The sequence below is a fragment of the Haliaeetus leucocephalus genome, unplaced genomic scaffold, assembly GCF_000737465.1.
Source record: "Haliaeetus leucocephalus isolate CR32 unplaced genomic scaffold, Haliaeetus_leucocephalus-4.0 Scaffold373, whole genome shotgun sequence".
Taxonomy (NCBI): Eukaryota; Metazoa; Chordata; class Aves; order Accipitriformes; family Accipitridae; genus Haliaeetus; species Haliaeetus leucocephalus.
Genome location: NW_010972809.1, coordinates 7,025,474 through 7,153,192, shown reverse-complemented (window position 1 = coordinate 7,153,192; position 127,719 = coordinate 7,025,474). Strand labels below are relative to the sequence as shown.

Genomic DNA, 127,719 nt, shown 5'->3' with positions numbered 1-127,719 from the left:
CCTCCCCCACCATGACGTCACCCCCAGGCTAAGCTGGGGGGGGGAGGATGAAGAACGGGGAGGTGTGTGAGGGGAGCTGGTCTCTCCCGGCCCTACTGCCTCTGCTCGATGCCGGCGGCAGCATCCCGGCCGTGGGACTGCAGAGGGTGGCGTGGGGAAAAGGGCTCACGCGTGGGGTAGCTGTGGGGGAGCCGCAGTGGGGGAGACCTGCGGCTGGGGGTCACCGCATCCCATCCTCTGGGGACAAGGCTACAGGTGCGGCAGGGCTGGGTGGAAGGGATGGTGCCGGCCGAGGTTACGCGGAGCCCTGCCCGGGACAGGGTTTGGTCTGGGGTGCTCCTGCAGCCTGACCCCCTCCCGGGACCCTCCTCAAGGCCGTCGCCTCCAGCAGCGTGAGAGGAACCTAAAGGCGCCGGCGCGGAGTTCTCCTGGTGCAAAGGAACCAGCCAAAACCCCATCCTGCAGCCTTCCCCTAGGGCTCTGCCACTGCAAAGTTATTCCCCGCAGCCCAGCTCAGCCCTGACCCTCACCAGCCATCTGCAGCATCTCCAGGAGCCGAAGGGGGACTGGTCGGAGGGAGAACTACTGTTGCCCTTCGCTCCTCCTGGTCCCAGGTCCCACCCCACCCTGCAATCCCACTGTGCTGGCAGTGCTGTGGAGCCCTGGACCAGCTGGGCTACCAGTTGGTCCCTTGCTTTTACAAACCCCCCGTGACAACCCTCAGACCTCAATGACGAAGGGACAGCAGCTGCCAGGCTGGGTCCCCATGATCCCCATGGGCTGCAAATGCCTGAAGCCCACCAGGCAAGGACAGGGATTGTGTGGGGTTCAATGAATCAGTGCAACTGGAAGTAAGGAAACTGGAGGGCAAGATGAAAAGCTTTCTTGCTGAGAGCTCCATTCACAAAATAGTGCCGGTGAATGCCATTGCCTCTTTAGGTCTACCTAACGTGTGCAGAGGCAGCCTGCACGCACATCCTCTTAAAGCCATCATGAAACCCCAACCTCTGTCTCTTCAACTGGAAAGCAGGAATAATGTTGGGTAACTACGCTAGCAGTCAGCTGGGGCCTGCAGATGAAAAACGCTGGCTTGTGTCCTCTGCACCTTCCCACTATTCCTTTTTGTTCCACCGTTTCTTCCTATTTATAGATCTCCACTATGGACGGTGAGCCAGATTAGAGGACAGAGCTGGCTGAAAACTAATCCGAGGAATTAAAGAAAAAAAAAGGCTCATTTTCAGCCAGCTCCCAGAGCCAGCTCAGCATGCGGACATGCAGTAGTGAACGCAGTGCAAAGCACAGGCAGTGGGTGCCGCGTCCCCTGGCAGCTTGCCCTTCAATTCACTCGGCCATGAAGCTGCAGCCCATATTAGAGTTGTCTTTTACACGCTCCTGAAGACATTGGTGGCAGCAAGGAGGCTAAGGCTAAGCTTTGGACTTGTTCAAAGGAATGAAAAGTTTAAGCTGAAGCAAAGGTAAAATACTTTTACCCAGCTCTTTGCTGCTGTGGTAATGGGTGCTTTTGTATTGCAACAGAGACACTGAAGTGGATATCAAAATGTGGAGCCCTGTCCTTTTCCCGGGAGGGATAGGTTAGATAGCCCGAAAGATCTTTTATGTCTCACAGTCAGTGCATTATCAGCATAAAAAAGGAAGAGGATGAAAGGAGTGTGGGTTGAGGTACACAGATGTAAACATTGAATCTACCAGCTCTTAGCAGCTCGGCCACTTGTGGCTGCGTTTGCTGTTAAGAAGGACAAGGCACCCTTGCAGGAGCACCAGGTTGTGGAGGCTGCAACAAGAGGACTTTCTCATTTCATTCTTCTGCCCTATTGATAACTGTATTGGTTTATTTATACAGTCATATCTGCTATGGTTTTGTCTGCTCCTTTTTTTCTGAGGGCAGATGAGCTATAGCTTCAGGTTAAAGGTTGGGCTGGCTCCAAGAGGCTTGCGTTGGACATGATTTTGACATTACGCTATGTAAATCTTCTTTGGAATGAACTTCAGGGCAGTTTCCAATGCACAATCAGGAAGAGTTTAATATCTGGCTTTTGGTACGTCCGTCACTGCTGAAATGACTGCAGGCTCTGGCAATTTGGCCACAAATCTTATAAGAACAGGCATTTCTGGGGGATTTCTGGCCAAACAACACCAAAAAAAGATCTGACAGCTAGAGGCATCAATTACGGAGGCAAAAAGGGCCTGGCCAAATTCCTCTAAATGTTCTTGACTGCTGGGGCAGTCCAGCTCTGTCTGAAATTCAAGCCCGGCTCCAGCCTTACCAGCTTCCCTGCCCCAGGAAGGGGCCCAGCGCACTATAGATTCTGAACAAAAGCCAGCGGTTTCAGGCCATCTCAAATAGCAGCACTCTCAGCTCTGCTGGGAGCCAGGGAGCAGGATGAAGTGGGGACAGTTGTTTATCAAACTACCCTTTTTTTTCTTCAACACGGTATTAGAAGGTGCTTGAATATCAGCCCGTCTCTAAGAGACATCCGCGTACGTTTCAGAAGAAGCGCTTCTGCCGGTGCCTTCCTCAGTCCCTGTTAGGACATTTTGCTCATCAGCACGATTTTGCCCTTGTTTATAAGAAAAAGGGCTCTGTCCTCACGGCAGCCTCGTGCTCCGCTTGTTCGGGTTGGTGGCAGTATCATCCCGCGGCCGCATGTGATCGCTGCCGTGGCGGAGGCAGACGGACAGAGCCCACGGCTGCTGGCCAGATATAGCTCTGCCAGAGATAGCGTCGGCGAGCGCAGCGTGGGCTGCGCCGTGTGCCGGAGTGGCTGGGTGAGTATTTGGGTGGGCAGCCCCGCGCTGTCACTGCCAGGCGGAGAGCAGCATGCTGGGCAGCTGATTTAAAGCGAGCTCAGCTCCATCTAAATCATCTACTGCGAGGGCACCCACCGGGTTTAGCGGCTGTGTTTCTCACTTAGCTTTCGGCTGACTGTCATGGCTGAACCTCAAAAGAGGCAGCTGGCTCAAGGTAGCAGAGAGAGCTGCTTTCCCTGGCAAAGCTCGCTGCATCTCTGCGTTTCTTTTCCCCTTCATCCTGTTTGTTTGTTTTTTTTAAATGTAAAATATCTCTTCAAACAGCTCACACCACAGGCTCCCCAGTTCATGGTTGTGGGCTAGTAATAGGGATAAAATCTGAATCTTTGGTGCTGTCAGTCAGAGACTGATTTATTCTAAGCATGGGCTTAGGTTGGAGGGGAGGGTCCAGTGATCACAATGATATTTAAAAGTCCCTCCTATGCGTGTGTGAGAAATGTATTCGCTCTTAGCTCATCCTGCAGTAACATCGCCTCTACCAGGAGGTGACTGTTTGCTTTTACTCTCCCTCATGATCAGCCTGAGATCTGGCCCTAGTGATGCTGAAATGAAACAGGAGCCAGTGACTTGTGTCTGCGTACCTTCCCGTCTTGCAGGCCCCCTGAGAAGGGGGGACAGACTGACAGCTTTACAGTCCTGCAGAGGTGGCTGGGTTTGCTTGTGCTGTGGCTCCCAGCCCTCAGCCGCTACTTTCCCTAGAGGAAGGTGGCCAGCCAGAAAAATACATGCAAATATCACACCTAGCTGATAAATGAATAGCTGTTCACAGTATGATCCTCCAAGATTTTATTTAAGTAGAAAAATAATGAGAACACACCGAAAATGTGACAGGTAGGATTAAAGAAATACCTTTCAATAATGGCCAGGCTTCTAAAGCTTTTTTGGGTGCCCTTGTTCATTAGATATCTGGCTTCATTACTGGCCGGATGTGTCTGACTTCAGCTGAGCAGAAAAGAACTGCAGTTATGCACCCAAGGGCAGAATTTGCCCCACATCTGCCTAGAAATTAGTACTAAAATAGTGCTTGTTGTTCACCATGAACATCATTGTCATTTGATGTCTGCAAAAATATATTTCTGAAAATATAAACTGTTGTTGTGGTTCCAAATATCAAATTGGGAAAGAAAAAAATATATGGCTGAGTGGATGTAAAAGGGATGTGATTGCTTGATACCAAATCTTTAAAAAATGGAAAATGCTGGGTAAGGTATTTGTAACCTATTTATTTGACACAGAAAACAACGATCTGATATAAACTTAGAAAGTGATTAGAATAATGTAATCTTCAGTCTCAGCTTCTGGGATTTTCAAGGGGGAAAACCAGAATGCCAGACTTCACTAGGTTAATTTGAAAAGCTCAGCCTCTATGTTCGTTCTTCAGTAATTTTCTCTTTTAAAAAGCAGTCTTAAAAAAACAAGATGTCACTTGACCATGATCAGCTCATGCCAGCCAATCCAGTAAGGAAAGCACTATCTATTACAGAAACAGTAGTGTTTGCATTTAACCGCACTCCTCAGAGATATATTTTTAGGAAGGTGCCTGTGTGTGCACTTGAAATGCTGCATCTTATTAGCATGACCCCTTTATATCCGATTGTGGCACTGGCATTGCTGCTGAGCCCAGGCAAGCTGAGGAGAGGTATGTGAGCCTGCACTGCTCTAGCCAGATGGAGTTCACACCCACTACAATTATGTTTGCAACACATGATTTGCTTAAGATGCCTGTGGATATTTCAAAGAGTAGGATGGTTTCAGTAAAGCAGTCTCAGAAGAAAGCGGTATCAATCCTTTGCATCTTTACCACTGAAATTTTCCTTCAAGAAACATAAACCTAAGGCCAGTCTGGACACTTGTCATCATAGGCTGGAGGCAATTACATAGACCTGGAAAATGGCTTTGAAAAGGCTGGTATTGGTGGATTTCGTGGCATCCAGGCTTACTATTGTCATAGAACACAGAACCATAGAACAGCCCAGGTTGGAAGGGACCTCCAGGGATCATCTGGTTCAACCTTTTGTGGAAAAGGGGGCCTAGATGAGGCTATCTATCTAGTACCTTGTCCAGTCACGTCTTGAAAACCTCCAGTGCTGGGGACTCCTCCACAACCCTGGGGAGGTTGTTCCAGAGATTGCTTCATTATGGTGAAATCCACACTGCGTAAAGAATTGGAAAGTTTGTGATGAGCTGTATGTACCATGCCAGAACTGTTGATCACTCTCTGAGGTCCTTAATAAACACCTTGGTCCAGATACCAGTCATCCTGAGTGCATGAGAATACCTTGAATGCACTCCCATGGTATTAAAATAATTTCAGTTTCTCTGGTTGCAAATGCCAGTAACCAAGTTCTGGATCTTGGTTCAGAACTAAGCTCCAAGTCTGGAATAACAATGCCATTGCCAGAACACAAATTGGCTGCACAGAACCTTTCAGTATGTATCAATAACTAGTCCTAGATGTTGCTGGCACGTGAACGTTTCCTGCTTCCATGGACGTCGGCACCACAACTTCTATTGACCACAGTGAGATGGGACATTCATCAGTGGGGTGATATTTTGATTCACGTCTTTCTTCCATTGATTTATAGAGTATCTACTGCCACAACAGCTATTAACCTTCAGTTACAGTAGGACTTCAATAACTGAAATACCACTCTGAGTTTTCTTTATAACAGTCAATATGATTCGTTCTAGAAAAAAACAAAAATATATATTAAAAAACCCAGCCATATCAGATTTCCAGCTATCATGGGAAGATATCGATTCTACATTTCAATTTGTTTTCATCAATCCTTAGTCATGAAAACCAGAGTTTCGGGGGAACGTGGGGATTTAGGGAGCTGGAAAACGATGTGTTAATTAATTGTGGGCTGATGAGAACATTGCCAGGGCAGATGTTCTGCCAGTCACATGTGCATTGCAAGAACTTCAAGTGAGATCTCACTTTCCTAGGAAGGATGAAATCTGGGAGGAAGAATGTGTACAAAGGTGAAAAGGGCTCTGTGAGAAGGAAAAGCACAATGAATCTGTACATGCATCTGCAATCTGATCTGCAGAGATGCTGAGGACATGCAACTTCTTCATCCCCCTCTTTCTCCACTACTAGCATTAGGAACATATTTATGACACCAGAAACTGGGAAAGGTCAGAGATAAGTCCTGTGAATTTGAGTAGAAAACTTCTTCTTGATGTGAACTGGGAACTAGTTTCACAAAGGCATGACTTGAGCAGAAGTATACATTCATTAAAAACCATCCTTCTTCAGAACCTGCATTTGGGCCACATTTGTCTTGTGTGTGCCACGATTGGCATAATTAACTCAAACAGCATTGTCATGTGTCAGCTGCCATGCAGGTGATTGCAGCTGGAAAAGTCAAGAGCAGTTCCACGGCTGCTGTTCATAGGTGCATGGAGCAACTAAGCATCCTGCAGCCTCCTTGAGGACTTGTCTTGCTCCTCAGCATGATCCAGAAGTGCAATAAAGAAGCTGGAAAGTGGTGTGGATAGCTGTGGACTAAGATATTTCACGTACCACTTAGCCATTGCCATTAGGTAACACACATCCAGGATCTAAAACCACCTTTGTGAGCATCAAAGGCCTTTGCCTAGTAACGTTAAGGAGCTACATCTCTTTCTCATGTTGTTCTTTGCCTGTGCCACCCCTGATCATTCTGGCCTTTGGGTTTTGTAATGACCTATTTGCTTTGCTAGACCCTAGTAATTTGGGACTGAACCCCAAGGGCCTTGGACAAGCCCCCTCCACCCGTGGAGCAGGCAGTAGCCATTAAAGGCAGACTGGAAAGTGGCAGGCTGTTGTAGTTTGTCTGTCCTGTCACTAGAGTGAGACATGCTCACAAGCATCCTGGGCTCCTCTTTTGGGAGGTGCTGAGCAGGCCTGTGGGGTGCTGGGGCTGGTGCTGGCACTGAGAGGGCACCGTGCACCATGGTAGACCTTGGCATCCTCAGCAGGCTGAGCCTCGGGATCAGGAACTCTCCAGGTTACCCTACTCTACTGCAAACGCGTATTTTTTTTGTTTTACAACTGCCGTAGAGTAGCTAAAGTGGGTGAGGGGGTGAGAGGGACCCTAAAAATCCTTTGTCATGACCTCTTGATAGCCATGACTACTAACCCCTGATTCCCAGGCGTATGGGTGTCTATTCTGATCTGTAGTCCAGCAGAGTCTGCCAGCATCTTTCTGTTGACTTCCAAAAGACTTTGAGTCAGACCATCACACTGCTTAGCCTGAGCGAGACCAAGCAGCAAGATATGTATTGCAGATATTTCTCGGCGAGGGAGCAAGGAGAGTGAACATTTTACTGAAGGGTAAAAAGACAGCAGTAGTTCTGACATCTAAATAAAATGACTCATTGAGGAAACTGCCCTGTCTCCCCCTCTGTGACATGCCCACCCGAAGACCCATAATTTATGACCATGTATTTCAGAGGGTCCCGTAAGGACAGGTTTTTTTTCCCATTCTTTCTTTTTCTCAGAGCAAAGTGTGATGCCCTGCCAGTGAGTGGCTTGTGCAGGTCCAGACGGAGAAAGCAAGCTGCTAAAAGGTAGTGATTGCAGCACTGATCTCTTGCAGGCTCTGCAGTGTGAGGAGGTGGTTCTGAATCACAATGAACTTAATTGAACAAGAAATGGCATTGATTTTTCCTTTTCAGCCCTCCCCATTGCTCACAGCAACAGTGCACTGAACCCTCTGCCCATGCCAAGTAGCAGAAATGCACAGCACAGTAGAATGGAGATTTTTTTATTTTTGTCCTATAATTAGCATGTATTTATTTTTAAATATGGTAAAAACCAAAGCTCTCTAGGCTTTGAATTGTCATCGGGGAAAAGCATTGCCTGTATGCTTTGTATAAGTTTCAGGAGCACAAGGAAGCAGGTTATGTGAGAAACTGTAGCTTACTTTATACTCCTCTGGCCAGGAAATAACATTGTTCTTGAGTTTGTCTGACTGTTGAAAGAACTAACATGGCACAATTGGCAAGCTGCTGAAGGGCTCCTAAAAGGTCTTTTTTTTTTTTTTTAAATTTAGACAGATAAAGGTGCATAAGCTGCCTCCAATCTGCAGGGAATCAAGGAAGAAAAGCACTCCATACTCCAATTATTGAATCATTGCTATTTTTTGCCCTGTTAGGCAGCCATGTTAACAAATAATTACATGTTTGAACAGCTAGCAATTTCCTACATAACCTGTTAAACGTATCAGTGAACATACCTGGGTGTTTACTCTTACTTAGAACTGTATGAGGGGAGTTCGTATGTTGTGGTTTAACCCCAGCCAGCAGCAACTAAGCACCACGCAGCTGCTCACTCACTCCCCCCCACCCAGTGGGATGGGGGAGAGAATTGGAAGGAAAAAGGTAAAGCTCGTGGGCTGAGATAAGAACAGTTTAATAGAACAGAAAGGAAGAAACTAATAATGATAGTAATAACAATAGTAAAATGACAATAATAATAATAAAAGGATTGGAACATACAGAACAAGTGATGCACAATGCAATTGCTCACCACCCACCGAGGGCCAGTTAGTTCCTGAGCAGCGGTAACTCTCCAGGCCAACTCCCTGCAGTTAATATACTGGTCATGATGTCACATGGTATGGAATATCCTTTCGGCCAGTTTGGGTCAGCTGTCCTGGCTGTGTCCTGTGCCAACTTCTTGTGGCGCTCCAGCCTTCTTGCTAGCTGGGCATGAGAAGCTGAAAAATCCTTGACTTAGTCTAAACACTACTTAGCAACAACTGACATCAGTGTGTTACCATCATTCTTCTCATACTGAACCCAAAACATAACACTATACCAGCTACTAGGAAGAAAATTAACTCTATCCCAGCCGAAACCAGGACAGCCTATTTTCCAGTGCCTCTCCTCACTGCTTCCCCCAAAACATTGAAAAAATACATTATGAAGGTATCTGGGAAATTCTCTAGCAAATTCATGCTGGCAGTCTTAGGCAGTGTCCAGATCCCAGCTCCAGTATCATAACTGGGTTACCTGCAATGCACAGCTTGTTTTGCTCTTGAGGGGAATTCTTCAGCTGAGATTGCCAGGCTGAGCAGGGGAGAGAAGGATGGCTAAGGGAAATTTAGGTGCACGGCACTAGGTAGAGCGCTGCATGCCAGATATCATGATGAGATCAGCTTCTGCCCTTAATAAACATGTATCCCTGGTAGCAGCTACTGGACACCAGATCAATGTGATGTTATGTTGGAAATGGAAGGGGTGGAACGAACATAGTTAGTCCGCGTAGCTCAGCTGGCCGGCGGTGACTTCTTACTACATGCTAAGCTGGCTGCGCGTGTGTGGTGAGCTGTGCCTCGGGGCGAGGGGACGGCAAAACTGACCTCCTGGCTGAAATCCCTGGTGGGGTGGGAAGAGTGACCCCTCGCAGAGAGCTGCCAGGGGTGCCTGGGGCGAGGGGAGCACAGCCAGCACACCATGCTGTTGATCCCAGCTGCCAAAATAGCATTTTGGGGCTGTGATCAGCTTTAATGCTGAGGCTGATCTCAAGAACTGGCCGCTGCAGAGTCAGCGCAACGTGTTTCTCTCGCCTGCCTCCTTGCCACTTGATATTTTCATTGCTTTCTGAGGAGCGATTAAATGGATAGTGAGCATGTATTGGGTTTCATGGAAGTCCTGTCATTGACTTCAATAACAGCAGGATTAGACTCTTCTAGAATCAATATAATTCATGAAAGCGCTGAACGTTGTACAAGAACTAAAGCAGTGTGTTGTGTTGCAATATGATACATATAACGAAGTTACCGGCATCCAAGCGCTCTGTCTAATGGGGAAAAATGCATCCAAGAATTGCTGTTACCGAAAGCAGGGGCTGAGCTGGGTAGCCTAAGAAATTAAACTCAAGGAAATGGCAATATTTTGGGTTAGCATGCCTGTGACCTGCTCGGGCAAACCTTCGACACACCTCTCCTGCTAACCGTCCACACTTTGCAAACTCACCTCCGAGCTCGGCAGCGAAGGCCGTGGATTTCATCTCTGCCAAGCCTGCACCAGAGTGACAAGAAGCTTGTTTTGACATTGGAAGGGAACAAGTGATATTTCTGCACTTCTGATAAAGGGAAGCCTCTAACAAGCTGAGTAGGTTGAAGAAGCCAGCCAAGACCAGAAGCACCAGGGAAATACAAACTATTGGGAAGAGCTGGGTGGGACTGGGCTTCTCTCTGTGAAAACAAAAGCAGAACCATTCGCCACAGCTCATAGCAGTGGTTGTGGCTCCGTGTATCTTTTGCCAGCAAGACCTTCAGGTGAAGGCTATGGCAGGCCCACCAGCCCAATCCCACCGCTAATGCCCTTGTCCCCCAGTGATGAAGCTGCTGAGAGATTGGCGGTTGGATGTGAACACCTGGGGAATGTCTTGCATCAGTCAGGACTGAGCACATTAGAGGATAGAGCCACGCTGCATCTCAAAAGTCAGACAGCTGTTCACCTACTACAGCTGTATTGCTTTTGGATTCTGCTGTTCTTCAGAAGAAGTCTCCAAACAGAGAAAAAAAGTATCAGGAAAAACAATAGGAAGTCTAGCAGTCTGATAGTCTATAAATACAATACAGTGAGACTATGAGGTATAGAACTTAAAACCAAAAATATTTCATATATTAAGAAGCCTCCAGTGTTTCCACTGTGAAGATTATGCCTAGGTCCACATGCTAAGCTTCATTTTTCTGACTTTCTGAAAAAAAGCTGCTTTCTCTTTGCAATTTTTCAATTATTTTCTCTAGCCAGAGGAGGATTTGTGTGTGTGTAAAGTCTGATGTTAATCTGACAAGGAATCTCAGAGATATGAGCCTGAAAATTGAGACTAGGGATTCCTGTTGGTACAGGATTTTCAGGGTTTTTTAAAATTTTATTTTAAAGCATCCTATCTCAAAACTCAAGGTGTGGAAGCCTTTAATGTAATTATTTAGCTTTCTCCCCTGAAAAATTATTCTCCTATAAATATTTTAACAAGGGCATTGTTTAATTCAAAGAATTCTGCAGTGTAATCATTTTAACACATATCTCTGCTTTTAATCTGCTGCACGTCAGCAGCAACCTATGCTCTTATTTAAACAACAAGTTTACCTACCTGCTAAAGTGCTGTGCCTTTACAAGCAAAGCAGGCTGGGAAACCCTCTTCTGTCTGTACTAGAATTTTATGAATGAAAAGAAAACCTTAGGCAAATTAGAGAAAGCTGGGCAAGCAGCTTAAAACCTCCTAGAAGATCCATATTTGTTTCTTTCTGTTACTACTTTCTGTAGTTTGTGCAGGGAAGAATCTGGTGTTTTCAGTGTTGCTGATGGTGGGATGACGCCAGCCAGCTGTTGGGGCTGTTATCATCAGATTGTCGTGACATCCTGTGTCAGATGCAGCCAGCCCCCCCCCCCATGAAGAGACCACAGACGAAATGTCATTGTCTCCTCTCTGTGGATGACTGAGGAAATTCTCCCTCCCCTCAAACCTGTGAGGAACATGAGCTGTGTCTTGGTGCTTCTGGAACATGGCTGAGAAGGGGAGTTGACCTCCACTGCTCCTTTGGACAGTCAAATTCATGTTTTATTTATATAATTTAGGTAATAAATTTAATTTATTATAAATGTATTATTTACTTATATAATCTATATAATAAATTATATAGTTTATCTATTACTTAACTAAATAATTTAGTTATACATTTTATTGATTGCCATACCTGTTGCTAGAAGCCGTCGGTGCAGGCACAGTGCTGGGCTGGTGATGGCTTGGCACTACTATCACCAGCAGCACCTTATGGCTTGTTTCATCTCAGTGCCTGCCCAGGTGGCCACGCTCCTAACAGCTCCAGTGCCACTCAGGTCTGGCATTGCAAGTATATCCGGGCTCAAGAGCTGTAAGTAGCAGGAGGTTTGCAGGTGCTATCCAAGCAGAGAAGTCCCAGATAAAATGAAAACCTAGCTGACCTTTCCTTCTTGGTGTTCAGCTACTGTCTAACTGGCAGCTTCCAAAGGCTACCAACAGATTATTTCAGATGGGTTTTGGGGGTTGGATTTTTTCTCCTTTTTTTTTTTTTTGAGGATGTTTGATAAAGAGAGTTTCTTTAGATTTGTCACTTATGTGATAACTCATCACCCAACTGATATACAGCAAACCACGCCAGTATCGCTAGAGTGCTAAATTACTTTATTTCTCATTGCTTACTCTGGTAGGTAGGAAAGAGCTCTATTTCACATCTGTGGGACTAAAACATAGCACAGTGAAGTTGAAGTGGAAGATAAATCTGAAGCACTATCAGATTTTTCAAATCCTAGCCCATGCCCTGCTCACTGGGGACTCCTCTGGCTCTGCAGCTGGTCTACATTTAACTTCGTATTTCTTGCCTTTGCAGCTCCTGGGCTTTAAAAAACAGACTCCCTGGATATCACCCTAGTTCTTTCTGTTACCTTCTTCATCCCAGATTTCAGCCTGTTAGAAGAATGGTTGATGGAGCAGGTTGTTTCCCTCATGTGATCCAACAGATGTCCACTGTGGGAATACATATCGTTTTCCCTTGACCAGTAAGAATCCACCAACAGGAAATAATGTTTCTGTTTTTCTGCTCTATGTTGTCTTTTTGTTTGTTTGTTTGTTTCCACTCAGAAATTTACTTTAAAATAGTGGGTTTTGCTTACTTAAGCCCCTTTCTTTCCTGTGCTTCTTTTCCAACACTTAGGATATTTTCTTCCTTTCCTCTTCCTATTTTCTTACTGCTTCTGTTCACTTCATCAAAATGCACTTTATAAAGCATTGTCAGCCACACCATGTGGCCACAGTGTGCAGTCTGTATTTTGGGTGATGGCCCAGGTTGTTTCAGCCATCTCTCTCCAGGATGGAGCTTAAACTCTGCTCTGCTAAACCCAGTGTGACTTTCAGGCCAAGAGACCCCCAATCTCACATCAATCACAGCAATATTTTTTAAATTAGTAGGGTTGAAAATAGTGACTCTATTTATGATTTATTAATTGTTTTTTATCACTTACAGGTTTTTAAGGAACCATCTTCAGCTTGACTCTTCAGAGTATTACACTTCCTTATGGCAGCAGCTGCTACCTATCAGAGGTCCCTCAAGTCCTTTCACAGGTGGGCTGACTGGACCAGAGCAGGGCATCTGCTACCATTCACAGGAATCCACGTGGGATGTCTCTCCATGTGGGACTCCATTTGATAGCTCTTCCAACAGCATCTGTTTTCGTGTCATAGATCTGGAAACGTCACACAGAAAGGACAGTAGTGCAAGCAGCAGGACATTCACTTCATTATAGGAAAGGTCAAACAATTAACATAATGAGCTCCACAAAGTATATAAGGGTGAAGATACTGTAGGTGCACAGACTTAGAAGACAGCGGTGTAACAAACTCCAGAAACAGTTTCACAAACCTAAGAAAATTCTGAGGTTATGATGGCACTTGCCACAAGAGGCAAATGCCCCCCCCAACCCAAACCAACCATTTCTCCTGTGTATCCTGTTCCAGGTCCTTGATTGTAGAGGACTGCTAGGCACAGAACTATTAGTCTTATTAGTGAAATTGCATCCTGAGAAAGTGACTGAACTTGGAAAGCTGGAGAGAAGAATTCCACGGAGAAGCCACAGAGCTGGTGGGGGACATAAAACTGTTCATTATTCTTCAGGTCTGGGGAAAATTAGGCAGAAGTAAAGAATTTATTTTGAAATACATTCTGGATATTTCAGACACTAAGTGAAATTTGCACCAGCTGAATCATTAACATACTGTTTTTTCTTAAAGGGAAGTAAATTGTGTAAAGTCATGGCACACGGGGTGCATTTTTTTTTTTAAAGTGAGATCTAAATTAGCGCGATCTAAATTAGTCTGATAAACTTAGGAGAAAACTAGTCTGGACTTTTGTAACTGGGATCTGTACCACTCTACAACACAGCAGATGACACATCTGCCGCCTTTCAGGAGTTATGATTAAGGACTTGGGCAGCAGCTCATTCCTGCCCCAGAACTGAGCTCACCAGGAGCTCAGAGAGTTAGGAAGGAAATGCTCTTCCTTGATCCTGGGTTTCCAACAAGCTGATTTAATCCCTCAAGCTGAGAATTGCTCTAACTTTGTCTCTAATTTCTTCAGGATATCTGGATGGCCTCGGGGGATAGAAAAGTAATATTTGCAGGGAAGATCATAAAAGAAGAGATACTCCAAGCTAAATTTTGCCTCTTGATGCATATGCGTTGATGATAAAGGACTGTCTTGGGCTAAAGAAGGAATCAGGTTTACATCTCATGTAAAGGCTTGGGTTTACTGCTACAAGATTAAACAATCAACTTTGATTCGGGGTTTTATAGCAAGTGATTGTTGAGTTGCTTTTGTAGTAACAGCCACCATTAAAGAACTTTTCAGCTTTTTATTGAAGACACAAAAAGGGAGGGGTAAGTGGTTAAAGCACTTGAAATATAAGGCAATAAATTTTATTGTATTGGTATCTTTTTTCCTGCTCCCTTACCAATTAGAAGGAAAATTTTAAATTTTATTATATTGTTGATGATTTTAGGGGTGGTCTTGCACTGTCCTACTTTGGGGGAGAGGAAGAGTTGGGAATCCTTCCTGACCTGTGGAAGTGGCTCATCATTCTGATTACTCTTTTAAAGACACAACATGCAAATTACATACAAAGTGAGAAAAAACAGAGTAAATCCCATCACGGAGGTTACTGTCTTCAGCACTGATTTTTTTCCTAACAACCTGTCTGGAGAAACACAGATTCATAACAGCTGCTCCAGGATCTGGCAAGCTGCTAACTATGTTTCACTGCTCTGGGTATTACTTTCAGGATGTTTTTTGGATCACACATGATAAAAGATGACTTCGTCTTAGCCAGTTATTAGCTAACAAGCACAAAAAGCAATACATAAAAGAAGAGAAATAAGGCAGTGAATGAAAATGACGTAGGAGGGAGACAGTGGCTGCGGAAATCATTGAGCCATATTCTAGCTGCTGCTGCTGCAGGTGGTACTGCCAATTTGATGTAGCCATGTCTTGGTGACTGCTGGAAGATGCAGCCAGGGTGGTGGTGATTGCTTTTTGGAGAAGGCCACACTGTTCTTTTCAGTGGCCTTAAAATAAATAATGGTCCTGTGAGAAAGTTGCAGCTTCATCCCATTAATATAATCAATGCATACATTCAGAGTTTCTGACTCATGTCAAGCCCTGACGTTGGCAAGCCCAGGAGGGTGTTGTCTGATCGGTGGCGTCTTTAAAAGTCCACTTTACAGTGATGTATTTTGTCACCACTGATTTTTTTTAAAACATTGTCATGTATCAGACTCAATTTAACTTTCATTACTTTGAGAACTGTCTTCTTCATAAGCATATACCCACATGCAGAGAGCTCCACTGAGGACAGTGTTAGACAGTAAGGCCCAGACTAAAACCAAAGATGCAGCATTTTAAGATAAGTTATGTCTCCACAGCCTCCCCTCTTCAGTGATAAAGTTCTTCCTTTCTGCAGATAATCTTGATGTCTGCAGGCAATGTTGGTCCTCCATGACCTGAGGATTCATCCAATTTGTGTCCAACCAGTCAGTGTTGCTCTTTCCCAAAGCTGGGGTCTCAGCTGTCTCCCTTGTGATCTATGGTGATAGGCAGGTGAGTGACTTTTTGCCCTTGAACACAGCAATATCATGAGTAAACAGAGAGACAACATAGACAGCTCTATGGCAAGCTTTCCAATATAAGCTTTGCCACAAAAAAGCTTTGGACAACTTCCATGCAAAAGTAATTGCCACCTCTGTACGTGCCACTGCCTCGAGTCTGTGTGGAAGCTCAAGCAGCTGGGCTGACAGGACATCATCAGAGTCTGAATTTGCAGCTACAAGTTAGCTGCTTTACCTCTCATTGGCAAGACCAACTGGTGGCTATTCCAGCCATGGGTCCAGTAGGTGTCATGGTGGTGCTTTGCAACTGCAGCTGGGCTAATACCTAATTCTCTGTTCCCTCACGGGCTATAAAATAGCCTTCTTATCACAACATCTGTCAATCACTGCTTTATTAGGTGTGAGCATGGGGCAGGAAGACCTAGGGGAGCTGCAAGTGCCCTCATACAGCTCAGAGCATTTCTGAAGGAATAACAAAACTTACAATCCCTTCACATAATCTTATAATAAATGAAAGTTTTGAAGGAAACATTCCCTTAAGCAGCGGTCTAAAGTCTGTTTCCATGAAGATTCCCAACTAGCCTCCTTATTTCTCTTACAGAAAATAATTTTCCAGTGTTTCAAATTTTCAAGGGTTCTTGAGACGGTAAGGACCAATTTTGCTTGTACACAAGCTGTGGGAGTGCATTTGGCATTTCTCTTCACACCACTGTGTTTCTGTCTCCAGTTGGGAGCCCTCAGAGTCCCTCCACTTGGCTGCTGCTCTGCTATCCTCCACACACACAAGCTGCAAGACATCAATTTTCACTCTTTTTTCCAGTTGAAATAATCTTGTAATCTGATAAAAAAGGCCATTATGGGGACTGAAAAAACATAAAAAGTGGGAAGTCTTGTCCCTTCCTGACTTTCCTGACACTACTTTTCACTCAAGCTGCCAGAAAGCAGCATCTGCTTCCCTCATTGCCCTGGTGTTTCCCCCGTGTGACGAAGGAGAATCCTCTTCCTCATTACCAGCCACACTTTGCCTCCTGCTTTGCACCTGCATCTTGTTTCTCCCAATTATTTTCTTCACTTTAGTTTACAAGTCTTAATTTAGAAAGGAGCAAGCAAATATAATTCTTCCCAGACACAGTTTTCTCCTCCTTACTGACCCACTGAAATGCCGTAATAACTGGCTCACATCCTTCCTTATTCCTTTCCTTCCTCTTCTCTTTCTCTCTCCTCAGATTCACTCCTTTTCTCAGCCTTCGCTGTTTCACCTCTTCTCCCTCCTCTCCTTAAGGCTTGTCACCTCTGCTCTGTGGGCAGCGGTGGGCTGATCAGCCCTGTTGTGTGATGCAACTGGGGCTTAAACCAGTGGCTCTGCTCTGCACTGGGAGCTTGGGGTGCTGCAGCCGGGGTTGGCAGCCAGCCCCAGGTGGGGGTTGGCATTGCAGCCGGTGTCCTCTTCGGGACCAACTTCTTTGTGTCCCAGAAGAAGCCAACTGGCGACAGCTCAGAGGTTTGGTGGTGGCGGCGGCCAGTGCAGATGACCCGGTCTGTTTTTAATTCCTAACGCCTGGAGGAAAGGAGCATCGCACAGATTGCCTTTGGATCACGTGGAGAATGCTGTAAATTCTGGGTGAATCCCAAGCAATCATCTCGAATGTCTCCAACCCCTCACTCATTGTAGCGCCTCGTAACACCCCTGTGACACACAGCTGTTGTGTGACAGTGGTCCATTCCCTGTGACACCTTGTCCAGGCCCTAATAACTGAGATCAAACTGGCTCAGAGCCCAAGGCAAATGTTTTCTTCAACATACACTGGTGTAACTTAATATAGATAAGCTGCCTGTGAAACACATAACCATGAAGGAGTTGCCATTTCTAACTCAAAATTTCCCTTCAGTTGACGAAAATAGCTAGTGTCAAGTAGGGCTCGCTGCAATTAATGGCACTGTTTGAGGAACAGGCACTAGGGTTCAACACGAGTGGAGGTGGTGGGGTTTGACCCACGGTTTCTGTCGAGCACTCAGATTCATCTCCACGGTCTTTGGCCTTGAAGTAGACAACGGCATGATGCGGCTGTAATTTAGTCCTGGCGAGCATTGAATGCAAATGTGCCTTCCTATCAATTAAGCAGGAAGAAAGATTCATTTGGCTGCAAATATCCCGACTGTTAAAGAAAGCAGTTTAATTACTGAATCTTGGTGAAATTCAGCTTCATTGAGAAATTAAGTCTAGTTCTCTTCCCATGGGGGCGACTGCACTTCTGTTCCCTCAGGGAGTGCAGTAATTTCTTTCTGTGGTCCTCATGGTTGGTTAAAAATCAATTTTCTTCATCCTAATTCTATCTACATAAAATCGTGCTGTGCACTAACTGCAGCCACCCCTTTGAGCCCAAATGGCTACCCGTGTTGACTCTTCTTGGGTGAACTTTACCTCATAAGCATTGTGTCATTATTTAACATGATCAAAAGCTATTATAATGGGTCTGTATAACTAAAGTAGTTAATTTAACTAATTACCTTTTTTTTTCATAAGGAAAGCAGCTATAAGTAATAAAGTAGCGCTCTTGTCTTAATCTTCCATCTTATTTCTATACAAATTCAGCCTTCCACATGTGGACCTTTTTCTCATTTAGTAAACATAGAATAAAGCAATTTAACAGGATCTAGAAATTCTCCAGGACAGGTAATTAAGGGCTTGGTCTATTTGTCTGTCTAGCTTTTATAATCTGCCAAATACACTTGTATTTCTGCTCCTGGTCTAAAAGCTGGGGGATATACTCTACTAAAAAGTCTGTGCTAGATTGTGTTCCTTTCAGATTAGCACACACCAAAATGTCTAATAAGCAAATATTTGAGATTCTGACAGTTAAGATGAAAGAATAACAGATGTGGAACTACATATTAAGAAAAAATATTCACTTGGTTTTCATTATTCACCCCACCTGTTGCCCCAAATGGCTCAGACCAAGATGTTTTGACACCAAAATCCTGACACCAACCTATGATTGTAAAGTTAGTGTATTTTGTAGCTATTAAGGAACATTATGTTGCCAGTTCTTCACGTGCTGTAAATTGGCACATCTTTACTGAAGCCAATTGTGCTCTGTTGACTTCACGCTAAATGAATAGCTGGTCCATTGTATTCTGAGTCTTTATCCAATTCCCATTAAAATCAAAGAATATACTTGCCAGCTTCCTAGAGAGTTAGATCAGACTCTGGGAAACTGTAATTTGTGTGATTTTTTAATATAATACCCACGGAAGATATTTATGCAAATGTCCTTAGCTAAAATCCAACAAGCAGAGCTGGTGACTTCAAATGAGCTTCATTCCCCCACTTTGAGGGTCCCAGAACCAATGCAAAGTACTCTATAAAACATTTAAATTTCAGGTCTGAGGCCACTAATACTAAATGGCAATCCTCAGCTCCAAATGCCAACCAGCTGACCAGAGGGAAAAAATTAATGCTCCTGATAGGATAAGGAAAAATCTGAAAGTTTAAAATGTGTCCTTTCATCTTATCACAAGCCACAATGGATGAAAGTAACGTGCTACACGATTCTAGTTCAGTGAGAAGAGAGAAAAGAAGTGTGACAATGAGTCATCTGGTACAAAGCACCAGAATTCAATAAATAAAGCAATTTTCTTTTTTTTTTTTTTTTGCAGGCAAACTGCCTTTTATCTGATAAGGTCTGCATGACTGCTGTGTATTTCCAAGAGTGCCACTCTCTAGAGGCAAGAGAGCACAAGAATACCAGTAACTCATGGGCAACCTACTTCTCTTGTGTATTAGCTCTCACGCTCTTTTTATCGGAGCTTCTATCACAGTAAACCAGGGGAATCTCGGGCAGCGCACATTCTTATAAAGCTGTTCTCCTCTGAGACTGACCCCCGGACTCTAACTCAAGTCCTTGGACTGCTCACTTACAGATTTACAGTGCCCTCAATCAGTCCTACAAATAAAAACAAGGAACAGGGACTGTTGTTAATAAGAGGCTCTGAATTAGAAACCTTGTGATTTGCTGCTGGCACAGACAGATCGGCACAACCTTGTCAGCCCTGCTAATAAACTTCAGTCACAGCGCTGACCTGCTGACAGGCTCCATGAGCTGATGATATCTTGCAGCTTTTGAGCAAAGATTGTTTCACATGTCAATGTAGACGGCTTCTTTATTATATTATTTTTAGATTAATGTTTTTATTAGGGAGCTAGAGTGAAAACAGAACCTGAGGAAGAGGGGAGGGCTGTGACATCCATATTTTCAAATGCTTCCCCCTCCCCCCTGCCCCTTAATCTATGCTGAGTTACCATTCAGTGATGGAGCCTTGCAGCTCCACTTGTCTCCCAGCAAGAAGCCAAGGAGCACAACACAGCAGCGCTGGATATTGAACAAAACACAGTTCACGAAGGGGGTCCCAATCCCAGGAACCTGCTGTCTCAATAGACGATGAAAGAGAATGCATGGTTGTTGGCAGGCAGGGAACAGTGAACTAAATGACTACAGGGGTCAACATAATCATCTCAGCACTGCTCTACACAGGGCTGCCCACTGACACCACTCTGCCTGTGTCCTCACCCCTCAGGAGCTGTCTGCCCCAAGTGCATCCACGCTGCACATCACAAGATACACGTGCTGAGGAGGCCCCTGCCCTGTGCTACACCACCTCTGGAAACCTCCCTGTAGTACCAGGCCTGGATGCTGCCCCTCAGCGTGCCCACTGCTACCACAGCATTAACGTGCAGGATCTGGATGGTGTCTGCTTGGCGTTAGGTGGCTGATACCCACTGTGCCTTGACAGCTTTGGGCATGCAGATTCCACCCGAGAGATGTGAGGGGCACCAGCGAAGCAGGTGGGAATCAGAGTCAAAACAAGCAGGGGCAGTTGTTCATGCAGCAGTGACTAGACCTGGGGGACTCTTTGTCAAAGGAAGCTGAAGCTCCTTATGGTTTACATGAGTTCGTGAAAGATCAAGGTAACCATTTAATAACTATTGGAGGTTACTAAATATACATAGAAACCTCCAGCTCAGAAAGGCCATGAGCAAAAAAATAGTTGAATCCTGGGGAGGTGTCAGTAGAAAATATATACTTTTGTCCTGGCCACATGCATTCCTTAGGTATCTGTGGGTCACTGCTGGAGATAGGATGTGGGGGCACCTAGACCTTTGTTATCACCTGCTACACCATCCCAATGTTCAGTAATGAGCACCTTGTATCTGCAGGATCATGCATCCTAACAGTGGCCCACTGATGTCTGGATGTGAAAGGTTGCCTTCAGAGGTTCTTGTGGTTTCCACTTTGGGAAGTAAGTATATGTATTCATGTCCTCTTCTGGGTCCAAGTGCAGGTGAACTTTGCAGAGATCTGCAAAGCCATGTACTGGCTGGTCAAGCCACAAGTTGTGGCTGTTAATGCTTTTTCAGACTCTGCATTGTCTGAAACAGGAGGAGTAGCTCCACGGTGTGAAGACCAGCTGCCCTCCCCTCCCTCACACTCCTTTAAAAAAGGTTCCATGGTACCCATCCTGGAGGACATGCCTGACAGTTTGCCATGATCTGGATGTGTTTCATTGCCACATAAAGGTCCATGTCAAGGGGGACAGAATCTGCTTGAATCATCCAGACATAATCAAATGTGATCTGACCTTCTACCTCAAGCTAGTATAATCAAGTCACAACTAAGCTTTTGGCCTGGTCAAGGCTGAATGTGGTGAGGGGAGAGACTAACCCAGCACCAGGATAACAGAATATAAATTCTTGCCTCACATAACCTCCCAGATTTGAAGGCCTGCTCAGCAGTCCTAGTTAATGTGCTTGTCTACTTTCTACCATCTTCTGCGCATCATCTGGAGACAGCTGCAGGTTGTAGCAGAGTCTTCAGAGATTACCTCAAGTAGCAGCCTTGTAAATCTCATGTCCCCCTGCCAGCCACAGCTTGACTGCCGTATAATGCCTCAGGGTCCTTTGATCGTGCCATGGTCTAATGACACTCAGAGAATAGGCCTTTATGCTACACAGCGTTGGTGGTGCCCAACACATTATGTTGTTCAACAGATCATTTGTTGAACTGGACATAGCTGGACATTCACACAGCTATGCACAATGTTTTGGAGAATACAGTGGTACTGTGACTCATGCAAAGGGTATGAAAAAATCTCTTCCCTTGAATTATCACGGAACTCCAAAATAAAGAAAATTCTTTGTTATCAAGGCCTGCATGGATGCCGTGATGAGGGGAGGGGTGAGATATTTCTAAAGATCTCTGCCCTGGTTGTGGGAGGAAGGTCCCTCTGTCAGTTGCAGGCTACTAAGGAAATGTTAGCTGCAGCCTTCTTGTTGGCACTCTCATTGCGCCAAGGTTAGGGATCACACACCACCTTACCTTTAGAAAGTTCTTACTGTTGACTGACTGGGACATCCAAAGATCTCTCTCGCCAGCCGACACTTCCAAATGTAGGTTTGGTCCTCTTCATGTAGATACTCCAGCGCAAGGATGAGCAGGAAACTGGGCAGTTTGGCTCCTTCATACAGCCTCCATCACTGGTGGGTAGCTCATTAGACAATTGCATGAATTTCTGCATATGTCTTAATACAGATACTTCCAGAAACCTAGGTAGCTTTACATGTCATTTGTTCTCTTGGACCTTTGTTGAAGCATTCCTTGCTTTGCTACAAGCTCATGCCACGAAAGGAGTGCTTGCAGCGCCAACCCATGCTTCGGTGTAGAAGTCCCTCCTTAAAATGGACCCTTCACGGGCCACGATGCCTCTATGTTCTCCAGTCTTTGGGCAGCTGGTGGATGGGTGCCCTTCTGCCACCACCGGAACAAGGTGTGTGGTGTGCCCAGCCAGAACAGCTGAGCACCACTCGACTGGTGGTGAAGTATCCTTTTCATTAAAGGCAATGCTGTGGTCTCGATCCTGGTGTGACCGTTTAGGCTTTGTGCCAGCGAATGCCTCACCTCCCTCACTCCCGCAGAGCCTGAAGACTGTCCTGTGCGGGTGACTGGTGACAAATATGGCTGGACCAAGGCCTGACCGAGAGCAACGGGGAGGCTCTCCTGTCTGTTTAAAACAGTGAAACAGGGAACGGGGGGTTGGGGTGCTCAGCTGGCACTTGCCAGGCAAGGATCTAGCCCTGCAGATTTTCACCGGGGTAGCAAGACAAGCTGTTGTGCCCGTAATAGAATGAGGAAGGCTGAAAAGAAATATTTACCTGGCAGCATCCCTTTAAACCCATGACTCATCATCACAAGCACATTTCTGATTCTCTTTCCATTCATGTCTCAAGGACCAATATCTCAGTTCATGAAAATTTTAGACAGTTTCTTTTCTGCCTGGTGTTACAAACTCTATCTAATGGATGTGGGTAGTACAGATGACTTTGTTATGAATGAACAGTGCTCTGTTGAGGAAGTCCATGCACATTCTCCAGCTCCTCACCAGAACACCTGAGGCTGCATGTGGGTCTGACGGGGGCCAGGCTTCAACATCTGAAATGGAGCAGTGATGGAGGGACTGCTGCTTCACAAGCCTATCAGCCATAGCTTCAGAAAGCAAACCAATGTGGATTTCAGGGCTCTGCTTTAGAGAGAAAATCCTTTGAATCAAGGTGCAGGTCTAGTTTTAATACAAGGTCTTATCCCACATTATTGCATTGATTATTGTAAATGTGCCCTTTCAGGACTTTTTCAAGCTACACTATATCCAATTATAGCTGTTTTAAATACGTTTGTACTGTACATCATGTGGTGCTGGAGAAAGGAGGTAGTAGATGTATTTTATTTAGCTTCCTGTTCTTACAGTAAGGCTTTTTATGGATAAGAGAGTTGGCATTATTAATAGTCTTTATTTCACTGATGGCTATATCTGAAGCTATCTTTCTGAGCACCATGCCAAAAATGTACTTATCTGTGTTTCTGCAGTGCAGAGTGTCCAGTTTTAGAAAGGGATGAGGAGTAGGCCCTCCATACTCAGCCCATTCTTTTGTGGTAAGATTTATACACTGAATTTTCATGCACTTCTTTTACAATGGAACACATGAAGTTGTGGCATCATTGAAGTCCAAAGCAGCAGTGAAGTTGACTTCAGTGGGAACAGGATTTCTCCTTGAGTATCTCCTTATGTTGATCAGTACTGCTTAGAGGAGCTAAACCTTCTGGGTTCCCTATGCAAGGGAGGAGCTTTCCTAGGAGAGTGACTCTATATTGCTCTCCTTCCTTGTTTTCCTCCTCCAGACCTCTATGATTTGTGTGGTTTTTAATTGTTGTCCTGGTTTCGTCTGGGACAGAGTTAATTTTCTTCCTAGTAGCTGGTACAGTACCGTATTTTGGATTTAGTATGAGACTAATGTTGATAACACACTAACGTTTCAGTTGTTGCTAAGTAGTGCTTATCCTAAGTCAAGGATTTTTCAGTTTCCCATACTTTGCCTGAAAGCAGGTGCACAAGAAGCTGGGAGGGGACACAGCCAGGACAGCTGACTCAAACTAGCCAAAGGGATATTCCATACCATGTGACGTCATGCTCAGTATATAAACCGGGAGGAGTTGGCCGGGAGGGGCAGATCACTGCTCAGGGACTGGCTGGGCATTGGTCAGTGAGTAGTGAGCAATTGCATTGTGCATCTCTCTCTTTTTGTTATCTTCCTTGTTGTTGTTGTTGTTGTTGTTGTTATTATATCTCAATTATTAAAGTGTTCTTATCTCAACCCACGAGTTTTACTTTTTTTCCGATTCTCCTCCCCATCCCACCGGGAGGAGGGGAGGAGTGAGCAAGCAGCTGCTTGGTGCTTAGTTGCCGGCTGGGGTTAAACCACAACAACTGTTTGGGCTTTTTTGCTTGCCTAAACTTGAAGACAAACTGCACTTAGGCTTTAATTGCCTGGCTATGCATTCCCCTTTCCTCTGTGCAGAGGGTAAGTGCAATACTGATGTGTGACTTACTTCCACCACCTCTAATGGATTTAAACAATGTGTTGGCCACCTTTTGATTCCTTCATGGGAAATGATCTCAGACTGGGAGAACCTCCACAAAAGCCATTCTCAGATGAAAGTCACACTGTTTCCAGTTCTTGAAACTGCTTTTCCATCGCAAAGGATTTCTTTCCTTCTCTCTTTCTTTCTTTTCCTTCCTGCCTTCCTTCCTCTCTCCCTTTCCTTCCTTCCTTTCCTTTCTTTTCCCATCCAGCAGGGAAATAGCAGAATCATTATTGCAGGTGTCAAGTTTTCCTCCTAGGAGGCCTTGTTTCTTCAGTATACACCTGGCATGATGAACATGCTTCACCCTGTTAGCATGCATCCAATTACTTCATTTGTAGACATCATCAAGTGCTCTCATGCTTTGCTGAACCAGAACCAGATGTAGTTTTAGAACTGAAGCATCAGGTGTCCCTATGAGATGTGGCTTTTCCTCTGCTAGAGTACCAGCAAGCTGATTCTGGGTGCTGCAAATTACTCTTCCCTGCTCTGATCTGTCATCCCTCCTTCCTAGATTGAGACCCTCTGCTCCTTCTGCCTTGATCCCGCCAGTCTCCGGCAGCTCTGCCAGCCTCTCTGAATCAGGCCCATTGGTTGCGAATACCTGCAACTTCCCAGCTGCTGAGCAGCTGACTTGCCAGACAGGGCTCCCACCACGGCACAGTTTGAAGTATTGATGGTTCCCACTGGGGCAGAGAGAGAAGAGGAAAAGCAGGCTTGTACTGTTTGGCAGCCTGCTGGGTCAGGCCTGTTGGCTTGAAAAGGAAAAGAAAGGGAAAGAGATTATTATCCTTTTTTTTCCCTGGTTCTCCCTCTGTGCTTTCAAATAGTGAAGGTCAAAACGGAATGCCGGCATTTCCTGTGAGCGTTATCAAGTGTCACCAGGGAAAGGAACCCCAGGCGAGAGTCTGCAGATGTCCCATGCACCCTGCCGGTCCCACTCCTCAACTCGCAGCAGTGCTGGCCCACCGCGGCTGGTTTATGTAATGAATCCCCCCAGCCACCCCAGGCTTCAAACTGCATTTGGGAGCATCAGCCTCATGGTTTGCATTGTTATGAGTTAATGTCTTCTGGTCTCTGAGTCACTGCTGATGAGTGTTCAGATGTTTGGAGCCTCATCCCCTTGCACACATGAACGTTTTCCAGCAACGTTAATGAGCTTCGCAACCAATCGTTGCTGACTAGAGCATACCCAGAGCCAAGCAGAGCAAACCAAGCGGGAGCAAAGTAGCATGCTGCCATAATCCAAACACCCTGATATCCAAATGCTGACCTGCTGACCATAACACTTCTAGAGACAAAATACTTCAAAATTGCCTGTACCTTTGCTTTATCCTGTGTCAAAATACTAATTTCTAGTCAAAAACAGAAAAACAAAAAGCCCTACAAAGTCCAAAAACTATTTCTGTAATATGCCTGAAACATACTGACTTGAGTTAGGACTTCCTACATAGCATGAATATAAAGTTTCAGTAATTCAGCAGGGGATATATGATGCTAAAATGTTCTGAATCCCCTGAATATGTATTTTTTTAAAAAAAGTGACCAGAATCGTGATAGATTTTTATGTCTATGCTCATGCAGACCTACTAGTCTCTATAGTTGCTCTTCTTATAGTAGCAGGCACTGAGATCTTGTATGTAAATCGTGTTGCAGACTCATTAGTGTTACTGCTGCTTGGTTGCTAGCTGAGACACCAGTTCTGATTTAGGGTATTTTGACACTTAGCAACAAACTAAGATTTGTGAGCAGGTGGTTGAGCCAAAATAGTAGCAGAGTTCGCAGTTAGCTGAAATAATAACAAGGAATTGCTGGTCAGAATATGCTTTCTTTCTTGATCTATTAAAACAGCCTAGGAAAAACTCACTTGTGAAGGATCCACTCCCACAAGACACCTGTTTTAAAACCACCGTGGTACAGGTGTGTTGCTTTACATGCAAGGGAACAGTTCCCACGCTCAGACTGTCCAACCAGTAGACCCATTCACCTGTGGTGGCCAAAGCAATCAACAGTGCGTGTGTCTTGCTTACTCAAGAGATCTTTAACAGCTCAGTTCTAGGCTCTCCCAGCAGCTTCTTGCACCTGCAACTCTAAATCCACCCTCCTTTCCAGATCTACGTTGCCGTGCTCTCTGCCTGAAGAAATGGAAGATGTCTCAATTGGTCTGTAGGACAGCCTCTCCCAGCTCTGGTATGGCATTTTGCTTTCTCTCACCCCACTCAGGCTATACAGGGAGGCCAAAGACATCTACCTTTCTTTTGAGGGTCTCAGTGATACCTTGGACCAAGGACCTGCTCTCACTGGTTTCCATCCTGGCTGTCAAAGTTGACCATCTCCACACAAAACAACCTTCCAGGCAATGGAGACAGCATGAAGCTGTCACTCTGCTGTGTAGTGCCCACAACCTTTCCTTTTCCAAGAGGGAAGGAGACCACTGCTCCTGACAGCAAGACCTTCTCGTTGTGTCAGAGAGCCAGATTAAAACAAAAGAAAAGCCTGAAAATCTGAGGAGATCCCAGCTCTCCACTTCAGACAGCATATACTCGGTTGTACTCTCTGGTCACTCTTTATTCCCTTATGCTGCATGTTCGTAGTCTAATGCAGGGATATGAAACCTGGGGCTGAAGGTCAGACACAGCCTGAAAATTCATCTCTCATGGCCTGTGGCCACTCAATTTTTTAAGGCGTGACCATTGGCTTGCCCAAAGCCCTGCACTCCTAGGGTGGCTGGCTAGCAGTGGTTGAAAGAGCAGCAGGGCTCTTGGGAAGAAGGCAGGTCCCACCCTGGCCTTGAGGCTGGAGGAAGGTGCTCCAGAGGTCCGAGCACCCGGCTGCTCATCGCAGCTCTGTGATTTCATGGCGAGGCCATGAGCAAACCTCTTCCAGAGCTCTTGTGTTCTGCAAAATGGGGCTAGAAATAGAAATTTTTCTCATGCGTGAGACTTGCCATCTGTTTGGGAACCTTGCTGGCAGGTTCACCAGCTGAAAGTTACGTGTTAAAGGCTTTGTATGGGAGGATGAGAAGGGGTGGGGGGGGGAGCAGGTTGGGGTGGCAGCTTTGCAAAGACTTATGCAGCAATCATGCCAGCAGTGGAAGGGACCGGGGGCACAGCCTTGGTAGGGACTGCTGTGGGTATTTCCAGCATGCTGAGTTGGATACGAGGCTCCACACTCAGTCCCGTAGGCCAGTGAGTGGTAGTTACTTGGTAGCAGGCATCCATTTTCTTGGTAACTTCATTATGGGCATCCAACCTGAACCACTTTAGAGGGGCAAAACTTATTTTCAGAAGGCAGAGGAACATTCTCTGGAAAAACAAGCTTTCTTGCAGCATCTCAGTTTGAACTTGCAAAAATCGCTAGTCACTTTCAAAAATCCTGACAGTTTACGTTTACAGATCACTATGTATAAAGAACTAAGTTTTATTAACATTTCCAGAAGAAATCAATGAAGATATTGCAGAGAATTATGATCCCAACGAGGAAATAAGCTGCAGGAAAAGAGGAATGGTTAATAAACAAGGAGCTTTTCCCAGAAAAATACCATTGCCATTATTAGGAAAGCATGAGGAAAAGCGATATCTATAACTCAGGACATGAGTGAATTGTCTGGCTTAGGGGAGAAGGTAAAGGAGAATTGTTTCCTAAAAAGTTATTTTTAAGATGTAAGCAGGTCTTTGAGACATAGGCAAGCATTCTGTGTATTACATTCACTAGCACAGGGAATCCAGCAAATGAGTACCAAACCCAAAGGGCTCCATCCCAGATGATAATTCTCATGCAAGGGGTATTTAAGTGTACCCCTGGGGCCACATGGAGAGATTGGACAGGGACATCTGTGACAACTGCACTGCAGAGAAAGAGGAATAATGATCAGCAAAGCCCATGGTATAGACTGGAGTTAACAGAATAAATTTAACCCTGCAGTAGGTGGTCAGATCCTGGAATTGCTTCTATGAACACCTAGCCTGATTATTGCCGTGTGTTAGATTAGATTACTTCTTAGCAGTAGCTCCTGAATAGCCCTTTACATGTTTATGAAGAGACATAAAAAAATGTAAGTTGCTTTTTTACCAACTTGTGACATCCTAAAGGGCCAGGGTTCAACACCACTGGACATCTGAGTGCTTCAGAGGTGCCTGAAGATGAGCATGCATGTATGTGTGTGTAATTCATGTGTGTGGACACCTTGAGAGCATTTTGGTAGATGGTGTCCAAACATTTAACCAGAATGACTTGAAAGACTGCCTAGGATAAAATGAATGCAGGGGAGCAGTTTTGGCAATGGACAGATGGCAGGTGAGACGCACTGACCCTTGGGCTTCTGGTGCTGTTGCCCTCACATCTCAGTCCCTGATTTCTGAGTTGTTTGGGAACTCAGTAACATACTCAAGGCTACTGAGTCAAACAGAGCCAGGCTCAGAGCTCAAAGGTATTACAGACCTTCCTGTCAAACCTCCAGGGGACTAGGCTACCATTTAAGCTACAGGATATATAATGTACTTTACCACAAAGTTGGTTCATTTTCACATCAACAGTCTATATATGTGTTAATATTTCAAAAATCAGTAGGTCAGTTTAAAGGGAAAGCAATTGATAATGCTTTAGAATCAATGTCAGCTGAAGTCACTGACTCAAAAGCAGTAGAAAACCATCAAGGCTGTAGCAATAGAATGAAACAAGCTTTTATGGAGATATAGCTGTGGTTAATTTTGAATGAAAGGCATCAAAACATCACTGGGTGTTCTTCTAGGGTGCCAAAAAAATTGTATCACCGTGTTGCTCCATATCACTCTGAGCCACTCTGGACCAGCCTTCAGTGTAGTGAGACACTTAAGATGACTTGCAAATGTGTTGAGAGAGGAAACAGGTGAAAAGTGTTTCCAAGTCTAACACAGTAGTAAAAGTTTTGGTCTCTGATGAAAAAAGAAAACCTGGCTGGAGTATGGAGATGTTGTTTCACTGTGCTTGTCACACAGCAATGCTCAATTGAGACACTTCTCAAGAGAAATTTCTGAGTCAAAGATGACACAGCAGTGCTGAGTTCAGTGTTTGCACTAGTACCACATTAGATTTATCAAAGACTCAGGATACAAGCATCCAACCTGGGCTAATTAAAAGTAGATCTCTGTTGCCATCAAATACTACCTCTTAGTCAATAAAGAGGACAAAGCCAAACCAAGACCTGATGTAAGCTAGTCCAAATCTGACAAAACAGCTGCTTTTGGTATTAATTTTACCTGTCTTTACAACACAACAAAACATAGTTAATATTGATTCTTTTAAAAGCTGGCACATTATCAATGTTCTTGTATGCATTCTGGTAAGACACATCTCTTCCTGAGAGGGGCCATGTGCTTTCACTGAAGTCAGTGGGAGACGAGCACTTTTTACTTAATACCTTGAAAAAACAGACCTGCAAATCAGCCCTCACCAAAAGCAATCATCTGGGGCATTTGTTGCTGGAGCTAGGATAACTTTAACTCCTCTACCTACTTCTACATTATATACAGGATTTATAATAATCTAGTGTAATAATACCATGTTTCTAAGACTTTTTAAAATCCACAGCCCATGTAAGTCTTTGTGAAAAAAACCCCAACCTTCTGACGATCACACAGTTTTTTATTTGAGCCAAGTAAGAATTAGCCTATGCATTGAAAGTTTGTTTATTCTTATTATTTCTCCCCATTTTTTTATTTCCCTGGAAGTGTGAAGTTTTTGTAAAAAAACCAGCAGTGGTTGTTCTGAGGATCTCTTTCTGGAGTCTGTGGCTCAGCATTGGTCCTTGGCTCCAGGCAATGCTTGCAAGCAGTATGACCCTTTCCCAGCTGCAAAACCAGGACACAAAACAGAGAACTGACTTGCAAAAGGATGCCCGAAAATAAGCTGCAGAGCTAATTTATCCTGAAGTACCTTCCAGCTCTGTCTGGTTGGCCTCATTGCCTCCCTTGGCAAATGATTAGCAGAAATGTTTCCCCCTTTCTCTGCCTCCAGCAGTGGGTTCAGTTCTTTCCTATTGTATGAAGCTATAGTCACCGTTCAGGTTCTCTGATTTTATTCCCATTATTGATTTTCCCCTTGATTTTGCTGTTTATTTTTGGAAATCCCCTAAAGTCAATACATGTGAGAAGAGAAGCAACAGTCAGACTTCTGAAGAAGTTGTTTTACCAGCTCTTGTGTTATTGTTTATCTTTTCTGGTGTGCACTAGGAAGATTAGTTCTGCTCCTGGAGCTGGCTTCATTGCCCCATGACTTCATTGCTCCCTTTACCAGGAGCCTATTAGGGTGGATTGCAATAGTGAATGGATCTACTGTAACCCAGCCAGACATCAACAATATGCCTCAAAATTCACGAAGCACAAGAAATAAAAAAGAAAGAGGAAAAGCAGTTGTCTTTTAATTATTTGGTGTTTTCACATGTTTCTTATTTATTTTCAAGGGACAGAGAGGGAAGCACAAAGTCAAATATCTCTCTCTTCCCTCACTGATCACTGTGATGGGTCTTCATGGCCAAGCAAAGGGGAGTGGAATGGATTTCTGATCTCTGCTGCTACAGGCACTTGCCAGACTAATCTCAGTTATCTCCCAGCCACATTAACCGTTAAGTCCAGGCTTCAACTCCATCACCTTGAGTTTGTGTTGCACCAAAGCCCCAAGCTGGTAGGCTCACTGTGGGGCTGAAGGACTGACAGCCTCTGGACAGTGTCACACATGCTCATCCAGACTGTGCAAGTCCAGCAGCCTTGATGGTGGTGACTTTCCCTAGGGAAGCTCACCAGGCCAGGATTTGCCTGAAAGCCCTGATCCTACTGGCAGATAAAAGTGTTCATCCGTCTGATAGGTAATTAGTATAAGAAATCATTAAAACAAAACAATATAAGAACTGGACAGTGAAGTCCTTGTAAAGTTAGTTATTGCAGTGGCCCATCATTTCAGCCACTATTGTCCTACCGAAAGCAGCATGGGATACTCCCACTCTCAAGCGCTAGTACAGACAGCATACCCCAAGCATGTATCACCACGTATGTTCAGGGCTGAAAGATGGGATCCCACCACCAGTACAATGTCCACAGATATCCTGCATCTTCGCCAGGAGTTTTGCCCTCTGCCCTTCAGCTCTATGACACCCCCTCCTTTGGTTTTTTTTCATGGGCACTACAATGTATTTGAAGTTTCTGCCCTAAATTCAGTAAAGCTAAGGAAGGAGAGAGGGAGCCTCAGCAAGGGCTGGGGGAAAAGGTCAAGGAGCACCACAAGCCCCAGCTTGCCCTGCTTTTCCTCCCCACTGGCTATTCAAGCCCTGCTTAGAAAGCAGAGTTACTCTTTCTTCACGGGCTTTCTGTTGTACACCATGACTGCATTTTCCTGATAAGCCCCTAAGGCACAGAGTGGCGAGAGGCCAAAAGTTACCTGGAAAATTGGGATACTCGATTAACAGCTGATTTTTGAGAGGAGTTAGACTTCCTGCCGCATTTTATGGATTTAGCGTGTGACCTGCATTAACTTTTCCCGCAGCAATGAGCGTGCTGCCTCTGCACACAGGAGCCCTGTGCCAGCAATCAATCATCCAGAGCTGCAAACACCTAATCACTCATCCCAGATGGACTCACCAGCCCACCACCAGAGAAGTGCAGTGCCACTGAGCCTAAACAGTCAAGACCCTCATCTTGTTCTTCTCCTAATCCCTTCCCTTATCTGCTACATTTTCCCCCACTCCTGCAGGAGATGAGACCGAGATCCAGCAGGCAGGGGCTGCACTCACCTCACAGTCCTCCTTCCCGCCCCACCACATCATCCATCCTGGCCAAGGGAGGGACTATTTGTGTGGGAAAAAGCGTGTAATTGGTATAAACAAGGGTGGTGACTGCCCTGCTAAAGGGCTGACTTCATATCAGTCATGCACTCCTGTTTCTGAGCACTTGACTTTGTGACCTGTTAATGTCTCCTATGCAGACCCAGCAAGAGTAGGGCGAGTCCCTAGAAAGGGCAAATGCCCCAGTTTGTCTTTACATGTTTGGACCTGCCAGGTCAGAGCTGCCAACCATGCACAAAACAGACAGCATCAGGGGGAATGCAGCTGCTAAAATCTTGGAAAGGCTGCAGCTTTAGCCTGCAGCTGAGCAGGCAGAATGTGGTCCGCCCGCACTATTATTTTAGTCCATAGTTTCTTTCTAAGCGCTAATTTGTAGGAATACGTTTTGTGCAAAACAGACCTATAGGCTGAACAAATTGTAGTGGCTGAAAGCCTCTTCAAATATCACCTTTTTCAAGGCCTTTCAGTTCTGGCACTAAGCTCATGTGAAGTACCTCTGAGGCAGTGGAGAGGACAGAAGGCTTTTGGGTGATCTGGGAAGGAGGGGTGCCACCTTGTACCCAGCCCTCCTCTGGCACTGCAAGATGTGTCACTTTCCCATCTTGGCCACCACTGCTCTAAGTTGCTATGATCAAACAGCACCTTATTTGACAAATCAACCCACTGAGTAAAGTGCGCAGTGCCATCCTGATTGGCAAGTACAAGCTGGGCTCTCAACAGTTTCTTTGACACAGTGGCAAAACCAGATCAGAAGCAGAAAACCCAGAAAAAAATCAGAAGCAGAAATGATGCAATCTGTTACAGGAGTTCCCAAACACAGACCTGCTTAGAATTATGAAAAGTAGCTAAAGAAAAGCTATGTAAAATTATTGTTGTCAAGGAAAGGCATTCACATAGACATATGGAGAAAAATAAACCCCACTTTCTTTTCCATCCAGATTGGCCTCCTAAGATGTGATACCATAGGTACTGCTGTGTGTGCTTCTCATTAATTGTATAGTGCTGCACTTGTTCCAACAGCCAGAGCGGCCTCTCGGCAGTATTTGATTAGAGGCTGGGTAATGTCCATTCTGTGTTCCGTACAGGAGATGTGATAGAGCAAATTCACACTGCTCTAACACACTAAAATGCTCAAGCTATTGGTAATGGTATCTGGCCAAGAGTTTGCAGCTGATCGTCTTGAAAGCAAAGTAAGCCCATTCCATGTGTTTTGTTACTCTGCTGTGATATTGTCACTGTTATGACATTGGTTTGGCACAAAGTATGAGAAACAAGAAATAAAATGAAACAGCATTCACCTTAATACAATTTGTCCCTGTACAAGTTACTTAGAGAAAACTGTTCTTAAAAGATTTGTGTCTAATTTAGGATGGCCAGAAGTTGTACCTTCTGAAACAGGTGAAACAGGATTTCTGCATCTGTCCCAAACAGGCATCCAAGTTGCCAGCCGTGCAATGATTTGGGACTTCCCAAAGCATAGCTCACTTCTGGCTGCAAGGAAACTAAACCAGCCCTTCCCAGGCGAGGAAAATATCTCTGTAGAGGAGTCTGGGCAGCTCCAATGACTGCAGAGCCATTGAAGCTAATCCCCACACTGATCTCCAGAAATATGAATCCAATAAATTCCTTGATATCGGAGCTTTTGTCCTGGCAGCTGCCTAGTACCTCTCCTTAGAGGGGAGCTCCAGCTCTGACCAAGGAGAAGAATGATAGTGCCAGGGTGGATAACTTCCTAGGCATTTTCAGAAGACTGGAGGGAAAAACAGAATCTCTTATCATTCCTAATCAAAACCCATACCATCATCTGTATAAAGCACTTATTACAGCATTTTGAAGAAAGGATGGACTGAACGGAGCAGAAGGCAACAGAGATGTTCTTCCTACTCAAGAAGGGATGTGAGCCACAAAGTCCCTTTCTTGCTCCAGGGAGAGAGGTATTCAACCACTGTTTGAGCAGTGACGTAAAGGAACCAAGATCCACTTGATGACAGGAATTACAGACTTCAGAAAGAAAACTGCATAACCAGTTTGCCTGCTGGCATATCTATGTTGTTCTAGATACAGCCTCTTCTGCCCCTCTCCCTCATTATTGTCCCTAGTTGTTGTATTTGCTCTCTGGCAATCTATGTATAATACTTAAAAATCACATGCAGGGATTTTCAGCATTGTGCCCGATAGGGTGTAACAGCCAAACTGTCAAATATAAGAAACATACATGTCAACAACTAGCCTGCAACACAAACTATTTTCTTGGGACTTTAAACATTGGCTGGTCATGGAGGAATCTGGTTGGGACCATAGGTTAGCATATGGTGACAGTCTGAAATTGATTACTGGCAAAAGGGCAGCGAGAAGGATCTCCTTCTTCTATGAAGCATTGAGGTATGCTTCTCTAAGAACAGCTGTAAAACCCGTGAGGAAGTATAGGTGGGTGCAGTAGCACCCAGGACACCCCCAGCCCACCGTGCTCCAGGGCAAACATGGCACAGGGTGGGGGGCCTCAGGGCCACACTGAAGAGGCAAACTAGGGATGGAGGGAGCTGTGGAAAACTTGATGATGGAGAAAGCAGCAGCTGGTATCTTTGTCTGCACTAGTAGAAAGTCGAAGTACTGCAAAGATGAATGCAGTGTCTTCACCTGGTCCATTAGCTCGGTGGGTTTTTAGAAGTCCAGTTAACAAAAGGCTGAACAAACTAAATGCTGTTTCCCAGAAAAACTGATGTCTTACAAGAACATCCTGACGTTACACAGCTTCACTAGAAAGACAGCAGTAAGACACTTAATATTTATTTTACTTTCTTATATTCCTGAGGCCCCACAGTCTGAAGTCTGCTTTTATTTTTTCCCCCTTTTTTCTCAAAATGATGGCTTGTCCCATTTGCCTAACCTCACACCTTCAGTTGTAACCACAGTTGGATGCAAGTTAATTTGCAGCTTGATGATGACACTTCCCCAATGCTAAGTGTCTCTGAACACAGAGGCTTTTTTTTCTTGGGCACCAGTAATGCTGATGAGGCCAACAGAGCTTTGGGAATAGGTTTTATTAGTTAAAAGCTCTTCCAGAGCTAGCTGATTGGAGCACAAAGTATTGTTTTATAATGCAAAAACAGTGGCTACCTTACTTAACCAGTTGAAAAGCAGAAAATAATTCACTAGCATGTTGCAGTGGGGTTTATAATGGCCCTCTGCAAAGCTTATCTTAGTGCAGGAAAATATCTTCCTATAAACTAAACTGTTTAGGCAGCAGAGCCTTTGGAACATCATCTTTATAACAGTCCCTAAATTAGCTCAAGTTGTTTGCTTTATAAAGGACAACAAACTTTTATGCAAACAGCAGGGTAAACTTTCACAGCTGCAAAGGAGATTTGGAGCCAGTGTACATCACTAATAATGTATACTGCATTTAATTAAAAGGAAACAAGTCCCCCAAACATGCATCTTGTACAATCACAAGCACAGATACAGCTAGATTAGTGTAAAGATACTTTCAGTGATCAAACTGGATCAGAGAGTGCCGCTCTGTAGAGGGCACCAGGAACTCCTGCTGATAAGAAACCAGACCTGTGGGAGACCAGAGATTTTTTTCCTTAAAGTTGGACTACTGAGAGATACATTTTGAGTGTTGCTTACAGAGTACAGTCTATTTGAGCCTCCTACAGGAGCGAGCAGTAGTGGTGCGAATGCTTTTGTACCAGTACATCTACAAAGGGAAATACCGAACGCTTCAATGCTCTCAGATCGCATTGCCCAGGCAGGTCTTTGCCACGCAGCTCTCACAGACGCTGAGCTCTTGACCATCCCTCACATCTCCTGACCAGGAACAAGTTTTTGAAACAACAACTTACAGTGCTTTGGTTCACATCAGAGTGGTCTTGGAGCACACATTTTTCCAGCTCAGTTTTGTCTGAGAGCAGATTGAAGAGTGCACCAAAGGCTCTACAAGTGCTCATAGCCCTTCAGACCAGAGAGGGGCAAGTTCAATATGAACCCTCCAAAAGACAGTATAGCTATTGGGTACTCAACACCAGCCATTTCACTCTTCAGATCTGCTCCTGCTAAACTTACTAATGCAAATGTAGCTGAAGAATACTAAAATTGAGTTACAGTTCACTAGACTTACCCCTTACTCCATGAGGTTTTGGCTGTTCAGTTGTCTGAAGTTCACAGCAGCATTTCTCTATTATTCTGCAGGCTATTTCCAGACAGGCTATTTCTGAATTTTGTAATCAGATAAAACAACCTGAAGGGCACCACATAACTGCTGTGATACTGACACATATTTACTTTGAAGAAGAGCAGAATGCAGATAACATTTAAGAGCACCCCAGAACCCTATGAATCTACATAGCGATGAAAAAAATCAGCTGGTTTTCAAATATTAATGTCCCACTCCTTATCAGTAAATTGTTGTAGAAAGATGATCCATGGTCTTCTCAAGGGCAGTCGAGGTTGAGAGTGAGGGATTTCATGAAACAATGCATGCAAAAGAATAAAACATGTTCAACCTCGACTGTACAGAGCTTGTAACTAGGGCAGGTTTTGAATCTGTTTCAGCCACAGTTGGGTCCAGGTTTAACCTAATGAATCTGGATCCCAAGTGAAACATATTGTCCCTGCACAGGTAGGCCACTCACTCATTAGCGGCGTCCTTTCAAAATACAGATGCTTAAAACAGCTGTATTGGCTTTAGATGGTACTTAAAGTGACATAATACCGGGAGAAGTTCAGAGGAGTGAAACAAGACTGATTACAGGCGTGGAACATTTTCCATGCACAAAGTGACTAAGGTAGGACTCCTAAGTCTGAAAAAGATGTGATTCGGGGGAAATACAGTACAGAAATCTATGAAATTACAGACCACATGTTGGAGAGGGAAGAAGTTTTCCCTGATTCTTCCAGTACCAGAGATACCTGGTGTCAAAGGAGGTCAATAGGAAAATGAGGTTCAAAGTAAATGCGAGATGTTTCTTCGTATCTTTTGGTAGCACACTGGGGAACTCCTTGCCCAAGCATGTGGTAGATGCTAAAAGCTAACAAAGCTGCAAAAGCTTACAGAACAAAAAGCCAAAGCTACCAGAGAGACTACATTGCATTTGTGCCCAATAGGGAAGCTCTTGTAGCATAAGCAAAATACCTGCATCTGCAATGCCACTTGTTGCTACTACAGGTCTCACATTTCCTACTTCTCACAATCAGGGGTATCATGATGCATTCGGATCACCCAAATTTACAGGACAACGTACTCTGTAAATTAAACTATTTCATGAACACACTAGGAAAGAAAACAAACACTTCAAACAAGGTCTAAATCCCCTTTGTACAGACTACCCTAACATGCAGATTCACTGATTCATCACTTAATTCATGATGTTTCTAACTCACAAGTTCTCTAATTCAAGACTCACAACTCGTGCAGTTATAAGCAAAATAATTGCCTAGTCGACAGTGAGAATGCTCATTCTTCCTCCTCTGTCACCTTGTGGGTGTTCCCTGTATGACACCTGGAAGCACAAAAGCCTCAGCAGTCTGGCTGCTGTCGGATCTGCTTCAAACGCTTTTTGGATCCGCTGATGTTATTTATAACTTCCAGCTTGGAAGTTTGATCTACACCATTTCCATAAGTTACTGGATTCTGAAGAAACTATCAAACAATCAATACACAAGGATTATGGCTGCAGGAGACAGCAATCTGGAGGTGAGAGCAGCTCCATAATGACCTCCACCCCGCCTGCCCATCGCATCCTGCCCGCGTGTTGCTCTAGCTTTGACCTCATGGCGCTGATCCCAGCACGCATCGGGCCCCAGCACGAGCTGCGTGTTAGCCAAAACTTGAGCAGGAGGTGAGTGAGCAGTCACGAGGGGTCCTTTTTATTCCCAGACTAATACCGCAGAGGCCAGATAAATGCAACCACATTTGGGCTGGGCTGTGGGTGACTTAAAGAAAATGCTGAGCCCAGCCCGGACCTCCTCGTGGTGCGCACTCAGCCATGCAGTTGGTTTGCAACTGTTGACTGCCTCGCAGTGCCCAGGTTTCCATCACCCAACCCACCTTCTGACTTTCCTTTCCCCATGATTTGCCAGCCTTGCAGACAAAGCTTGCTCCTGAGCCTAGCCATGGCCCTCAGCATAGGCTTACTGGCCTACCTGTGGCGGAGTTGAATCCCTGTGCTGCCAGCCCACGTCCAGCTCCAGTCACAGCCAGGAGGTCTGCCTTCTGCCACCAGTGCCAGTCTCTCCTGTCGCTTCCCCATGTTAGGCAACACAGCCTTGGGAGCCTTTCTCTCTTCCAGCTTTCTCTTCCCCCCACGAATCTTCCCTTTGCATCATTTTGGCCATGTTTTCCCTCTTTAGCAAACAGTCCTTGTTGTCTTTCTTCAATATTCAACTCACCTTTTTCAACTTTGCCTTTAAGCACTGAGTAAATCCCTCTCACCTGCATGTCAAAACCTCCTGGCTTCTCTCAGGCACTGTCTTCCATTACAGGTGCTACTCCAATATAAATTTCTCTAATGTACATATCGCATCCCTACTCAGCACAAGCTGTCATGCCAGCTCCAATATATAGGACAATCCCTCTCCTTCCATCAAAGCTCAGAGTATACTTTGACTTTCTCTTTCATAATGGGGCTATTAATTTTAGTTTGAACTAGCTCAGACACTTTTCCCACCCCCTCTGACCTGGTCATCTTCCTCCATTGCACCATCACTCAAATTCTGAAGCTAGCACCAGCAGCCTCTGCTGCCATCTCCTCCTCAGGGAAAACAAGGACAAACATAAAAGCAATATGCTGATGAAAGGGCAGCCTGTAAGTCCCCAGCAGGAGAAAAGGGCAGGGGGCCAGGTGTGTCACCCATTTGGCAGAGCATTTATTGATTAGTTTCAGTTCAAACCAATTATCACTGGTAGTAACAGTCACTAGAAAAGCCAATGCTCAGTCACATTCTCTGATTTTGTTCCACAAATAAGATGCTGCCATTGCTTGTGAAAGGTCATAGCTTGGTGATAAGCTAGCAGCACAGGCATCAGGACTTGTCAAGCTTTTTCCATGCTTTGTTTAGCTGTAGGAGCAATTATCTAATGACTTGATGTCTACTACTGACTTTGTTTTAGCTTTGCTTTGCTTTATCTAATTGCTTGATGAAACATTTGCTGTTATATGTCTTTTTGTAACTCGTAGATGGTAATAGCAGGTAGTTATTCTCTGTAGAATGAACTATGACCCCCAAATAAAATGCAGCATAAAGGTTCATTAGCATGAGATGATAACAGGGGCCCTGGCGGTACAGGTGTAGGATGATTTGGAGGCCTCAGGCTACAAGTTACTCACCAGTGGTTAATTAGCAGTCATCAAAGGGTGCAACATTAGCAGGTAGGTAAGACAAATTTTAGATGTAACAAAGGAGAACAAACAACAAGTACCCAACACTTGTAAAATGCATCACATATAGCAAATTTGGATCTACTGTGAAGCTGTGAACCAATGAAGAAAGAACGAGATGTGGAGTGTATTAGTAAGCACGTAAAAATGACTTCTGGTGGTTCATAGGTGTGAAGGAAGAAATTTTCAGTTGTGCTTATCCCAGCAAAGAGGAAGAGAAACTCTCCCTGCTAATGTCAGACTCTACTTGGTGGAGGACCTGGGACACTGATGGCTTGCTGTTACACATGCCCCCCCCAGACTGAAGACATCAGAGGGGCAGTGTAGCGGTCCATACACCAGCAGAGAAAGGGGAGTATGCTAGAAAGTTTGTGTGTATCAGTTTTACCTGATATAATTTGGACTATAAGTGTTACCATCATTGTAATAAAAATAGAAGAATATAATTCCATCCTAATTATCTCAGCTAATAATAGTTCTTTGATTAGACTATTTTTAAAAAGACTAATATTGTTCCCAGGTCTGTCTCTAAGGCTTTTTTTGTTCTGATCATAACAAGATTTTGAATGTGACAAATTAATGTGAATTGAAGCAACCTGCTCTGTAGCTTGTATGTAAGAAGTTGGTAACAAATGAGGTGTGCTTTCAGGAAGTGCACACACTTTTGTTTGTACTTGGCTTCTCTGAGCTGCTGGTGTGTGGCATCTGTGGAGGCAGGGGTTTGGTTTTGGACATTCTCCTCCCCAGTCCATCTCCAACACGTGATGGTTGGGTTGAGGACACAAGTTCACCTCACTCAAAAGAGACCCTCAGCTGAAGAGTTTGAACTCCAACTCTTCTCAGGTTCAAAGATCCTCCAGATCTGGGGTTGCCAATCTGACCTCATTATTGATTGATTATTTCCTATGCATACATATAGTGCTATCACAGTACTCACTGCTTCTTCAGTCAGATTTTACCCATGATTCATGCAACAGCCCATCCGCAGGGTGATGAGTGGCTGAAATCCTAGAGGCCATCCTTGTTTTGTCCTTAGTTTTTTGTGAGCAACTCTGTACAGAGCGAGCGGGCTGGTGATGCCAACGGCTGTTGACATCCCTGGCCTCTATTCCCAGTCATCATTTCTCTTTACTTCAATATACCCCTCTATAAACTACCAATAAAAATACTTCCTGTCTCCTGGTGAACATCATTCAGCTTAACGACTTAGTAAAATGCCTTGAAATATTTAGCTGAGAGAAGCACACTTTAGAAGTGGGATGTAGGTAAGGTTTCATTAGGAGCATACTGGCCACTTAATGGGCTCTGACATGTTAAAGCAATTTCCAGGGGAATCTGGGGATTCTCTTTGCTGGCACTGTGATGTGCTCTGGAAATTATCACCTTTTCCAATGTATTAGGTAGTCACTTGTTAAAACAGAAGGAAAAACAAAGACAAATAGTTAAAGTGAGCCTGGGTTTGGGGTTTTTTTGTTCATTTAAATAAAGATAGGCTTTTCTCCTCAGCACCAAAAAAAAAAAAAAGGACCTTTATTAGCATGGCTCAGAAGTGAATTTTTTAACTTTTGCAATTAAGGTGCAGCAAGTGGTGTCTATAGTGCCACTATGCAGAAGAAGTGATTGATCAAAATAGAGAACACGAGACACAAGTGCATTCAGATATGCTTTATTTTAAATTCTTATTACACTGTAGTTATAAAAAATCTGGAATGGAAAGCAGGTTTATATGCAAGAGCAAAAAATGGATAATTTTATTAAAAGATGTAGATTCTGGTAGGACTGCTTAATTACTTAACAGAGATTGTCACCTTGCATTTACAACACACTGTTCAGTCCCTTGTACCCCAGAGGACTTATATAGGAGACTTTGACATTGCAGAGCTTCTAATGTGGTCACATAAGCTGTACAAAATGAGTGTGTGCCCATGCCTGAAGTGAAACCCCCAGAAGTCTGGTGCTCCTGGATCCAGGGGTACTCATTCAGCATATGAGGTGGTATGAACCTTTGCTTTGTTCCACATACTTTAGCAAAAGAGCAGCCTGCATTTCTCCCCTCCCAGGCCTTGCTTATTTTTAATAGCTGGTCACAGGTTTTGCAGGAGGCAATGTGTGGCAAGAAGAGGAGCAGAAGGCAAGTCATCTCCCTTGTTTTCTCACTAATGAGACTACAAAATGACATGGCCATACACGGTACAATGAAGCCCCAGTGTTTAACGAGCACGAGGCTCTTTTTAACTTCTTCGGAAGCTCAGTGAGCTCACCTGTGCTGTTAGTACGGGACATGCTCTTACTCGCTGTGGCCAGCGGAGAGGCGTTGCCACAGCCTGTGGCACGTGCATCTTTGCCTTGTGGAAAAAGATCCCGCGAAGGATTTCAGGGGAGATGAGAAATGAACACACTCACGCACCTGCTGCCCTAGCGCAATGGGGTCCATGGCTTAGGACAGAGCAGTGCCCTGCATGGAGGACTAATGGAAACCATCGATTCAGAGCAGCTTCTGGGCCAGGTCCTCAAGGGAGGAGCGATGCCCTGGGAGGCTCCACTGCACCTCACAGAGGAATACGCTGCGAGGAAAGCAGAAAGGATATCCACCTTGCAGAGTTTCTGAATCTCAGGATACATTTTTTTCCTTTTCCAGCTAAGCTTCTGTCCCTGTATACTCCTGGGGTTGCTCAAGTAACAGGACTTCATTCTGCATTAGCCACGATTCCCGGGAACTTTCAGGCATTGTTTTATCTAACCTCACCCCCAGCTCCAGCGCAGGATATTTGCTAGGCTTGTGGGGCTGGCAGGAGAAGACCATCAGGCTGCTCCCTCCACTCCTCTCTCTTTCACCCCATTTACCAGCTGGCAGAGCCTGGACTGCTCTGGGGCAGCAAACCCCCCTGACACACACATGCATGGGAAATAGGGCTACAGGGTGGGTTCAGGAGAGAAGAAAAGGCAGAAAAGGATGAAGAGAGAACACATCATACATGAGATGTGACCAGAAAATACAAGTTTGGTGTGATGAACTCTGAGCAGGGGCATGAAAAACTCTGGATTTTCATCAAACAAAGGAGAGGAACAGCATATCTATGGCATACGGGGTGGGATGAGGGCATGAAATACAGGAGTATGTGTGGGTGCCTGCACACATGAAAGAGTAGGGGAAAAAGCATAGTGAAGCAGCAAGAGGAAACAAGGAGCTGGGAATATTCTGGAAATAACACATCCTGAGAGATGTTTCTAGCAAAGCAAGCTCTCCATGAACTGGAAAATTATAACATTGTAGGATAAAGCAGTCCCTTTAGCTAGAAACACCTGTTTTTATTGCAGCCTGAATGATCTACCGTAGGGTTGTGTAATTCAGTCTAAGAATTTATAACACTGGGTTCTTTTTTTTTCCTTTTCAGTGAAATATCAGGCCTTAATTAAAACTAAAGTTCAGACTACTTTGGTGAATGGAGCTTTTCAGATTCCCTTGCAGCACTAATGCAAAAGACCATAAATACAAGTGAACTGCAGGAATAATATGGCCTAGAATTGCTTTTAATTACATGTATCTAATTTTAAATCATTCACTATCCAGGTGCTTTTTCATACTCTCCCCAGTCTTACCAATTAGTTTTCTTTATCAAATGTTTTTCAGCACAAGGTTAACCAAAATAACAATAAGCAGATTTCTACCTTTCCCCCCTCCCTGCTCCCCGCAATGTGATATTTTGAAATACAGCTAAATAAGAGATGAAGGCAGCACCTTGGTTCATGGTTTCTGAATCTGGACGTTCAGCTCACCATAGACATGCCTCAAAGCATCACAATTAAGGCTTGCAATCAACTTTCGTAACCCTGGTCGTTTTGGGGTGCATTTTACTTCCCAGATCAAGGTAGAGTTCACTGGGATTTGCCTGTAGGGAAAAAGGAAAGATAAAAATATTGTGATCAGTCAGCCAGTGCTCTCAACGTGACCCACAACTGGAGAAACTGCAGGTGGACAGTATAATGCGTCTCAATTTTTTTATGTTTCACTCATTCTCATAAGTGTCCTATAAATTATTCCCTCCATCTTCTATTCCTCTCAGAACTGACTCTGTCAAAGCCTTTTCTAGCCTTTCCTCCAGGCTAATTTTAAATTTCCAAAATGAATCCATTTTCTTCTGCCCCCTGTCACTTCCTCTCACAATCACTTTCAGAATGATCTTCTTTATAGCTAACATATTTTTTCTACTTTATAATTCCATTTTACCCATTTATTATAGCCTATAGCCTGTCGATGATTCCTTAAATGGTTAAATAAGCCCTTGTTATGAAGCATCTAGGGCATTCTCATGCAAACCTGACGCAGCGCTGATGAGATACTGAGGCCCTCCACCAGCTCCTACCCTGAACCACCCTGCCATGGTTGTAACATCAGCAGATCTCCTCACTGGCCACTTCAGATGACTTCTTCACATCCAGACAAACAAATCAAAGTGTTCTTGGGAGTCCTGCTGTTAGCAGTTACTCTTTTACATTATGTATGACTCTTGATAACTCGTACTATAAAGAAACTGTATTCTGTGCTGCTCTTGATTTTCAATTTTTGCTACAATTAAGATGCACAGAGAGCCTCAAGTATTGGGTTTCCGTGTTTTCTTAGTACTTTTACTACATTCTGTGTGCAGATTTTGAAGGCTGATATTGATTGATAGACTGATTGATTGATTGATTGATTATGTTTGAGGCATGTCAGGATACAGCTGGCTCCAAAGGAACCAATGGAGAAGGTAGCATAGTGGGGAGCTATTTGTAAAAATGAATGTTCTTTTCCTCAGCATTAAGAAAGACGATTATGAATTTAGCCAGTGTTCTCATCTCACATGACTATGGTATTCTGCAAACAACTGAACAAAGTCAGAATAAAGTAAGCCTAAACTTTAGTCACTCTTTCAAATTCTCATCTGGTAGGATTTGGCTCTCAAATGCCATGTCGGTTGCCGGGGTCAGGACAGAAATGACTGCCCAGGCTTAGCACAAGTTGCCACAAGACAAGAAACCTTAATTAGCTCTAAATGAGCTAGCCTGGGATCCTCCCACCCGAATATTTGTTTCAGTGCAAGTCTGCCCCTTCTAAAATGGGAGGTGTTCTAGCTCCTTAGAGGTTAGCTTAGGTATCTCTACATGGCACTGCATTCCATTTTGCATATACAGTTATAGGTATCCTGGGGCATGTACGTAGTTCTAGAAAAGAAAAAGCAGAAGATCATATTTTTGGTGTGAGCATGTGCAGACTGCTTCCAGCAAGTGTTTTCCCTCTTTTTATCTTTGTTCTTAATGAGAGTTATTCTGTTCCCTTCAGCTGGCCTGCCTGCTCCACCAAATGCCCACTAAAATGGTAGCAAGATAAAGCAATGACTTTAATTGCTGCACAAGTTTAAATACCTTTTTGAATTTAGAGTTTATGGGAATGATCTGCCAGGGATTAGCTGTATAGAAAGTGAAGAAGATATTATACAAGTCTGCTGTGCAGCAAGGTTTGGTCTACTTTCTCGAGCACTTGGGGGACAGAGTCTCTAAGGATTGAAGGTTTCCAGACCACATCTTCACAGTGTTCCAGTGAGAGAGGGTAGCACTACCACCTCTGATTTATAGTGTTATCATCTCTGCAGATATATATATACATATATATATATACATGTGTGTGTGCAGGAAGACAACAGCTGTGCTGGGAATCTGAACCCACCTTTTCCTGTTTCTCTACTGTCCTGCTTCTAAACCAACTTGCTTCTCTCTGCAAATACTAATACTAGCTGAGCTTTAACATGTAGAAACACCTGAAGTGACATACCTGCTAGTCTGAATGCATGCTTGGCTAAAATCCTTTTGACACTATCCATCACTGCCTGGTTAATTCTCATCTGTCATGCAATGACTATGCCCCATGTAGGAATTGCTGCTGCTAAAGGTTTTTCCATAAATCATGCTTCTTATCTGTCTGAGGCTAATAGCCAAATCCCAGCCCCAACCCCCTCTCCTTTATGAATGGTCAAGGCTGAAGCCCCCAAGCCACTTCATTCCCAGAATAATGTTGTATCAGCTGGATCACACATACCTGTTTTGTGGAGTCACCCAAGTGATACAGAAAAGCTACCTTAAAATACAGAGAGGTCAAAAGTCTCATCCCCACAAAGAACTGCAAAAGCCACATCCCATGTGTGACAGTTCCTGATGGACAGGGAAGCAGTGGAAGGGTGGGGAAGGCCTGGAATAGGTTTAATTCTCTTTGCAAATGGAGTAAAGCCACCCTAATCTGTTTTTCCTGGGAGAGAATTCAGTGATGAATGGTTCTGTGTAAATATGCTGAGCCATCACAACACCAGAGCCATTTATCACCCTGAATGCATGGAGGTAAATGTGATTATTATTTAAATAAACTACAACTGCCCCCTGCTCTGTCCTCTGTGTGTATAACCTGCAGCCTTCGTTCATCTCAGAGAAGTTAAATCTTAAAATGACTAAGCTGATCCATTTCCATTTTAAATGATGCCAAAGGCACTACTGAAAAGGGGAAAACATGGTGACTTGAAGGAAAATGATGTCTGTTCCATGAGTCATTTTTCTCCCTAACTCCTGTGCCTTTGATGCAGCTGACAACTTCTGCGTCCTTGAAGGTAAGAGCAGCCCATGGCAGCTTTTGGATCGAGAAGGATGCAGAACAACAGGGGAGGCTGGCACGGCTGGGTAGCAACGAGGGCTGTCGCTGCAACTTGTGTAACTCATGTGGACCGTGCTGAGTCATGTTCAGCAGAGTTTGTGACGTACCACGTGCACAAAGCAAGCACAGTATGATGCCCTTTCACAGTCATTTTTCTATCCGGCTCCACTCTGGAGACTGGTTTTGATCTTTTTATCACTGGCCCAGGTGCAATCAGGCTCAGACCTCCCCTACTGGCTGCAGAAAATGCTGACATTTTATGCAGCTGCTGAAGCACAGGCAATTTTTCAAACTCCTTTTGCACACACCTGGGGACCGTAAGCTCAGGTAATGATAGATAACATTGCTTTGGCTGCCCAAGACTAAGCAATGGCTGAAAAATTTTCCAAGGATGTCAGTTATATATCGTGGAACTGGCTAATGCTGAGCTTATAACACTGAACTCAAATGGAAAGAGGGATTAGGAAAAACCGTGCTTAGCGTATGGGTACCACTGTGTCAGCGTGAGGTGCAACTCTGAGCATAATGAAGGTGGCTTTCCTCTTTGTCAGGCTTGGGAGCACCCTGTGTTGGGAACACGCCTCTGTGCCAGAGCAGACCTGCGCAGTGGTGTTACTGGGGGGAGCTGTGTGCTCGCACACACGCTGCAGCCATCCCAGTGGGCTCTGCTGCATCCAACACACATTTCGTGTCTTGACATAAGCTTGCAAAGATCATCTGAGGTACCTGAATGTCTTGTATAATCATGATCAACGAGTGGAGAAAAGCCCTTTTTGAAAAACAGCACAGGACTTGATTTGCACTTACTGAGCAAGTGGCAGTAAACACTTGATGTGTGGGATAAATCTGTCTGTCTTTCTGTGATAGCAGCTCGTAGGTGCTATTGTCAAGCGCTAAAAATAATGTAATACAGTGAAAAAGTAAACTCAGGCTGCATTAGCAACTACCCACAACCACTACCTCTTCCTCCAACACTGGTACTGAACAGACGAAATGCTCTCACAGTCTCTCTGGACAGCCTGACTTCTGACTATTGAGACCTATAGCCCCCCTGTGCATTGAATTTTAAAGTAAGGAGAGAGTGTCTGAATTGAATTACTCAGTGCAGCATTAGTTAAGTGTCTCTTGTGAGCTTCCTCCTCTAAGCAAGCAGGGGACGAACTCCCAGCTAGTTGTGCTTTCTTCCCTACCTGAACTCCTTTTTCATCGTTCTCAGCACACCGGGTCCCTCGAGGCGGAGCGTGACGTTCTCCAGGGTTTGTTTCAGAGGATTGGTGAATTCCACAGTCACAGACATTTCTTTACCAGCTACCATCTCACCTTGGGTCTGCAAGACAAGGAAAGGACAATGCTCCACAAGCTGATAATAATAAAACGCCCCAAGCTGCAATCTGTAGGGTAAAATGCACAGTACTTGCAAGGAAGGAGAGGAGGGGGAATGGAGCACACAGCAAAACAGCATGAGGCAGAGAAAGCCTAGTCAGTAGAAAGCTGTTGGATGTGCCCATAGGTACCACTGCAGATTTTTCTACCCATTGCAACTTTCCCTCAAGCCACATGGCAGGTCAAGAGGCAGGCTTTCATTTGCATAGAAAAAACAAAAATCTGCATGCACAGTCCTGGAGCTGAGTGTCCAACTGCGGGTGAGTCCAGCTGAGGGGGCCTCTCTCCCCCCTCCCCAGGCTGCCCACCAGCACTGAAGTGCATGGCCTGCTCAGGATGAACACTCCAGAAAGAGAAGGGCAGATCTTATTACCCTAAATTAGAAACACTGGGTCACATTTCTTCACCCCCCCCAAAAGTGTTGTGCCTATCTTCCCCCTGCCTTGCAATCACCTGTTGTGCTCTGAAGGGTTTCCAACCCTGCGCATGTGCTCTATGTAGACCTGAGAGTCAGTTGTCCTGCAATACCCTTACACAGCAAAAAAGCAATACGTTTTGCACTGGAAAATATTAAACTGCGAGACTAATGAACAGAGATTGCATTGACTTCCACGGGTATTACAGTACACAGCTGAAGGGATCTGTCTGTCCCTTCAGATCGGTGCCGGTAGTACAGCTGCCTGGAAAACACCTCCAAATGAAGGTGGTTTTAAACAGACTACATACATGGGGATTTGGGTTTTTTTTCCCCTAGGAACACAACATTTCTCACAGAATATAAAAGGCTCAGGCAAGGGTTTTCAACTTACGGCTGGCAGATCCCAGCTGGTCCATGAACTACTTTAAAGGGCCTTGAGAAAGGTAACTAAGAAAAACAAGTATTTTGTCAATAAATTTAAAGTGCTCTGCTGGGGTCTGCAGCCCTACTGCGAATTTTTAAGGAGTATGACAGTTGCAAAAAGCTGGAAACACTCTGGTCTAAGGGATCGTTCTGCACCAAATACCGATATATTGACTAGAGTAAAGGATGAGATACTCGCAGCTAAGCTCTCAACAGCATTTGACCACCTGAATTTGCAAAAAGACATCAGTGGCATTTTCAGAAGTCCTAGCCCAGTTGGAGGTCTTATGTCCTCCTTATTTCAATTGCCCATTTAAGATCACTGTTACATGGGAGGATTCAAAATCACCCTGAACTCCCACACATGCAACTGAGACCATGATACGTATTTGCTGAGCTCATTTTTGTAACCTGGTCTCAAGCTAAATTAGAATATGGTGTAATCTCCTCAGCTGTTAACTCTGACAATCTTCTTAGACCAACAGAGAAAGATCAAAGGTGTATCCAAAGACATAAGGGGAAATAAGCTTTTTCATTCTTCTCTCTTACTCTCACATTAAGAACTCCAGTCGGCCAGTCACATTCAATGGAGAAATCTGACAAGAAAACTAGGGAGATAAGCTTCCTCAGATTTCTTTAAAAAGCAATAAAGCAAAGTTTCCTATATAAATATATAGGTATATACACATGCACACACACACACTGTCTGAAAAAAACCCAGCTATTAAAATTTCAGCATATTTTTACACATCACAAAGAAGCAGAGACAAACTCAGTTTTATCAGAAAACATGGTTATTGGACAACAACCTATCCTATATACTAAACATCCTTTCTTCATAACAGCAAGAAGGATAAACTATTTTGAAGCTGAAATTGGGGATGCTGTATAAGATGTTCTGTTTAAGTATTGAACTGAAAGAACTCTCTACTTTTAAAATTTGGTTATTGAAGACAGGTATTTGAAGTAGAGTTTATCTGCCTTGTTTACCTCCTCTCTAGAATGCTCAGTAAACCAAAAAACTTTTGTTTGAAAATACCAATAATCTGATCAGATCAACATGACATTTCTGCAGTAGATTTTTTTGCAAACTTCACTGTAGTTTTGATCTACGTTCTTTAAAAAGCTTTTTCTGCAGAAGACTGTGGTTATTACATAAATTATTATACGGAAACCTGAACATTGGTTCAAATAAACATACAGGAGGAAAAAGGTCTATAAACTTAGATTTCTTTCAAGGTCCTGAATTTTGGGGAGCTGCATTCATGTTTATATAAAGCTTCCTGAACAGGTGTTCTGTTGTTGGGTTTTTTTTAGTATTAGGAAAAAAGCAGATCCAAATGACATCATTCAAAGCAGATGAAGGCTCAGCACTTTTGAAAATAAGGCCATTTATTTGGATGCCCAGTTATGAATTGAGAACTCTAAATCTCAGCCCTGCCTTTGCCATACAATGTAGGGTCCTTGTCCTGTCACAAACATTACACTTCTACATTGTCATAGGTACCATGCCACCCTCTGCAGAAATGCTTGAGCTTTCAGGGAACTCTGCTGACAGTACACTCGCAGAGCAACAGCAAAGCACTGAAATCCTGAAAGCATTGTCCCAAATTGATGCTGCCTGTCCGAGTTTGAAGAAACTTTCCACAACACCTGCAGGAACTTTCCAAGCAAATTCACCTCAATAGCAGTGTCCTTCATTCGTCACCAAGAGGCCTCTGTGCTGTGTTGTTTTAAATATAATGGACTTGTGAAGTAGTTAAAGACCTGAGTAACTTGAGTGAGTAACCTCTCCTACCCTTTGAGTTTCTCCAGCTTTCTCAGATCTTTCCCCTCCTTCCTCCACTGAGATCACTCCAGCTTTCCACTACCAGTGATGCCGTCAGCCTCAGACTTCAGTGTAGGGATAATCAGTACAATGTATAACATACCTATACACCCTCACACCCTCCAGCCAGCTGCTGCTTTATAAGGTCCATGTTAGATTGAAAGTCTAACGTGCACACACACATACATCCCTCTGTCCCAGAAGTGAATGTGACAGCTTTGTAGAGAACAGCCCGCATGCAGCGTGGTGGTCGCTCCCCTCCACCGCAGCCTTGAGCTACCTTGATCCGCAACGTGGGAATTTCCAGGACTGTTGCCTTCTGCATGGCCAGAATCTTCCCTGTTTCAGTGATCCGTGCTGTCACAAAGAAATGAAAGGCGGCTTGGTCCAGCAGGTCACTCAGGTACTCGCTCGATTTGATCAGAACATCAAAAGTGCTAGCTGAAAGGAGAAACAGGAAAGAAAAAAGGCATCTGAAGCAATCTAATGGCTAATTACTCCTCCCATCATGGCTAGTGCCAGTACACAAATGCCCTGGAAAAAAGGTGGCCCACGACCAAAGAATGGCTTTGATTTTTTTGCCCAAACTATCTTCATTTCTTTACCTCACCATTCCCCCTCTTATCTTGCCCTCTTTCCATTTAGGCTGTGAGTTCCCTGGGGCAAGGGCTGGGTTTGTGCACAGCCTCTGCCCAGTGCCCGTCCGCATAGGCCCAGGTCACTGTTGAAGGTTTCTAGGCACTACCGCAAATTAAGTGAGAACCAAGACTGGCAAGAAATAGCTACTAGGCACAAAGGTCCAAACCAGCTTTTGAGTGTCCCCCCTGTAAATGTTTGCTCTTTCACTTTATTCCTGCATTTTCTCTGCCTCTCTTCCTGGCAGAGGGATGCCACCAGGGATGCCACCAGAGCAGCCACTGGTGGGTGTGAACTCATGCAGGCTAGCTGGGAGACCACCTGCTCTCCAGGACATGTCTGGATATCTGCCTTTGTCCTACACTGGACTTGCCTGCAAAATTTAGCAAGAAGGTCCTCCTGTCGCCAGCATGCCCTCCAGAGAGCTTTCACGTGCTGCCTGACAATAATTATTGGAAGGAACAAGTCCCCCTAGGCTAGACGGTTCAGATGCAGGGAATCATTAATTTTAACCATATCGAACTGCAATTCCCAGGCCAACAACGGTGTGAGAATGTGATGCAGAGAAGCAGACCTGCTAACTAAGTGACCAGGCAGAATATATAGACCTGGAGCTCTTGCATCTATAAACATTCATTATAACCCCAGTAAACATATCAAGATCTCCCATCTGTTAACTATGATTATTACTGTTATCCATTATTTGTATTGTATTTGTGACATACACTGTACACACTGAGATAATTGAACTCAATTGGGTGAACGACATTCACCCCTTTTCACTCTTTTGATCCGCTCACTTCAAAACCAGTTTCTTGATTTGGTTTCAAAGCTATTCCCTTGGTGACCACCTGACCCGGATTTACCAGGCCAGCCTTAAATTTACTTGATGTCCTCCCCCTCCCTCCCTCTCTCCCTCCCTTTCACTCTGTATCTGTTGTAAAAGAATTTCCCATAATGCCCCAAGCTGTAAATTATATATCAGGCAAGGTATTTCTCGTCTGTGTAAAGTAAGTAAATAAACAAATAAATTAGTTACAATTGAAGAGAATTTTACTTTACAGTGGAAGGAAAGACGAACTTTTCCGTTTAAATTTAATCACCACAGGAGAAAAAAGAATAATAGACTTCCATTGTCTTAGCACTGGCTGTGCTGGTAAATTGCCAGTACCACTTACTGCACCTAGGAAAGCCAAGGGAGACACAACACTGAGCTGCCTTACAGCCTTTCAAAAAAATAGAGAAAACTAAATATAACTGAGTAGATGCAAGAGCACCTTTGAAGGCACTGGAAGTTTTAAGCTATTCAAATCCTCAAAGATGTTTTCAACCCACACAATTCCTTTAATCGTTATTCTGAAAACCATGCATTCGCTTCCTGTTTGAAAACTTGGTTTGCTTCATTCTTTCAGCAGCATGGGCTGGAAGAATGCCTTTGACACATTTTTACTGTATTGTAATTTTTTGTTACTTCCAGACATATATGTACACTTCTTGCCATGAATGAAGCCTACAAATTCTGCTTGAGTGCCTCAGAAGGTATCCTCCCATCACACCCCTGATGGAGTATTCTCATGCAGTTGCAAATGATCATGCTGCCTCCCTTCACACTGCCCATCTGCTCAGACATTGCTCCTGATTGCATCTGTAGTCCTTTCCAAGGCAAAGGTGGAAGAATTAGTGCTCAAGTTTTATGTGTCACCTTGAGAGATGGCATAACTTGTGCGGGTTTTTTGTCCTGTTACGGGACAAAGTGCTCCACAAGTCGATGACTGTAGCTCAGATATAAGCTAATTTACACCCTGAAAGGTGGTAACACCTTAAAACCTGTCTTCTTGGCCAGAAGCAGTGATGGGGACATATTTTTGCTACACATGCAAAAAAAATCCGTGTTCTGTTCTCTCAGGTGCCTCTCTCTGCTCTGTGTTCACTCACCATCAGTCAGTTCAGAGTTTCCAGCATGGTTTCAAGAAGCTTTTTACAAACCATTTACTTAACTTAGAAGAAATGAATTATGAGGCTCACTGATGCTTAAACATCTATTCATTTCATTTTTTGCACAAAGCCAGATGAGCCTCAAAGCACTGCAGAAGCTGTGTTTTAGGTTATAATACTTTAGACAGACCTTTGATGCAAGAGCAGATGTAAGTCCTGGATCCAAGCACAAATCACAGCCAGAAAGTGTAACAGGTATTTGCACATCTCCTACAAGATCACTGAGTTTCCCCATGTCAAAGAAGCATCACAGAATTTAGACCGAGCAGTTGAAATTGTTTTTTTTACTGTACCTAGCCAAGTCTCCAAAAGTTTTGCAGTATTTCAGATCAAATATTTAGTAACTGATGCAAGCCACTGTAAACCGCCACACTGTGTTTTGATACACTATGTTAGAACAACCCAAAGCCCATTTCTGGACACCCAGCAAAAGAGTTGGGGAATTAGAAAGAACCAGCAAGCAGCTGTCAGAGCTTTGTTATAGACCAGAGGTAGAATTTTTATTAACCTTCACCTGTAGATCCCTGTAAGTGGACTCTTATTTTATGGAGATTAATCAGCTCCAAATAAAAATGTGGAGTTTTAGATGATGCTCAAAGTGAGGAAGAAAGCAGAGGATTTTTTTTCACAGCATGGCAGGAACTGTGGTTCCATGGATGCTTCTCACTGAGACAAAACCCGTCCTCTTTGAGGAGAGAGGGCTCACAGTGTCTCTTGAGCTGGGATGAGATAGACAAGACAGAGGAGAAACCTCAGAGGTCAGCCAGGGTTGCTGTGATCCAGCACCAGATCCAGATCAGGAGGCCCATCCTTTGGCCTCCCAAAGTCCTGCCACTCCTGCTGTGCTCAGCAGAGATTGCTTTTGCCCAGTAGTAGCATCAAGAAGGCAAAATCATTGCTGCTGACTCTCTCACTAGGGAACTCAAGTGGAGGATCCTCTGACTTAGCCTCCATAAGTACACGTTCTCATCACTTTTGCTGAGCTGGAGGCACTGACCCAAGAGCACAGACCTGTCAGGAGAACAAGTGATTGGCAGTCACTTGTCGCTGGAGGAGCCAGGGATCTACAACCAGCCTGCTCCACACCACTTTGGAGTACAGCAGGTCCTCCACACTTGCTGAATGTTTTCTGAATGGGGCTGCCATGGCTGACAGGAAACAGATTAGTTATGTCCAAAATAAAAAAGAAGAACGTCCCTCTTCCCTACTTTGAGCAATGCAAAATCCTGCCCTCAGCCGCGTGAGCTAGGCTGCCAGGAACTGCTTTTCTCATGAGAAGAGGGAGGCAGGATCTCCCCACCGCAGTCCAGAGGGCACTAGGAAAAGCAAATACTGCATCTCTAAAGATAACTCACCTTTGGGGTACCTGCCCAGCTGACAAATGCTCCTGCTCTATAGTGGCACATTCTAGTTACACATCAGCTTTTTAGATCACTGTAAACATAAAATCTTCCCAGTCCTCCAAAGCCAGATGTGCACTTGAACCCTCTCAGAGCTTGTCAGCTTCTACCAGGTAAGACAAGATATTCACCTTTTTGTCCCTGTAAATGACACCCTGAGGAACCAGAACTTTTCTTCCACTTGCTGAGATACTGCTAGAAGACTAAAGGTATGGAAAACAATACCTTGCTGCTTAATACGTGTACTCCTTTGCTTTCTTTTGTACTAAATAAGAAAAATTAACAGTTCTCAGACATGCAGCTCAGTGAAAGAGAGCATTATGCAGGGAGCAACAGCCTGAAGAAAACAGTCTCAGCTCTAAATGACACTGGTAGAAGGGCCAGACTTGGGAGTGGAGCCTCCTGATACCCAATACAATATCCTACCCCTAGCTACTAGAATTGTCTCTACCCATGGGTAGAGACATTGGTGACAGTTAATGACACAGAAAAAAAAGCTAGCAGGTTTGAAAACAACTACGCAAGTCTTACATGAAGAGGGCTCCAGTTTTGCACTGAAAGAGTGTTTCTTGAATTCATTTTTTGGGACTCCTGTATAAAAGACTATGTTGCCTGAAAGGTAGGTAGTAGCAGTGTAGTTGTTGCGACTTTTGTTCCTGAAAGTTATAGTGACTTTAAAGTCACTGCCAAGGACTGCCTTTTGCACTTGGAAGTCCATGTCAACATCCATTTGTGGCTGATAAGTGGTATCTTGGGTAGTTTGCTTTTTAACGCCATACATCACAGCAGTCTCAAGAGCCAGTCTCTCCTCCGCTGAGCCTAGAAATGAATGAAAATCAAATTTAGAAAAGAAACAGGGGTACTGCATTAGCCCACTTACCAATCACAAGGTGCCTCTTCCATAGTCTGTGGTAGCTGAAATGAACAGATCAGGACAGTGAACCTTCCTGTGGTAAAGTTAATATTAGAACTTCACAGCTTCCAAGTGAGCTAGTGTTAAAGATTCAAGCCATACCAGATAAATTGATGTAGCTTAATTGATATTAATGGAGCTACACTGATTTACTCTGTGCGAACATCCGGCCTGAGTAAGAAATGTCTAAACAGCTGTACGGAAAGCCTTGAATTGTTTTGAATGCTTTGGGTTCCTCCTTGACTACCCTTTGTTTTCACTTACTCAGTCCAAAGCATTTCCAAGTAGCAAAGTTTGTGCTCTCATCAAGGCATCTGCAGTGTTTCTGGGATGGAGTTACAAATAAAGAGTTCCAGAGGGCACCGTGGCAGCTTTTCGTGAAGCTCCCTCAGTGCCAGACGTTCGTAAATCTGCCATCCAAGATCTGACTCAGGTAAATCTACATCAGTATGATCCCACCCCATTTCAGGTTACCTTCTGGGAACTTGTACTCCTCAGTAATCTCCATCATTCCATCACCCCCAACTTCCTTGGTCACAATCAACTGCCCAATATGGGTTGTGTCAATTTTTTCTATCACTTGGGTTCCATTTTTCTGCCTTCTTGAGTAAACAATATCACTATTCACCTATAAAATGAAATGAAAAACGATTGAGATACATGGAAGTACAGAGAGGAAGGGAAGCCAGCCTATTTCCCCTCAAACCGATGACATGTTGACTTGAAGTCCCACTAATTACTCGCAATGAAGTCCCATGTTTAAAATTACTCATATGCTACAATAATGACCAGATGCATTTTACTATTTGCAGCTCCAGAACAACAGACGGTGTAAACTTGAGTAGGCTACAGAGATACTGGTCGGACTTGGGGAGCGTGATTACACATTCCTTGCACCAAAAAGCTTTAGACCATAGAGAGGTGAATGCTTCATAGATAAAATATCTTTTCTGTCCTAAGCTGTATAGAAGTCAATTAGAGAGAGACTTGCTCTGCAGCTGCTGCAATTCTGGGCACACGAGCTCTGGTGGTGCAAGGGGTTAAAACTCCAGACCAGGCCCTCTTGCTCCTCATGGAGATATTTCCCTCTCAGATCTGCCAGTCAAACCACCCATGTGAGCTCTCCTTGACCCGCTGCAGCCAAAAGGAATGTGGTGAGCAAAGACTTCTTTAAAATCACTGCATCCATTTTGACTGAAATAAGCAAGGGAGCCACAACATAAGCAGCTTTGCTGGCAAGCCTGACAAGGAGGGAACAGCTAACAAGGGATGAAAATGAGCAGCTAGAGCTAGTGACTTATTTGCCAGCATAGCTGGAATCTGGGAAGGATGAATGACCACAGCCTGAAGTTTCATCGGAGCCAGAGTAGCTTTTTCTGCTTATTACATTGGTGAGCATAGATTAGAGAAATCTCTGTCATTCGTTAGAGCTGTATCACACCTACTGGCCTGCATGTAAAAATATAATTATGAGATTTTTCTTTGATATAGAGTATACGTGAAGTAACTTCTCAATCCATATATTGCAATGGGGCCTTATCTTCTGTCTCACCTATGGTCCCACTGATATCGCTCAATGCACTAAAAATTTTCAGTATGTACCTCAGCATAGACAAAAGGAGCATCAAACTGGAAGCAAACGTGACCATGTTTAATAGCTTGAACTGAGGCTGGGCCACACCTGTACATACCTATGGGGAGAAGAGAGATAAAGTGAGAGACTAAATTAAATAAAAAACATGTCAAAATGTTCTATTTTCTCAAAGAAAAAGAATTCTTGGGGGTTTTGTGAACTCTTTCAATAGTTTACAGGAACTCCTGACCAAGAAGTGAAAAGTTTAATTTCTGCTACCAGCCCTCTAAACAACACAGACTCAAGTCTGAAACAACCTAAAGGTTTGGTACCTTAATGGCACTGTAAAGTCCACTGTAAGTCTCAAGTGCTTAAAATGGAGTTACAGCTGGCTTTGGTTAAAGCAGATAATTTTGGGAGGGCTCAGTTAGACCACAGACTGAAAAAGATCTCAATGCACATTTGCTAAGAATGTCTTTTAAGAACTGGAAAATTAAGGACTGGGAAGAAATAGCAGTGGCTTTTCACATTTTCTCCCCTGCCTACTGCCTGCTTAGGAAGTTTAGTAAGGGCTGCAGACATAAAATGAAGGAGAATTAATTTGATCAATTTCCTGTATAGGTTCTCTAAAATTTTAGAAGCTATCTTTTGGCAACAGGACTACATCTATTCTGTAGCAAGCAGGGCCCTTCTCATGCAGGAGTTTGTGCACATGCATCATGAGCAAGTGTTATAAAAAGGACAGATTTATTTTAGAGCTCAAAACAAATCAGAAGAAGGCCCTGAGCACAGGTGAGTGTGGTTATCTGGTGCAAGAAATTGTCACTGGCCATATGGTGCCAGTGGCTCATTTATCATCAGCTCATTGTTTGCCACTAAGAACCCAAGCGTTGGAAAGAGAGCTAAGGAGGACTTCAAGCAATATTACCATCACTGGTTTCTTGGGGTGTCCCATCAACAACCTGCCATCCTCCAAAACCAACAGGAAGATCAGGTCTGGTCATCCAAGCTTCATTCCAGCAATGATAGTTCCTTAGAAAAGAGATGAGACCAGAATATTAAATTCTTGGAAAGAAACATACAAACCAAAATAAACTTGTGTGTTTATGTCCTGCCATTGCTTCAATAACAACATCTGCCAATTTAACAGCAAAAAAGTTGGCTCTTTTTAGAGAACAGATTTTTAGGTCTAGAAGTTTGTTACCTATCTGTTAAAACCTGAAGGCCACAATCCTTCATTGTAGTTTCTTGACTGCAAGTTGAAGAAGCTTTTTTGATTCTTCTAGTGTGTTCTGAATGCAAATGTCTCAGAAAACTTTCCAGTGCTTGGAGGTTGTTGGGGTATATGAAATGCTACACAAACTACAATTCCTTTCCAGCCAGACACCTCCACTTCAGTCTGCTTGCTAAAGCAAGCTTTGAATCTTCTTCAAGCCATTGAAGCATGGTCTGCTTTATAACTATTAAGACCGAAGCTTTGGCATTTTTTCTGAAGAGATTTCAGGATCAACTCCATAACATACAGTGTGTAGCTTTGTTTTCATGGCTCAAAACAAACATGCTTAGCTGGTTTCCATGTTGGTTGAGAAAAAGACCCTGCATAGGCTTATAAGACTATCCTCATTGTGGATTCCTTATAAGGTCTTACCAGTGTGTCACGCCAATGAGGGAGATCAGATCTCCCAGAATATACAGCCTTCATAAAACCCATCTACAACCACTGTGTGCCAAGTCTTCCCTTTAGGGCCCAGGACAGGATGCTGAAAGGTGAATTTCTGAGAGCCGTTCATCTAGGCACTCAGGGTTGAAATGCCCTCACTTGGCTGGATTCTCAAGAAAAGAAAAAAAACACTACAGCACCAACACAGTCCGCCCAGAATTTTTCAAAGATGAGCAGAAAAGAAAGAGAGATCTTGTAACTTCTGCAATGCTATCGGTGCTCAAGGGAGAGAGCACAAGCAAGAAAAAGAGAATCTAGGAAGAGGGTCTTGCAGTAAAGCCAGCAAAGTGTTTGAATTTCATTACTGCAAAAAATAAAAGAAGGAAGGAATAGAGAAAGGGGTAATTTTGCTTGCAAATTGTACATATCCTACAGCAGATATGAATGAAATTACATCCATGTAGCTGCTGATACAGCCCATAGTACACGCAATGATATTAGCAACCAAAATGGGTTTGTTAAACTCTGACCATTTCATTAATAATAGGTGAAAACCAGCCATGGAGCAGAGTCAGAAGGATCTGAGGCTTGTCTAACAAGACATTTCAAAGTGGAAATGAAAGCCTGGATCAGGGTAAAACTTGTCAGTTAGGAGAGTTAATGAAGCAGCACTACAGAAAAGGAATTATTCAAGGAAAATGACGCACACTCAGAGAATTTTTGATGCTGCTGAGAGTAGTCAATGCTGAATCATGCTCACAGAGCTTTGCTGAGGGCTACCAGAGAATGAGGACGCACTTTGTGGTAGGTGGGTTTTTGAAAACTGTTATGCCAACATGTGGCAGAGACAATCCCTGCCCTGAAGCCTTCACTAGTTCACTTTGAATCAAACTCAGATGTGTCATTAGCTTTGTGTTCTGCAAACGAAGAACCTTAAAAGCAGGCAGGAGGGAAGGATGATAAAACCAAGGGGGGGATAACAGTGTGGAAAATGGCAGCTCTGCTTCAATTCTGTAATTAGGTAATGCAGTTTTTTTCTATATTTTTTCTATACTCATCCTATGGGAGAGGACCTTTCTTACTCGTTTCTATTGGTGTAATGTTGAGCGCAACAGGATGCCAATTTCTTAATGTCTGCTACCATGCAAATAACAAAGACATTTAAAGATATTGAAAGTGAATGGTCAGAAAGACGTTGCTTGTAAAGCACATGAGCATTAAGGAAAGGAGGATGAGGGGAACATTTGCCTCTCCGAAATGTAGCAGAGACTTCTCTTTGGTAGAAGTGAGCACAGCCAAGGAACTGGCTCCGCAGCCATAATTCGTTAAACTGATTCTATAGTTCTTGTATTCTACAGCAAGCCTGAGACATTAAAGAAAGCAAGAATGGCTATACAGATCAATGTAGTGACCATTAAATATTTACAGAGATAATTACGAATAGACTAAACTAAGCGATGGGGAAATTAATAAAAGATGATCAGGTGGGTTTTATGCCTGGAAGACAATTTAAGAAGGGTACTTCATATTGCTTATGAGACAGGCACATGCTAGAAACAGCTGCTGCCCTTTCATTAGCTAATAAGCTCAGGCACTGGGGTTGAGAGAGCCACTGGTAACGTTATTGAGAAACTGGCAAAAAGTGAGCTGGAAGTGAATGGGAGAGCAGAGGTCTCAGAAGGGGTTTCTCCACAGGCCTGGCCATGGATGAACCCCCATGGGGCTGGGTGACTTCGAGCAAGTTTCTGCTGAGGTACTGATGTGGGTCTGCTTGGACCTCACAGGAGGAGTGAGTCTTGATTCCTATCCAAAAGAAATATTCTGTAAGTGTCTTTATATCATCATTAAGAAAGACAAGGAGAACAAAGTAAGGGGACAGAGGCAGTACTGATGGGCCCAAATCCGGCCAGCTTTATAAAAATAACTTTTTGCAAAGTCTGTGTAATTTTGTATATCTGTTTTGTTGTTGTCATTGTTTCCTATCCTGAGGGAGAAGATGATCTTTAATAAAAATAAATAAATGTCAGATAACATTCAGAGGGAGCCCCACACTCAGAGATTGATTGGACTAAAAATCCTGGCTCCAAGTATCCCTGAAGTCTGAGAGTATTTAAAACCTGAAGACAGATCAGCTCCAGCAGTACAAGGCAATAGAAATGATATATTAATAAAGAAAAAGAGCTTTGCTTCCAGTTTTCAGGAGATTATAAATAAAAGTAAGAAATACATTTAAAAAATCATTATATAAATACCTTGAGCTTGTCCTCTTTAAAAAAAAAAAAAAAAAAAAAAAAGAAATAAAAGAGACATTAAAAATAAAATCAAGGTTAAGACACAAGTCATTTAAAGTCGGCATGTGGGCTACCATGGAGTGTTACAGAGTAATGAAGAGAGAGGACACAGAGGAGAAATGAAAAGAGGTGTGTAATATATTAAGTCATGCCCAAAGGGTTCTGTGCACCATGTACTAATAAATGCAGCAGGAGGATAAAAGGATGAACAAGGCAGTTCAAAAAGTAATCAAGCCAAAAAAACCAAACGTAGGATGGATGAAATGCTAGCGTGAAGTTGTGTATAGATTTCAGTGGAGCAAGGATGATTTTGGATGATCTGGCCCTGTCCCAAAAGAATGGAAAAAAACAGGACTGAATTAAGAAGTCTTGGGAAACAGCTGGGAAAAAGGAGAGGTACGGAAACAAAAGGAAATGTCAAAAGTGGGGGAGAGGTGTTTCATAGATCAGGTTAGGAGAAGGGGAGAAGAAAAGTCTGAAGCATAGCAATGATCCATTACTGGCTGTATATGGACTGAGCAGTGAGGCAGCCAGTCATTGGGTCTTGTTTCACATCATTTATAGGCAGTTGAGGTTTCAGAAGAGTGACTGTTCCTTTACAGCTCTGTGAGCCATAGAAGGACCAGCCCCATGAGATGTACTGAGGTCCTGCTGTCACACAGACCATATGCAGCTTAGCAAGCTGGGAACACCAAGGATCCTAACAGGAGGGAACACAGCAAATAGCAGGACCAATACCCTGGACTTCAGGAGAGGAGGCTTTGGCCTGTTTAAGGTCCTGTTTGGAAGAATCCCATGGGAGGCAGTTCTAGATAGCAGATGGTCCAGGAGAGCTGGTTGGTCCCCCTCCAAGCTTAAGAATGGTCCATGGCTGTGTGCAGGATATCAACCAAAAGTAGCACAAGGCCCACATGGTGAACAAGGTGGTCCCAGTTGAACTCAAACATAACAATAAAATACACAAGAGGTGGAAGCAGGGACAGGTGACCGGGAGGAATATGGAGACACTGTCTGAGCAGGCAGGGACAGGTTTAGGAAAGTCAAACCCCAGATCAAACGGAGTATGTCAAGGGATGTGAAGAGCAGTAGGAAAGGCAAGCACATCAGTATCAAAAGGAAGACTAAGGAAAATGTGGATCTGCTGCTGAATGGGGCAGGGGACCTGGTGGCAAAGGAGTAAGAAAAGGCCAGAGTATTCAACGTCTTCTTTGCCTTGGTTTTTACTGCTAAGATTTGCCCTCAGGAATCACAGTCCCTGAGACCAGTGTGGAAGTTTGGAGTAATGGAAATTTACCATCTGTAGAAGAGGAACAAGTCAGAGAATATTTAAACAAACTGGACACACAAAAGTCCAATAGATCTGATGGGATGAACCCAAAAGTGCTGAGGGAGCTGGCCAATGTCATTGTAAGACCACTCATATCTATCGTTGAAAGATAGACTGGGGGCGGTTCCTGAGGACTGGAAGAAAGCAAATATCACTCCTTCCTTAGAATCATAGAATTGTTTAGGTTGGAAAGGACCTATAAGATCATCAAGTCCAACTGTTAATGTAGCGCTGCCAAGTCTACCACTAAACCATGTCCCTAAGCACCACATCTAGATGTCTTTTAAATACCTCCAGGGATGGTGACTCAACCACTTCCCTGGGCAGCCTGCTCCAACACTTGACAACTCTTTCAGTGAAGAAATTTTTCCTAACATCCAATCTAAAGATCCCCTGGCGCAACTTGAGGCCACTTCCTCTTGTCCTATCGCTTGTAACTTGGGAGAAGAGACTGACACCCATCTCACTACAACCTTCTCTCAGGTAGTTGTAGAGAGTGATAAGGTCTCCCCTGAGCCTCCTTTTCTCCAGGCTAAACAACCCCAGTTCCCTCAGCCGCTCCTCATAAGACTTGTTCCCTAGACCCTTCACCAGCTTCGTTGCCCTTCTCTGGACACACTCCAGCACCTCAATGTTTTTCCTGCAGCGAGGGGCCCAAAACTGAACACAGTATTCGAAGTGCGCCCTCACCAGTGCCAAGTACAGGGGGACGATCACTTCCCTAGTCCTGCTGGCTACGCTATTTCTGATACAAGCCAGTATGCCGTTGGCCTTCTTGGCCACCTGGGCACACTGCTGGCTCGTATTCAGCCAGCTGTCGACCAGCACACCCAGGTCCTTTTCTACTGGGCCTTTTTCCAGCCACTCTTCCCCAAGCCTGTAGCCTGTTCTTCTTCAAGAAAGAAGGAGTACCAGGGGAACTACAGACTTGTCAGCCTCACCTTGATCCCCAGGAAGGTTATAGAGCAAATTCTTCTGGAAAACATTTCCAAACATATTAAGGACAAGGTAATTGGCAGTAGTCAGCATGGATTTACAAGAGGCCAGCTGTGCCTGACCAACCTAATAGCCTTCTCTGATGAAATGAATGACTGAGTGGACAAGGGGAGACCAGTGTGTGGGGGTTGGTTTCTCTTTTGACTTTAGGACCATCTCCCAGAACATCCTCAGAGACAAACCATTGAAGTATAGACTAGATAAGTGGATGACAGCAAGGTGTATTGAAAACTGGCTGAACTGTCTGGATCACAGGGTTGTGATCAGTGGTGTGAACTGATCTGGAGCCTAGTCACTAGTTGTGCACCCCAGGGGTCGATACTAGGTCCAATACTGTTTAACACCTTCATTAATGACCTGGATGATGAGACCTACTACACCCTCAGCAAGTTTGCCCGTATAGAAAACTGGAAGGAATGGCTGATACACCAGAGGCTGTACATGAGGAGAGGCTAAGAAAGCTGAGACTCTTCAGCCTGCAGATAGGAAGGCTCAATAGGATCTTACCCAAGTGTATAAATACCTGGTTAGGGAGTTGGGGGGAAGAAGACAGAGACAGACTCTTCTCAGTGGCCCCCAATGACAGGACAAGAAGCAATGGGGCACAAACTGAAATACAGGACATTCTGTCTGAACATCAGAAAACACTTTTTTTTCTGTGAGAATGGTTGACCACTGGCAGAAATTTCCCAGAGAGGTTGTGGAGTGTCCATCGTTGGAGATATTGAAAACCCAACTAGACACAGTCCTGAGCAACCTGCTCTAGCTGACCCTGCTTTGAGCAGGGGAGTTGGATAACTTCCAGGGGTCCCTTCTAGTCTCAACTATTCTGTGATGCTGTGATACAAGCTTCAGATGTAAATGAAGCTAATTGTTTTCCTTAGATTCCCTCTTGGTAACAGATTACAGAAATCACATAAAAGAGGTTACAGCAACAGGTACAGTCATTTCCTCCACCACAGAATGGGTTTATTACAGTTTTAATATAAAGACTTCCAGAGATTAGGTTATTAATGAAACATGCTGATGAGCAGCTATGCTGATGAGTTGAAGATATTGACACAAATCAGGTGTATTAACACTGAATAGGACAAGTATCTCCTGAATGTAGGAATATAGAGGTCACATTCACTGCTTCACTCTGAGGAGGAGAGGCTTGAGGCCCAATAACCCACACATAATTTTTACTGAACAGGGCATATAATCAATATCTGCTACACTTCTCCTGTCAGACAGGAGACAGTCGAGGAGCAAGTTAGAGGACTGTCTTATCCAAAAGAATATGTAGGCTCCATTTCTTGTTCCTAGGGAGTTTTCTTTTTACAAATCTGGCAATATCATTTCAGTAAGTTTCTTGATACCTTGGCTCGTTTCTTTTTCAGCTGAACTGGATTTATTTCAGAAAGTACCTACTTGCGACAGTGACTGCATGATCACAATGTAAAACCAGCCTACAAGTTTGGGAACTGGGCAGAAGCAGAACAAGAAAGATGTTTTTCCATAGATATTGAGGTATCCCTTTGAGCCTGGCTCCAGACTGATGGAAGTGCCCATCCTACCCCTTTCTATTTTTAGAAACAGCATGGCCCTAAGGAGCAGAAACCCATTCCAGCTTTTCTCCAGTGTGCTTAAATGTGCACTGTATGGTAACATTAGTAGTGGGATCCCCTAGGGTTTGTCTCTTTACATGACAAGCGCTTCATATAAGTCCGTCTACTAACAAACCATTCATTCCATTTTACATAAGCTAGCAGTGTTCTTTAATGCACAGAGAAATAAATAAACCACAGACATTGCTGTCATGTTTTTTACTACCTATACAGTTGCCACATTAAAGGCATTTGCCAGGAGAACTCACCAGACAGAGTCTTTTGTAATTTTGGTGTCCACTTGCCCTTCGTCATCCAGAAAGAAGTCCAACTGTAAGTTGGCATTGTTATCATGAGCAGAAGAATAGTTGGTAATGAGTCTTGCAGGTATCCCCAAGCACCTCAGAACTGTGGCAAACAGAGAAGTGTGATGAGAAGGACAAATATGAAGACTGTGCTCATGGATGACAGGATGAGAGGAGAGAAACTATTAATAACTAGAATAAAATGGGAAAACTCAGTCAAAACAACCCAAATCATTTCTCCTATCTGCCTTTATATATAGAATATGTTAAATATTTTATTTGGTCTCAAAATGATGAGCATTCAAGATATGTAGTGGTACAATGGTTATAACCTAAGCAGCTGATTACCAATAGTTTTAGAACTGTCTTGCATAGTGACCACACCATAGCTTTTCAGGGCAAATCTGGGTGCAGTGGGTCAACTGCATGACCAAATGTGGTACAAAGAAAAGTAAGTTTAAGCTTGTAAGAAATAGAAAATATATTAGGTCTCCTAGTATCAGGAACCCCAGAGAATCATGAGTCTGTGCTAAAAAGAAAATGAATAGAAAGTATCTCCTTTTGGTTGATTTGGAGTTTTCCTGTTTGATATCTGCTGTCAGAAGAGATCTGGAGAACACAAAGAATAAAGCAGAAAATTATTGCTAACAAGGGAGAAAAGCTACATTATTTGCAAGTGAAATGTCAGAGTTAGAGAGTCTGAACAAAATGCATTACATAATTTGTATTGATTGCTAAGTAATAGTATTTTGGAGTCAATAGTTCTTTCCCATAAAGGATCTTAAAAGGAGGATCAAAAAAAAAAGCCCCTACCCCTAAATCTCAGACCATCACAATGTAGCACTGATGGCTCTTCTCCCCATTTGACAAGTGGTAAATTTGGGAAACGTGAAAATGCTATGGCTACGTCTGCAGTGCATTAGTGCATCATTAGGCTTCTGTGTTTGTGGTGCACCCTGGCTGATAAATAGGCATGGAGCATGGCCCCGAGGGAGGTGTGGGGCTGCAGGGTGACACATCATCTCTGCTTCTCCAGATGAAATATTTTGTCTCTCAGCCAAAAAAAGTTCCCGTTCTCCAATTTAGGAGCCAACATGGTTCTGCAGAAAACAGGGGGTTTTTTTTGGAAAGGGAAAACATTTTTATTGAAAATTCTATTTAAAAATAGTTCCAATGCTGCAATGTTGAACAGCCCTTGCTGCTACTGCTGGGTTTTGTATATTCATTAGTGTCACTACTGTGACTCCCAATAAAGTGTAACACCGCACATTCATTTCAAGTTCCTGGATGACAAATTACCTGGATGCATCCAATACCATATGTACCTATTGATTAAACTTAATTCAAGTGCCCTCCCAGGCTTCCAGCACATGAGCCATCAGGGCTCATTGAAAATAATTTGTCTGACAATTTCAAGATTAATGACCATTTTTCAGAACGTTTTAGCATTTTTAACAGATGACTATCCAGAGTGTACAATATAGTAACCTTGGAAAGCTGGGCTGGTCACAATGATAAAACATTGGCACCTCCGAGAAAGACTCAAACTCAGCTCAAAACAACCCTTTTAGTTGCACGCGGCTGTCTGGACCTTTGCTGTCCTCTCTGTGCAGTGGTCAGCAGCTGGGCATGTCAGTGGCTATGTATCAGATCAGCCACTGGACAACATTTTCATTTCATAATGCTCAACAAACTTTATACTTCAGCAATCCTTGCAGCAGTACAAAGCGCCAGGTCTCTGACTTGACTAACTTAGTCAGCAAACCAAGTCTAGTTTTGCCCCAGATAAATACGCCTCTCCATTTAACACAGCAGGCTCTGGGCCTCTGCTGCGTCGCCCCAGTTTCACAGTGGCCTGCAGGCAAAATACTGCATAGTGGTGATTTGGGGCCAGTGCGGGAGGAAGGTGGGAGAACTGGTGTGTGCGTCTGCCTGTGATCTAGAGAAATCCAGATGAGGCAATGGGCAGAGAAGACAAAGCAGCCCGTGGAAGTTGCTGCGAGGAATTGTATCCATAGAAAACATTTGCAAGAGCCTTTTTGAACCCATTGTGTTGTGCAGAGGCTGAGGAGCATCAAGTACAGACCATACAACCTCAGGCAGTGGAGGAAGTAGACATCTCTCAGATTTTTTGGATGTGAGTGATTGCTCATTATCCCACTGCACCAGGAATAAAATGAACTATTTCATGTGTCGAAGGACAGAGCACCTGCCAGCACCTCCCCAAATCAAAACAAGTACCTCTCCAGATATATGAAAGAGAAGCAGAGAAACCTGAAACTGCATCCCCCGTTGCAATGTGACAAGTGTGTGCCAGAAGAAAGCTAGGTGGTCAGAAGACAGCTTTATTTCCAAGGTCCTTACTGTTTTGAATAGCTTTTGAACTACCTCAAGTAACCAAAATGAGTTATGAAATTCAATTATCCAGATTGGAGGAAAATTATGTACAAAATGAAACATACATGTACAGAACAGGCAAAAGTAAAGTGAAAACGTAGAGATGTCCAGGGCTGCCTGAGGGTGAAGAACCATTAATTATTCAATTTCCATGTTTGTTGCAGAAAATGTGTGATTAATATCCTTCATATTTGATAGAAGTATAACATAAAGAGAAGTATAATGCTATTCCTTGAGACAGCAACATGTGATGGTATTGAGACAGATAAAAAAGAGAGAAGTTTCACAAAGAGTTTTTCTGTAATTTCCTTTTCACATCTTAAATACAAGCACCAAAGCTTAGACCTTCAACTGTGGCTGAAAAGTACTTGATGCAAAGTAGGCTCCAAGCCTGCAGAAATACGTATTTTGTCCCCCTGGTCCTAAGCTGATCTGGTCCTCCCAGGTTTGATACTTAAATGCATATGTTGTAAATGCTTCTAACAAAGATCATCTGGGCTTAAGACACTTTTATTTTCTGTTCAGCCTCTTCTATTGGCCAGTGCCATAAGTATAGAAACTGCTTGACTGGCTCTAGATTGGCGCTTGACATAAGCATGGCTTCCAATGTCTGGTCCCCATTATCTGTATAATGCACATTTTTTACACTCCCAGAGTCTTTCTTGACTGCAGTGTGTTCCAGTGTATTAGCAGATGATGTTGTTAGAAAGTGCTAGACAGTAAAAAATGGGACCAATCCAACATTGCTTTTCCTACTGGGTTTTACAACATGCAACATCCTGTTTGCTGCAACATTGGAACTCTAGTTTGAGCAAGTGTGTTCAGACTTAGCCTTGTAGTGCTAGACAATTCATAAATCAGGCCAGCATTTTCCTCATTGTTCTGGCTCACAAACTCCACAGGAAGTGTTAACAGTGCTCAGTAGACAGGTGCTGGGACAGCACACGTCAATTTTGCTAGGAACAATCCTCAGTAGATGTGATTTGGCCTTTCTGGAGCAGAAACACCACCACATATCCCATATTGGGTAACAGTTTCATGTTGCAGGTCTAGATGACAAACCCCCTGTTCATCTCCGATTTCCTAACAGAAATGTGGACTGTGCCAGAAGACTAACTTTCTCTCTCCCAAACTTAACCTCGTGAGTCACTGAATATGTTTTACTGAACCAATAAATAGTTAACAGATTTGTGTGAAAGAGCAGTCGAACTGAAGGAGATGCCAAAGGTTTATTTAAAGACCATCTATTTTAGCCATGTATTTTTAAATATCTTTACTATTTACTCCTGAACACTACAGAGCCAGGAAGTATTTTAGTAAGTTTAACCTAAAAGCTCTCCCTTGTTAAGCAAGAATTGCATAGCAGCATGGAGCTTTTCTCACTGATACCTACATGTGTTGAAGACACCAGCAAAGACCCAGCACTGGCCGTATCGCACGGGTTGCTTAGAACTGTAATATTCCAAGAGAATGTCCACGCTTCCCGTCCAGGCTGAAGGTGTGACACCGTAAGAGTAGGTATTGTCCCAGGATCCAGCAATCACACCTCTATCGTCCCTGGAGTTGATCTAAAGACAAAGGAAATGAGCATTAGGGATGTCAGAGACTGAATAATAAAGAGCTCTTTAACCCAGCAGACAAAGATAGGATGGGAGAGACTGAATATAGCCAAGTTTAGGCTAGAAGACAGACAGAAATGTTTAATTAAGAAGGTAGATGAATAGAACAATCTTGCTAAGGGCCACGGATTCTCCATCACTGAACAACTTTGAATGAAGGTCAGACACTTAAAAATAATGGAGAGATAAAATCACCACAATGAGTATCCATGTTGCCAGTTTAGTAAGTTTTATTAACATTAAACATGCTTACTGCTATGTATTTTTAATAAACATGATCAGTTACACACTGATAAGCAAGCCTCAGAAATATTAAGCTAGATTCTTTCCTAACATCGTCTGTTTTTCTGTCTGTATCAGCCCAGAGATTTTAATAAAATCACTCTTGATTTACAGCGGATTGAGAGCAGAACCAGTCCACTGTTATTTTTAGAGTAGAAACTAATTTCTACAGTCCAGCACACACGAAAACAAGAAGGAATTTGCTGTGTAAGTTTTCTCCTGGTAAGATTATACAAAGCAAGGAGTTTTGCTGACTAATGGCTATACTGATAGGCATTAACGAGCAATACATCTCCTAGCAGCAATTTGAACCAAACCAGTCGAGGCTGTGCAAAAAGCTCATTCGCCCTGTATCTTTTAATTATGCTAATGTGGAACAGCTACACACCAGCCAAATAAATCACAATTCTCATTTAAAAGCTTTTGGCTAGATTAACTACTGTTTTATAATTAGAAAATCGACTTCCTGTGAACCCTAGGACTGAATAAAGATATGTATTCAGAGTCATAACCAAAGGGTTAAGGGGTTGTGCCCATCTCACTGTTGTAGGAGACATGCCAAGAAAAGAGGCACTTCAAGGACAAGGCAGTGTGTTGACCTTCAGGCTCTCCTCTGGCTGTAAAGAGAGGAAGAAGGGGGCAACTCTACCTGTTCTGCAATATCAGGAAACCTTAGAATGATCCCAGAATGGGGGCACCTCCTCAGACAAACTCAGCTCTATCACATTTCAACTTGAGAAAGAATGAGGGTAAAGAACACAGATGGGACTTAAACACCTCTTGGCCACTTCTTACTGAGGTCCAGATTTCAGACGGCCAAAACTCCCACCCTATGGCCTAGTCCTGCAGATTAGACCTAAAGTCCATTGACTCCTGGACTTCCAATGGTGAATTTCTCCACCTCCCTAGAACGATTGAGTGGCTCAAAACCTAAGTAATATCCAAGCCCAATTTGAGTTCATAAACTTTGTGCTATTCTGCCCTTAAGGCATCCATGGTCCCTGCATGAGGGACCTTTTACACCTACTAGCCCAGCAATGAGGAACCACATTCAATTCTTACTTCTGTCTGAAGGTCTGAAGTCACATTTCTAATGTCTTGGGTGAAAGAACTAACCAAAAGGTTAAAAGAGAAAGAGAAGTGGGGGTGTTCTCAATACTTCTTGCGGAAGCTATTCTATTTAACATGATGGTATGCAATGTTCAGCATGTGGCACTGAGAGGCTGGAGATCCCATTTCAATGTCATCTAAGACAAAGAGTTCATTCTTATAAAGCCTGGGAAAATGCTGTAACAAGTGGGTTAAAGGATCATCTGTCTCCAGCAGCCATTTTTTGTGGACAGTCTATTTTAGTAGCTGACTTGGGAGAACATCTAATGACACTAGCTCGATGACTGGAGTATTATTCTGGGAAGTGGAAGGCATCAATTCAGACGTCTATAAGGCAGAGGAGTGGACTCAGCCTCTGCCTTCCTCATCCTGGATGAGACATCCATCTTGAATATTAGGGATGGGGCTGCTCTTGTACCCACGGCATGAATCCTGGTGCCTAGCAGCTAGAAAGAATGGAGACATGGAAAGTCTTCTCCTTACTCTTTGCTTCTGGTTATTTTAGGTACTTCCATTCTGAATGGGGTAAGTTTTGTGCACTCCATGTTTAGGAGGACAGCTCTCACAGTGTTTTCTTCTGGGGCCAAGGTAACTCACATAAATATTCTCAGCCTGACTAGGCCATTCAGGGCTTAAAAATCAGACACAGTAACACCCACCATTGCATTGTCTTAAGACCCATTGAGGTTAGTGCTGGAGTCCACATGAAGTCTCTCAGTTCCCCATCCAAAATTCCACTCATTATGCTGCCTTACTGTCCATGGCAGAAATAGCTTTCTTAGCTATCTCAGCTACTAGAAAGTGAGCACAGTGTCACAAGAAATGCTATCATGCCTGGATTGCAATGTCTAAAAGCAGTTTTGCTACCAGTGAGGTACCATTCTCAGGAAAAGGCGATGAGCAGACATAAGTATTTCACCTTTAGCTGAGTGAAATAAAATACCAGACCCCAGAGGTCAGAATGGACAATTGATCTGGCACCTGTTGGAGTGAGCACATCGGGGCAAGAGGGCCAGTTAAATAAGCCTGGCTTTGATTTATGAGTTGCTTCTGACACATATTAGGCATCCATTACATACCACTGCAGAGGCAACACGGCAGATTTTGATTGGGTTTCCACGCCCAGAGAGCTCCAGTTCTGCCTTGTCCATCAGGAACAGGCAAGCATCCAGAATGTTTTCTTCAAACTAGATAAAAGAAAATAAAAAGGGAAACAGAGGGAAAATTGAGTCACTTTTTATTCTGGAAAGCAAAGGCAATGTTATCTTTCGTTACTGTTATAATAGCTGATCAGCTTCAAAATTAGCTGGTCAAGTCAAAGTTCCACATTTAAAAATACAAGTTTTGTTCTAGAATAATTGCTCATGTATGGTAAAAAAAAGTGAGTGGTTGTGAGGGAAAAGAGAGTGTAATTTTCAGTTCAATCTCAGTCCAGTTTCCAGAAGGTTGAAATGACAACACAGCCTTTCTGACAGGACATAAAATTTTAAGTGCTAACAAGTATATAATAGGAAGATAGTATAATAATAACTACAAGAAGCTAGTCTGCTCGTGAAGGACTTCATGTCCTTCACAGATTCCAGACCTGTTAATTTCAGGACTTCTCTGACCCAGCCAATGCAATGCTGGGAAGTTGAACAATAAGTGGTTTGCCAATGTTAATTTGAAGATACTTACATTTTAAAATTAATTTTTAAATTTGTTTAAAATTGACAAGCCAAAAGCTGACTATACTGATTAATCCTGGTCTACAAAACTTAGACATCAAAAATACCAAGTGACCTAAAGTAGTCTTCTTCAAAAATAGTGAAAAGGTACAATTTCTTCGATCCAGCATGAACAAGCACAAGAATGAATTGAGGGCAGAGGTGCCTAAATAGACCAGAAATTATTTGTCACAGAAGTTGCCCTGCAATGTATTTCATTTTCCTTAGGAGAAACTGCATAGCAAAGGAAAATACCTCTGTCCCCTGGAAAACAGTAGGAGACAGGGAAACGCACATTAATAAAACTAAAAAAGAAAATAAAATTAGTATCTTCTAGATACACAATCGTATATTAACATTCAAGGCTGTGACAGAAACTCCACGGAGCTTGTCCCCTTGCCGTGTTAGGTGTTATGTTCTACACTTGCATCTGTAAAGATACGATTCACACCAACAGGATTTTTGCTCTCATGCTGCTACTAGAGTTGGATTGATTTTGCAACTGTCTCCAGCCTGGCTTAGGCCTCCTTGGCAGATAAGGGCAATCTGAGTTTTGCCTCCTGAAGAAAGTGAGCAAGAGCCCAGCCCAAGCTGCTGCTTTGGCAGCCCGGCAAGAGGCAGAGGAGAAGGAAGAGTGAGGCCAGAGAGCTGAAAAGGAAGCCCCAAAGAGTCAAGACTGCTGCTGATGCTGCAAGGAAGATGGGAAGGATGGGGGTGACATCCCAGGCAGCAGCCGAGCTTTGGCAGAAGCCAAGAAAGCAGAGGCACCACTGTGTTTCACCACTCTCAGCCATGTCCTGGCCAGGGAAAGTCCTTTTCTTTGCCTCTGCCTCAAGCCTGCCTGTCTCTCATTGCTCAGGGTACCACAGCTGTATGGATCCTTTTCAGCAAACATCCGCCAAGGCAGCACACCTCTCTTCTCATCACCCACACTTGCATTGGATTACTTTCTCTGGAGCAGACATTCACTAGTGAGTAACACCTTATAGTCTGAGCAAAACTGAATTCATGGTGTTTGGGCAAATAGGGAAAGAGGCATCAGTGTTTCCCAGAGACCTACTCCTAATATTGTATCATCCCTGGGAAGCTGAATAATTGCATGGTAGACTCTCCAGTCCACTCCACTGGTATGTGATGTAAATAATCTTGGGTGAATAACCATGCTGTGGAGACCCTCCTTCTCAAGGAAAATGCTCACAACAGATAATGTAAACTCTGGGCCCTCATAGCCGTCCTTTCTGCTTCAAGTTCACTTTTCTTCTGATCTGGCCCAATGATTTATCACTTTCACCAGGATCAAAATCTGCTTTCTGCACTTTAAGTCATCAGCAGTGCCCAAGACCTGAGTTAAATCAATAAGAAGTTTACCCTGCAAATTAAATCTTTCTCATCTACAGTTTATGAGACACTGTCGATCTTGCCAGCATATACAGAAAGAATAAAGAGGAAAGAAATTGCTGTCAGGGTTGTTGCCTTCCACCTCAGCATTTACAAAATGACATGAATGCTTGTGAAATAACTGGATTAACAGAAGAAGAGATAGGACAAACTGTAAAGTCTAGCTGCCTTACGCTGCTGCAGTAGTGTACGATGCAGAGTAGCCTTAACTCTAAAGCCAGTTTTGCCCTTCTTCACTATCCAGGGATTTAAAACCATTAAATCAAACTAAATCAGTGTCCTGCTCTCGTATTGGCATGAAAATGCTATCTAGAGGGAAGCGGAATAGAAACATAGCACTTGTAAGGCTGGACACCCTTGAAATGTCAGGGGAACCAGAGCAGCAGCAGGCAGCCAGGACAGGTGAGTGAACTTGGGCCAGGCTCAGGCACTGCCTGCCCATCACAAGCTGAAATGGAAATAAACCAAATTCAGGACGAAGAAACTTTGGCAGAGCGACCTGGGAAAGACTGCAGGTGGAAAACAAGGCATGAGAAAACACAGAGGCAAAGAGATTCTGTCTGCCCACAGATGTGCGTTGTGTTACAGAGCAATACATTCAGATGGGCTGGCCTTCAGTGGGCATCCTCTTTCATGCTAACCTGTTTCTAATAGATGACCTTCCATTTAAATCAAAGTAAGAGGGGCTGTATCACCTTTTGCACCAGTTGAATTAGGGCTGTATTTCTCACAGTCAGTTGCAGTCAGATGTGATCTCACGTTGCCTACAGTCTGATCTGACCAAATGCACGTGCTAAAATTACATTTGCACAGCAGGCTGCAAAGCTAATGCAGCTCAACATGTGGACATGAGACAACTCAGGACAGCAACAAGAACTCTATGCCCACCTGTTTTATTTTATTTTTCTCATAAAAACCCAATGTTAAGTGATCAATATAGCATTCAACTTCTGATCTTTCTCAGCTAGAGAATTCCTATGTGCCTAGATTTCTTCCAAAGTCAGACTTCCCCTGAATCCCCTGTGGGCTTTTGTGAGTGACTGGCTATTTACACTTTCTTAGAAGAAAGGAATCACAGTCATGTTACAAGGAACACCTCCATCCTCATTCATTACAGCTATGTTTCAACTGGTCTGTTGTTTTTTCTTCCTTGGTCCATTTTTCTTGCCTTTCCTCCTCTCATGTTGATGCTGCTCATTAAAGACAGCAGCTGTGAGAATCATCTCCCACTAGTAACCCAGTTTTGAACTGTATGTTCCTTTTTAATTTAGAACCTGAGTTAAAGCTTCCAGCTGTCATTGTTCAAGGCAATTTTTTAGCCTAAGATTATTACCATGCACAAGTCTATCTGTATTTTTTTATATGACCATATACCTTTCACCTCTATGACTGTATCTGGCCTTATACTTTTTACTTACACTGTTGTACAGGGCTATATATCATAAAAACAAAATACATACTTGTATGCTATATCCATAATATAGGCCTTGCTGCTAGTATTTTTACTCATTCACAGCAATGCTCTTATTCTTAACATCTGGAATTGCTGAAAATGAGGGAGGTGCATGTTTTTAATGGTTGGAAATTGTCGGGGTAAGATCAGGAACATCACGTCTTCCATCTCACTGGAAGTGAGGGAACCAGAAGAATATTTCTCCATTGCTTTGCAGTTTGAGATGTCTGTTACACCCATACAAAATGATTGATTCCATTAAAACTCTTAGCTTGGGCCCCCTTAGATACATCTGCCACACTCAGTTTTCACACAGGCAAGTGATAGCAAAAGGTGCACCACAGTACAGTGTGGAAATCAGGTCCTCCAATTTCAGACAACACAGGAATAAAGTACTCGACAAAGGGCTATGGAACAGCCCTAACCTCCCAGACAGAACTACCTCCTAGCAAAACCAAATAAATAATGCAGTTTCTCAAGGGAGGCTGGTGTTTGTGTCAGGAAGGTGCCAGATTTGCAGAATATAAGCACCTCAGGCCGAGCCACCATAGGCCATTAATTTAGCATCTTAGGACATAAATCCAGCAGCTGGTTTAAGCAGCACCTTCTACCTCCAGCACTCATTCCCCTCTCTCCCTCCCCCTTACATCTGTCACAGAATGAATCCCAAATCTAGGAACAGAGCAAGCCCAAAAAATAACCCAGGAGGGGAAAAAAGAAAAACAACCAAGGAGATGCTTATTCAGCTAGATCAGCTCTCCAGTCTGATTCACTGCATGGCTGCACAAGCACTTGCAGGGGGAAGGAAGGACCAGGAGGGGGCATTTTTGGTCAACTTAAATGCACACCCAGCTTTGGCCTCCGGATCTGGTTCCACATCTCATATCAGAGGCACCATCAGCTTGTGGCATTGCTCCCCCCCTCCCCCCACCCCTTATTTAAGGGTTATTTTTGTCTCAGTCAGGATGACAGTCAGACCCCTCAAACAACGGCACTGACACAACCAAAGGAATGGTGCAGAGGCAGGAACTCCCTAAGGCAGTGCTGCCGCAGGAAAAAAAGATGAAATTGTACCCTTAAATAAGGAAACAAGAGAGATGTGAGTTCAAAGAGCTCTCCAGGGCAAGCACACTGGCAATCCATCCAGCTCAACCTCTGAGACTGTCTTTAGCTGAGGGAAAGAAAGCAACGCAAGAAGGCCCCTTCTGCAAGGCTGCGCTGGGGAGGTGCCAGGAAAACTGAATGGATCCGTCACCATAGCATTAAGGAAATACTTCAATACGTTCTTAATTGTGCTGCTGTGAAAATCCAAGAGGTGAGCTGAGCAGAGTTCACCGTGTCCAATAACTGTCCGTTGGAGCACCTCTGAGTGACAGCCAGGGTTAGCTTTGCTCATTTTGATTCTGCTTGTTAATGCCTTTTTCCTGTTCTCACACAACAACTTAACTCTTTCATCCCGTAGGGATTTGCAGGCTGCTTAGTGCTTACAAACAGAATGAGGTAAAATAAGCAAGCAGTAAGTCTGATGTTATCGAAGGCACACCAGCACCGCACACCAACCTGGCGTGGGGTGTTTCCCACTGCCTGCAAGAGGCCACTGGAGACTGATGTTGTCAAGTCCAGGCAGCAAAGGGAGGGCTTTCCCCCCTTTGTCACTGTGGTGAGGAAATTTAAAACTCTGGTATTAAATCCCAGTTTGTCATAGGAACCCTGTGACAAGCTGACCCCCAGAAAGATCAGCATTATTTCCACCAAGCTGCTAAAACTAAAAGGAAGCATCAAAAAGCAATACAACCTATTGCTGAAAAATGGAAAGGAAAAAAAAAAATCTTCACTCTTTCACCAGATTGGTTTGGTCCTGAAGTACCAACAACATAGCATCATAAATACTGCTGCACTGTGGAAACCTCAGCTAATGATTAGAACTTTCAACAGGCAGCCTCTTAGTATCTGAAATATGCTCCTAAAACAAAATCTTTAAATACTAGCTATTATAACATTGCTTTTCTGGATTAGGCATATACCCACTTCATACAATTTTAAAATTATGCCCCTCATCTTTCTGAAGGAGACACCAATAATGCACTTCAGAGCCCACAGTCTCAACCACAGTCTGGTGTCAATTAAACTCACTTGCTGTCCTACTGGGAGCAGCCAGAGAAGGTCTAAATAGCTCACCTGACCGTAACTCCAGCTTCTCAATTTTATCTCGTTGATGTTTCCATGGAAAACAATACCAACATCATTCAGGACATATTCTTCTCTTTCCTTCTCATCATCCAGGTACACGGCATCCTCTGCATCAGTTTACCAAAAATAAATGTTAACACAGTTGCTTAGTTTTCATATCGGACAGATAAAAAAATCTTAGCATATAATACAGTCATCTTTGATGAAAATTACCCCTCTTCCATCAAACAAAGCATTACTTGCTTCAACAGAGTACAAGAATAAGGAGGTAGTGACCCCAGTTAGGAATATGATACACAACTTAAAAGCATACAAGATACAAAAATGCTGACAACTCCTGCCTGTTTTCTCAGGATCTGTAAAGTATGATTAAAATGTCACGTCTTATCAAGAATTTTATGATTACCATGTACCACTAATTTAAAAGTTGGAGCACCATGACGCAATTCTGCATCCATACAAACAGATCAAAGAACAATTTCAAACCTATTAATGTTAACGGAAAACAGCTCAAGTCAAAGAAAAATCTGTAGTGCACTAAAAAAAAGGAATACAGTTTTTATAGTGTATTAACAGAAGGGTTTGATTGCTTTTTCTGTACATAAGTTATTGACTGGAGTATGCCTCCTCCATATATCTTGACTGGCCAGCTAATATGAGGAGACATTCAAGTGTCCAAGTGAAAACTGTAAGTAATTGGAAGACATCTTTATCAAAACATATACAAAGGGTATATCCTAGATTAGTCTAATATCAAGAGTCAAGAGTGTATGCGTGGACCCTTACCCTGCAAACATGATTCACATACATAAATAACCCATTATTAGTATTTATAAATAACCCTGAATGACATGAAACTATTCAGATGTTCATAGGTAAGTATGAAGTAGGTCATGATTCTGTGACACTAGAATAGTTGAGGATTTCTTTCCTGTGTCAATACTTGTATTTTGAGACTAAGAGATACTGCTTAACCATTAATAGTCTGGGAACTGATTAATTTGAGGAAATCAGTAATGTGGTACCAGATAGCAAATTAAAGGGAAGCAATAACCTCTGATAGTTTGATATGAGCAAGTACAAAACTACCACTCACTACTGCCATAGTGGATTTTTTCAGCATCCCACTACAAATTACTAGAGGATCATTTCACTTTTAAAAGCCTATTGATTTGTTGTATTTTGTTGAAATGCAAATTGGATTTGTACTTCCTTGTAAACATCATCCTCAAAAGCTTCTTCATTTGCCCATAAAATTGCAATTTGGCTGAAAATAAGCTCAAATCGGAGCCCTCTGAAAAAAAAAAAAAAGGCAAAACTCACACTGGCTTCAGCTAGGTGAAAGGTTCTGCCAGTCTACACACCTGACCCTGCTGGAAGTTTTGTTTTCTATGAAGATATATTTATATCTCTATGTCTATACATACAGAAGGGATTATGCATAGGTATGTGACATAATGACCTCCACATTGGTGTGCAAGGAATGGTAGGGAAGCAGGTGTTAGATGCAAGAAAGTTTTATTGCATTTGAGGACATCAGCGCTTGCTATTATGCTTTTGACAGGGTTGCTGTACAGGCACCGCAGACTACCTCCGAATCCAAGCAAATAAAGAAGCGGCAGGTTTTATTGGGTTTTCCCTAAGGCAGGCAGGTCTGAGACCCACTCTTGCATTTGGTGGGGTGCTGGTATTCACCCAGTTTCTGAGGGCTGGGCCATCCAGAAGTTTCTTCATAGGCTTGTCACTACCCATGACCTAGTCAACCTGCACCCAGGCACAAAGCAGAAGATCACGAGTTTATTATATTCAGAGGCTACCAGGTGCAAGAGAGCGTTAAAACTTGACAGTGAATCAAAAAGCTGCAGTTATTTATGCCAGCAGGGACTCTCATACTTACGAAACTGTATATTACATATATACAGTTTTTTGAGATCCAACTCCCAGCTCAAAAGAAGTTCTGTGTAACATCCCACTAAAAATGTTGCAGATGTTACAGATCATCTAGGCTCTGTTTCATTAGGCTGGATCTGCCTGATTTACTGATTGAACGATTATATGCATTTTCTCACTGAGCTTTGGATTTTATTAAAGCATGTCCATACAAATGGTACAGAGAACTCATTTAAAGAAGAATTCACACCTTCTTCTGTACAGTTACGCATTCAGTGGAGTGTGTACATATGCCTTCTTGACAGCTGTTGTTTTCTTTCAGGGATTAAAAATACCAATATTGATCTGGTTGGTATCAATTGAGATGCTTATGTTATTTCGAGACTGCGTGATCTTTGCTAAATCAGATGAAAATTGATTAACTTCTCTGTCAATTATTTTAAAATATTTGTGGTTTTTGAGAAAGTAAAAAGGGCTTCTGTGTTTCACAGAGAAGCCAGCTGCTTTGATTTTTGACAGCTTTCACTACCCTTGAGACTGTTTAGAAGAAAATACGAGGCATTTGTGACTACTTTGATGCTAAGCATGCTCTACATAGTACAACTCCTAATTATTTTGTGCAAGTGGAGGCTCACATCTGACAAACGGAAGAATTCCACAGAAATGTGCTGGGTTTGTTTGTTCTTTTTCTCTAGCAGTTTAGGGGTTTTTTTTGCTCACTTCTTTTATCCTGGGAAATTACTAAGACACTAGCAATGCTACAAAGAAGCAAATTAGCCTCTCTGCTTCTCTGTTTGAAGATGGATAAGGTGAAAATACATTCCGCGTGAAGACAGTACTCCAGGTGAGGAATCCCACTGAACACAGGCTCCTTGTAACAGTGTTGAGGAGTACAGAGCAGCCCTTTCAATTTGGGAAGGTGAATGAGCATGAGAGGACCCTACCCAGTATGGGGGGACCCCATCGCCAGCACAGCAACTGCCTGGAGTTGGAAATGCTATTTCTTCACGAAGACGGTGACTGCTGAGCACAGCAGCACCAGCAGATGGGTGGAGGTGGAAGCAGCGGGCTTGCCCTGAGCACCCAGCCTCCCTTCAGTGCGCTCCTGTGGGAATCCAGGAAAGCTGGAACCACAAAATTCCCAGGGCTCTAGCTGGGTAGAGGACAGCATTGTGGCAAACCCAGAGCTGCAAGAGCTAAATACAGTTATCTACAAAACCCACTCCATCTAGGACCAAGATCACCATGCTGCCTTGCAACTACTAGTGCTTGCCTACATTAATGTAGCAAAAGGATGAAGCTCTGTGTGAATTTTACACACGTGGAATCTGCGATACAATAGATCAAATTTATGATTTAGCTATAAACGCAAGAAAATATTACTGGGCCAAATTTGGATGACTAGGAACATGTGAGAGGAGTCCAAAGTCAACTACATGTTACTAATCCTCAAACCATATTAGGACATTTAAGCAGGAGAAATGTGCAACTGACTCAGTAAAGTTGCAATATATTCAATTGCTTAAATACAATGCGTTTTGCAGGAGGCTTGGATGAATGAAACACACACCTCAGCCCACAGAGTCTGCAGCTCACTCAGATACACTGTGCATCTCCACCTGTGACAGGGCCACACAAGCCAATGCAAGGTCTTTCCCTGCTAAGCACTGAATGTTCCCCAGCAGAATGTTGCTGGGACTCAGCACCTCCTCAGAAAGAGCTCACAATATCCAGATCAAAGGAGCCCTTCTCTGCTTTCATGTAGTCTGATACTGCTAAGAGTTAAGTTAAATTCCAAGAAGTTATGCCTAACTACTTGCCATTTGTATCTTCTGTTTCAGAACTGAAGAGGGCTCTGCATGCCCAGAAGCACATCTGTTTTTCCCAACTATGTCAGCTGGCGGAAGAAAGGATGTTGCCTCTCCTCACAGGCTTTACCTTGCTTATTAATTAATGCAAATTTCACCTGAGTATCTGAAACCTCAATCCACTAGCTTGCTGGATTCCCAGATGTTTGGGACTGGTGCATGTCATTTTGCAGGACCAGGCCCTGCATCTAAAGTTTTCTTGGTGATCAGCCTTAAAGGTAGCTAAGGGGACTAAAACACGTAAAAGCATCTGATGATTTTGGAAGCAAAGTACTCTGTAGCTTGACTGGTAAAGTATTCAAACTTGTTCTGAAACGGCAGAAAAAACCCCGCATACCTGGCTGGGAAGATATGTCAAAACAGAACTACAGTGAAAAAAGGAGTATAAGAAAGGGCATAAATGCCTCTGTCTTAAAGAAAAGCTGATACTGACACATTGATGTTTCTCCAAAATGATGAGTCGGAAATCTGCGCTAGACACTGACAGAATCCATACTCTGCTCCCTGCTATAACAATCCCCATTCATTCCCAGCATCAGCCTTCTCTCTTTTTAATGAGGCTTTTCACTCAGACTTTTCTGCTTAGCTATTAACCCAGCAAACAAGCCTAGGAGATTTTCAAACTATTGTTTTCTCTGCACTTTAACTGCCTCAGTTTTTATACCCTTTTGTCATTCCACTGAACAATCTTTTCCAGCCAGGGGATAAAGCGTGCAGAAACAGTCCCTGGTTTTCTAACACAAGGAAAGGGCGAAAAGGCAGATACAGGAGCCAATTAGCCCAAACTACCTAGGAGTAAAAGTAGGGGCAAGAAATGAGAATAAATCCAAATCCAAATGAAACATGCAGAAAACGAAAACTACAATAGTCAGCAAGGGACAGGACCTGAAGTCATTGAGACACACCTGAACATGTAAGCTGGAGACAGAAATGTGTTTCTCCAGGGGCGACCCCGAGTTGCCTCCCCTGGGACTGGGGGCACATAGCACATCCCTGCTGCCCCGGGACTCTCTTTTGCTTTCCTGAAGCAGAGCTTTTCCATCAGCCTTGCCGATGGCTGCTGTTGGAGGCAACTGCTGCATGTCTTGCTCCCTGCGGGTTTGCTCCCATGCTGTGGTTTTAATCTTGCTGGCTTTTGGCCCCATTCAGCTCAGGTGTGAGGGAGGGAGGGCACAGGAGAGCACAGCACCCGTGTGCCATGAACAGAGATGGGTCAGTCAGCACACTGGGCTGGTGCAGAAGGAGGTGTGAAGAAGGGATTGATTTTCCCCTTCCCACTCCCTGACCAGCACCTTGAATCAGCCTGTGTGCTCCCAGTCACACCACAGTGGGATAGTCAAGCCCCCACATTGCATTTTTTCTCCACATTTGGGCTGCATGCAGCCCTAGCTAGTTGTGTGCTAGTCATGAGGCAACCTGAAGCAATTTAAGAAGCTTTTTCTTTGGGGTTTATCTCTTTCCAAGGAGGTGCTGAGCCACTACAGTCACCGTGCTGGCTAACAAACTGGCTGTTACGATACTCAGGACTAAAGCCAAGGGATGCTCTACCTTGGGGCGGAGAATCACACCTCCCTAGCTGGTGCTGTGACAGACCGATGATGCCTTCTCAAACCTTGAGCAGTTCTGTCTGCTCACCAGTGGGTCATATCTTTGGCAATGATTCTCGTCTTTCTGTTACACACTCTCCCTCCTCTCCCAGACTAAATTCTTAGCGTGCTGCTCTGATGTACCTACCTCTATACTGCTTTCAGAAGTATCTCATTGTGTTGTGGGGCCTTGGGCCCTGCCCTTCCCTCCTGTTCCCGCTTAACTAACTCTGCTTTACTCAGCATTAACATATATCTTCCTAAATAATGCATAAGCTAATCATTGCTTATATTCCCTTGGACCAGGGGCAAGTAATGAATTCAGCACAAATCATTCGATGTACTGACAGTAGTGTAGCTGAATAATGGACTTTATTAATAATACTAAACTTACTTGTCACTCGATAGGATGGTCCTTCTTTCATATGGGATTATTTGATGCAAATACTCTGGTAAAAAAATTGAAAGATGAAGGAGGGTAGTGGGAGAATGTTAAAGTTAACTGGTGACCTAAATATATAGCAATATGTATGACTTGGAGCCTTACAAGTGTCAGAAGCTCAGACACAGTGCTATAGCCTGTCAATAGGCTGAGCCAAACATCTCTGGTTCTCCTTGCGCTCTCCTTAAAGCCACACATGGAGTTCATTAGGTAAAATACAATTCTGCCAGCATAAGCGCTGATTTTACCCAGGATCCAGGGAGATTTAAAAAAAATAAATTGTTCTTCAACCCACTGGATTATAAAAAAAGGCTTATTTGCAAAATATTCTGTTCCTCACAGAGGACAGGGTTGCTGGTGATTAGTCACCACTAAAGGGGTAGTTATAAGGGCAAATATCGTGTAGCAGCGGGAAGGCACCACCAGCGATGCCACAGCAGCTGATGCCACCCAACCTGTGCAGGAGCAGCAGCTCCCATTGAATTCCTGGAGGCTTTCGGCTGCAGATGTTCAATCCTAAATGTGGCAATCAGCAATGTAACTCAACAGAGTATGGGATGCTGCCACATCCTGCCGCATACCAAATCCTGGAAAAAAACATGCCTGTATTGACTTGTCAGTTTAAGGCACGCACACGCAGGCAGGAGGCTCACACTGATGCCCACTGAAGTCGAAGCAAAGCCTCGGAGTATATTTACTACTAGAAACAGAGCATTATCATGCTGCCTGAGCTGGTAAACAGGCTTGGTCTCATAAAACTGCAGACTGCAGCTACAGCACAGGCACAGGTCTGCAGCATGGAGTCCCACTCACGCAGGGCTATTCCCCAGCCTGAAAGACTTGCCTCTTGGCAGAGTTACTATGCAATTTCCAGATCCAAACTGGCCTGCCTCCAACCTCCTCGCTACCAAGCTCCGCTTCCTGGCCCACCCCCTCCCAAAACCCGACGAGCCCACCAGCAGAAAATGTGAACCTTTGACTCTGAGAAGGTACTTACGCTGGCACCAGGGATTGAACAGGATATAAGTGTCAGTCGCAGAGTTTCTGTGTGTCCGGAGGATGCCAAAGGGAGTCCAGACAGCAACGTACAGGCGAAACTTCCCAACGATGCAGGTGGCAGAGGACATGATGGACAAGCGAATGGACTTGTTCTCCTTGTGGGTAATCTTGGCTCCCCACTCGCCAGGTTTCAGCGCATCACCTACTAGGATCGGGATGTAGGTGCCTTTGTTTTGCTGTGGGTAGCGACCTGGAGAGAGAGGTGAAGAGGTTCACCTTGTTTTGACTGTTTCTTCATTTCCTGACAGTCCTCTATTCCTTTGTCTTATTTTCAACAGAGGTAGCAAGTTTTTAGTGGGGGGAAACCACCTCCGGCCCTCATTGCTTCACACGGTGCCTGGTCGCTTGACAGTACAGCCACACGAATACATGCAACACCTCCCAACAAGCAGCCTGTGCAGACACCCCAACCTGTCTCACTCCGGAAAGCTTAGTCCCGCTGGCTTGGGCACTGCCAGGAGTGTAGCCCGGGCAGCATGAGCAGGGGCTGTCCCAGGCTTTCCTTACTCACCACTGGTTATCCTAGTGCAGCAAGCTGTACTCCAGTTTGCTCCTTGCTTTGGTGACAGCTACATTGTTGTTAAGTTTAGGTAAGAGCCCCCTCCACAGTTCAGATGCACCCACCACCCTCATCACTAGCACGCAAGTGCCCACTGGGGCACAGACATGGGTTTTGGGGCTCTTTAGCAGAGCAGAACCTTGTTCTTCTCACTGCACTACTGTGCTGACAAGCAGAGACCAAGCACTCTTTCATGCAAGCTCACACAGATGGAGGAAATACAAGTCAGTCCACCCGCAGATACCTACGCTCAGTTCTTCCCACGCGTCCACTCCTCATGGACAGAGTGGGAACCAGCTCTGGATATCCAAAGTATAGATGAGCATATCTGGGCTGGATAACCAAACCTCCTCTGCAAGCAATGGGTCCCAAAGTATGACACACCTCCAAAGTATCACACGTAATAGTCTACCTCATAGTAAGACAAATCATAGCCCAGAGAAGCCTGTTTTACTCTGCCAACTGTAAAAAGCATCTAGACAGATAGGCTACATGTAAACATGTACACTGCCAGGATTCAAAGTTATATGTGAGGATCCACCCTTTGAGCCTGATGTAGAGCCAAACTGTATCTGGAAGCCAACCAGCAGTATAGACAGAAAAGACACTTGTGAGAAGGCTGAGTTCCTTATCTCATTCTCAAATCTATTCTTTGTTTTATATTTTAGGCTGAAAGTCAGACTCTCTCTTTCAAAAATAGGGTAATGAAAAGCAACGATGGCAGACAGAGAGACAGACTTCTATATTTTTCATTCCTACTGTTTAAGAACAAAATTAAACTCACAAGGGCGTTGATTTTCCTGCTTGCTTATTTTTATACAGCTGATGTAGAGATAATCCCAGATCTGAACACTGCTACATTTTGGGAAAGGACAACTCCAGCTTTGAATCTGAAGCTTGTGAGCTGCCACAACATCCGTGTTTCTAAGAAATCTGGAGCTATTGTGCTTTATCCAAGAGATTATTTGGTGCACATGAATTTCCGTTTTGCAGATGTTCAGCGCACATAAATGGCCCACTTTGTCGGCCAGGGTTGCTGTAACCCATGAAAACCATTCAGATCAGTGAGGGCTGCAACAGAAGGGAAAGACCTACAGAAGAAAATAGGACTAGAATAAGAGAGCAAAATCAATAGAAAACACTAGAAGATAAAGCACTGGACACTTCAAATATAAGCCATCAAAGGAAAGCCAGTCTAGAGAGAAAAGCCTATAGAGGTAACAGAGATGAGAGTCTTGCGCCTGCTAACAATTGCGATCTGAGAGCTGAACATATTCTTGTTCTTTGTTGTGCAACTGGGTATGACCCAGCTTGCCTCTACTGTTGATATTTTACCTCTAGTTTTGACATAATTGTTTTTTTAAAAAAGCAGTCCATGCAAACAAAGCAGCAGAGCAAACCAAGTAATTGAACTGACATCCCTGAAAACCATTAACAAGTGCTACTTTTAAAAATACCTCCCTTGCCTCCTTCAGAAAAGTGGGAAGAGGGAGAAATTACTATTTTAATGTGGTTAGGAACTGACATTATCTTCACTGGAAGGTGCACATCAGTGTAAGAGCCTGTCGGGGACAGAAGGAGCTGTGCTCTGGCAGGAACTTGGCACCACCATGTCCCTGCACACCATGTGCACGTGGGGAGGCTGCAGAACCACTCCCCAGTAAACCTGCCTGTAGGAACCAGACAGGATCTCAAAGAGGCTATGAGGCCTTTGCAAGACATCCTTATGGAAACCCCATCACTGCTACCTCATAGCAGGTTCAGCAAAGTACCAACCCTCTGGTATTCTCACTTTTCTGAAGCCCTAACACGCAAAATTCCATTTACCCTTCCAAACAGGGGTCCCTTTTGCATGCAAAGCCACAAGACACCCTAATGTGCCTGTCACTTGTCAAGGGAGAACCTGTAGCTGCTGCTGAGGAGTATACAAGGTCCTTTCAGCCCAGAGCCCTTGCATGCCCCACACAGCTGCTCCCACGCTGTAAGAGAGAGAGGTCACTGCATTATCTTGCTCACCCATGAGGAGAAGGTGCTCTGGGGTATTGCCTGCATCCCTGCAGGCAGAGCAGAGATGCCAGGGAAGGAATATCCTAGAAGTCAGGATAATTTGCAGATGTTATAAACAATAAACACAAGAGAACATTGTTTGCCTCTGACAGCGAGTAGGGTTCAGTGCTCACTAATGGTTGCACAAAGCCTGAACCCACGAGGAAGCCTGGGAAGATGGGCAGAGCCCTCAAGAGCATAGTGAGCAATTTCCAGTGTTTTATTTGAAGAGAGGACAGGTTCCCTAATCTTCTGAAACAAAAACCGAAATGCAAATGGAAGAGCAAGGGAATTGTTACTTCTGACAGGAGCTTGCGGAGCTGAATTGTAATTGCACGTCTAGACACCTGACAGCACCAGCCACACTAGTCTCATATATGCACATCTGCTGTCTTGATACTAGAGCGCTATAAAGCTGAGTAACTTTGGCATTACATGTTAAATTGCTGGCAAAATAATCCTTACGTAGGTTCAGTGCAATGTTTATCAACATTGTAGGGAAGTCCTCTCAGGATGGCTTGGCCATTTGACTTTTATCTACATCTTGAGCACGTATTTCTAGCTGCAGTGGAAAAGTAGGGCCCATTTGGGCTCATAGCTGGGATATCTGTAATGTCAGCCCTTTCTCAGAAGGGATAACTTGCAGTGGTGATTTCATTCTCTGGGTTAGAGTCTCTAAGGAAGAAGATTCAATGTTACCCAAAGACTCACTACCAAAAGCCTGTTAACGCCTGGCAGAGCACTCTCTGCAGGGTCTCTGGTGCTAACCTAACCCACAGAGAGGCAGGAGGGTGTTTGGGTGCACGTCAGGACCAGGAGCCATGTAGAGAAGACAAGATAAACTCTTTTTATGCTGACAGGAGGGTGCTTCTGCCAGCAGCAGCTGGCTCAGGATCTCTCCTGCTCTGATTTGCTCCAGGAGTTGGCAGCCTGAACCACGCTCCACAGCCAGTTCTTTGTGGCCTCACTCCCCGATGCTCACGTCTGCTTTGGGTGTAAGAGGCCCTGGCCCTCACACGAGGACATTTCACAGCCAATTGCTCCGTGAAAGACAAAGTCGTTGCATGACATCATGCTGTTGGGATGTCCCTGTCTGCTCTAACAGCACACGGAAATGGGAAAATCCAGCCTGAGAACTCAGAAATCCTGGAGGTCGCTGCACTGTTACCACCAGGCTCAGGGTGAACTTTTTATGGGCTCCTTTTGCAGCTTAGAAGATATCAGGCACTGAACGAGGGCTGCTGACTATCCTGCCTTCAAGGTAGGAGAGGATGGGAGAGAATTCACAGTGACCCTCTTTTATGGGCCTCTAATTCTCTGCATTTCAATACTAGGTACTGAGCTATGAAACTGCCAGAAGACATTATTTTTACAGAAACCTCCCTTGTACAGAAGGTTTAATGGCACAAACATACCTATTTCCCCTGCTGCACACCGCACTGGCCTGCAACCCTTTGATACTTCTTTTTTATCTTTTCTTATCCCACCTTGGTTTCTGTAGCTATCCAAGCTCGGCTCCTAAAGCTCCTGCTCACTTCAGTTACAGTTCAGCTGAGCTCTACATCTCCTGGGGTTTCCAGGCACGCAGGAAAAGAGGAGCAAAATAGCTGTTGTCCCTATAAAAGGAGCTCAGGTCTCCCTCAGTGCTGTATCACAAGGCTTTGAAAGCAAATAAACATGCGTGAAGGTCTACATAGCAATATGCACCCTGACTGTAGCGTGTGTGGATGTGGGTATGTATGGGATGCCCCCTGCCACACACACACACTTTACAGGGGCAAAAAGCAGAGTGCAGTGTTTGTTAAAGCTTGCCAAAGTCTATTTACGCAGCAGCAAAAGAATGGGCCGTCTAAACCACAGAACTGTGGCCACACACACATGCATTCAAAGTGAGTTATTTTTAACATATGCTTTAGCTCCTTAGCATGTCAGCTCCAGGCCCATCAGCCACAGAGACAAGCTATATTTAATTCTGGGTAAAACTGCCACACCAGAGAGGGATTTACAGCAACAGAGGGAGAGCGAGAGATAGGTACAGCAAGTTCAGCTGGCAAAACACGAGCGCTCCTCCTCCGGTTATCCAATTCTGCTGCTGTTCCTTACAAGTGACTAACAGGGACCAGGCCTTCCTCAGATGATACCCCTTCTCCTCTTCCTCCCCTGGCCAGTCCCTAGAAGTCCCTATCTCCATCTAGTTTAGTTTTTCCCTTGATATCCAGTGGACATACACATTGCTGTACATGTGCATGCATTACACAGCTCTTAAATGCCGCTGCTGAGTTAGCACCATGCTAGTAGCACAGCCAGCGGAGGGACTGATGGGTGCTCTTGGACAGGCCCTACACAAGTGAGTAGATGTTTTACTTTTGGCAGGGAGGAGGGAAAATTTGGTAGCACGGAGATTAGAAGTATAGTGAGCTTCAGAGGACATTTCCTCCCTGATGGAAGTAGGATACTTCAGAAGAGAGGGAAGTGAAGAAAGCTATTTCTCAATAGACTTTTTGGAACCCTCCTTAGAAGATTGTTTTTTCAAGGAGTTAAGGAATCTGTCTCCCTAGGTTCATTTGTTTTACCTAGATACACTCTTTCGTACAAAGGGTAAAGAATCTATTTCAATACCAGCCCTGGAAGTATAATAATTGTGACAGGTTGATAAACAAATTTGAGCTGGAAGCCCCAAGTACAATAGCTGTGTAGCAGAGGTAAGCCTTATTGTAGCAAGCAGCCTGGGGATGGGTGTTAGTATACTAGGACCATGCCTTAGGAATCACTGTGAGTAACTACAACAAATGTCAGGAAAGGAAAAAGGAGAGAAAGGAGAGAAAGGAAGAGAAGGAAGAAGAGAAGGAAGAAGAGAAAGGAGGAGAAAGAAGAAGAGAAAGAAGAGGAGAAAGAAGAAGAGAAGGAGAAGGAGAAAAGGAGGACAAAAGAAGAAGGAGAAGGAGGAAGAGAAGGAAGGGAGAGAGAGAAAAAACGGGGAAAAGAAGAAGAAAAAGTAAAACAAAGAAAAAAGAAAGAGAAGAGATGCTCTAATAAAATCACAAACAATCAAAACAAGCAAGAAGGAGAAACAAATTTTTGTAAAAAACAGTAATGTCCTTAAACCTCTGCTTTAATATCACATCTAGGTCCCTCCCACCCTCAAATTCCATTGCCTTCACAAGTGCTGCATACAAACTCGGTAATGTAGGAAACTGGAATATCTTGAGATAATTGTTACTCATGGCTCTAGGTAGGAATCCTTAACATCTGACCACTCTTTCCCAGGAGTGAATGTTTCTAGTACTTTACAGTTGTAAAACACACATCAGAGTCACCCACCTTAGCTATTAAAATCATTAAAAAATACAGCTAGATTTTATGTGCCACTTGATGCTGCTGCAGCAGTGCAAAAGGAGAGCATAATAAAGATAAAGATTCCTTTGCATGAAATACTGCATTCATGGAGTACCTCGAGGGACTCCCTCCTCTCTGCTCCTCTGGGGCCTGGCTGGGAATTCCAGAGGGGAGGAAAAAAATACCCCAATGTCTTTGTTCAGAAAGTAGAGAGGTTTGCTGTTTGCTAAGAGCTGGCAAACAGGTCTCTTCTCTGTCTGGAGTCAGTCTCTGGGAAATGTGTTCCACTGCTAATAAATTATTCTTTCTCCCCCAGAATGGGTCTTCATGTTTAGTCCATCAGGTGTTTCTGTATCTTTGCTCAATTTTTGTAGTTTTTTATTAAACAAGCATATAGTGATTTAATAAACTCTCAATGTTGGGTTATGTACCAACACCAAAAGCGTTTGCCCCCAGCACCAGAGTTAGTTACCTTTGTATAATGCCAAGAAGGCTCCTAAAAAACTCAAGATCCAACTTTTTCCAACAAGCAACTTTTTCCCAGAGGCAGAACTCAGCTCAACATCCCATCCGAGGTGCCAGGGGACACCTCATGTCCCAGCCACTGCATTAGCTACCACCTGCCCTGCCCCAGAGCTGCTGAGGACAAATGACAGCAGGGACAGCAATACTTCCAACTAAGACAGATTTACTGCCTGACGAAAGGAACAAAACCTTAACCCTCCCGGAATAACCCATGTCCCAACACTGCTGTGAAATTAGTAAAGGCTGTGGACACTGTAGGACAGCATGAAGAGCACCACTGATTCTGGCATGGGTGTGCTGAATCGGACCCCTGGTTGTTTAGTTGTACGCTGACTATAAGTGGGAATTTGGTGTCACCTAAATAAGCCCTACGGGATCAGCTCTAACATCTTTATGTTTTTAGTTATAAACACATGCTTTCATGTGTTTATAACTATTCCTCTGGAGCAGGCCTGGGAAGACTGTAGAAAAAGGAGCAGTAAGTCTCTGCTCTCATCTCAGGCCAAAAGCCAATGATGTATAGAAGCCTGAGGAGTGCATATGGGCGGGTGAGTGGGTGTCCACACGTGCACACATGTGGAAAGGTAATAGTAGCCTGGAGGACTGGGATTTATGATCATTCCAGAAGTCTGCCAATGAATAAAACGTTCATAATTATATTTAGGGCTAGACCAATATATATGGATTTATGAAGCCATTTAAGAAAAATACAAATAGACAACAATTTATGAGGATGTGGGGAAATATATCATTAGAGTAAGGATGCACTATATAAACTCATCAACCACTCTAGGATTTACAGCCATGTACAGGAAACTACTACTAAAAGCAAGATTGAATGCCGTATAAGCCCATCTAATCATACATCTGCTTTTCAGAGGAATCACCGCCAGTGCAGCAGTGACTGTGGAAACTTTGCAGCACTCATGCCAAACTGGCTGCCACAGGTGTGGGAGCCGTGCTCAGCCAGGCTGAGCCCAACACACTGTGGAAAGCCAAGAGCAACACGAAGTATCCCCATCACCATGAAGGCAATAGTCAGGAGAGATCAAGACGGATGGGTGAAGGAGTCACTGGCTCCTCTGGGCTCCCTGGGGCTCCAAGCAAACTGAAATTGTTCCCGCTGTGGGAAACTGGATGTAAGCACAGCATCTACACTTCTCTTGTGGCTCTTTCATCTCAACCCCAGGGCAATAAAATGAGTATTTCCCAAGGGGTGATGCTCACCTTTCCTCTCATTAAAGCCAGGAAGTGGGCTGAGAGGAAGGAAATATGTGGTGATGGAGCAGCTCCCAAACCACAGGTACGGAGGCAGGGCTGCAGTCCAGCACGAGAACTGGGATAACATCCCATTACTCTTTATAAGTGGATATTTTTCCATGTGGATTTTTTGGCACATTCATTGTTTTCCATACTTTGGCAGACAAGTATGGTCCTAATTTACTGAAGCATTATGTGCAAAACTGAATTATAATAATTCACATGTTAGCACTTCAGCTAGTTTCACCGATGGTGACTCTACAGGAAACAGTCTGCTAAAGCAAAAAGGACTTTAGTCATAAGGAACCATCGCAGAAGAATTTCAGTAAAAATTACTTTCAAAAGATTAGGGTGAAATATTTATATATTTATCTATATTTGTTTATACAATTTAGCCCATTCTAGACTCTGTGTGAATGGTCTTTAAATGGACTGTAGATTAAAAAAGATTGTTACTAAGTATTGTTCTGTGAGTGTTTCAGACCTAGTTTGACATGACGCAAGAAACATTTGTCCCAGGTATCCTTGATTCATTATCAATTAGAAGGATTAAGCAGTTTCTACTTGCTTTACTTGCTTCATTAATCATCTTTTTAATGATGCAAAAGAAGCAAAAATAGGAGCAAAAAAGAAAAGTAAAACTAAATTTTAGGGAATAAAGGAAATAGAATAGTTCTTCACATACACAGGATCAAGTCATTACCATTGTCACATTTTTCAGGAGCAAAATTAGTCTTTAATGGATAAAAATTCTGTGATGGATTAACATAAATGCTGGGAAATTTCCAGTGCTAGGAACTAATCATTTCTGAATAGCTTTATACTGTGCTGTTGTATAAACAGTCCTCACTGTAGGCACAGCCCTGCAAAAAGAGACGTTGAGTTTTCCCAGCTCCAGCTGAATTCCCTGGGAGCCAAGGCCAGCCATCCCTACCAAAAGTATCTTTGTACTTTATGAGAACAGCACCTTGAAACACCCAAAAGATTCTACAGCTCCGGATAGCCTGGTTCACATTGCTTGGGGTAACCTCCCAACCCTTGGAGATACTCAAAACCTGTCTCTAGGGCAAGACCCTGAGCAGCCGGAGCAAGCTGGACCTGCTCTGAGCAAGGGCTTGGACAGGAGACCTCCAGAGGTCCCTCCAGCCTAGGGTATTTTACAGGTTTGCTGCACTGTTTGAAATCTACTGCTCGGGCACACAGAGAGCTCCTCGGAAAGGTCATTCTACAGCAACCTGCAAATATTTCTGTGTGTCCATCACTTTAATCTCTCAAACTCAGCACTTTCCTAGGAAGCGTACCCCTTGGTTCAGTGCAAAAAGCTTCCCTGAGCTCAAGCTGCCCCTGCTGTACGGCTGTTGTCTGAGCCAGTCCCTCGGTGTAGCTTCTGCCCGACGGTACCGAAGGGCAGGGGTAGGACGCACCTCCCCTGTCTTCGGTGATCTTAAAGTCAGAGCCTGGTCTATGGGGGAGAGTCAACGGAGGAAGACAAAAACTCCAGAAGGGAGTTCATCCCATTTTAAGACAGCAGGGCTAAGCTGCCACCTGGAGCTGCCTGCCTCCCTCCTCTGAGCACAGAGGCAGTCTAGGCATCAGCTTTTGGACTGGGCTCTGGTTTTCAGGCAGCTGACATTACAAGAGGTGAATGCCCGCTCTTCAGGCAGACAAACAGAAAAAAACTGGATGAAAATTGCCATGTCTCCCTGTGACAAAAAGTTTGAGAGCATAGCACTGAAACCTTGAGCACTCAGTGCCCTTTCCTAAGTACAAGAAATCTCTTTCTCCTCTTCAGGGCATTAAACACTGGACTTGCCATGAGAAGGAGAATTAACAAGAACCAAGCAGATCATCTCTGAATAATTTCCTTCTCCTTTGTGGACTGTTTTTGTTTTGCTTTCTGTTGCTAGCCTCTGAGAAATAAACGTACTGTGTTTTCACCACATGTGCATAAAGAGAAAGATTTGTGGAGCACTGAATATTAACCAGTTCCTAGAAGAGGAGCTTGAACATCTCTTCTCCCCATTCAATCTCTGTGAGCTAAATTCCTCGTAGCAAGAGGGCAGTGGTGCTCACAGAAGCAGACTCTTAAAAAGCAGGGGAGAGCATTAGCATTTTATATTATCCTGTATATGCAGCACTTTCCTTCAGCTGATTGCCAGCCACCACACACGGGACATCAGCATTACCATTCCCATTTCACAGAAAGGACAATAACAGTGACGAATGAGAAGGTGAAGTCAACCACAGACTCAGGGCTGACTCCAAAGTAATAATTCAGAGCTGAGTTTTGCAAAGTCTCCCCTGGCTCAGGCTGTGTTTAACCCCATTCCTACCTTGGCTGAGGATGAGGGGATTTTTATCCATGCTTAGGGATTCAAGGTACAAACCACAGACAGATGTGTTAGGAAGGAGCAACAGGAAAATAAGTTAATACGTTCTCTTAAGTGGACTGTGCGACGTCAAAAGAAGTGTTAAATTTCTTCTTCCAATATAGAATATCTGATTAAAACAAATGCAAACTGCACACGATGCAATAAAAAACAAATGTTCCATTTTCCACTTCTTCTTGCTACAGCTGTTTGTTTTAAATGTATAAAGATTAAGGGAACAGTCTTGAATTTAATTAAATCCCCAAAGAACTAATGATATTTATGCATATTAAATTTTTAAAGGCACTTGTGGCTGTTCAGCCAATCATTCACTGGACTGTCATAACATGCCTCCCAACCCCAATTTAAATTAGAAAGAAGAGACCCATGAAAAAAAACGTGCAGACAGTAACCTTTTCATTGCACATATGTTTAAGAGATAAACGCCCATCTAGCTTTAAAAGGCAACAAATCTAATAAATGGCCACATCATCATAACTCAATGGTGGAAAAAAATCAATGTTACAAATTTCTGAACTGCATCTCTCAGGAAAGTAAATTAAAACATCAATTCAAACCTACTTTAAACAGTTTATAAGGGGAACATTGACGTCTTAACACAGAAACTCCCAGATCGCTCTACATGAAGCTGGGGCTTTCCCAGAGCTGTGATGTAGGGAGCAGCATTCGTTGGAGCCGTCTTTGGCACACAGCAGGAAGCCCTGCTCTGTTACTTGCTTTTCCCCTTCTCTAGCGAGGTCATGTCCTTCTCTGGTCCTGTACCTTCAATAAGTCAACAGGTGCATTAGGAGCTGGGTGTCTGATGAAGGTCTCCGAGTGAGAGGAAAAATGCTTTCTTGCTCTTTTTGCAGTAAATCAAGAAAGCCTCTGATGTGGCCCTGAGTAAGTCTCTGGTCCAAAGCTATAATCTCTGAACCTTCTCCCTTGTTACCAAGTTGGCTGTAAATGCAGGCTGCAAAGTTGCAAGGCCTCCTGTTCTTCCACCCTGCGTAATTTCCCCTCCTTGCGTACTCAACATTTTTTTATCCCAGTTCATACATAGTCATCTCTTCCACCTCAAAAAACAGATCCCTCCTCGCTGCATCTCCTAAACACTAACAAAAGATGTTTCCCGTTCCACCTACCTTTCAGCATTGCCATACAGCATTAACCAGACATAACTCTGAAAGCTCAATAAAGTACAACTTCTTGCTAAACAGAAAGCCCAAATACTGCTCCTTCTCTCACGAGCAATTCTGACCCTGTTTAGAGAAGCACTTCCTTGCCTATGGTTAAGACTGTTTTTATGGTTTATCAATCATAACAGGAAAAAAACCAGCCATTAAGTACTGTTGTGTTCCTGTTTACAAGAAACTCTTCAGCCTTACTTTGCTGATACAACACAGCCTTTGCCAGGCACTTACCTATCAAATACTCCAGCCAGAATTGGTCCGTCTCTGGCTTGTAGGGTCGGTTGAAGTCAATCTGGATTTGGAAAGGCTGTCCCCGACGCACTATCAGCTTGGGGCTGTAGTACTTGTCAGTGTGGTGCTGCTGCTTGTTGATCTCGTGGGGCTCCTTGAACATATGAACGTCCACAACATGCAGGTAATCTGCAGGGACACATAAATGAACACAGAAGTAAGAAGTCAGTATGTTGGAATGCCAATATTGATCTCAACATCATTAGAGACCCTGTCCTCCCCTTCCCCAGCATTGCCTCATTGAGAAACACCATGCAATGGAGCATGCTGGATCTGTTTGGGGCTTACATCCTCCTGGCTGAGCACGGACTTATGGACTGACACTTCTCTGTCCACCTGCCATTTCCACAGAGGCTGTAAGGCTTCTAGTGTATGGTGAAAGCAATTGCAGAAAGAGTAGGTTGCTATGGGTGGAAAGCTGAATGTCCCTGAGGAGAGTTGGGCTCCACCTTTCCTTTGGCACCGGCTTTCTGCAACTCTGGCCTCGCTGTCACAAGTTTGCCAGTGCAATCAGTGGGCCTTTGACAGCTGTGGCTTCATATCTCCCTTCTTGCAGCCTTCCATTTGCAAAATGCAAATTCACAGGGGTTTTGTGATGCTTAATTACATTCATGTTTGCAAAGCGCTACTACTATTGAGTGCTGAAGAGCCTGAGAGGTATTTAATGATCTTGCATTCAGCTGAGAGCTTGGATTGTCTGTATTAAATAAGGTTTTGGTGTACTGTATGTGTCTAGACTCAGCTTCTCAGTACACCTCCACTGCTATTAGTGTCTTCTTATGAAAACTAAATATAACATTACAGTACATAATTACAGCATAGAGTTATAGGCAAACAGCAGTAGGTATCTATAACATGCATGGGCAAAGCTTCGCTCCCTTCAAATTAGGGCTGTCTAAAGGGTTATAGCCTACCGCTGCTGGAAGTTAGGTTGCTCAGCTAATGATCGATGTGGGGTAGCACTGGGATAGCCAAAGGCACTTGCAGTCACCACGAGCTACATGACTGTATGATACCGGGAATCTTCACAACAGGAGTTTTCTCACACAACGAGCAACCACATGAAAATGAACTGGACATTGTTCTTTTGCCTGCATGCTTGGGCAGGTAATCACGAAACCTCTGCCAGGAGGACCATTGCTGGTCCTCACCACCAGGAGAGAGACAGAAGAGTAAAGCTTGATTTGCAGCTCTCAGCTTGTCTTCCCAGGTGCTGACAGTTAGAAACTAGCTAATTTCGGCATTTTATACTGACAGTGACAGAGCCAAACTCACGTCTGGCAAAAAGACGTGCACATTTACAGCAGCTGGTAGAGCTGTGTGTACTCATGATGGTGGCTAATTTGGCCTGCTGCTGAGAACACTGTGAGCAGGAATGATGTGCTCAGTGACTGAGTCGGGTATTCAAGTCACTGAGGGCTGAACACAGCCCACTTCACAGACAACAGCTCAGACAACAGCTTTGCACACCGCTTTTCCTTAAAGGCAAGGATACACTGCATAGCGGCCAGCTCTGGACAAGCAGCAGAGCAGCTCCCTCTTGGGTGTGCAGCCCCCAGGCTTACAGCAGCCTGTGCGTTAGCCATGCCCCTCTGCAGGGATGTGTTCCAGACATCAGCAGAGCCCTGCAGGCAGCAACTCCCCTGGACACCAGCATGGTCCTTCTCCTGCCCCAGCCAAGCCACCCAGCCTGGGCTCTGGGTGGGAGGAGGGGAAATAAAGGCAGCAGGAGCAGGTCCCGCTCCTGCATTGTCATCATGAGCTGCCTAGCCCTGCCCTTCAGGCAACAGGAGGAAAGGAAACTGCCTGAGGACACAGCAAGATAAGGATCCTTTCATGGAAAAGCCCTGGACAACTGAACCCAAAACCATTCGCCTCCTGCTAACCCTAATCCATGGAAAGGCTGGAATACCCTGTTCAACGCTGAGGCAGGCTTAAAGTCCCTCTCTGCTCAATTTGCCAGGCTTCTGGAGTAACTTCTGTAGATCCCCGCTGGCTTTAGCACTGGCTAAAGTTACAGAGATGGTTTTTGTGAGAAACTTTAAATGCATTTTGCTCAGAAATCATTCTCATTGCCCCTCTGTGAAGTGGGGCATGTCTTTGCCTCCCTCCCTGCAAAACTTACCAATGCCCACTCACAATAATGCCGACAAAGCTCACAACTGAATTACATGAGGCAGGAATTTCCTGGAGAGGGGGTAAAGTGGGGGCAGAGGAGAGTCTCTCCCATCATCTCTCCCAACCCCTCCCAGGCTGAAAGCACTGCATGTAAAAGCCACATATCTTGGGGCTCTGTGAGGGGTGATGTTATCAGTAAGTTTGGCTCAGCTTCTCTCTCCTTCCAAGGAGGCTTAAAAATGGAGTTGAGGGTTTGCTGTGTTTTCATCTTGTGTTCTGAAATAAAAGGCAACAGTGAGCGACCCTGCCCGCCCTTTGCATGTTAGCCCCTTCAAGGAACTGTAAAGCTAAGTCACCCTGGGCTGTCAGTTCAGCATTTGCTTCATTTTATCTCAGGACTTTACATGGCTCCCGTCAAAACACAGCCATACACATCTGCAGAAAACACATTTCACTTTCACTCTCAGTGTTAAAATGTACCTTGAGATTGCCAGATGAATATAACCTGTGACCGGAGCCTGCGTTAATTACAGTAATGGTAATTACGGAGGACAAAACATGAGCAGGGTAATGGGATGTGCTAACACCATCACCAGGGTGGGATCAAAAGGAAGGCTCCAGGCGATGTGCACATCACTGCTCATCTGCTTGTGAGCCACAGGTGGCCATCGAGGCGTCCTTTGAAGTCAGGTCCATTTGACGGTTTGCCCATAGCCTGGTCTGCTGTTCAGTGCAAGCAGGTTGGCTGCTCGAGAGGCAGCAGTCCGATGCTTTCTTAAAGCTTTTGCAATGTTAAGCTTGCATGGAAATAAATGAGCACAAGCTTGAGCTGTTTTTCGCATAACAAGAATAACCTTCAAACATTAGGTTTTCTTGGAGGACCAGAGAGAAAGGGCTCTGGATTACAAAGCGAATAGCGTGAGTTTCCAAAGGAGGTGCCCAGGGGATGCACGATTCCCTGGCGAGTCGCCGCACTTTGCAAAGGAGGGTGCGTGGGGAGCTTGCAGACCGCGGGGCCGCAGGGCTGTGTCCTCCCACCGAGCGGCTGTAAGTGCCAGGCCCACTCGTAACACGCTGCGGTGAGATGAGCTGGCTAGGAAGAGCCAGGGGGAGGACACGGCACAGCCGTGTTCACGGAGACACAGGCTTCTTGCTGAAGAAGCACTCGGGGGGGCTGCGCGTCCTCCTCACTGAGCATCCCTCCCGCAAGCAAGCGGGGGTCCCGCAGCAGGAGCCCACTGACCGGGCTGGGAGGCAGCCATCCCTGGCAGCCTCGGCCGCTCGCTCCGGCTGTGATTCAGCGGAGTAGAAGTGGGTGTCAGCAGAGAGCTAGTCAAGCACAGGGCTTTACCTCATCCTAGAGTAGTAGCTAAAATAGGTCAAATGAATCACACCCTAAAAATGCCTGTTTCTCTCTGTTGGCTGTCAAGGGAAACGAGGGTGACTAGCTCAGCTGTAGACACCTACACTGCACAGATCAAGGGCAGGATTCAGTTAAATTTAGGCACCCAAATGATGTGAGCCTGGTATGTAACCTCTTATTACAGCCAGTTGGTGGCTGGTTGCTGCAGCCAGTGGAGCTGAGAGAACGGTACAGATCACCCTGAAAGGGACACCCACTGCCTCTCTGGACAGCCTGTGCCCTCACCTCCACTCATGGATGGCTCTGTGTTGACTATGATCTGACACAGGTGAAGACACTGAAGTTTAGATGTTTATAGCAGGTGTCCAATCCCACCCCAAAGGCTAGAAAACACCTCAGTTGTAACAGCAAGGATAAAAGCATTGGCATGCTTTTTTCAGTGTGTTATGGCAATGAAATGTGGGAACCGCTACAGAAAATTTGGACAACCCAGAAGCATAGAAGTGTGCAGGCGAAGGAGAAGGAGGTGGCACAAGCAGTCGTCTGCAAAGATGTGCTCGCGGTGCTAGAGCCCTGTCGTACTGTGCCACTCCTGCTCTGCCTGCAGACACTCACTTTATCCCCCAAGAAAAACATTGTGAGGGCTCTGGGCAGGCTCAGCTCCCAGTCTGAGCTCCATTGGGCTATAAACCATTAACATGGTCTGACAGGTGACTTAAGCATACTACCACAAAGCAGCGTGTCCAGGGACCACACTTATATCAGGTGGCATCACAGGCTTAGATCACAGCTGACGTGCACTGAAACAGGAATGCTGCTGCAGTCCTTTCCCTTCAGGTTAGCCCTTGCATGTTGTTGCTACAAGCATTGCAGAGCTGAACTGCACAGCAGAGCTGATCCAGCTGTACAAAAAGAGTTTTGGTGTTACACACAAATTTATTTTTCAGCCATACCAGTCCCAGGTATATCCTATGGCCACAAAAACTCTTGCTTTGGACAAGGGCTGTTTTTCTCACTAGCGGTATTGCCTTAAGCACATGTTGGGTTCCTGCCTCAATTCACTTGACCTGACTTTCCTAAGTTTCCATTGCATTTCTGAAAAGCAAGAAGCTCCCGCCCACCAGCACCGTACTTCATTCAGAGCCTGATGTGAAGCACATCAAAAAGCAGTAGGAATCTTTCTCCTGGTACTGGTGGGCTTTAGCTACAGGCTGCATTCCTTCTAAGGTATCCCACACTCTTACACATCTCCAGCTTCTGTGAGCATATTGGGTTTGAAACAATGTCTAGTCAGGACCTGTACTGCGTTACATTTGACAATTTAAACACATCTACTTGCCCCAGAGCTACAGGGTTGTTTGAATAGGTTCACACAAAGTTTCTACAATCTTAACATGCCAGTTGGTTTGCTCAGGCATTTCTTAAAAGAAATGCTTTTTAAAGATATGTGTGTGTATTAAAACGGGGGGGGACGGGACACACGTGTTGTTAAGGCACGTGATTAGGATTACAGAAATAATGCTTTGCAATAAAAATTTGAACTTGTCGCATAAAATCTCTTTGCCTGTTTCCTAGTGTGTAAAATGCAGTAATTAATGCTTGTCCACATTTATTAAGCACTCTTTCAACCCTGGATGAAAAGTCCCATACAAGCATTCAGTATTATTACATCTGGCTACCCTGAGTTGCCACGTTCAACCAGTTCTGCTGTTCATTTCAAATAGGCCAAAAATTAACGTCATGTGGTTGGTGACTCATTCAGGAACCAATCCTGATTTCTTTTAAACCAAATCCTACCTATTTTTTTTCAGATTCACTCCAAAGAGTTGGCACTGAGGATGTAGTTTGATTTCCCCACCCCCTGCCATGATATTGTTTTGTGTCCCCAGCCAAACGATTGAAACACTTTTCACAGGAGAATAATTAAAAATATGGGGATTCCTTTTAGTTTTGCATTCATTGTTATGAATGAGCTGAACATCTAGCAAAAGTTTTCCCTGCCAGCCGGCATTTTGCAGTAGCTTCACAGTCAGTTTAAGGCCATAAAAACCAGAAGGGCTATTAAGAGGGGAGGGTCCCCTGGGCTCCCTTCACCCCAGTGGTGCTACAGCCGTGCCTGAAGCCATCAGGTCCTAAAGTGACTCTGTGATGGTGATCAAACTGGGAAAACCCATTCTTGCCTTTTTTTAACCACTCCCACAGTTCAAGCCAAAAACTGGTCACTCAGCTTCTCCACTCCTCAATTTCCCTACCCGTGACCTGCAGTAGCATTTCCATGCACATGGGTGTTTTCAGCAAGTTTTTTCATGAGCAGCAATAAAAGCTATCTGAGATCAAAACATGTAAGGAAAAAAGTGATTCAGTTTTAGTTCACAGAGCTGGGCAGAGGTGAGTATGGAAGATGTAAAAATAGACTCATGGCTTAACTGTACACTGTACCTTTTGGGTTAAATCCTCTAGGTATCAATCCAAAAGCCTCCATCTCAGGGACCTCATTTTCTTCATCATTGGAGTTGTTTGATGGGAGGGCTCTTCTCCCATTCAGAGGAGGTTTCTTCTCGTTGGTGCTCATTGTTTCAGACAACCTGTATTTAAAACGTTGTAATAACCTGAAAGAAAGAAAGAGTGCAAGGAAAAAGCAAACATGAGCCAGCATGGCACATATAAGATGGGAGAAACCAAAAACAGTGTGGGGTGCCAGTGAGCTACACATTTTTAGACTCACATAAATAAAAACTGAGAGGCAGAAAACATCAGTCTAATGATGGAGTACAGCTCTCTAAGGATTGGAAGGCATTTTGTGTTTGTCAAAACATATGAATAAGAGAAGAAGGGGGGCGGGAGAAGGATAGGGAAGCCTAACACAGGAGTATTTGCCTAGGAGAAGCCGGGCATTAAAAACATTAGGGAGTTTCAGGTAAAAGAACTGGAAAATCATTCACTCTCCCACCCTCCAAAACAGCATTATTGAATCCAAAATAGCAAATTATATTTCCAGAAAGTGCATCACACACTACCTCCCCCTAATAAAAATGACATTCTAAGTTATGCTGCAATCATCCCAAATACTACAGCCTACAACAGTCTGTGGATGATTACTAGAGAACTGTATTTTTGTCCCTATGCATGCAAACACCCAATATTTAAAGGGCTAACTCCTGCACCCAGACAATCCACTTCTGAGAAAGAGAGAAAAAAAAAGAGATGGGGGGGAAGGGAAAAAAAAGAACAGAAAAAAGCACTTATCCACTTATTTCTCTCCCACTAATGACCTTAAGGGAAGTCTTAGATGTAGGCTGATCAGAGACTTCTCTTTGAGCTAGTCAAAACTGCTTTCACATCTATTTCAGCGTAAGCATGTAGCAGTGAAAAAGCCATGCCATCCTTCTAAGAAAATATTAGTGGCTGAGAACACGACTTCTTCCCAAAGCTCCTGAAAACAGCAATTCAAAATGTAGCAATTATTTAATGGCAGTAAGCTCTTAAAGGAAGTTTTTTAGTTATAGCAAGGATACCTTCTTTTCAGATAGTCTTTTTTTTTTTTCTTCTCCCTTGCAGAATTTCTGAAGAGCAATGGAAGCCTGGAAAAAGTTGGGGGTTTTTAAGTAACCTCTGTATATCCTCCTCCCTCCTGTTGCAATAGGACAGTGCTGAAAGGGTTGCCAAGCCCTCCCCACACCACCTCTGAGGATCTGCCACCACTGCTGGCACGTCTTTGCTTACTCCCTCCCTCTCCCTGCCTATCTTACCCCAGCTCTGCTCACCAGGAGCATTTCAGAGTGCTTGGGCTAAGGAAACATCTTGGGTACTTAAGTTTCAGTTCTTAGCGAGATGGACTAGAACTGCTCACAGCACAAGGGCATATGTAGCGGGAGAATGGAGGGGATTTTCTGAGGGACATAGCCCCAGAACCCATGCTCACTATGTTGCCAGTCTTTAATGGTGTCTCTACCTCAGGATGCCTGCAATGCAATTTCAGGTGCTGGTTTTCAGAGTACTCCCAGGCAGACGCAGTGACCAGGTTCCCCCGCCTGGTTGCCTCACGGCAGTCCTTTCAGAGAACTGTGGGGCATGTGGACATGGAGAGCCCATTGGTGGTCCAGTGGAGAGGACCTTTTTCTTGAGACCCTATACAGTTCAGGAAAGTGAAGGTATTTTGCACCAAACAGCTATGTTGGGGCAAATGACCTTCAGCTCTTGCTCATGATAAAATGTGCATCATCTAACAACCAGGGTCTGGGGCAGTACCCGGTGGAAGCATTTTAGCTCCACGTCAACTTTGTTCAGTTCCACGAAGCTCCAAGATAACTGGAGACTGTGTGACACCTCCTCTGTCAGGCATAACTCCACAGACCAGTGGAGTTACATGGAAAAAAAGCACTGTACAGGGAAGAATTCAGGCCCACTGTCCTGCCAGCTGCTGCTGTTTGGCAGCAGAGGTACAAGTCACCTACTAAGAGCACACATGGACAGCGGAGAGCCCCTCTGACACCACTTATTTGCCTCAGTTGCAGGGTGGATGAAGGAGCGAGGAGACACAGTGAAGAGGACTCCACTCAGCCAGCTATGACTTCCAGGCCCATAGCATCGGTGAAGCCTCAAACCACTGCTGGCTTAACACCACTGAAATCAAGCCAGAAGGCAGAAGAAGAGAGAACCAGGTCACATTCCTGTAACAGGAAGCAGCAAGTAAATCATCTGGAAGACAGGACTCCCATCCTAGCTCCCTGGGGATTTCCCAGCCACAGCGATTTAGCTCCACATAAGCCAGGACACCTGCACGGCACAGGGCAGAGATGCCAGCTGGGGACCTGGGAGCAGCGTGGCTGCACCAGCGTGGCGTTGTAGCCAGGCTAACAAGCCTGCTAGGGCTGATTGCCGAGGTACCGCACCAGGCTGCAGCAGTTTTGGAGGCAGCCTCGCTATCCGCACCCCAGCTTTGCACTACGCTGTCTCATAGCCAAAGGGCTTGAGCTCTCTCCTGCCTCCCGCAGCAGGCTGTTAGGCATGTAGCAAAGAAAGCTACCTAGCCAGGGAACTCCCCTTCCCCTGCCCTGCTCCCCCAGGAGCACAAGCACCCTGCGGGGACAGATCTGGTCCCAACACTGGCATCTCGAGCTGCAATTTCCATTGACTCACTTTCACACAGATGGGCCCTGCGACAACCATCTGGAGGGCAAGCGGCACCTCTGGCACCCAGGAACACAACAAGCTTTCCAGGGAAGGAGGCTGGTTGCCGATTTTCTTTCTTTCTTTTTTTTTTTTTTTCCCTTCATCTTCCACTCTGATTTCTACATGGCATGGTGTGCTTTGTGTCTCTCTCTCTCTCCACTTCCAGCCAGCACTTCAGTTCCCAAAACTGCAGCTGCTGCAACGAAGTTACAAAAACTGATATAAATATTGCCTCGGTGCCATGCCTGCTGGAGGCCTGCAACACAAATAAGAAACGCCATCTCCCGAGGAAGTCATGTGCTTCCCCAAGTGGCCGCGGTGCTGTCAGAGCCGGGAGGAAAACTTTCTGTCAGAGCGAGGAAGGGAGCGAGCGGATGCAGCCGAACAGATCCCACTACAGCCATTGCGCTTAAACAGCCAGCGGTTGCAGATGTCTCCCCGTGCCCATGCACATCTCTCCAGGGCTTTCCGCAGAAGCCAACGATCACGCAGAAAAGGGGGAGGCCAAAATTTTTGGCGGTAGCCGCAGGAGGGGGGCTTTGCATCCAGGGAGAGTAATGTTCCGCGGGCTGTAATTTATTTATTTTGTGGGGAGTAATGTAAATTTGTGCTTATGACAGCTCCAGATGGCAGGTATTTTCTCATTACCTTGACTTCTTAGCATTTGCTCTCCCTTGCCTATTAGACTGTGCTGGCCTTAATTTAACTTCCATGGTTCGAAACTACTGACGTCAGGGCTGATGCAGGAGGGGGCACAGAGAACACGAAGCCCTGGTTTTCCTGTAGGGCCTTATGTTTAATGAATGATGCACTGGGATGACTGGTCAAAGAGCACTCTCTCTTCCTGAAGCTGTTTCTGCACTGCACCCTGTGGGGAACCATGAGCCCATGCCCATTTCTCAGAGGCAGCCTTCAGACGCTCGTGGCCTTTGCCAAAGACCTTTGCAGCCACGGGCACCCTTCCCACTGCGATAGACTTTGGATGATGGACAGCCTTTCCTCCCGCTCCCCACAGAAAACCCCTTAAATGGCTGCAAAGCTTGCACCGTAAAGAGTTATCCAAAATGCGGTTTCCTGTTGTCGTCAGAGCCAATGTCACTCTGTTCCAAGTCCTCCCATGCCAGGTAAGTTTGTGAGGGAAAAAAAATCCCACAAAACACAAGAGTCAGTAAAGCTTTACAGCCAGAGGAGAGGGCGTGCCAAGATCTGTCACAAGCAAACTGATCAACCAGGTGCTCACATAAATGGGTTGCTGTGCTGTGTGCCAATGGCTGGATGGGAGAGATATTTTCCCTACCACTACTGTAGCTACACCAAGCACTCCTCGGCAGCAGCTGAGCATTGTCAAGCTCTGCAACAGGGTGACTTCCTTTCTTCTTTTTTTAAAATATTACCCTCATGCCATTTTCAGTCTAGGTGGGTGTTCAGATGCACTGGGACATGATTACTACAGCATGTGCACAAGTGTACCTGTGAGGACATCATCGTCACCCCCCATAAACCAGACTCTCTCAACTCTGATCTTTTATACATAATAACACAACATTACCTCTCTCTTGTCTTCTCAGAGCTTCACTCGGGAACTTGCACCCTTTCTTAGATGATCAGGTCTGTCTTCCCCCTTCCTCTGCACCAGTACTTGTCTCCCAGAAACTGATGTTCCTCTTCCTACGATGCCCTGCCTCACCAACGCTGCAGGCAGAGTAGAGCAGATTGTAGCAGAAAATATGAATAAAAAATATTCTTTTTAAACAGAAGCAAATTTCAGACATGTTCATTTGGTGGTTTTGTTTGCACATTTGCTTTGGGTTTTTTAAAAAACAAAAGCAGTTAATATATCTGTCTGTGTGTAACACCTCTGGCTACCACACACAGAGGAGTATATTTTGAGTTAATGCTGAAAATTTGGAAGGCCCAGCTCTGAAACATGGCACGTGTACACATGTCTGTGTTTGTGTGAAAGAGGGGCAGAGGCAGAGAGAGATAAAATGGCAGCTCTTGAGATAGTGGAACATTTGGACAAGGGAATATAGGGCCAGTTTTCAAAAGATATTGTTGCAAATGTTTCTGTTACAGGAAGAAAAAAAACATGTGTGTATATATATACACACATTCGTGTACACAGTCTGATGGGAAAATGTGGCTTAGGAAATTTAACTCTTCTCTGAAAAATTGTTGTTTCAAACTGCAAGTCTAAATTCAAACTGTAGATCTGCATAAGCATCTACATCTGAGCTGGCCATCTTAGGCTCCCTTTATCCTCCGCACAGATCTAGTCTAGGCAGTGATTCATCTCCTCCTACAGCAGACATGTAAATAGGTCAGATGAATCATGGCCTAAAAGTGCCTGTTCCCTATATTGACTGCAAAGGGAGCTTGGGGTGATGGGTCCTACCATATGTGTCTACACTGCCAATGCCTATAGTGAGGTGAGATGAATCCTAGCTTAGGCACAGAAAAAGAAAAGGATTTTATTTTGGTTTTGAGGCCTGGCCTTCAAGTGCTAAATTATCCTTTACTTTTATGGAAGATACTGCTGCAAATCAGTATCAGTGATACACAGTACACAGTTCAATACACTTTTTTCTCTCAGAATATGTGGCTGCCACTGCCAATTATGTAAAATATATTTTTTACAATAAGCGTCAGATTACAGTAAAGTACATACAAACTCATGAGTTCAGGCTTGGGAGAACACATGCATCTTTTTGTACTCATCTTTGAAGGCATCTTGCTTCCTCAGACAGAGCTATAACTGTAGGTGTGGTAACTGCAATAAAATAAGAAAACAATCGTCTTGTCTGTTATGAACATACAATCCAGGTTCCTACTCCTATTCTTACTGACATCTGAATCCAAAGCATTCAGTTGGTCGAGTACTAGGGTCTGCCTTTGTTTCTTACAGAAAGAGTAAGGGAGAAGCCAAGCTAGGGCAAAGGGGTCTTTCATAAGAGACGATATTCACAGGCTCCAGCTAAGTTTACTGGCTTATGTTTCACTGGAATTGAGGCCTTAAAGGATTAAAGAACATCTCTCAAAAATGGGATTGGATAACTTCTCTGCTGTGGCCAACTGACCCAGAAGCTGATAGAGACAGAGAGGCTGTGGACCTTAGATTTTTATTTCAAACCCAAAAGAAAAGGACAGGACATCAGACCAAAACCATAACTACCCAGAGACTTAAGCAGGGAAAACCATTTTAGATAAAACATTTGTCTGAATAAATTTCATCACACATGCCGCATGTTTGGGCCAAAGAAAGAGACTTTTCTAAAGCAGCCACCTCAGTACCACTTTGTCTTCTTAACCCCACATACCCAAAGAGAAGCTCTTGGCCTAGGGATCAACCCTACCTGGTCCATCAGGCAATAAGACTGAGAAGAGGGACTGTAACTTCAAGAGCAGTGGAAACAGATGATTTGTGTGATTCCCTTTCAGAGATTATTGACAGATACTCCCTATTGAACAGCCATTGTATCTAGGGACAGGCAGAGCAAACAAAATATTCAGTCTGGTAAGACTTTGTCTATCATTCTTGCTATACACTCAGAGAGCTGCTTGAATTTTTTCCAATGCATCACTCTCCTTATAGGGAATGCTGACTCCACAACACTGAAACATTTTCAAGAAAATAACAATTGATTAAGGTAAAACAGTTAGTAAGAAGTTACCAAAACATGCTTAGCTTTGAGTTGGTCATTTTAGCTTTTAAGTTTACAGCCAGGCTGCAGTCCCCAGGTACTGGGATGTCTATGGCAGGACAGGCTTGGGGAGCTCAGGGAAGGGAACCTTGAAGTTTCTGCAAAGACCCAGCTTGCATGTAAGTAGCTGCAGCTCAGTCCTGCAGCCAGACTGGCTGCTGCAGAGCTGCAGCCCTCAGCTCCACAGGGGCTCACTTGTCACATACAGCATCAGATGCAAATGAGGGTCATCCATTTGTGCTGTGCCCAAACTACCATGGACAGTGTGGAGTCATCTTGGATACATCCAGGCCAGAACCGATAAGCCAAGGAAGACCCAAACAACCTATAAGCAGAAGCACAGGGGCTGTGCCTTTCGTCCCTGGAGCACTCATGCCAAACACCTGGTAGAAGACACTTGAGATGTCCCTACATAAAGCCATTTGGGCTGAGCAGGGTTTAGTAGGTCCAGCTCTACATCATGAACAGATGAACATCCTTGGTTTAGTACTAGGTTGAACAACAGTGGTCATGGAGTACTGCACCTCAGCCAAGAAGCTAGATCAGACCAGAGCTCTTCCTGCATCCAGGGGGTGGGTAATGCACAACCCAGGCAATCCCAGCATGCTTAGTTGACAGTTGTTTCTAATTAATTTAGGAACATATGTGGACACGCAATGTTTCAGTCTTAATGTCACAAAGCGTTTCAACATTAGTGACACACACTGTTTCAAGTACGCTCAATTACAAGATTTCTGGAATTAAAGATTTCCTAAATTTCATTTCAGGGTAAAACTTCCTGTTCCAGTTCAGAACAAAAATACATTTTTAAACGCCCGAATGTCTTGTAGAACAGCTTTTCCTCTTAATACAAACACAGATGTAGTGTGTAGGCCCATACACAACAAAACACTTAAGCACATCTTAACTTCAGTCATGTAAGTAATTCCATCTTTAGGCATATGCCTAAATCCTGTAATGGGCTCAGATCAACCAAATCTAGGCTGTATAATATCTGTTTGTACAGAAACACGCTGCCTGTTGATGTTGCATTTCTGCAACATGACATTGCAGTTTAACAAGTCTCTAGTGCAACTGCTTCTTGACTCGTTTCAAAGATGGTTACCGAAGTGGGTTGTTGAACCATCTTTCAGCCCCAAGACTGACCTTATCTTTGTGCAAATGAGCTGAGTAATTGCTTATTTAAGGAAGTGTGCAATGTTTTGAGAAGTAGGTTCAAATGTGGATTGTAAAACATCACAACTGGTTGGTTTGTTAATGGCGGATGTTCTGGAGGAAGAAAGGAAATTGAAAGGATGAATCATTATCCAGATGAAGTTCAAAAGCAATTTAAAAGTCATTTCATAATCACAGATGTGTGCCAAATATACCCGTCCAGCACAAGCTGTAGGCTTTGGTTTTTGTGAAGTCTGCAATTTCTTTCCTTTGCTATTCCTACTATAAACTTTTGCAGCATGGTTTGAAAAAGAACGTAAGAAGAAATTAATACCTTCTAAATGCTCCATATACCTGTCTCTTTCTATAGTGCTGTGCTGCATCCACAAAATTACTGTCAATGTGCACAGTAGAATACAAATACTTTTCCCTTTATGCTCGTACTGAGCTTATGGTTGGAGTAAAGATAAAAGTCAGATCAGCTGAGAGACACTGCATCAGGAAGGCAACTCCAGCATGCACCCACAGCAAGGTCCCTGGCTTCTCAGCTAATGTTCAACCCCCATGTTACGAAGAATAGGTATGTGCAGTATTTCTCTTGTGTCCAGAAGCTGTGGAAATCCTGTCAAAGCCATACAAAGTCCAAGGCAACAACCACAGTCAACAGATGCCCTCTCCATTTGAGGCTTATCCATCCTCTCCTGCAATTCCACCTCTGGTTGTGTGCCCCTAACAGAACCTCTACAAAGTTTTAGGCTGTGAACCTGCAAGAAGGCATGCTAAGATAAAGCTCTGCAGGTAGATACCTTCCCCTTGACTCCTTGATCTCTCTCTGGCCCATCTCTCTCTCAGTTGTAATCTTCACAAACTTCACAAACATATCACAGGAATGATATGATCTTTCATTCTTTTCCTTTCAAGCCATTTTCTTCAACAACCTTACACTGCTTTGATTTCCTTTCAAAACATCAATGGTTGGTTGGTTGCTGGGGGGGACATTTACTACTTCACTGATAGATTGGAAACTCATCCGGAAAATAAAATAGGAATTGATCTACCTTTTATATTAAACAATTGTTTTCTCAGAAAGGCCCTTGGAATTCTTAATCTTCAGACTTGTAAAAAATTATAGTTTGTTCAACTTATACAAAAAGAAGGGGCTCACTGGTTGTGGCTCAGATTATCTTGACCCAAGTGCCTTGTTTGCCTGGGATTTCTCCTGAAACTCTGTAGTTCCTGTAACTTACTTGGATAATTCCCCGGACATGTGCATGAAAATGGGGTAAAAGCAGCACATTAGGAAACGATAAGAAAAGTGGTGGTAACATTAGTTTGAAGAACTAGCCAATGTATTTTCAAGCAAGAGCATAGGCATGCTTCAAAGGCATCCACTGGAATACACAGATGGAAATGGATTCATTCAAAGCCCTATCCCTTAAAATGGTCCATGTCACCATCTTGCAGTCTGATTTCCCACCTCTTGCTTGCAAGTCAGACAGCTAATCAATGAACAGGAACAATATCATAACACCATAAAGAGCAGTTACTAGTTAAGGATAATGAGAAGTAAGTAACCTGAATAAATGGCTTCTGAAAAACTGATAAGCTGTATTTGTTTGCATTGTACCACAATAAATTTTAATCAAGAACATGCATTCATAAAAAGAAAAGTTGATCTGTGGACCTCTGAAGGAAAAAGTTGAGGCAAGTAGGCAAATTGTAATGACCTACTTGTTTAAGTTTTCCCATAGGTAGGGCCATTGGCTGACTAATATTTCTGTTCCATAACTACTGACAGTCAGTATTCAAATGTTGAATCTACAGCACTGTACAGTGCTCTGACAGCACTGTTGCCAACATTTTCTATTGCATTCAACAGTAAATATATTTTTTTGTGTCTGTTTCTTGAAATACCAATAGTACCTCTTTAAAAAATATGGCTCAAAATAAAATACGTGATTTGTGGGCATAAAAATCAGCAAACCCCTGGCATGTCTAGAGAGGCCACTGTTGCGAGTCTTATCTAACGAATACTACTTTAAGATTGTGTTTATTCTCACAAAAAACACGGCTTTTCATGAAGGCAACTGAAATATACACGCAGAGCTTCAGCAATAACGCAAATTGTGATCTAAACTCACTGTAGCCATGATATCTTTTCAAATGAACTCGCATCAGAACTCTTCATCTTCTTCACAGCTCTGAAGGATGAAAACATTACACCTTTTTAAGACTTTAACCATGCCAAAAAAAGAAGTGCTATCTCACTGTAATAATGTTGTCTTAATTATGTACAATACTTAGCACTAGTTTTACACCAGATGAGTCATAGTAGAAGCTTGTACTTTGCTGTTTGACTAAATCCCACAGCACTTAGAACTCCCTGCAGTGAATGCTTACCAGCTTGTGCTCAGCTCTTCTCTCAGACCACGTTTGCTGGATCCTTTAGGGGAGGCTGGTTTGAATGGTGCTGAAATAGGATGAGCAGACACTGTGGTTGGAAATAAGGGCTCAGAGTCAGTAAGAACATGCCAGAGAAATGTCTTGAAAGCTGCTCAGGTGTTTATGCTTCTTCAGTCATGTCCATTTTAATTAACTGGGATCCTAGAAATCATAAAGCTGGGTTTCATTCCTTTCTTTTTAAAGGCAGTTTATCTTCTGAGTAGAAAGGTGGTCATTTTTCGTCATCTTGTGCTGTTCATTATAACAATTAAGACAATGCCAAACAGGCAAGTGAAACACTTGTCATCTACAGAATCCATGTTTACTGGCCTTACTCTATCTAATCTTTTACTAATAAAAATAATCCCATAGCAGCAGATACCTATCATTTTATGAAGATTTTTTCCACTAGGTTCTCCAATGAGATAGCATGGTCTGCTGGGCACCTCTTCGTTTGTGCAGGTTTCTTCTCCTTCCTACATTTCAGGGCTTGTTGAGCTCAGTGAAATCCCTGGTAAGCACTGGATCTTCCCCCAGGTCCCTCCACGAGCACATCTCGGAGAAAAGTGGCCATTCTCAAATTGGTTGTTACCTTGATAATTCAGCTCTCTTCAGCTGAAACACATGAATAATACCGCTTTCAAAGCTTCAAAAATGGTGTTAGAAACCTCAAAGGAAGAACACTATTAGACCTTTTAAAAGGTATTTATGAAGTTCAAGAGCGGATGGACTTGTACCAGAGTATACTGCAGTCTTCGTTCACAGTTAGCAGGAGAGGTAGGCTCCAGCCTCAGGTTCTTTGAATCTCTGGAAGACCACAAAGGAAATTTAAAGTTAGACATTACGAAGAATTGTTCCCATCTGCCTCCCCTCCTTCGCCCAACAGATATGCAGAGTGCCTAAGTACCTGGCTATCACAGATCACTGGGAGGGAGTTGCTGAAGCCTCTGTCTATGTGAATGACAAATATTCTATACATTAGACATTCCCATAATGAATGTCCTGCTATGGCACCTCCCAAGAGTGTCTTGATTAATTGAAATAAATAAAATACTTCATGTTGAAATAACAGCTGGTTCGGATACTTACCAGTATCAGCTGATAGTCTAGAGACATACACTTCACCAGGAAACTTTCACTCCTACACATTATTTAAATAGAAGCTGTTTTTTGCAAACTTAGTACCTCTAAACTGAAGTTTATGACATTTGGCTAGTAGGGTCTTTCTAGCTAACAGTCAGTGTTTTTCAAAGCGCAATACCTGTCTTATCAAAAACCTTACCCAGAAGAAACCAGGAGTAGTGTGCACGCCACACTGTTGTGTGGTGCAAAGAGGATGCATCCAAGTGAAAGGACAAACAAACCATTCTGCTCACGAAATCATTTCATCTCCATTTTAGCCAGGAATGCACTAAATAATGCATTATTCCTCGGCTACTCAAAAGGTCACCTTTTGGTCTATGAGCAGCTGCAGCAGCTGTGTTCCCTTGAGACCCCGCTGAGAGCAAAGAACAAAGCGTGAGAACTGATGACAAGCTCAGGGGATGCAGGTATGAAACAGGCTTTTGGAGGCCTCCCAGCAGCTCCAGTTAAGAACCACTGCCAACTTTCCTTTCTCTCATTTTTTACTTCAACCCCAAATAACCTCCTTCTTTCACCTCCCCTTCCTAAGTAAATTAGTCACATGTAAAATATAAGAAAATAAACAGCCAACTCAGATTTTGACACCATGCAGGGACAAGCATCCACAGAGATTAGGGACCTCCTATTCATCATTGATTTCCCATCATACTTGACAGGAAGGTACAACAAAGAGAATAAAATAGGCCCCCCAGGAAGGCACTCTGTGAGGCCGAGTTCAGCTTAGAGGCTGCTGAGTCTCTCATTCCCAAACTATAATGCAAGCAAGCTGATTCTGCAACAAAAATACATACGCAGCAGAAGCATCTGACCCACAGCTGGTCTAGATACACCCCTGATATTTGAGACGTTCATCCAGTAGGTCTGGATGAAAGAAACTGGTGGCTTTTTAGATATTATTTCCTTATCAGGAACCCAGATACAAGTTTTGCAGCTGGGAATCCATTCAGCTTTCTAGATCAGGGTGTTGGTTATAATATATGGACCTTAGTTTGGAGGGAGGGAGTTTGAAGGGGAAAGAAAATCAGTGTGGATTATCATCTAGTTCAGAATCTGTCCTCCTGACAGGTAGGTTGGGATGGTACAGAGCAGACATCCTGACCAGACCTGGCTTTGACAGGATGGTGGGTGAAGCGACGTGTTGTTTTTGTAGGATATCCTCAGTGATGTTTTCCACAGACCTAATCCTGTTCCATTTCCTGAACACCTAAATCAAAATTGTCTACAACCAGAATAGCTTTTGTTTCAAATTAAATCAAACAAGCAAGGAAAGAAATAACAACTACACATGAGAAAAACAAGCATGTAACTCACTGTAAGGGCCATCTTGCATTGATGCATAGCAATTCCTCCTAGACTACAGCCTAGGGAACACTTTATTTTTAAAGGTCCAGCACACAATAACAGAATCATAGTAGACATTCATCTAACCATATGCACCACTCATATCTTTCCTTACCCAAAAAAACAAGCAAACTTTAAAAAGAGATGGTAAAAAAACCCTAATGAGCAAGCACTGAATTAAATATAATGCAAAAAAAATTCAAGTGCATATGTATTCCTTAGTCCATCCAGATGTGTTTTCATCTCCTCCAGTCACTTGCACATCAAGGTTGCAGCAGACCTCCATGAAAACCCCCTGAGCTCTGGGACTCCCGTCCCTGTTCCAGGGTGGTGTAGGATTCAGTAACTCCAGCTGCCGCTGTTAGCTTTTCCCCACTGCAATGGTTCAGTATCACTGCCAGCCAGCATAAAATCCTGCCCAAAAGCACGTGCCGTGTAGCAAGGCTCTGCAGTTCAGCAGGTTGCCAGCCTTGGAGCCACCGTGGGCACGGCAAGGTGGTAGATATCAAAGGACAGAAAAGAGAGCAAGGGGTGGATGGGCCCATAGAGTTCTTCAAATGAATTGGCAAGCAAATTTTAAAATTGCACCTTAAAAACTGAAAAGCAGAATATTGTAGAGCAACCAATTTTGCCATAAACTGCTTTTTACAACAAGCTGGAGGTAACGGCAGTGAAAGCCAGAGAGGCTCTGCAGCCGTGATCAAACTGAAACCCCTGGCTTGCTTGTGTACCCCTCTGCCACTGGTACCTGACGGCCCTGAACAGCACGTACTGCAAGTCAGGAGAAAGCCCCATACACTTCTGACTGCAGCCATCTTAATCGGTTTCCAGCCACGTTACCGTCAGGTATGGGTGATGACTGGTGTTCAGTCTGCATCAACATTATCGCATATACTGGACCCACCATTCAGTAGATACTCCAAATGGGGCCAGGATACCACTGGCATTACTTAGCTCATCTAGCCAAGCCCAAGTCTGCACTGGCTTGCATAAAAGCAAATAAAGAAAAGCAAGTCTGTTAGCAGTAGGCTTAAATTTGTTCAGCAGGAGCACACACCTCCTTTGCAAAACATCTGTGAGCCTGGAAAGTATAAGAGGCTAAAGACACAGACTAGTCACGCACCATTTATTTAACATGTGTGATCCCAGAAAAACTGAGGGATGTTTCTAGCTAGAAATCCAAGCCAGAAAACAATGGCAGCCCACTGCCCAGCCAACAATCCAGGGTTTAGTACTGGACCAAACAACAGCTAAATAAGTGCTCTTCCTAATGGCAAGAGAAGCAGGAATGGGAACACACAGACTTTGCACTCCAAGCCTAACCTTGCCTTCCTGTGCTTGAAAACCATGTGCTTTTGGGGCTCCCTAACGTGATTTTGGAGTCTGTGATGCATCCTGAATTTGCCAAAGATCTTGACATCATTATCAGTATTCTAAGTCACATCCTTTCCTTGTGCTGCCTCTAAAAGAGCCAGCCTCTTTCCACTGACCATACGGGCAGCCTGGTAAGAGGAGGCTTCCAGTGCAGACTCCTGCACAAGGTGCTTAAAGTCAAGCAGTGACAATATTGCTCCAGACCCCCACCCTTCCACCCCTGCTCTTCCCTCCCTGGCTAACGAGATGATTTTCTTTAGCAAAGCAAACCGCACCCAACACATAAAAACAACTGCCAGACCGGAATAAGAGTGCATCTGTGATCCCAAACCAGGGTCAGCAAACTAGCCATTTCCCAGCTTCACACTGAAGTAAGACCAAGAGAGCACTGGTGCCCTCCATCCCATCTCCAGGCCACCACAGGCAGGAGAGCCCAGGCCAGCAGCTGGATTGGAGTCCCCCAACACTGCAGTGAGCACCACACTGTGCATGGTATCTGCTGGCCAAGTAAGGTACAACTATGGTAATTTTTTTCTCGAGCATATTTTCGGAACTGTCCTCTTTGACATATGTATTTAACGGGCTGCAAACCAGTTAACACATGTGTGGACACTCACAGGTACACACACGCAGAGCTGATTACATACAGCTTTCCTAACAGTTCTGATAATCTGGATAATTTATTCAGATTGGCAAGGTTTGAGTGTTTTTCCATTTCCTCTGCAGGAAGGAAACAATGTCATTGTTGCTGTGGTGATCCTTCCCTTAATATTTTTTAGCCATGATCTGACTTAAAGTCATGACTGTCTCCGGGAAGTGTAATTTTATGAAGGCACAATATTAAAACATTAGTGAATAGCCTTTTCTTTTTCACACTGAATATTATATATTTATTCCTTGAAATTCACATTTACAAATGAAAACATGTAGGTATTCCTTTATCATAAACAGGGCTGGTTTTAGCCTTTATTTTGTAACCCTGTTCTCCTCCACCCCCTTGGGATAAATCTGCACAGCCAGAACCTCTGCTTGCCTAGGTTATGTTTTCAGGAGGGTGCATACTTACTCAGAAACATCAATGCTGGCATTAAGAGTAGTTGCATGTGTAATCTCCCAGGCATGGGGTTTAAAAAAGCTACCTCCTTCCCCGTTAGCGAGGTTAATGACTGCTCTGCAGAAGAGGAGCAAGGTGATTTCATTTTTTTCCTTCATTCATGAGATTGCAGAGCCAGCATTCCTCTGTCTGTGGAGAGGACAGCAAATGTTAGCTCACTACCTTCATTTATACTTTGATCAGTGAAGCTGTTTGGCAGAGAAAACTGTTACGCGCAGTAAGAAAAGAAGTACAAAACTTCTCCTACTGATGCAAATGGCTGATGGCAAGTTATTCCCATTTGTAGCCTGGGCTGTAGACATATCCTTGCATGGCTTTGGCAAAGTAAGGGTGGTAGCACCAGCCCCTGAAACCTATAGTTCTGCCATTACATGGCAGTAGTACACAGCACACAAGGAGGTGCTGATGGGGGGGTGCAGGTCCAGCCCTCAACCATCCTGCGCTTGTCTCCTTCCCTTCACTCTGAATAGCAAAGCCAAGCATCCTGGGAACGGCTGTGTTTTTAAAGTTGCAGAACTACTTTCATTAGACTGCTTTCCCATAACCTGCTTCACATTGAGTTCTCCCATGGGATTAATCACGGAAAAGGATACCATGCAGTAGAGATGAAAATAAACTCAACTGGGCCAATGGAAAGCTGTCCTCTCATTTAGTCGTGATTTTCTGAAAATTATTGTTTGAGATGAAATTTTGTTCATCTAGTTTAAAATCCAGAATTAATCATTCGGGAAAGTTGACAATTCTGTTTCTCCATTTTGTATCTCCTATGGGTGTTTTCCAGCATTTAAAACAGTTTCCAGATTATTATTCTTTGAGGTGGGAATGAACAAGAGGCTTGTTTATTTTCCATTCAGGCAAATAAAAAATTACATTCTAGAAGGTTTTATAATTTCCATCGTTGCAACCAAGTGTGTTTAGCATATCTGAATAAACCAGATGCAGATATTTGTTCTTGAGATGCACTAACAAAAGCTACCACAAAACTTTTCTTCTACAATGGGATTGCAAATATAGGTTATATGAAACCACATATTTTCTTCGTTTTTATAAGAAAAAGTCCTAGAATCATAAGTAGGGAGAGAAACTACTTAACAAACAGATGCGTATATATCTATTTACACACAGACACATGCATTTACTATGAACTGCATTAAACATGATGACAGAATACCCCAGCACGAATGTGCCTATGTCTTTTGTTTCTCACTGCTTCTGTAGAAATTTCAGGATTTTTAGGATTTCATCTGCAAGTTTTCAGTAAGTGCTAGAAACTCATGCCTTCCAAAAAAGCAATTCAATCCTCTGTGGTCTTAACACTCCCTGGATAGAAGCTGGTAGATTCAGCAGCCTGTTGATGCAGCGAACTACGTCAGTGGTACAAAAAAACAACCTGTGCCTCACTGGTGGAATTGGGACACGGCTTTCTACCACCCCTCCAATCCTTTCCCACCGTCAACAGCCTGGTGAGGGCACTTGGACTCTGCCTTCCCACTGATCTCCAGAGGCAATACACTGGACACGGATGACAGGCACGTGTGGCTAGACTGTGCCCTGCATAATATTTTGGGTACGCCCTGGATCCTACGCAGCAGCTGAACAGGGATGCTGGGCTTGTGCTCATCCCCACGATGCCAGCAGGCCTCCCACAGCTGCAGCCAGCACGTCGCCGCTCCACGCCAATTCCCTCGCCAGACCATGCAGGCATAATCCAGCTTGTGATCTTAATCATGCACTGGCGTGGGGAGGGCAGGATTTGACAGCTGGTTTGCTTCCACCTTGACCCTTCCCATGCCCTGTCCCATACTGTGATGCCACCACTACCAGAGTAATCTGCGGGCATGCATTTATGCACATCGTGTATGTGTGTATTCTTGCCTACACTATGCCTTAGAAATGACAGAATTCTGCAAAGAAAGGAAGAGACAGCACTGACAGATGGGAAGAAGCATGCAGGGTCAGCGGAACCTCTTTTCTGGGTCATTTTAAAAGAGTCAGACTTCACTCCACAGACCCACTGTAATTTAAACCCACTGTAAGAGAAACAAAACCAAGCAAAGCAGACACTGTTGGATGGAGGCCAGCCTGCCTAGAGCTACTTTGACACCTCTCATTAGCCGTAAATGCCAGGTCTCGCTTCCCCTGCTCAGCTGAAGGTGCTGGATTTCGGATCACTTCCCCTTAGCATGCACCAAGCCTGACCTAACTGCAGCTTCATGGGACCAGACTGAACCTTCAAAGTCCCCCTCTGCTGCATTCAGCGCCATTTCCACGCAAACCCTCTGCATTAAGGCAACCTTCCAACACATACTCCAAGCAATTAGAAGATTTCCTACCTGCTGTAAGGCAGCCTTATTGTGAGTATACATCATAACATAGCTTTTTACGTGCTATTCCACACCCGGATTGCTGCCTTTGTTGCAGGGGGCTGAGCTACAGCCCCTGCAGGAGCTATGAACAGTGCATTTGCAAGCAAAATGTAGGTTTCTGTGCTATTTCTGAAAGCTCTGCAATTCACTTCCTGCCTCACACACGGACTGGGGTTTTGCTCAGATGCAAAGCTCAGATTGAGCTGTCAGTCACAATATACTTCTCGTTTTCCTGTTTTAGAAAAGGGATTTGTACTGGTAAAGGATGCACTCAGCTCAAAATCCTGTAGCCTTAACTACATGGACTCTGGAGCGAAATATTGGAAAGGGATGAAGGTATGTGACAGAATTAAGTCTGTGCTATGAAGCAAGCCTAACTTATGTCCAAATCCCAGCCTTGCTGAAGTACAAACAGTGGTCTCCTCTGGCTGTACTGGACTTGGTATCAAATCCCCACAGAGCTTGGTAAGAAGTTGTGCAGGTAAAAACAAGCTGAATTTTTTAACAGTGTATTACCTAGCAATTTCAATGATCCCTGCTGACAGTTTAGTTTTAAGGACCAAATTCTGAGACAATAACTCATGACCCAATTCTGAAATCAAGACTACAGTTCACAGATAATTTTAACCATACATCCCTCAGCAATTTTGGAGAGAAAGGGTGCTAAAAGAAGGCCATAGTAAGCACAAAAGAGACAAAAACAGTTGGCTAGATATTTAAACCAGATAAACACAAGTTAGTAATAAATACAGATTTTCAGCAGCAGTTTTTGCAAACCCATAGAGGGGAGCTTAGCAGCTCCTAAATCAAGGCAGGTAAGAAGTTAGAGTGTCTTAACTAGTTACTGCCTTACCACACACCTACCTGCTTACCTCCACTCCATGTGAAATGAAGGCAGAAGGTAACTCACAGTTAAAACCAGAGTGAATTCCTTCAATTCTGACTGCATTCCTCCCTCCTTCCACACTACCAAAAGGTATTAAGATGTTTACGAATCTTCAGTCAAATCAGTATCATAAAAGACAGCTCAATTTTGAAGGGGCCGGGGGGAGCAGGAAAGCAAGACCAGGATATTTACTGTTTCACCTTTCTCCAGAGCTTAATTTTGAATTAGCTTTGCGGCTTGGCTAATTAGCCCACACACTGATATTTTAAAACAATGATTAATTTTCCCAGCTCCTTAGAATACAGGCTTAATTCTAGTAATCACAGCTGCTCGTTTCTATAGCCTGTTAATGCTTATTGAACCTTCGAGCCCTCAACTTCAAGCCTCCACCTCTGGATACTTTCAAGGAGGAGTTAGACACACATCTGTCAGGGATGATGTTGATACAGTTGCACTCAACTTCAGAAGGAAAGGTGGTTTAATGATCTCTTAAGATCCTCTTCAGGGCTAATTTTCCATGATGGAGTCTGATTATAACACAACCTAATTGCACTATTTCAAGAGAAAGTTACCCGATCCCAGTAGCTCCCCCCCGCCCTCCTACTTCTCTTCTATTTGTGTTTTAATAAATCCTTTCTCTGTAGTAGTTTGGCCACAAGAAAAGCAAGAAGCCTATCTTAGAGAACTATCCCTAGGCTAGACAGACAACTTTCAGATGATAGATAGGGAACCATCAGCTCTGTCTTTCTGTTGTGCCATATATTGTACATGACATAAAACTAGGATATTCGATACTGGGAGAAGAGGGCTAAACCAGAGTATCTTACTAGGGTTTCACAGTCACAGGCTCTGGGTCTCTCCACCAGCAGACCACGCAGCAGGACAAGTTTGATCGGGACTGGATCTGGGCAGAAGACTGCATTTCTATCAGGCTAGTCATAGTACCGGAGATACAGGTAATATCTGCTCCAGCATAAAATTTGTCATTGCCATTTCCAACCTCAGACAGTCTTTGGACATTTGAACCTTACCTGGAGACACCCATATGATACTTATGGCACCAGTGCTCTGCATTGTGTGGCCACCATGTCTATAAAACACTCCTGGGGACCTTTCTGTTGGGTTTGCTTTACTGTCAGAGTCTGGTCTAGAAAGAAATGAGGGCCTGGGCCCCCTAGCATTTCCAACAGACTTTTTGAGGCAGGTCCTAGAACAATTATGAAGCAGTTCACAATCCACATGTGCATATTTTTGAAGCGTAAAATGTTCCAGAAATTCCTGGTGTATTCTCCACATTTTCTACCTTCTGTGCTGCTTTCCTTCTTTTCTTCTTGTTTCCATTCTCTCACCACTTCAGTAAAGATCAAAAGTCATTATATTCTGTTCTGTTTGATGGATGAAATCCCTCTAGACTAATCTCTGCAATGACATACAGATCTGCAGATATATTTTTCTGGAAAAATTTAAAAAACATTTGAATATTGTTCAGGATATTATAATACTTTGTCTGTTCACTTTTAATCACCTCTAGAGTGAAGCTTTATGTTTTTCATTTGAACACAAAGATTTCTTTCATGCCTAAGATGTAAATTAGCAGTGGGCAAAGCAATTCCAAAAAGAGAAAAGGAGAGGGGCTGAACATTTCACCTCCCATCAGAAAATAAGTGAGCTATGGAAGATGCGTGCCTTGAGCTGCAACCCTTCCATCTTCCCACCTCTCAGTCCGGTGACTTGGTGCAGACCCAAACCTACCCACCTCACGTAAGGCTCCCATTTGAGTGCCCCGGCCCCGGAGAGACTTTGGAGACCAGCACAGAAGCTTTAAACCTCCCACGCTCAAAGTGAGCCTTCTCCTTTGCTGCTTTGCCAAAAACGTCTGACAGGACTTCAGTGGCACTCTTCTACAGATGCTGTTTCCTGAGCAGGACTATACAACGTGGCAAGCCACAGTAGCAGGCAACTGAAGTCCTTTAAGCGCCTGTGTTTGTCCCCAGAAAAGAGTACAGCGATGAGGGGACGAGGAGGGAGATGACGACGTTTGGCAGAACTTGGCCCAAGCGGACTTAGCAGAGTTTCAGCAAACACAAAGTGAACTGGAAGGGTCACTTGGTTTATAGCCTGCTGGCCAGCAACAGGAGAAGGAGCGGAGGACTAAGGAAAGAGTTCCCTGGTTGCAGAGGAGAAAGAGTGCTGGGTTATCAAAAGCATGTGGATGTCAGGGAACCATCTGGACCTCTTTCTGTGGCTTGCAGCTAATCTCCAAATATTTAGTGGAACACTGCTCCCCATGGGTGCAAATGTTTGCTCATCCTTATAGGGGAAACTGTAACACACAATTAGAAGTATGTTTTGTAATACAGTATTGTTTACAAACATACTGGCTGGGAAAGGATGGAAGTTGGTTCTGGGTTTAAGTGATTTTGTTTTCTATTTTAGTTCTCTAAAATTAACCATGGTAAACCTGACTGCATCTGATGGCCAGATAGAACAAATTCAAAACCTTAATGTCTGTCTTTAAAATCAAACTAAAGTAATTGTCTGATTCCAGATCTCTCCTTTAAAATCCTCTGACTGCAATTGACTCTGTCTGCTTAGATAAAAAGAAGTGCCTGATTCCCCACCATTGCCTGTATACAATCCAAGGGACAGTACTGAATGCTATGGCATTTCTCCAAATGTATATGACCAGCAACAAAATCTGGTCAGGTGACTTCAGGAAGAGTTTTCCTAGTGGTACATCTGTGCTGTAACCTGCTATGAGGAACAGCAAATCTCTCTACACCCTTTTGGTACAGCACACGCATTACACAGCCCCAGACAGATGCATGGGATAGTACTGTGCTAAAACTGTACTACAGACAATGTGTCAGAGATAGCAAAGAGGTAGTGGAGAATAACAATTTCCCTTCTCTGATCCTCTGGCAGACAGACTGTCAGCACTGAGCTTTCCTTACCCAAGGAGGGGACCTACAACCAACACACTGCTGCCCTCCCAGAAGGGTGTCCTTTGGAGCAGAACACGGCAGGAGCCAGCCCATACCCAACTCTCCTGACAGCATAGTGTTTTAAATGGTAAGGTCTTAATGTGCTTTGTGCCCAGTTTCCCTTGCAAAGGCTCAATACTGTTTATAAGCATCATTTCATCAAGCATTTATCCATTTATGCTGAGAAAACTCATGGCACAGCCCCTCAAGGAGTTCAGTTTGGATCTGATGAGATATATCAATGATGCTGCACTAATACACAGTCCTTGTAATCTTTCACAAGACCCTTGGTGTTGCCAGAACATTGCCTGGTTTACACTAAACCTACAATCTCTTCATTCATTTCTTAGGTACCACTTCATTCTTCTATTTTTAAATATTCTGTAAGTTGTCTAGGTAGGGTTTTTATGCAAGCACACGCCCTTGTCTGCTGGCTTTGTTCCAGCCTGAGGTGTTACTTTTTTTCTAGCACACAAAAAGACCTCACATATCCCACCCTAAAGGCTGCAGTATTTCAATGCTGTTTGAAGTTGTTGTGTCTGTAACGCCATCCCTCCAAGGATGTGAAGAAGGGTGCTAGCTTATAGATCATTTTTTAAACTGTACATCAGTTAGGAAAAAAAAGACACTACATGGGAAGTGTTGTTGCTGTGAACTGGATTTATAACATTTAAAGAACCAACAAGTGGACTGGTAATGTGACGTACCTACAGATTTAGATGTTAACTTCTCAGGAGATGAAGTACATTCATTGAGTGCTGAAAACAGAACCTGGTTATAGAAGAGCTCCTAATTTTATTCCAGCCTGACCAAATATAAACTTTGGTCAAACAAGGAGTTACTGGATTTGTCAAAGACGTAAAGGAAACACGAGTTATCCTAGAAGCTGCAACAGATAACCTAATGGTGAGCTTCAGCCTAACATGTAATGAAGAATCTGGCCTATACCGTAAAGACAAGAGTAATCTGGTCAGACTGTGGATGCTACGCTATGGGCCCAGAGCAGAGACTGCCATTTAACAATGCAGTTCTGGGAACCACAAAGTCACATTCCCTGCCTTGGGATACCCAAGTAGGTTGACTCTTGGCTCCCTCTAAGCATTCAAAAAAATTAGGGGATCTCAATTACAACCCTCTACAATGAAAAAAAAAAAAAAAAAAGAAAATCAAGTACATTTGGACTGAGATGCAATTTGTTTCGATAGGGAACAGAGTACGGTATGATTCAACTGCAAATAAAACCTAACTGCTCTTAACAGCATCCCGCAAAGCTACTAAGGACCTATACATGGACAGCAGGATCAATACCAGCTAAACTTGCATTTCATAGCTGGAATCAGAGGCACTTCATACTGACAAAATAATAAAACAGCAAAAGAACAATGAGACACTCTGGCACGTATACATTTGCTAAAACCACCCATAATGAAGGCTTTAGCAATGCAGAACTCAACCTCCCAGCTCAAAGTTTTATTGGCCATTATCTCACTGGATTTGGAGCAATGGCTCTGAATGCAGTAAAAGACATTCATTTTTCACAGTGTTTCCCCACATAACTAACAAACTCGTTTTCATAAAAAAAGACACAATTTTGAAATCCTCAGAGTACCTGACTTCTAATGGTGCCAAATATGTTTCTCTTTTCATTAGCATTCAAGGATCACTATGCCCAAACCACCCTCATCTACTTTTTCCACTCATGTAGATGCAGCTGATGTTGGATCACCAGCCATCTCGGTTCTGGTCCAAGGTAATAGCTTAGGACCAGACCAATCAGTTATACGGAGAGGCTGTTTCTAAATTAGAATGGAAACTGCTAGACACCCCCAACATAGCCTCCCACTGGCCTGTTTCAATATGATGTGAACTCTGTGAAGATCTTGTGGCTACCCCACCTCCCTGGTTGAGAATTATAGACATTTCTCTCAGTTTGTAGAATGGTTGCAAAAGTAGATATATTCAGAAATTCAAAAAATTATCAAAGAACTCACAAGTGTTACCTAAAGCTCTGGAATGCATGTATTCTTCAACAGGCTTTGCACAGCTTCCCCCTCCATGGAAAGAAAGTGAATGAAATGGCAGCACAACGTGTTCCAGGTGGTAACTGTCTGAAGAGGTCACAAGCAAAAATAAAAAAAGACAGAAATTAACAGGGCATCAAGGTACATGGTTAGCCAAATTTTGCTTCTCCTAGGGAGAAATACTGTCCTCCCTTTATATTGCAACCCTTGTGAAGAGAGCAGGAACTTGAAGCCAGAGACCTCCTGCTTTCTCCTGGCGCTTCTCAGCCCAATGACCCAGATCTCAATACTACATCATTCTGAAAATCTTTGATATCTTGTTCCTCTCTTTCATGAAGTCAGTTTTGGGGCCTGATACAAGACATAAACATGGTTCCCCTCAGCTGGACATGCCTAAACTTCGCTGCTGGAAGAAGGCTTCCTCAGGAAGGCTGGACCCTTTTCCTTCCCTGACTTCACTGGACACTTCCTCACTCTGCCATCTCTCATCCTGTCCACCCTCCTGGTCAGCCTAGACCTCTTGTCTCCTCTTTGCCCACAACTCTCCTTTCTCTGAGGCACATCCAGGAGCTCACCACAGCCAGTGACACCAGGGAATGAGATGTGGTGACCATTCATATCATCCTCTGCTAGCCCCTTGAGTAACTCCTGCACCAGTTGTAACTGTCCTCTGGGATAGCCAGGCTTCAGCAGGCAATGGTATCACAGCAAGTGCCATTAACCCAGTCACATCCACACATCACATTTTACCTTACAAAGCCTGCAGTAAGGATTTGTCATCTTTATTTCCACTTAGCTTCTTCTCACCCACCTTCACTGCAGCCCTCACTCTTTCTTTTTTCTTTCTTTGTCATACTCAGACCTATCCCCAGTGAGCTAGGGTTGGATACTTCTCTCACCACAGCCAGCTAAGAGTTTGATATAGCCTAAATCAAATCAGTTGTCTCTGCTTTCTCTGCAGTAAATGGAGAGAGACAGCTCTAGAGGGCTGTTCATCCCACTGTATTCAGGTATGCCAGAGAGGGGAGGAATGCATCACCTTACAGAGAGCAGGAGATCAGGCAGCAAGCTCTAAGATGAGAAGCTGAACATTCAGATAGCTACAGTTTGGCAGTACCACCTTAGAGCATGAGTAATTAAGATCTGAAAGACAGAGACTGACTGACTGATAGAGAGCTTCATTCCTCTGGAAGCCCAGATGTCCTGTCCTTTCCATTATCACTTTCAAGTTAAGGGGAGTGGGTGGGGAGGGGGGATGTGATTTCTGGTGTCCCCAGGAGGTTGCGAAGACCATAAGGTCATATTCAGCACTAGTCTCTGGGGCTGACATCAGTTCTGTGCAACACCGTGCTCAATGTTACGATATCATTTGGATCAACAGCCACAAATGTTTCTTTCAAACTTCTTTTCAGACTCTGCATCAAGGTTAAGCCTAGTTCTCCAGGATCCACATCAGCCTCCGTTTAAGGCAAGGAAAACAAAGGAAACAGTTCCTTTGAAACTACTAACGATTGAAGCCTTTTAATTCTTTTCCTGTTTGCCATTAATTTCTTCCCCCGTGAGTCTCAGAGCTTGCTGCTTTATCTTCTAAGCCTTAGAAGCCTTGTTACCCTCAAGGACACCTTGGATTTATGAACATTTCTTTCTTTGTTCACCATGCCCTTCCAATTTTTTTTCAGAATCAGGAAGTCATTACAGCACCAGTTGATTCTCTCTCCTTGCCAAGTGAACCTTGAGTTTGGAAAGTAAGTGTTTTCTCTATGCAGGGAATCCTTTCTTGATTGTTTTCCAAGTAATACAGAATGCCTATTATAAGAAAGAGATCTCTATATATCCTTACAAAAACATAACATTAATAAAAAGAGATAAATCTAGATTGATCCTCTACTTCCCCACCCCAATCTTCAAAACAACCCCAAAATATTATCATCATTCAGTAAAAAGACTGTCTCCTTTGTAAGTCAACAAATTCACCTTTTCTCAAGCCTGCTTCTTCTTAATAGTCTCATATATACTTTCTTCCTTGCCTTGATTTTTCTCTCTGCTCATTATCATTAGGAGTCCTATTCTTACCAGGCATGTAAAAGGGAATCTTGAAGACTTTACTGATGCCCACATCTATAGTCTCATTCTTCCTTTTTGTCCTTCCTTCTCAGTCCAACATAAGCAATGCACAGTCAAGTCAGAGGCTGCATACCTTTATTGACAGTGAGTCCTACTTATAAACAAAAAAGAATTCAATCTCCTCTCCTGATTTCACAAGTCTGTCTAAATGAACATTCCATCAGTTTAGTACATATCCTGATAATAGAGTTAAAAGTTATTTCAGGTCTCTTCATTCCCCTTGCCAATTTGTACTGCTTTTCAGGCAGACATTGCCCAAAATACTGTTCAAAATATTTTTCCCTGGTTGTTGTGATAAACCCCAAACAAATCAATAAATGCCTAGCCCACTGAGCAAACACAAAAAAGAGTCTGTATGACAGACCACCAAAATATGTTGTCAGACTATCCAAACTGGCAGGGAAAGAGTAAGTACTGAAACAATGAACCAACTCCAGGCTGAGTTACCATACGGAGTTATTAGTAAAATCATGCTATCACTCATAAATTCAACAAAAGAAAGGCCACCCTCTTGCACCTCACTGATGTGCTGTGGAAGGCAATAGTAAAGCAAAGGGCAGAGCCTGGCCACGTGCATGAGAACGATAGGATCCCACTTGACCTAGAAGAGTGAGGTATTTCCTACTGGAGTGTGGCATGCGATTCACTGGGAAGGAGAGGTGGGGAATGGGATTTCTAGTGAACAACCCCTGTGTTTACTGGATGACTTGAAAGAGGACCAGCCTTTAGTGGGCTCCTAATGTTGCCAGAGGTGTGAGGGACAGCCTATCCGGGGGGGGGGGGGGGGGAGGAGAAA

The 127,719-nt window shown here is 43.9% G+C and overlaps 1 protein-coding gene across 2 annotated transcripts; it reads right to left on the bottom strand.

Annotated features, from left to right (window-relative positions):
* Nucleotides 1-41,465: 41,465 nt before the first annotated feature.
* On the bottom strand, nt 41,466-105,978 carry F13A1 (coagulation factor XIII, A1 polypeptide). Of its 2 annotated transcripts, none has more exons than XM_010573255.1 (15): nt 105,822-105,978; nt 101,540-101,709; nt 95,560-95,748; nt 83,979-84,230; nt 77,184-77,302; nt 71,528-71,635; nt 68,831-69,005; nt 65,005-65,143; nt 57,801-57,904; nt 56,902-56,990; nt 55,774-55,927; nt 54,918-55,205; nt 50,636-50,796; nt 47,494-47,630; nt 41,466-43,517 (listed from the first exon to the last, which is right to left on the bottom strand). In XM_010573255.1, the coding sequence occupies exons 2-15, from the start codon at nt 101,670-101,672 to the stop codon at nt 43,373-43,375; spliced, it is 2,193 nt and encodes a 730-aa protein (XP_010571557.1). In that variant the 5' UTR covers nt 101,673-101,709; nt 105,822-105,978; the 3' UTR covers nt 41,466-43,372. The 2 variants fall into 2 exon arrangements, with proteins under 2 accessions (XP_010571557.1, XP_010571556.1); XM_010573254.1 differs by lacking the exon at nt 105,822-105,978 and adding an exon at nt 102,616-102,642.
* Between the last annotated feature and the right edge of the window lie 21,741 nt (nt 105,979-127,719).

Excerpts from the sequence above, each read along its gene's own strand:
- F13A1 (XM_010573255.1), bottom strand. The coding sequence starts at position 101,672 with ATGAGCACCAACGAGAAGAAACCTCCTCTGAATGGGAGAAGAGCCCTC. Across the intron at positions 55,928-56,901 it reads CTCCTTTTGTCTATGCTGAG|GTGAATAGTGATATTGTTTA; the intron begins GTACATACTGAA and ends TTCATTTTATAG. Across the intron at positions 50,797-54,917 it reads AAAACTGGAGCCCTCTTCAT|CTAGCACTTTTGATGTTCTG; the intron begins GTAAGACTTGCG and ends TTCTCCTTTCAG.